Genomic DNA, 144179 nt, shown 5'->3' with positions numbered 1-144179 from the left:
TTGGTCATGGCCAATATATTTTTTAACCCCGTTCTTCTATCATCTCTTCTTAACCCTTGAACGCCTTAGTAGTCATGAACCTATCTACCTTTGTCTTAAAGACACTCAATGACTTGGCTTTCACAGTGTTCTGCAATAATGAGTTCCATAGGCTATCTATGCTGTGACTGAAGTCAAGTCCTCTTCAAGTCAATTTTAAAGGGTCGTTCCCTTCACTCTGAGGCTGTGCCCTCAGGACTGTGACCCTAACCTCTCGAACTACTGGAAATGTCCTCTCCACCTCCAGTGGATCAAACTGACCAGGGTGAATGACATGTTTGGTGATATTTGCCAATAGTCAAACTGATCAATTTGCACAGTCTCAAGGTTTAATCACATAGCCTGCTGATATGGAAAGCAGTAAAAGAAAACATGCCTCAGAGCAACAGTTAGTTAGGTCAGGAAGAGGAGTCACCTGTCAATGGCTAGAGGTGGGGTTGGAGCATGCTGTTTCAGGCAGATCCTTGGATAAGTCCGCACAAACCAGATCACTCATGATTGTAAGTAGTGTATAGGTAAATAATGGTGGCTCACTGGGTTAGACCTGCTGCCTCACAGTCCCAGGGACCCAGGTTCAATTCCAGCCTTGGGAGAGTTTGCATGTTGCTCCTGTGTCTGTGTGGGTTTCGTCCCATGGTCCAAAGATGTGCAGGTCAGGGTGGATTGGCCATGCTATGTTATCTGTAGTGTCCAGGGATGTGTAGTTTAGGTGGATTAGCCATGGGAAATGCAGGGTTACAGAGAAAGGGTGGGCCAGAGTTGGATGTTCTTCAGAGCAGTAATGTTCAAATGGCCTGCTTCCATACTGTAGGGATTCTATGAGTTATGATGTATCACTATTATTGTAGTGCCCCCTGCTTCAATAAAGAATAATTGGGTATGCCCATTGTTAGGACAGCCTTGAGTCATTGATATCCAGAATAAACCTGATGGACCACATAAAGTAAGAACAAAAGTTTCCACTGCTCACCAGTGGGAACAAGTTCTCTCTCTCTAATGGCAACACCACTCTCAATTTTAAATGTCTCTATTAAAATCTCTTCTTAACTCCAATCACAAGAGAGAGCAACCCACTTCCTTGACCTGTACCACTTCCTCCCCAATTTTCTCAATATCTTAAAAAACACCATCATACATCTCCCTTCAGCTCCAAATAAGACCCATATTGGGCTTGAGATGTTGACACTGTATCTCTCCCCACAGATGTCACCTAACCTGCTCAGTTACATTCTCAGTACATCTCAGAGCATGCACAGCATTACAAATGCACATTTTGACTTCATTTCTGGACTTGCCTGACAGTGGGTCCACAAGTCTGGAGGAGGATACAGCAGGCACACAGCTTGCAAATGTTAACATAAAAAATGCAGCGCAATTTTGTTGCTGGCATCATATGTGTTCAGAATAGCATGAGCCTTTTCACATTTTTTTGTAAAGAAAACAACTATCCATTTTTGCAGCAGAAGTAGCTTTTTTTCAACTAAATAATCTTGCTGTGTCCATGTCAGCCATGGTTCTCAGGTCACATTCCCCCGAGTCAGAGATTCGTGAACTCAAGTCCCGCTCCAGAGGCTCACGGACAAAATCCAGGCTGATGTAGCTGATGCAGTACCGAGGAGGAACAGCATTGTCGGAGCTGCTGTCTTTCAGGCAGACCATTAAAAAGAGGCCCCTTCATCTTTCTCAGGTGTAAAACCTCCATGCCAATATTTAGATTAGATTCCCTACAGTGTGGAAACAGGCCCTTCGGCCCAACAAGTCTACACTGACCCTTGAAGCATCCCACCCAGACCTATCCCCCCTATAGCCCACACACCCCTGAACACTACGGGCAATTTAGCATGGCTGATCAACCTAGCCTGCACATTTTTGGACTGTGGGAGGAAACTGGAGCACCTGGAGGAAACCCATGCAGACACGGGGAGAACGTGCAAACTCCGCACAGTCACCCAAGGCTGGAATTGAACCAAGGTCCCTAGTGCTGTGAGTCTGCAGTGCTAACCACTGAGCCACTGTGCCGCCCCTAAGTGGCAAAGCTGAGTGCCCCTGTTTCAAAGATGATTGGGGATGATCTTCCCAGTGCCTGTGTCGATATTTATCCCCCTGTTAACCATATTGCTGCCTGTGGGAGCTTTGCTGGGCACACTGAAGTCTGCCACCATTACAACAGTGATGATGTTTCAAAAGTGCTGAACTGACAGCACAGGTTTTTGGGATATCCTGAGGATACGCGAACAGCGCTAGAGGAAATTAAACCTCTCTAACTTACGAAGGTGGTGGGGGACAGAGATGAGTGTATTCACTGCCAAATATCCATTTGTCACTTTATCATCGGCACGGTGGCTCAGTGGTGAGCACTGCTGCCTCACAGCCCCAGGGACCCAGGTTCAATTCCACCCTCCAGTGACTGTCTGTGTGTGGTTTACACATTCTCCCTGCGTCTGTGTGGGTTTGCTCTGGTTTCCTCCCCCAGTCCAAAATGTGCAGGTTAGGAGGGTTGGCCATGCTAAATTGCCCACAGTGTTCAGGGATGTGGAGTTATCAGGGGGTGGGTTGCTTTAGGCTCAGTGTGGACTTGTTGGGCTGAAGGGCCTGTCTCCACACTGTAGGGATTCCTTGATTCTATTCTATTGACTCAGTGTCTGAAATCCTTTATCATTTCTGAAGATGATGACAGCAGGATGAGCTCACAATGCTAGTATTTTCTTTTGATCTGGAGGTGCCGGTGTCAGACTGGGGTGGACAAAGTCAGAAGTCATTCAACACCAGGTTATAGTCCAATGGGTTTAGTTGAAACTACAAGCCCTTGGAGCGCTGCTCCTTCGTCCAGGTGAAGTGCTCCGAAAACTCGGGGTTTCAAATTAACCTGTTGGACCATAACCTGGTGTCTTGTGACTTCTGTATTTTCTGTTTGACATTTTCTGTTTGTCTCTCCTTATCCGAGGGCCCTGACGTTTCATTGGGATGGAATTCTGCTCATGCAGGCAGTCACAAATCTTTGCCCAAATGGCCATGTCTCGTGGAGCCAGCATGGCGTTGGCAGACAAATTGAGACATCACAGCCAAGCATCATCCTGTATGTATATACCATCAGCTGCAGCTTCTGTGAAAAGCTCTGTCTCACTCAGAAACAGAAGGCTGTGGGTTTAAGACTCACTCCAGAGTCCGGAGCACAAAATCCAGGCTCACACTCCCAGCTCCAGGACGGAGAGCGAACTGTGCTGCCGGAAATGTATCTCTGGGGTGAGAATTAAAACTTAAAGCCCCATCTGCTGTGGATATGGAAGACACTATTTCAAAGAAGAGTAGGGGAGCTATTCTGGACAACACTTAGTTTATTGACCAAATTCACAGCTGCTGTCGGTAGTTGCTCGTGTGATCTGCTGTCACAGACTGTCACACACTGTTCTCATATATTGACTGCAGCTCTTCTGTAGCCATGCTGTGCCATCATTTAACAACCTCTGCCCAGGTTAACCACCATCCCCCACCCAACCAGCTCCCTCTGCTGCCCTTCCACTTCACCCTCCAGAAGGTGTCACTGCAGCCCTTGATCATAGAACATAGAACTGTACAGGCCCTTTGGCCCACAAAGTTGTGCCAAACTTTTACGGATCAAATGTTGACATTTCATTCCCTTAGTGTCACCATTCTTTAGAATTCCTGTTCCTCTTCCAATTTCAAGTGCCTCTTCATTTGACCCTTCATCTGTCTATCCTTGGAATTTTAACCAGAGAGAATCCCTACAGTGTGGAAGCAAGCCATTGGCCCACCAAGTTCACACCAACCCTCTGAAGAACATCCTACCCAGACCCATTTCCTCTTCTTCCCCACCCCCAATATCATGCATTTCCCATGGACAACCCACCCAGCCTGCACATTCCTGGACACTATGGGCAATTTCCCACGGTCAATCCACCCACCTTTGGACTGTGGGAGGAAACCGGACGACTGGGGGAAACACACACGGACATGGGGAGAACATGCAAACTCCACACAGACAGTCGCCCGAGGGTGGAATCGAGCCAAGGTCTGTGGTGCTGTCAGGCAGCAGTGCTAGCCACTGAGCCACATCTTATTACATTCCAAAGCCCTCTGTTCTCCCCCATGGATCTTTACTTATTATCTGCGTTTCTGAGGCAAGCAGAAAAGTGAACTGTCTAATCACTAACACATTGATGATTGTGGGAGCTTGCTGTGCACTAATCAGTTTGCAGGTTCCCTGAATTTGAATAGCGACTATTCTTCTGAAGTGCTCCATTGGCTGTAAAGTGATTCAGAACACCCTGACGTTGTGAAAAACACTATGAAAAATGCCAATCTTTCCTTTCTTTTTCCCTCTTTCATCTCACACTCACTTACGTGTAGTTACTGCAGAATAACAATCAGGAGTGGGAACTCAAGTTCGGGGAAATTAGAGCCAATTTTAGCTTGGTAATTGCTGCAGTGCTGAAGACTAATGAAATCAGTACAGCCGGCAAACTCAAAAACATTTTTATGTCTTAGAGCTGACACTTTTACAAGGAGATTTCATGACCTCCATTCTGCCCTGCTATGTCGATAGTTTATCATGATTAACCATGCGAGGTCATGTGATGTAATGTGTAATATCACTGAGCTATGGGACTCTGGATTTAAATCCCACTAACAGCTAAAGGAAGTTGTATATGTAATGTGGCTAGACTGGTTGATTTGTACACTTTCAACATTTCCGAATATGCTGATAGAAGTTTGTAGGCGTGTGATAATCTCCTGGTTACCTGCATTGCAATAGCCTCTCAGATTGCACCAAAGCTCTTGTCATGGACTGCAGTCTATCATAAGTGTCCTCTTCACTTTGAGGGGCTGATGGTGACTAGGTACAAACCGTAGACCACGTGAACTCCTGGGCTCTTCAAAGCAAACTGGCTCCTTGCCTCCTTATCATCATGTTGGGTTGTGCACCTCACTGATCTCCTTGGCCATTGGCCTCCTGGTTTTGTTGCATCTTCTCCCCCTTCTGCTGTTTCCTGTCTCCACACACATTAAGAAGGGGTTGTCACGCCACACCAGCTGAAGAACACGAGCTCCTCATTTCATCTACAACTGCTGAATCGAGATACAAGGGTTTGCCTCTTGACGTACACAGCAAGCTACATAGGTAAAAAGAGAATTTAGACAGTGTGGGCCATCATTCTCCCTTGTATCCTCATCCCTTTCAATGTGGGTGTGCAGCTGGGCAGGAGATCAAGAGCCCTAGCCCTTGCCAACATCTCCCACCTCCATCAGATGCACAGACTATAAGAATAGTGCAATGAATGCTGGTTCTGTCATATATTCGGAGATATCCGTGTTATGGAAGAGGTTCCAAACAATGACTTTGCTCAGATAGACACTAACAATTAAAGAAAAAGGCCCCACTCACTTTACCCATCCCTGCCTTCTCCTAAAGCCTCCTTCAGCCTTATAACTTCCAACATCACATGCTCCTCCAGTCTTATACATCCCTGAGTTTTATAATACCGCCATGTTAGCGGGACCTTCATCTGCTTTGACCTTAAGCTCTGGAACCCTTTCCCTAAACCTGTCTACCTCTCTCTCCCTCCTCCTTTAAGACGCTACGTAAAACTCTTAATCACCTGGCCCCTTATGATAGCTCAGTATTGACTTTGTGAAGAGCCAAGGGGTCTTTTCTCACACTATAAATGTAAATTGATCTTGCTGGTTACAGAGATGTAGGCTTCAAGATGATTTGATCAAGGGGTATAAAGTAGCTGAAGGATTTGATTACATTCCTTTATGTAATAGTAATGTCTTGTAATTGCGAGACATTACTATTTCAGGGCCTTGTAATCTAGAAGGCCCAGAGGACATGTGCTCAAATCACACCATGACAACAATTTATATTCAATGAATAAATCTGGAATTGAAAGCTAACTTTGGTAGGGAACATGACAACTTTCATCAGCCTGCTCAGTGATATCCACATTCAGTCAGTTCCTGATCTCATTACTGCTTGGATCAAATATGGACAAAAATTGCTGAATTTCACAGGAGAGAGTGACTGACCTTGAAATCAATGCCACAGTGTGGCTTCCAGGAGATCTAGCAAAACAGGAATCAAAGGGATTTGGGTGTGAGAAGCTCATCCACTGGTTGGAGTCATACCTGGCACAAAGGAAGGTGTTTTTTGTTGGTTGAGGTCAGTCATCTCGGTTCCAAGGTATCTCTGCAGGAGTTCCTCAGGGTAGGGTCCAACGCCCAACCATCTTCAGCTACTTCATCAATAACCTTCCCTCCGTCATAAGGTCAGAAGTGAGGCTGTTCGTTGATGATTGCACAATGTTCAGCACCGTTTGTGACTCCTCAGATACTGAAGCAGTCCATGTTCAAATGCAACAAGACAATATCCAGGCTTAGGTTGAATAGTGAAAAGTAATAAGTAACATTCATGCCACACAAATGCCAGGCAATGACCATCTCCAACAGGAGAGAAACAACCTTGGCATTCAATGGCATTACTACTAACAACATTCTCGGGGCTTACAATCGATCAGAAGCTAAACTGGAGTAGCCATTTGAATACAGTGGCTACAGGAGCAGGTCAGAGGCTAGGAATACTGCAGTGGGTAGCTCACCTCCTGACTCCCCAAAGCCTGTCCACCACCTACAAAGCACAAGCCAGGAGTGTGATGGAATACTCCCCACTTGCCTGGATGGTTGCAGCCCCAACAAAGCTCAAAAGAAACTTGACACCATCCAAGTCAAAGCAGCCTGCTTGTCTGGCACTCATCCACAGACAGCATTGTGGCTGTCCCTACACCAAATGGACTGCAGTGTTTCGAGAGGGCAGCTCACCTCCACCTTTGATTTGATTTATTATTGTCACATGTACCTAGATACAGTGAAAAGTTTTGTTTTGTGTGCATTGCAAGCAGATCATACCATATAAAGTGCATTAGCAGATGAGAACAGAGCAAGGAATACAATGTTAAGCCTGCGGAGAAGCAGTTCATAAATATGGGGTTCATAGCCACTGAGCAGTAGTCACTGAGGCACGCTGCATGGATTTTCTTTGGTAGCAGGGTGGTAGTGGGCTTCTTGAAGCAGATGGGGAGTTCAGAATGTAGTAAGGAGAGGTTGACCAGCTGGTCCGCTCTGGATCTGGGTGCACGGCCGGGTCTCCATCCGGGCCAGCTGCTTTTGGAGGTTGGTGAGGGACTGATGGAACGGGGCAGTAACCTTCCCATCATGAGAAGCTGCGAGAAGCAGCACCTAATTTCCTGTCCAGAGAGTTGTCAGTGCCATGGGCAACTTGACAAAGCGAAGGGTGGATCCAACAGATTCAGCAGCCCGATCCCTCCATTAAAAAAAACACAGATTTGACCACAAGGGGGTAGAAGTATCCACTCAGCCCATCAGGTCTGCCTTGCCACCCAATGAGATCATGGCAGATCTGATAACCCTCAACTCCACTTTCCTGCCCTTCTCCTGTAACTCTTGATTCTTTTCCTGATTAAAAAATCTGACAACTGCATTGGAGTTGTCATCCTCTCAAGCTGATTAGTCCTGATTTTCACACGACTTCCCAGCTATTCTTCAGTCACAACATAAACACAACCTGATAATAATGATTGTAAGTTAGCCAGTGTTATCGTGACTAATTGTGGGCTGGTCTGGCCACTGTACAGTAAGATCAGTTAAGTTGGGCCATTTTAGATTGTCATAGATTAAACTAAAATGGATTATGAGTCACAGGTTTAGATTCATAAACTATAATCGGTATATAACAGGCTATTATAGATTATCGAGGATTTAGTTGGATTAGCAGAGGAACTCAGATGAGATTTGATATGATCTGTTGGGAGGACCTGCTTCCTTTATTCAGAGAATTGATGTTGAGGAGTCGTCTATTTAAAATTCATTTGAAGAGCAGAAGAGAGATTAGCAGAAATTTCCTTACAGTTGTGGATTGCTTATAGAGGGTAATAAAACAAGGACCATCACAGCTAGACAAATGTTTCAAACAGCACCATGTGGAGAAAGTAGGTAGGCAGGATTCATTGTGGAGAGTAATGTTCCAGCATTGACATGATGGGCTGAATAGTCTAATTGTGTGCTGTAAGCTTGTGGTTTGTATGAAAGCATACTGTCATAGACCAGACCCCCTCACAAGAACATAGCCCAGATACTAACTTTTTCTTATTTTAAAGGGAGATGTGAAGAGTATATTCCAGATGTGATGCAGCTGGTCAAACTGTTTGGTTTTAAGGAAAATACAATTTATTTAAATACTACGGATAAAATACAAACAAAAGAAAGAGGGATTTATAATAACAACTGTTAGAAAAGTTAAGTGAATAATAGATACAGTACCTACTACTAATGAACTGTTCCACAACAGTAACATTCCATAAACACACCCTTTAGCAAAAAGGTAAGTTCAGACACAGATTCTTACATGCAGTTCTCCAATCCAGGAGGAAGAGACATCAAGGGAAATTTCAAGCAATGTAGCAACTAGGAATCATTCATTGAAGCTTCCAAAGCTTCTGAGACCCCAAACATTTTCTGAATTACTGAAAAAAATCAAAAGCCAGAAATCAGGATCTGTGAGAGCTGGCCACACCCATTCAGGTTATTTTTAAAAAAGGCTTTCTAAGCTGTTTACTTAAGCCAATCTTTTACCTCTGCCTTTGCAACCATTCTTTAAAACAAACTCAGGACAAAATAGCCTTTTAAAAGTGACACAGCATTGTAACAGTGCACAGCACTGTATTACCCAACAATCTTCCAGGAAGCTATTTGACTTAGAGCCATGGAAAAGTTACACCACAGAAAGTGGCCATTCTGTCCATCAGCGTTAATGCCAATCTTCAAGTGGGACCTCCTTGCTCCATTCTGGAACCAAACCTCCTCTAAAAAGGTTGGAATAGTTCCTCAGTTAAAAGATCACTTTTTCAAATTTGCTGCATTCTTGAGGTTCCAAGATTATCTTCTATTTTTGTCTCCTGAATGTCAACTCCGTTAGACAGACCCACAGCTCATAATGAAGTTTACTACCTCAGATACTGTTTCTTAGGCAGCTATCCACCCTTCATAAGGCTAAGCAGTCAGTGTCATTTGGCTATTTGACTGTGTTAGCATCACAACTGAGCTTGACCCAGCTCTCACTTGATTGTCACAAGTTTGCTTCCAACATGCAACTGGGTTGGTCTCCTCATCCGGGATGCCAATGATCAAATCTAGCGACATGAAGTAACAAAGATGCCAGCAAATCCATCGTCACACTCCAATTATGGTAATACTGTGCTGTCAGGGGGTCCGTGCTGAGGGAGTGCCGCACTGTCAGAGGGTCAGTGCTGAGGGAGTGCCGCACTGTCAGAGGGTCCGTGCTGAGGGAGTGCCGCACTGTCAGAGGGTCAGTGCTGAGGGAGTGCCGCACTGTCAGAGGGTCCGTGCTGAGGGAGTGCCGCACTGTCAGAGGGTCAGTGCTGAGGGAGTGCCGCACTGTCAGAGGGTCCGTGCTGAGGGAGTGCCGCACTGTCAGAGGGTCAGTGCTGAGGGAGTGCCGCACTGTCGGAGGGTCCGTGCTGAGGGAGTGCCGCACTGTCGGAGGGTCCGTGCTGAGGGAGTGCCGCACTGTCGGAGGGTCCGTGCTGAGGGAGTGCCGCACTGTCAGAGGGTCAGTGCTGAGGGAGTGCCGCACTGTCAGAGGGTCCGTGCTGAGGGAGTGCCGCACTGTCAGAGGGTCAGTGCTGAGGGAGTGCCGCACTGTCGGAGGGTCCGTGCTGAGGGAGTGCCACACTGTCAGAGGGTCAGTGCTGAGGGAGTGCCGCACTGTCGGAGGGTCAGTGTTGAGGGAGTGCCGCACTGTCAGAGGGTCCGTGCTGAGGGAGCGCCGCACTGTCGGAGGGTCAGTGTTGAGGGAGTGCTGCACTGTCGCAGGATCGGTGCTGAGGGAGCGCCGCACTGTCGGAGGATCAGTGCTGAGGGAGTGCCGCACTGTCAGAGGGTCCGTGCTGAGGGAGCGCCGCACTGTCGGAGGATCAGTGCTGAGGGAGTGCCGCACTGTCAGAGGGTCCGTGCTGAGGGAGCGCCGCACTGTCGGAGGGTCAGTGCGGAGGAAGTGCTGCACTGTCGCAGGGTCAGTATTGAGGGAGTGCCGCACTGTCGGAGGGTCAGTGCTGAGGGAGTGCCGCACTGTCGGAGGGTCTGTGCTGAGGGAGCGCCGCACTGTCGGAGGGTCCGTGCTGAGGGACCGGGCACTATCGGAGGGGCAGTGGAGCATTACAGGAACAATACTGGATGGCAGGCAACAGCAGGTCCTATCTGCTCCAGAAGTGTGTAATAACCAGCAGAGCATTAGGGAAAGGTAGTTTTTTAAAAGTGGCACATTTCTGTGGGACTTGAGCTCAATCGTGGATAACAACAGAAATGTGCAATGATATTGCACCCTTAACGCATTAAAATGTCCCAACATGCCACATGGGCGTGTAATTCGTCAGAATTTGTCCCTGAATCACGTATGTTGGGTGGAGCTCTGTCAAAGGGGTAGGTTCTACGCCGCCTGTAAGCAGAGGGCAGCAGGACAAGTCTAGTGGGGAATTTCAAAGCATTTTCTTTATTTTCTCACAGGGCATGGATGACAGTAGGAAGGCTACCATGAGTTGCCCATTCATAATTGCCTTTGAATTTAATAGCTTGCTCAGTGATTTCAGAAGGCAGTTAATGATCAACTGCTACATTATTGCCTAGCGCTGGAATCCATATCTGCGAATGGTAGAAAGGCTGAGCACCAGAGCAAACAAAATAAAACTGACAAGGAATGAAAGGGAAATACAGCAGAAACAGCCGTGGAATCGAGACAGCGGAAGTGGAGGCTATTCGGCCCACCATATCTGTGCTGGCCCTCTCCAAGAGCACCTTACTGTGTCCCACTCTCCTGCCTCTTCCCTGTAGTGCTGCAGATTTTCCCAGTTTTGAAAGTTATAACTAACTCTGCCATTACCACGGTCTCGGGCAGAGCATCCCGTATCCATCCAGGCTCAGTTGCATTTTGAGGGCATCTTTATCGTAGCAAAACATCCTAACAAACTGTGCAAATGGAACTGCATGGAATTTGATACTGAATTTCAGTAAAGATCTTAGGAATGGTAACCAATCATTTGGACAGAAGGGTCTCATTTTGTGAGAGTATTAAAGGAGGAGTATAGTGCATACCTACCTATGGTGGAGCAATGAAAATTCAGCCGAGAAGTGAAGGGGCTCAATGATTCGATTTGCAATCTAATACTTTCTTGCATGTACTGGAAGCGTGTTCATCCTTGGTAAAAACTGAAAGAACTGCAGACGCTGTAAATCAGGAACAAAAACAAAGTTGCTGGAAAAGCTCAGCAGGTCTGACAAGTTCTCAGAGGAAGGGACACCAGACCCGAAACGTTAACTCTGTTTTTTTCCCTTCACAGATGTTGCTAGACCTGCTGAGCTTTTCCAGCAACTTTGTTTTTGTTTATCCTTGGGCCTGTTTCAGCTCTTCAAAATAGGTGACCACCCATTCGCTGCTTCATCTGTCAGGTTATAAAAGATTTAAAGCTTTAGATAAGTTTTGCAGTTAACTGTCAATCAGCACCAACCTATGCATTTCCCAAGGCAATGCCTGTACCAATCAATGTCCACCTGCCAACCAATCAGCACTCACCTTTCATACAGCATAAATTTTATGTTATAGATACGATATAAAGCCCCTATAGAGTGGAAATAGGCCCTCGGCCCAACAAGTCCACACTGACCCTCAGAGTGTCCCAACCAGATCCATCCCCCTATAAGCCACCTAATCTCCACATTCCTGAACACTATGGGCAATTTCCCATGGCCAGTCCTCCCTAACCTGCACATCTTTGGGCTGTGGGAGGAAACCAGAGCAATTTTCTTTTGAATTGTCCTTTGGGGGCAAGACAAAATGAGGGGTTCTGATAAAATGAGTCCTAAACACCCAACTTCCCAACATTTTTGGACTGACCCCTCAGGAGTATGAAGGTTCTTCCACCCACCATCTCCTGATACATCCATCTCCCCCAATGAATCAGAAGCCAGTGAGTATTATTATCCAATTTGCTGATCAGTTGTAACAATTATGATGGTGGTGATAGCGCTCAGGCTGTGCTGCATGTTTCCTCAATGGCATTGCTCAGTTCATGCATACTCCAACTCAGAGGATTACTGGTTTTGATTTAGAGCTAATCAGTGATCAGAGATAATGGGAACTGCAGATGCTGGAAAATCCAAGACAACAAAGTGTGGAGCTGGATGAACACAGCAGGCCAAGCAGCATCTCAGGAGCACAAAAGCTGTCGTTTCGGGCCTAGGCCCTTCATCAGAAAAGGGGGAGGGAGAGAGGGTTCTGAAATAAATAGGGAGAGAGAGGGAGGTAGACCGAAGATGGATAGAGGAGAAGATAGGTGGAGAGGAGAGTATGGGTGGGGAGGTCGGGAGGGGATAGGTGAGTCCGGGGAGGACGGACAGGTCAAGGGGGCGGGATGAGGTTAGTAGGTAGGAAATAGAGGTGCGGTTTGAGGTGGGAGGAGGGGATAGGTGAGAGGAAGAACAGGTTAGGGTGGCGGGGACGAGCTGGGCTGGTTTTGGGATGCAGTGGGGGGAGGGGAGATTTTGAAGCTGGTGAAATCCACATTGATAGCATTGGGCTGCAGGGTTCCCAAGCAACAGCAAACTCATATTCCGCTTGAAGAGTAATGAAATCAAGAATTAAGGTAAGTGGAGCTGAGTTCACAAAAAGATGAGCCATGATCTTACTGAATGACGCAGCAGGTCCGATGGGCCAGAAGGCCTACTCCTGCTCCTATTTCTTATGTCCTTATGTTTTTCCTGACAATCAGCAATGGCTTCATGGTCATCATTAGACTCTTATTTCCAGATTAAAATTCAAATTCTACCCTCTGCTGTGACAGGATTCAAACCCAGGTCCCCAAAACATTCCTTGGGTCCCTGGATTAATGGCCTAGTGATAAATCCATTAGGCCGTCGCCCATCCCAGAGTTTCAAACATCTGCTGTCCAAGTGGGCTTTTTCAAGCATCTTGAAAGGAACCTGAAGGAAGAGCTTTCATTCTTAGATAGATTGTTCACAAAGTCCACATTTTGTTGAAATAATCTTACATCAGATCCCTTCCCAGCAAACAGTGCCTTGGCATTGATTCAAATCTTAGAGTAAGAAATCTCAGTCTCAGTTTTCAGTCCCGTGTATCTACCGCGCAGTCCAGTAAGTTGTTGCTTGACTGCTTTCTGTTCAGGACTTATACTGTATTAGCCAATGTCCATCCATTTGGTGAAGTAATCTGGCTCCAGATTACTGGAGTGTCTTTCGCACACACACTTCACTAATCTCTCTGCAAAGTGAATTTTCAGTCAAATAAGCAAATGAATGTATAATTGTAAGTGATCCTTATTTACCTCTTAGCCTACTGGAAACATCCAAATTATCTTATGTTGGTGGCTTCACTTAGCTCCTCCTACCCGCTTGGTCAAACTTTTAAAATCTTAGAACCACCACGATGTGAAAGCAGGCCTTTTAGCCCTTTGAGTCCATACCGACCTTCTGAACAGCATCCCACCCAGACAAAACTCCTCACCCTATCCCTGTAACCCTGCATTTCCCATGGCTATCCCACCTAACCTGCCCATCCCTAGGCACTACAGGCAATTTAGCATGGCCAACCCACCTTAACCTGCCCATCGCTTCACTACAGGCAATTTACCATGGCCAACCCACCCTAACCTGCCCATCGCTTCACTGCAGGCAATTTACCATGGCCAACCCAACCTAACCTGCACATCTTTGGACTGTGGGAAGAAACAGGAGCACCAGGAGGATGCACAAACTCCTCACAGACAGTTGCCTGAGGCTGGAATCGAACTCGGATCCCTGGCTAACCACTGAGCCACCATGCTGCCCCTTTGATGTGGAGTCTCTTACGAGCAGGATTAGCGTGATGGGTTCGCTGTTTTCCATCTCGTAGACCCCAGCTTGAGTAACTGACACAAACATGTACAGCGTTGTCCTTTCTCTCTCTCTGTATCTGCAAGCTTCCAGCTCCCACTGCTTCCACTCCACTCCCAGCCCTGCTCAATAAATCCAGTCTCCCTTCTAGCTGCATCATTTACTGTTCTCAAACTGAATCCTGACTTTAATGAGCTCTGAATAATCAGTGGATCATTAGTATCTCAGTTCAAATTAGGTTGTGAGCAGTGCAGTTCCACAAACTAATTTGGAAACAAGCCAATCCATCACTGTACTTTGGCTTTATCTGAATGCAGTTATCTTGCGCTGTCTTGTACTTTAGGTCCTGTGTTTGTTTAACTTCAGCCTCCCGGGATTCCACAGTCTCTGGCTGCATCATTTACATCAAAGCTTTCTTGTGAAATTTGACGAGTAAACATTCAGTCTGGACAGCCTTCAGTGATCGCTGGTTACACAGGAATGTAGCGAGAATAACTTCTTTTCTATCCTTTAGTTCTTTGAAAATCGTGCTGACAATATTATTTTGACCTATGACAACAGTACAGATGCCTTTAATCTTCTTGAGGATTGCAAGGTGGTACCCCCGAGAGACTTTAATGGTATAAATAGACATTGGGTGGAATCCCAGCTGTTTAACACCTCAGTGTGCCCAAGTGAAATAATAAATCATCGAAAGGCTTCCCATCTACAACACCAACTTGCACTTACATGGCACCCTTAGCATTGCAACGAGCGTGAACGAAGAAAATTTGACACAGCGCAACACTTGAAGGTGTTAGGGAAAGATGACCAGATGCCTGGTGAAAGAAAACAGTTTTTTCAAGTGCACCTTAAAGGAGGGGAGAGAGTGGTAGAAGATGGAGAGAAGATTCCAGATTTGGTTCGAGGCAGCTGAAGGTACAGCAACCAATGGTGAAAACTGGGGACATGAGAGAGGTCCTTATCAAAGTCGAAGCCGAGGAAGTCATAGAGATAGGGAAGGATGAAGCCAAGGGGTGATCTAAAATTAAGCATAACAATTTAAGATCGGCATTGAATCACAAAGGCACAAAACAACTCTCTTTTCTAAATCCCTTCTGTTGAATGTTGTACCTCTCATGCCCTTGTTTGAGAGTTTAGACCTCCCCGTTCCCCACCACAGGCTGCGCTGATCTGGCCTGCCCCACACAGGCGTAATTTTGTACGTGAGTATCGCCATTTACTCTGTGTTGCTCAAGAGCTCATGTTTCATACAGGTTGGAGCAAAGGATCACAAAAGATCAAGATGCAGAACTTTCTTTGTAAAAGAAAACATTACAAGAAGCAGATTTTGGGTAGATGGAAGTTCTTTTAACTAAATGTTCATTACAGTTTAGTCCAAATTTAAATCCATTTTCATTTTGTCTCTGAAGAGTAAAAAGGATAAAGTCACTGTAGTCCTGCTCTCTCATGAGGAGAGGGGGGAGAGATAACTTGTGATGGTTTAACCTGAGGGTCACCACATTGCAGGGTGAGAATGAGAGTTCTTCATGGTAACCTCAGTTGGTGTGGGAATTGAACCCATACTGGCATCATACTACACTATAAACCGGCCTTCCGGCCAACTGAACTAACCCACTCCAAGTATAGCACTCCAAGTCTCTCTGATGAAGGGTCTAGGCCCAAAACGTCAGCTTTTGTGCTCCTAAGATGCTGCTTGGCCTGCTGTGTTCATCCAGCTCCACACTTTGTTACCAAGTATAGTACTCGTCTCCTAATGTAAGGAAGGATGCAATTGCATCCGATGGAGTTCAGAGAAGGTTTATCAGACTGATGCCTGGAAATGGTTAGGTTGCCTTATAAAGAGATGTTAGACAGACCAGGCCTGTATCTGCTGGAACTAAAAACAGAAATTGCTGGAGAAACTCAGCAGGTCTGGCAGCATCTGCGGGGAGAAAGCAGAGGCAACGTTTCAAGTCCAGTGACTCTCATCAGAGCTGGTCTTCCGCATTCGAAAGAGCCTGGTCTGTTCCCTTTCACTTTTTACACAGCCAGTCTGTGATATACAATCTGGGATATAAGTATAGTGGCAGCAGTTTCCATGGTAATCCACAAATGGGAACGAGGTTTGAGGGAATTACTGTAATGACAGAGATTTGGTTGAAAGAGGGACAGGACTGGTAGCTGAACGTGCGGGGATTGAGATGTTTCAGGTGTGATAGAAAGGGATGTAAAAGGGCTGGGACTGGTAAATGAGTGTCTCACAGCTGTACTGAGGGAGAGTATATCACACAGCAAGGCAATATGGGGAGAACATGAAAGGTGAAATCACAATGCTGTACTACAGGCCTCCCAACAGCCAGCGGGAGGTAGAGGAGACAATATGTACCCAGATTTTAGAAAGATATAAAAACAGCAGCATTGCTGTGGTGGGTGATTTTGACTTCCTCTATATTGACTGGGACTCACTACTCGCGCGGGGTTTGGACAGGGCAGAATTTATAAGGACCATTCAGGAGGGATTCTTGACACAATATGCGAGCAGTCCAATCAGGGAGGAGTTATACTGGACCTGGGTTTTGGGCGGCACGGTGGCTCAGTGGTTAGCACCGCAGCCTCACAGCGCCAGGGACCTGGATTTGATCCCACCCTTGGGCAACTGTCTGTGTGGAGTTTGCACATTATCCCCGTGTCTGCGTGGGTTTCCTCCGGGTGCTCCGGTTTCCTCCCACAGTCTAAAGATGTGCAGGCTAGGTGGATTGGCCATGCTAAGTTGCCAGAGTGTTCAGGAGTGTGTGGGTTATGGGGGAATGGGTCTGGGTGGGATGGTCCAAGGGGCGATGTGGAGCTGTTGGGCCAAAGGGCTATTTTCTACACTGTAGGGAATCTAATCTAATCTAAATCTAATCTAAACAAGCCCAGCCAGGTGAGTGAAGTTTCAGTGGGTGAGCTTTTCAGGAGTAGTGACCGTAATACCATGAGTTTTAAGATACTCATGGATGGGGATGACGGTTGTCCTCACGTGAAAATGTTAAATTGGGGAAAGGTGAACTACAACAATATTTGGTAGAAACTGGAGAATTTTGATTGGAGGCGGCTGTTTGAGAGTAAATCTACATCATAAATGTGGGAGCGTTTCAAACAGTAGTTGACATGTTCCTGCGAGAATGATGGATAGGTATGGACAAGTTACATGAAACTTGGATGACCAGGGATGTTATGACCTTGGTCAGAAAGAAAAAGGAAGCATTTGTAAGGTCTAGGAGGATGGGAACTGACGAAGCCCTTGAAGCATATCAGGAAAGTATGAAAGAAATTAAACAAGGAATCAAAAGGGCTAAAGGCAGTCATGAAAAATTGTTAGCATATAGGATTAAAGAGAATCCTAAGGTTTTTTATACAGATATAAAAAGGAAGAGGGTAGCCTGGGAAAGGGTTGGCTCACTCCAGGACAAAGGAGGGAATCTGTGTGTGGAGCTAAATGCGGTAGGTGAGGTCCTAAATGAATATTTTGTGTCCATGTTCACCAAAGAGAGGGAATTGGTGGGGGATGATCTCAGGGAAGGGATTGTCGAGTTTCTAAGCCAATTTGCTATTGAAAAGGAAGAGATGGCATGCATCTTAAAAAGTATTAAGATAAACAAATCCCCAGGCCAGAGGTGAAATCCCAGGGGTCTGGAAAATAGCCAACAATGTCCCATTGTTTAAGAAAGATAACAGGGATAATCTTGTAAATTACAGACCTGTGAGTCCCACATCAGTGGTCGGGAAATTATTGGAAAAGATTCTCAGGGACAAGATCTGTATGCATTTAGAAGCAAGTGTGCTTATTAGGGATAGGCAGCATGGTTTTGTGCAGAAGAGGTTGTGCCTCACTATCTTTTGAGTTTTTTGAGGAGATGACGAAGACGATTGATGAGGGAAAACTGATTGATGTCATCTACATGGGCTTCAGTAAAGCCTTTGACAAAGCCCCCATGGCAGACTGGTACAAAAAGTGACGTCACATGATATCAGGTGTGAGCTTGCCAGGTGGACACAGAAATGGCTCAGTAGGAGGCAGGAGTTAGTGGTGGAAGGACGCTTTTCAGAATCGAGGGTTGTGACTCGCGGTGTTCCATGGAAATGAGTGCTGGGACCTCGGCTGTTTGTGGCCTACATAAATGATTTGGAGCCAAACATAGCTGATCTAATTAGAAGAAGGATGTGAATGCTTGGGAGAGAGTACAGAAAAAGGTTTACCAAGATGTTGCCTGGTATGGGGGATTTTAGTTATGGAGGAGGGTTGGATAGACTGGAGATAATGGGAACTGCAGATGCTGGAGAATCTGAGATAACGTCCAGCTCCACACTCTGCCATCTTGGGCAGACTGGATTTGTTTTCACTGGAACACAGGAGGTTGAGGGGTGATCTGATAGAAGTTTATAAGATTGTGAATGGCATGGATAGAACGTAAAGTATGAGGTTTTATTCCCAGGCTGGAGGGGCCAATTACTAGTGAACACGGGTTCAAGGTGCAGGAGTGCGGGGGTTAAAAGAGATGAACAAGGCATGTTTTTTCACACAAAGGGTGGAACACGTTGCCAGAGGAGGGGGGGGGGGTGTGGAAGCAGATACAATGGCTGCATTGAAGAAGCACCTGGATGAATATATGATTAGGAAGGGGATAGAGGGATATGTTTCCTGTAAGTGAAAATGGTTTTAGTATGGAAAGGTGAAATAAGTCAGCACGGCCTTGGAGGGCTGAAGGGCCTGTTCCTGTGTTGTATGGGAATGGAGAAACAAAAATGCAATCTGACTCACCCCACTCCCCAGCTTTCCTCAAAACATGTAGCATGGGGGCTCAGTGGTTAGCACTGCTGCCTCACATCACAAGAGGCCTGAGTTTGATCCCACCCCTCAAGTGACGATGATGACTTTGCACATTCTCCCTATGTCCGTGTAGGTTTCCTCCCACAGTCCAAAGAGATACAGCTGAGGATAGATTGGCCATGCTAAGTTGCTCATAGAGTCCAAAGGTGTGCAGGCTGGGTGAATTAGCCATGAGAAAAATGGGGCAGTCTAGGTGGGATGCTTTTCGAAGGGTCAGTGTGGACTCGATGAACCAAATGGCCTGCTTCCGCACTGTAGGGATTTAAAAACAACCTGCAATTTTTCCATCTTTCAAAAAGCCACCGAGTGGTTGATGGGCTGAATGGCCTCTTTAGTGTGGTGTGATGCCAAAGCAGAGTAACATATGATGGAACTTTGCAGGGATAGTAATTGGAAAATCGACGCTGAGGCCAGGAGGGGTGGCCGAAAGTTTGGCCAAATGGCCAAATTATAAGGATAGTCTTACGGGGAAAGAATTAACCCCAGCGTTTCTGGGTGAGTAATGTGTAAGGACCATCATAGGGACCTCCAGAGTCACAAATGGTTGTCAAACAGATACAACCTGAAAGCCACAGTTACATGACTCTGTCGCAACACACCCCCATCTTTGTGTTTAATTTTATGAAAATATTATGGTCTAATTATTCAAAAACAGGCTAATGATAGGGAACACCAGCCCATAATCATAGAGAAACATTTATGGGAAGGTATTGTGGTGTCACCACAATAGAACAGTACTGTTTTCTGATTCATGCAGAGAAAGGATAAACAAACTCCTGTTTGAAAGTGACTTACTCCACATAGAAACCACACCAGCAAAAGTCAGGGGCTGCAGAGAATAGCACTTATCACAAGTGACAGCACTTGACTTTGATTTATTTGTGCTAACCTTTTGAAGTTTCCCCTGTGCTGTTCTGTTCCGATCAACCCAGCAAATTCCCGTGTTCATTGCTCTGCCAATGGGAGCTGGGCGTATAGCTGCCCTGGTGTTGAGCACAGCAGGAAGAGATGCTGTGTGAGGGTAATGTCACTAGACTAGTCAACCCACGGTAACAAAGTGTGAAGCTGGATGAACACAGCAGGCCAAGCAGCATCTTGTGCCCCTGAGATGCTGCTTGGCCTGCTGTGTTCATCCAGCTTCACACTTTGTTATCTTGGATTCTCCAGCATCTGCAGTTCCCATTATCTCTAGTCAACCCGAGGCCCAGGTTAATATTCTGGGATGTGGGTTCAAATCCCGCTGGCAGAATTTGAATTCCACTAACAAAATCTGCGATGTAAAACCATAGGAAGTCCCTGGGTTACATAGAACATAGAACATGACAGCGCAGTACTGGCCCTTCGGCCCTTGAATGGGTTCAGTTCTGGAGTCTGTGGGTTGATTGGTATGCAAGTCAGACAATGCAGGAAAATGTAAAGCAACTGTTTATAAGTACAGGGAATGTTCATAAGTCATGTCTTAAAAATTACAAAATAAAAACTGGATGAACTACAGAGGCTGTTAATCAGAAACAAAAGCAGAAATTGCTGGAAGAGCTCAGCAGAACTGGCAGCATCTATGGAGAGAAATCAGAGTTTAAAAATTCGGGTCCAGTGACCCTTCCTCAGTACTGTGGAAAGGTCACTCAATCTGAAACATCAACTCTGCTTTCTCTCCACAGATGCTGGTAGACCTGCTGAACTTCTCCAGCAATTTCTGCTTTTGTTCTAAAAAATGTACAGCCCTGTATGGGATTGTATTCGTAAGTATGAGTGTTGGTAAATGGGGGACCCCCTGTAATCTCAGCAATCATGACTATAATTATTATCATTTGTTGCACAAACCATCTGGCTCATTAAAGTCCCTTTGGGAAAGGAGATCTTCCATCCTCGCCCTGTCTGGCCTCATTGTCATTCCAAACTTACAGAAATGGGAGTGCTTATTCCATGCCCTCTGAAATGTCCTAAGAAGTTCTTTGTTCCAGGGCAATTAGGGATGGGCAACAAATGCTGGACTTGCCAGTGATGGCAACATTCCAAGAAATATATCCACCGACTCCCTCATCTGCACATACTTCCTCTTATCCCATCTGTTTTTATCCTGTGGTTGTCTTTGGGATGGGGGTAAAGATTCCTCCAAAATCCATTGCCTCTCATAACCTTAAATTCTGTCTTTTATGAAATATGGGCTCTATTATATTTCATAAAGGTGAAAGAGCTGTTCCCGAGTATATGGTGGCTTTAAGCTAGAGTGACGAGTTAACATGTTTGAACATGTTGTTGTTCCTACACTTTCCCAATGTTTTCATTCCAATAGATTGTGAGCATTGATATATCCTCAGGCAAGTACAAATCTGCAAATGTGCTCCTCCCAATAACTTGTATTAGCATGTCTGTGTAATCACAGAGATATCGAACGATCCTATCGTAAACAATTTAATATTCCAGGAAATAATGATCACCTTATAAGTTGCTGGAATAATGAAGGAACGTTGCTTCCACTCCCTAAGTTGAGAGATAGTAGGAACTGCAGATGCTGGAGAATCCGAGATATCAAAATGTAGAGCTGGATGAACACAGCAGGCCAAGCAGCATCTTAGGAGCACAAAAGCTGATGTTTCGGGCCTAGATTCTTCATCAGAAAAAGGGTGACTTTCTATTTCAAAGCACTGGCATTGACAGCAACAAAACCCATATTTATGAAGCACCTTTATCGCAGCAAAACATCTCAAGTTGCTCCAGGCTAGTGTTAGCAAACAAAATTTGACAACAAGCCATACAGGGAGTTAAGGAGGTGGCAAATCACAGGGTTAGTCAATGAATTCCATTTTGAGGAGAATCTTGAGGGAAATGAGAGAAGTGAAGACCAAGACGGCGCGGGGGGGGGGAGTTCCAGAGTTCAGGGCCTAGGTGAGGACTGAAGGAAATCTGTGGATGCACAAGAGGCAGGAATTGGGGGAGGGAAGAGGTGTTGGAGGGCTGTAAAGTCAGAGAAGACAGGAAGCAGTACAGAGATAGGAAAACAAGGGTGGGAATTTTAAAATCGACTGGACAAAAATACAGACAAATAAAAAATTTGGAGAGAAGCAGAAAAATAATAGAATCCCTTTTTACAAATATATGAATGATGAACTGGGCAAAAGCAGCTATTAATAAAGTAACCAAAATGTTTCGAGATGTGAGTGTGTTTTCACTGTCAGTGGTATTTTTATGATATAGTAAAGTGATTAAAACTGAGGATGAATTAAGCTTTATTACCTTAGTAAATAATTACCTCCACATAAGCACACAACCTGCCATTCATCATTGATCCTCTACAACTAAGGAGAACGACCTGGATTTCCACACATTGTCTTAGCCTTAAGTCAGCGTCAGAAGTCATGCGACACCAGGCTATAGTCCGACAGGTTTATTTGAAATCTCAAACTTTCAGAGCACTGCTCCTTCGTCAGGTGAACTGAAGACTGGTGCTCCAAAAGCTTGTGATTTCAAATGAACCTGTTGGACTATAACCTGATAGGTGTCTGACCTTGTCCACTCCAGTCCAACACCAGAGCCTCCACATTAAGTCAGTGAGGCAGCGGTGCAGACAAGGAGGAGATAGTGAAGTCTACCACAACCCTACCATTCCTTTATTACAAAGGGCATTGGTGAGAACATACTGTAAGGAAAAACAATTTTCTTTTCCTTTTGGCCAATGAACTGGAAAATGGAAGGCTGACACTACTATGCAGTGGCCCAAAGCTGATTGAAAATCCTAGAACTCTCTCCCTAAGGTCATTGTAGGCCAACCTACAGCCCATAGACTGCAGCAGCTCAAGAAGGCAGCTCACCCACCACCTACTATCTTGTCACAGGCAACTAGGGATGGGTAAGAAATGCTGGCCCAGACTATGACACCCATGAATGAACAAACAAAAAAGATACAAGTACCAGAAGAGATTTTGTAAATTAAAATCAGAGAATCCCTTCAGTGTGTAAGTGGGCCATTCAACCCATCCCATCCACACTGATCCTCCAAACAGCATCCTATCCAGACCCAAAACCCCCTACACTATCCCATACTGTGCACATCCCTGGGCACTACGGGGCAATTTAGCACAGCCAATCCACTCTAACCTGCACATCCCTGGGCACTACGGGGCAATTTAGCACGGCCAATCCACCCTAACCTGCATATCTTTGGTCTGTGGGAGGAAGCAGAAGAACTCAGAGGAAACCCACACAGACATAGGGAGAATGTGCAAACTCCACACAGGCAGTGACCTGGGTCCCTGAGGCTATGAGGCAGCAATACCATCCACTGAGCCACCGTGCCACTCACTGGGATTGTGTAATGTACACTTCAGTAGTTCAACATTATGTCACTTTCTGGAGCAGTGGGATGAATACTTTATGCAACAGGGTGCACCAAGAGCCTTTGGGTTAAGGAAAACCTACCTAATGACAGCCTTCAGATTGGTCCAGCCGCGGTTTGTTACGGACACTGAGCACAAAAATATCCAGGAGCCAATAAGCAAGAAACATCTCTCACCATCTCCCTCTGTGATTGAATGAGAGATAAAATCAGTGGACTTTAAAAGGAAAGAAGACATGAAAAGCATATGGACGTACATGGAATAGTGTAGGTTAGATGGGCTTGAGATCGGTATGACAGGTCGGCACAACATCGAGGGCCGAAGGGCCTGTACTGTGCTGTAATGTTCTATGAAAAGACCTAGGCTGGCCCAATCAGCTATCGGATTGAAACTGGACCACCGCTTTGCAAACAACATCATACCATCATAGTTAGAGTCAAAGGAGCTGTTTGAAATAACTCTCTACCCTTGTCATCTATGCCCGTTACCTGTATAGTTTGCTTTCCTCCTGCCTATAGTTTCCCACCTAAAATATTTATGTCAAACCATCCGTCTGCCTTCTTTCTGAATGAATGTGGGCATGTATGTTGTTTTAAAGCGGTATAACAAACCACATGGTGGTAAATTAGCAATCACTGCATGTACAATTGTTAATGATAAACCTGGTGAAAATCACCAGCTTTTCCTGAATACCAGACCATCATAGAAACTGAGCATTCGGGTGATTTAACTGGTTGATTAAACATTTGTGACTGCTTGTGGAATAATGGATCCAATTACTGATATACTCTTTCCAACTTATTTGTGATAACACCTAATGTGTACACAGTGTGTACAGTTTTGATCTCCATCCTTATGGAGAGATATTGTGGCATTGGATACAGTTCAGAGCAGATGGATTGACTGATGCCTGGGAAAAGGGGGCAGTCTTATGAGGAAAAGATGAGGAAGGTGAGTCTCCACTCATCAGACTGTAGAGAAATGAGAGGTGATTGTATTGTAAGATATACTCCCAGGGGATTTGACAGGGTAGACTCTAAGACAATGCAGAAGTAAAGACTAATGCACAGATGGGCATGGATGAAAAACAAGCCCGAGATGAGAAGGAATTATTTTTCTCAGAGGATCTTTGGACTTTGGAATCCTCTTCCACAGAGATCAGTGGGGTCTGGGTCATTGAATATAGTCAAGCCTGAGTTAGGCAGCGTTTTGATCACTAAGTGATTTAAGGGGTATAGGAGGAGGGTTAGGGAAGGTAGGAACTGAGGCCACAGTACAATAACTATGATCATATTGAACAATGGAACAGGTTTGAGTGGCCTGCTCTTTTTGCTTAAGATCATAGACTCATAGAGTCATACAATACAGAAAGAGACCTTTGGTCCAACTCGTCCATGCCAACCAGATGTCCTAAATTAATCTAGACCCATTTGGCTCATAGCCTTCTAAACCCTTCCTATGATCAAAGGTATACATAGAGTGGACAGCCAGAGACTTTTTCCTAGGGTGGAGGTAGCTATTATGAGGGGGCATAATTTAAAAGTGAGTGGAAGTAGATATAGGGGAGATGTCAGAGGTAGGTTCTTTACTCAGAGAGTTGTAGGGGCTTGGAAGGCCCTGTAATGTGCTGTACAGTTCAATGTTCTGTGTTCTATTCATATACAAATCCAGGGAAATGCCTGGGAACTACAGACCAGTGATCCTAATGTTTGTGGTGGTTAAGTTGTCAGAGGGGATTTTGAGAGACAGGATCTACAGGCATTTGGAGAGGCAAGGACTCATTTGGAATAGACAGGTTTTGTGTGTGGGAAATTGTGTCTCACACGTTTGATTGAGTTTTTTGAAGGGGTGATCAAGAAAATAAATGGGGGCGGTGGGGTAGACATTGTCTATATGGACTTCAGCAAGGCCTTTGACATGGTAAAGCATGTGGGTTGTTAAGTAATCTCACGGGATCAGGGAAAGCTAGCCAATTTGATACAAAATTGGCTTTAAAGTAGGAGACAAAGGGTGGTGGTAGAGGGTTGTTTTCAGACTGGATGCCTGTGACTGGCTGTGTGTCACAGTGATCAGTGCTGGGTCCACTGTTGTTTGTCATTTATATAAATGATTTGGTTGAGAATTTAGGAAGCATGGTTAGTAAGTTTGCAGAAGACACCAAGATTGGACGTTTAGTGGGGAGTGAAGAAGGTTATCTGAGAATGCAGCAAAATCTTGTTCTACTGGGCCAGTGGGTTGAGGAACAGCAGGTGGAGTTTAATTTAGATAAATGCGAGGTGTTGCATATTGTTGGGTCAAACCAGGGAAGGACTTATACAGTCAATGGCAGGGTCCTGGGGATTGTTATAGAACAAAGAGATCTATGGGTACAGGTTCATACTCCTTGAAAGTGGAGCCAAGGGTAGACAGGGCAGTGAAGAAGGCTTGCAGTGTGCTAGCTTTCATTGGTTAGAGCAGTGAGTATAGGTGTTGGAATATCATGTATAGGACATCTGGAGCACTGTGTGCAGTTCTGGTTGACCGACTAAAGAAGGATATTGTTAAACTAGAAAGCGTGTACAAAAGATTCACTAGGATACCACCTGGACTGGAAGGTTTGATTTATAAGGAAAGTTCGGATAGGCTGGGTCTTCCTTCCCTAAAGCATAGCAGACTGCGGGGGGGTGGGGGGGGGGACCTTATAGAGGCTTATAAAGTCATGAGAGGCACAGATAAGGTAGAAAACCAACAGCATGTTCACCCATGTTAGGGGAGTCTAAAACTAAAGTGCATAGGTTTAAGGTGAGAGAGGAGAGATACAGAAGAGTCCAGAGGGGCAATTGTCTTCACACTGAGGATCTGGAATGGGCCACCAGAGATAGTGGTGAAGGTGAGAACAATTTTGTCGTTTAAGAAACATTTGGACAGGTACACAGATGGGATAGACATGTAGGGATATGGATCAAACCTGAAAAATGGGACTAGACTAATTGTAAAAACAGGATGGCATGGATAAGTTGGGCCGAAGTTTCCTTGCTGTAAGCCCCATGACTCTATTGTGGATTCAAACACTATCATCATCGCTGTGACATTATCAGTAACTCATGTTCCTGTGACTTCATAATGTGGATATATTTCAGAATACAATGCCACGCATTGGGAGAAGACAGACTTAGAAGGAGATGATGGAGGAAAAATAATTGCCGCACTGTCCCAGGTGCTGTCTTTTGGGTGAGACATTAAACCCCCATTTGCCTGTTTAGGCTGTGGTTAAACATCCTGTGGCACTATTTCAATGTAAACTCGGGGAATTAACCCTGGAGTTTAGTCAATATTTGTCTGTAATCAACACCATATAAATAGATTATTTGGTCATTTAGCACCTTGCTGTGTGTTGGGGCTTGCTGTGCACAAATTGGTCACTGTGATTCCTATATTGCGACAGTGACCCTTCATAAATATTTCACTGGCTGTAAGGCACTTTGAGACATCCAATGATCATAAAGGTACTACATAAAGGTCAGTCTTTCTTTCTTTATAGTTTAAGATATCACTATTTGAAAGAGACTGAGACATGGGGTCTGCTCATGTAACATTCAGAGTATAACAATGACAACCTGCATTTCCATAGCACTTGACCTAGTAAAATAGCCCACAGCAATTCACGTAATTTGACAGCTTGTTACGTAAGGGCAGACAACTAAAAGCTTTTTTGCTATTCATTTGTGAGATGTGGGTGTCACTACTTAAACCAACATTTATTGCCCATCCTTGAGGAGGTGGGGGTGGGTTCACCTTTTTCAACTGATACACTTCATAAGGCTTAGGGACACGCACAGCACTGTCAGAGAAGGAGCTGCTGAATTTTGATCCAGCGGTAGTGAAGCAATGTAGTTTCAGGTCAGGATGGTGCATGGCTAGAGGGAAGAACCTACAGGCAGTGCCATTCCCTTGTATCTACTGTCCTTGCCCTTCTAGGTGGTAGAGGTTACAGTTTTGGAAGGTGCTTTGTCAAGGGGTAAAGGCGCATAGTCCTCCCAGAGCATAGGGCCCCTCCTTCATTACAGAGAGAGAGAGAGAGAGCGATGACTGGTGTGATAACAGAGTGTGGAGCTGGAGGAACACAACAGACCAGGCAGCATTAGAGGAGCAGGAACGTTTCAGGTCCACACTGTTATCTCTGATTCCAGCATTGGCAGTTCTTACTATCTCTGAGAGGCGACTGGTGGTGGTTTAACATCTCAGGCAAGGGAACAGGTTGGGAAGGAGAATGTCTCCATGGTGGTCTCAGACCGTGATTGAACCCATGGTTGTTGGCATTGCTCTGCATTGCGAATTAACCATTCAATCAAATGAGCTAAGCAGAAGGGGTATATGTTAAGGAACATCTCAAAGAAGATGAGGCAAAGAGATTTAGGGTAAAGGCAACTGAAGGCTCAGTCACCAACGGGTGAAGTAATTAAAATCAGGGATGTGTAAGAGGTTGAAATTTGCTCGTCACAGCATGGCTGGGGGAGGCTACACAGTTAAAGAGGGGCCCAGGCCATTGAGCTACACAAAATACAGCGGATTTGCATTTTAAACACAACACTGCATTGTTTTTGATACAAATGCTAAACAAATGTAAATTTTGTCTTCATTAGATTTTGTCACTTGAAGTTTAAATATTGGGGTTGGGTCAGGAGGTGGTGAAGCTTATAGATTTGAACCACCTCTTCAAATCTCCAGCTGTAGCTCAGGAAAAGCAGTCAGCATTTAAGATAGTTTTGCATGCGTAACATCAGTGAGTGCTGTGCAAACTGTTTCTAATTTATTGTTATGTATAATTGATGAATTGCAGCTAAACTGTCACAATCTGGATATTTTTTGCTAGAAGTGAATAGGAGGATAATGTGTAATGAAGCAATTTGGTCACTATGTCCTGTACGACCTGACCAGGCTGGTTTATATTCTTCCAGGCCATAAATACTCTCTTCTGTTTGAATCAGAAATTGATTCTAAAATGGATGCTGCATTTGCCTCTACAGCTATCATTGCACTTCACAGTAATTCACTCTAACTGAAGTACTTGTAGACATTTTTGAGACGTGATAAAAAGTGAATTCTCCCTTGCTTGATCCAATCTCCATCTGAATGCTTCAGTGGTGCCAGCATCCACTACATTCGGGGAGCAGTTTGTTTCATAAATCAATGGCTGCAAGTTGATAATGTACTTTTTGGAAGGAGTAACAGGAGTACAGAGTACTGGGCTAATGGTAAGATTGTTGGTAGTGTGGATGAGCACTGAGATCTCTGAAAGTTGCCACCCAGGTTGATAGGGTTGTTAGGAAGGCGTACGGTGGGTTAGGTTTTATTGGTAGACGGATTGAGTTTCGGAGCCATGAGGTCATGTTGCAGCTGTACAAAACTCTGGTGCAGCTGCACTTGGAGTATTGCGTACAGTTCTGGTCACTGTATTATAGGAAGGACGTGGGAGCATTGGCAAGGGTGCAGAGGAGATTTACCAGGATGTTGCCTGGTATGGAGGGAAGGTCTTATGAGGAAAGGCTGAGGGACTTGAGACTGTTTTCATTAGAAGAAGGTTAAGAGGTGACTTAATATACACATACAAGATGATCAGAGGATTAGATAGGATGGACAGCGAAAGCCTTTTTCCTCGGAGGGTGATGGCTAGCACAAGGGGGCATAGCTTTAAATTGAGGGGTGATAGATATAGGACAGATGTCAGAGGTAGGTTCTCTACTCAGAGAGTAGTAACGGTGTGGAATGCCCTGCCGGCAACAGTAGTAGACTCGCCAAGTTTAAGGGCATTTAAATGGTCATTGGATAAACATATGTACGATAATGGAATAGTGTAGCTTAGACGGGCTTCAGATTGGTTTCACAGGTCGGCGCGACATCGAGGACTGAAGGGCCTGTACTGCGCTGTAATGTTCTTTGTCTGTAGATTGCCAGGAATTTCAGAAAGTGGTCTAGGCTTGGAGGTTTTCCCAAATGTGTAGGTGGTTTTGATTTAATGGCTTCTCAAATTTACAGATATGCCTCTGGTCTCTTCAGTTTCCTTCACCTGATTTCCACCACCCCCTGCCATTTTCAATATTTAAGTTATTTCATCTCACTACCTCTTGAGGGATGTCAGAGAAAATTGTTTTCACCCAGTGAAATGCATGACTGGAGGCCTTGGGCCCAGATCAATCTCAACCTATTCTCAGACTTTAAATGGGTAAGAAGCTCGACTCACTGGTACTTTTCACCCAGAGAGTGCTGAGAACCACGTGGGGGAGGTGATAGCCTAGTGGTATTATCAATATATTTTGTTAAACTAGAAACTCAGCTAATGCCCTGGACACCAGGGCTTGAATCCTGCCATGGCAGACGGTAAAAATCTGGAATTAGGAAGCTACTAATGACCATGAAACTACTGTCAATTGTTGGGGGATAAACCTCATCTGGCTCACTACTGCCCTTCAGGGGGAAGAAATCTGCCATCCTTATTTGGTCTGGTCTACATGCGACTCCAGAACCACAACAAAATGGTTGACTCCCGACTGTCTGTGACACGGCAGTACGGTGGCTCGGTGCTGCCTCAGTGTCGGGGACCCAGGTTTGATCCCAACCTTGGGTGATTGTGTGTGGAGTTTGCACTGTCTCTGCATTTACGTGCGTTTCCTCCAGGCAGTCTGGATTTCTCCCACAGTCCAAAGATGTGCAGGCTAGGTGAATAGGCTACGCTAAATTACCCAAAGTGTCCAGGGCTCTGTAGGTTAGGTAGCTGTGGGAAATGCAGGGTCACAGGGAAGGGGTGGGGATGGGATGCTCTTTCGAGGGTTGATGTGGGCTTGTTGGGCCGAAGGGCCTCTTCCCATAAAGCCTGCAATAAGTTTTATTCATTTTCTCAAAAACAGTAACGAGGGTCTTGAGGCTCAATGGGTAATGTCTCTGCCTCTGAGCCAGTGCTTCGAGTCTCACTCTAAGCCTTGATGGATACGTGCATTCATAGCAAGGACCAAAGAGGTTGAGGATCAGCCTGTAAATCCTTTCAACACACGCCAATGGCAGGCAGTAAGGGCGGGTCAGCCATGCAGGGGAAGTAAAATTGCAGCCTTGACCATCACAGTCTGTATCTCCCATTGGAACGTGGACTTAGAAATGCACACTATCACAGCAATCTGCACCTCCTAGGAAACAGGGTCTCTGGGTCAGGTTGCAGTAAAGGGTTCAATTCGTATCCTGGCTGGGCTAGGTTCAGGGCCTTTCTCCTTAGCTCCATGGTGGTGGTTGCAGAGCTGTGGCAGGGGGGCAGGGGTCAGGCGTGGCTTCAGGAAGAAAACTGAAGAGCAAGAGCAGTACCATCTGGCCATTGTGCTTCAGGTTAGATATCACTGTCCATTCACACAGTGTTTGAGGACATGCAGATAGCGTTTAAGTAAGTAGGCAGTAGGCAGAAGCTTGAGACAGAATACTCACTGGCCGGAGGTGTCAGAAGGACTTACAGACTGACATTTCTTTGGCCACGTTGCGAATGCACCTTTAGTTGTCATCAAGTCTTAAGCTGGGGCTCAGACCTAAGCTGCTGGTCACAAACCCTGTTACATCACAACCTCCAATAACTGTTGTCAGATTGTGCTGCTCAATTCCTCATTTAAAAGTATTTAGATTAGAGAAACAGAAACACATTAGATCATATTCCAAGGGATGGCAGTGTGTGTTTGGCTTCTCTTGACTCCACTGCCCCCTGTTGGCTCAAGATGCAGAAATCTCTCACTCACTAACTGTTCGCAGGATCCTGACACCATGGCTCAGTGTGTGCTTGACTCCGGCTTTTTGTGAACATCCAGGTGACAACACGCAACAGTTCTGATCCAAGAGGCAATGATTCATGACGAGTTCAAGCTCACACTGTACATTTAACCAACAAACCACCCACCTCCTGTGTCACAGATCATCATCAGAATCTGAAGCCATGTCTCATCAGTCATCCGAGTGGATGGAAATTTAAAGCAAAGATGTGCCATGCTGGAGATGCAGGCAGATACTCACCAGTAGTTCATACAAGCAATTGGCACAAAACAAATTATACTGAAAGAAATTTTCCGCATTAAGGCTCTGAAGCACCCACAGAGACTTCATTTCAAATTGCATTGCAGTGCCTTTATCTAAACCATTCAGGTGTCTGCAAAGTAAGCATTCCACATTTCTTTTACAGTTTTAAATAATTTTATTTTAGTTTTATTGGGCAATAAATTAGGCAGTACCTATATGAAAGAATTATGCAAACACTTAAAACTTGAGCTGCTTACAATATACATCAGTGCATATTATGCTAGTACATTTACATTACATACAGGATTTACAGACATCCCCAGATCTATTTCCAGTTAACACAAAGATATGTTCAAGATATACAATACTTCACACTGTTCAGTCAGGAAGGTGTGATCCAGCATCTAGCAATGGCCTCAACTGAACAACATGTGATCCACAGCAAGGCCATTTTATGACAGGGATGAGGTATCTCTCAGTGCGCGCGCACACACACACACACACACACACAAAATAAACACATACACATAGGTGTGAAGGTCACTGGCAAGGCAAGTGCACAATTTGCAGAGTACTACTCAGCTACAAAGACCAATTGCAAATCTCAATGGTCCAGAGTTGCTGAGCATTTCACCCCGCTTGTAAAAATTTGACATTTAATCCCCGAACGGGCTGGCCATCAATCTCACCTACTGTGGAATGGGGAATAATGTGGTATATAAAGGCATAACCTCATCCATGGTTCGAGGCCCCAGTCAGTGTTACCTCCTTTCAACTATCCCAGGCTCCAATGATAGGATAATCACACTTCCCATCTCTTGACCATAGAATCATTCAGCACTGAAGAAGACCTGTACTGCCAAAACTACGCTAAATCTACATATGCCTCGCTTTCCAGCACTTGACCTCTGGCCTTGAATGTTGTGACATCTCAAGTGCTCACCCAAGTACCTTTTTTAAAGAGGTTCGAGGTTACCTGCCTCTATCACCCTCCCAGGCAGGTGCAATCTAGACCCTGCACCATCCTCTGGGTGGAAAAATGAACAACATGTGATGCACAGCAAGGCCATTTTATGACAGAGATGAGGTATCTCTTAGTGCGTGTGCACGCACACACACACAAATCCACCAGTGCCACAGCTGCTCCTCTCCTGGTTTATACTAGGGCCAGCCACTGAAGATTCTGGTTAGCAGCAGAAATTGAAGAGAAACACCAAATCCGTACTGGTCAGTCAGGTAAACAATGAGACAACATTTAGTTGCCCTTCTGTCTTTTTACATACAGATAACGAATGATCAGTTTCCAATATAATCAAGCATGAGGTCTGCATTGTAAATATTTCTTTATTGATTTAATTATACAACACACTTACTTTTAAATATATATTAACATTTTAAAGATGAAGGTAGTGAATGATTAGAAAGCAGCATCGCTAAGGTCCTTCAAGCAGACGAAGGCACAACTCAGTGTCACTACAAAACACACAGAGCTGGAGGCACCGGGTTTCCTTCATGGCTGGTGCTGAGTGAGCTGACCACAACAGTGGGGGTGGCATCACTACAGATGGCATTATCCCTGGGTTCAGGGGGAGGTGGTGAGGGGGGAAAAGAGACAGAGGGAGACAGAGAACTAATTGGTATCCAGTGACATCCGCAGGGTGGATGGCCAGACCGAAGGTGAGGATACAGAAGATGTTGGGTCATCATACTTTGAATGGAAGAATAGTGTGTAAACACTTGCTATCTAAAGCTGCGTAATGGCAAAATGTATTCAGGAGAAACATGAAGATTACAGTAGGATTGCACTGCACCACTTTCAGTGGCTGTAAAGTGTAAAATGGTTATATAATGAGTACTCATTTTAAACACTAGGATATTTGGACTTGATGGGAAGGGGTCAGGTAGCAGAATGGATTGAATGATAACTGTAAAACAGCAGAAATGGTTTTGAACATCCTTTCATATCTGCTTACTGTTCCGGGCAAAGGTGCCATCCCAGGATTACAAGCCGTGGCCAATGGAGGAAACAGAGTTTTTGGTGGTGATGGCGGGAGATCTAGAACCTTGGGGGACAAAAGTCCTCAGGAAGAGGACATTTGCTTCCTCTGAGTATACACAAGGAAGATAAGGGGAACCACCGTGTCTATTCCTTTCCCAAGTCATATGCTCGTTGAAGTTGGAAACAAGAGGCTCCAATGAGCAACTGAACAGGAACGCATGGGGCGGTGGGCAGATCATCATGACATGGAACTTGAACGACAACAATGGGAACATCTGTTCATCCTTAAACAAATTTCATGTTTCAAAAATAAAACGCTGCACAGAAAGAAATGAATGAGGTATGTTCGTCCGTAAACAATACATCCAGAAGGCTACAACAGTTTTGCTGAAACCTCTCTCACACTGCTGTTGCACTATGGCAGTCTCTCATGGGTTACTCCACCTGCAGCTACACTGCCCATTAAGATACAACTTTCATGGTCAAAAACTGACCAGTGACAGGGCAAGCTAATGAGCCTGTCCTTTCATCACCATCTCCAAAAAAAAAATTAGATGGAAGCAAGGTGACAAAGGAATAAAAGTATCGTAAACTTTGTTAAACAAAATAAGAATAAATCAAGTTGGAGCAGTTAATGAATAAAACCACAGTTAAGACTTTAAAAAGGCCAAAGACAGTGTAGTGGAGAAATGGCCAACAAGTCAAAGGGAAGGTAGGATTTAAATTATTTTCATTTCAGGCCAAAATACTGTTATACGCATTCCTAACATCTGATCAGTTTTATTCCAGTAACATTAAAGCTTACTTTAGCATAGCAACATGCAACAGAAGGCAGGTTGCCCCAGAGAGCCAGGTCCCTCCACCAAAGTGTTAGCAGTCTAATAATCCGCAAAGTACTATCATTTGGGAATTGTGGGTTTGCAGAGGCTTGCCTGGTTACACTTCTAAAATCTTTCAGCACTTAGAATGTTTTTTTTAAACGGAGCACCATTGCCCAGGGAGTGGCAGCAGCAGGAGGTCTGGTAAAACTGAACTAAAAGTAACACCCCCACCCCGGCTATAACCAACTCGTTCAGACAAGGCAAATTCTTGTGCGTAACCAAAGGCAGCAGAATTTGAAAGGTTGGGAATCAATATGTGAAAACTCAGAGATCAAAATTATCAGACGTGGGAGGGAGCTCTTCTCTTTCAAAAAAAATAAAAGCGGAGGAGAGTCCCAGTAAAGATTATGCAGGGAATTGATATCTTAGAGGTGTTTCCACGTGTTAGAACTGAACCAGGATTGTTGCTAATTAATCCAATCAGGGATTCAGGAGATGACTCTTTATTCAGCGTTGGGTGGGGATATGGATCTCGTCACAAGGAATGGTTTATATGCTGAGGAATCTAGATAAACACACAAAGGAGAAAGCAGGACATGCTGAGATGACAGTGGAGGCTCCTCTGAAGCATGAAGGTCAGCATAGGTCTGAGGGGCTGAATGGCCTGTTTCTGTGTTGTATATTCTGCATATAGATTGAGGTGTTCAGTTGTGCCATTCACTGCATATTAGAGTTTGTCTGTCCATATTCTGTAAGGAGTTGGATACTTCCAACGTTCCAGTTTTAAAACAAAATAAGCAGCAGGCATTTTGAAGGCCATCAGTCAAACAAACTTCAAAATGCAGATCAATGCAATGTAATTCCAAAGGAAAATTCCAAATTCCATTTATAACTTCTCCAAGGTTTCGGCTGTGATTTTATTTTCTTGAAAACAATTACTCTAATAAGCTCTACAATTGTGGCAGCAAGGTGTGCCGCTTACTTCCTGCTGTACCTCTCTCTAAAATGGTACTTATTGCATTTTTAACTAGTCAACTGCTTGTTCACTAAAGTGGGTTTCACTGGTCACTGCAATAACCATCAGTGATTGGGACAGGCTGGTGACAGTAACCAGTCAGCAAGGAAGTGCACTGGGCATTGGAACTCGTAACTGGACATGATTAGCCACCAGGCTCCAAACGACAAGCAAGGATGGGTAACAGGTGACAATTAAAATCCCTGAATTTCTGAATAAGGTTTAATCAACCCTTTCAGGTGGAACAGCTCAGAGTCAGGGACACTACCACTGGGTAATAAGGTCACTATAAATCAGTACAATCCATAAGCCCTCATTCCTTGACAGAGAATTGTAGCCTGGCTACACTGTTAAAAGTGTTGAATTCTAACCACTAAATCACAAGGGATCGTAAATACTTTATCCTTTGACCAGCATGGCTGACAGTAGGTCTTTTTGTCATCAATGTATTCACACATATTATAACACACCTCTGGGACAGGTGAGTCTTGAACCCAGGCCTCTGGCACAGACACAAGAGCCCCTAAAATGTTGCAGCAATGGAATTCAAACCCACAATTTGATCGGAGCTCCAGTCCAGCACCTTAGACTGCTCAGCCACACAGCCGAACTTTAATACATGTTAAAACCAAAGTGGAGGTTGCATGGAGTGACAATGCCCAGTACCATTGCAGCTTGGTGAAGGAATGTCAGTCATAAGGCTGACATAAACCAAGGCAGGCCACTGTACATGTCTATCTTACATGGAGAACGGTTCAGCATCTGGGTTGAAATCCAATAGGTCTGAGCTAAGTTACAAAGCACTCCCTTTTATGAGTTCCTAGAATATGTGAAGCTAAGATAAGATCAGGTCAATTATATTTCAAGTAAACTGGATCAAGATGTGTACTCAATCAGGCACAAATAAAAGATGCTGCAGCAACACAATTGCGAACCAGACATTTCTGCCTGGGGGAGCAAAGAGTGGGGAAGAGATCATACTCTGTAAACTACTGGGATTGAAATGTTTCACAATAATGCCCGGCACATTTCATGATCACGGGTAAGTGTTATTTATAAATTAACATTTAAACATTGCGCCACACATTGCTGAAATTCCCTTCAGAATTCCAAACTATTCAAATATTCCCATTGTCAGTTCATCAGAAGTTAACAAATGTCAGGTAACTGGGGCCCAGTCACATTACACTGGCCTCCATCAGTCTGACCCTGGCTGATGAACCTTCCTTCTCCAATCTAATGTAGCTTAAGATGGAACTTTTAAATTGAACAAACACAGATAACCTCATTCTCCTGTGCTAAAATTGCAAATTTAAATAATAGATGAACAAAGGTGAACTTTTAATCCCGATCCAAAATGTACAACTTACTTCACTTGAAGGCTTGACTTGTGGAGTTCAGAATGTCAAATAGATATTTCAAACAGTAGAGCTAAAATAGTGCTTAGTGCTTTAGATTTCAGTGTGAAAAACCCATTCAGCGCAGGGAAATATAACTGATAACAAACCAGTCATTTAACAGTGACAAAAATAGAAATTGCTGGAAAAGCTCAGCAGGTCTGGCAGCATCGGAGGAAGGGTCACTCCACCTGAAACGTTAACTCTGCTTTCTCCTTCACAGATGCTGCCAAACCTGCTGAGCTTTTCCAGCAATTTTTACTTTTGTCAGTCATTTAACAACATCTATTCACATTTGACTATTTGAGTAAGTGACTTACCACAATTACGGACTTTTGCTACCTTTAATCCTTAACATTTAGAGAGGTATTAACTTCACTGAAAAATTTCTGTCGCTTTTGCTACTTGCTTCCAAACTCACGATGTACTAATCTATAATAAAAAAAAGAGAAATGCTGGAAATACTCAGTAGGTCTGGTAGTGCAGAGAGAAACAGAGTTAACGCTTTGAGTCGTCAGAAACAGTTAATAAATCACTGACATAAAACATAACTTGGTTTGTCGCCACAGCTGCTGCCTCAATAGCTGAGTATTTCCTGTTTCTGCTTTAGATTTCCAGCATCTGCAGTATTTTACTTTGGTGTGTGAAGACGTAAACACCAAGGATGTGTCAAGATACGTATTCTGGAACATAAACCATTCTTTTCGACCCACCCAACTCCCTAACATGCACTGAACATTTATTTGTGAAAAGGCTACGTCCTGTTTCACATCAACTAAGCTCGCAGGGATTGTCACGGTCAGACCTACAGTAACAGGGAGGGAGGGTCACTTAGCTACATGCACAACAGCTGCATCACATGCTTGGTACCAGGCCCACCTCTGGAAACAGGAGATCAAACCGGCTATCCTCTGAATTCCAGTGACCTGCCGGGGGAAAAAAAAGATAACAAGAGAGCTGCACAGTGCGCTTCTAATCATAATGATCCAAACATAACATCTGCAGATTAAACACTTCCTTGTCTGTAGCATAAGCATCTCTAAAATAAGGAAATTTGATTCCACAAGGGTATCAAGGGTTTTGGGTAGAGACAAGAAAAGTGAAATTAAGGTCACATTAGATCAACTAAGATCTTATTGAACGATGGAGCAGACTTGAGGAGCCAAATGGCCTACTCCTGCTCCTATTTCATATGATCTTACAAACTGTACACCGAGCCCAAGCATGTCATAACATTTATATAATTTATATGTTTTCAGAGAATGGTTTCAGTGCAGGAGGCGGCTATTTGGCCCCTCTTGCCTGTGCCACCTCTCCAAATGAGCAATGCACCCAGTGCCACTCCTGGCCTGCTCTGCGTAAACCTGACTATTTGTTTTTGGATAATAATCCCGTTCCCTCCTGAGTGCCTTGACTGAATCTGCCTCCTCCACACTCTCAGGCAGCACACTCCAGACCCCAAATGCCTGCTGCATGAAAATGGTTCTCCTCTTCTTTATTCACTTGCTCTGCATTGTTACTACTATCAATTTTGACAAGTCGCAAACATGTGGCCTCTCTTTCTCAATCCTTCCTGCGATGGGAGCAGTTTCTTCCTTTCTATTCTGTCCAGATCCTTTCGTGATTTTGAAAACCGTCATCAAATATGTTGATAATAAATCGGATACCATTCCATGTTAGTGACCAGCTCTGTACTGATCAGTAGTAAATCTCAGTGCAATTACATTACAATGGTGATTACACTTCAAAAGTGGGTGCAGTAGCATAATGATTTAGGACTAGTGATCCTAATGCCTGGACTAATAATCTAGAGAGATGAGCTTAAATGCCATTGGAGAATTTACATTTAATTAAATAAGTCTGAAATAGGAAAAAAAAACTGGTGTGAGTAATAGTGACATGAAACTCAGATTATCATAAAAATCTATCTGACTCACAGATGACTGTTAAAGAAACCTGCTATCTCTACCTGGTCTAGACTGACACCAGGTGCAGCCCTCTGAAACATCTCAGCTGCATTCAAGACACCTTAAGTTAGGGTTCGGCAATAAATGTTGAATTAATAAACAATAAGTATTCATTAACTGTGCGTTTCTTCAATGTGGCACAGAAGTCAGTGTATATCTATAAGTCTAATAGACTATAAGTGCTCCAAGACCTTACTTATAAAACACAAAGGCAATGCTCTTACTAAAAATGTGAACATTTTCTGTTCATTCCACAGCCCCAACTCTCTTCAGCTTTCAACTTTCTGAAGTCTGCTAGTTGATGATTCAGATGCCTAGCTATTGTTTGGGAAAACTGTTCAACTACATTAGGTGAGCTCAAGATGGCAAGTGTCAACTTAAATGGAGAGGACAGCACCAAGCTAGAACCTGCCAGCTAGCATCAGATGCACAGATCCAGGATCACTTAAGTCTTACAGTACAAAATGAGGCCATTTGGCCCATGATGCCTGTGCTGGCTCTTCAAAGGAGTGCTAATCTCCTGCTTTCTTGCCAAACCTCTGCACATTATGTCCATCCAAATAATTGTACAATGCTCTCTGAATGCCTCCAATGAACTTGCCTCCACCAGAATTCCAGGCAATGCATTCCATATGCCAACTACTCACTGAGTGAAAACCTTTTTTCTCACACCATAATAAATACTAATAAATCACCCTCATGATCCACAAGTGTTGAAGGCAATTGTAGAACCCCAAGCCCCTGGCTCCTCTGAGATCAGCAAAGATTGCCAAAACCAAACCTTGCAAGTTTATAAAAAGACCTTCTAAAATGCCAGACCAGGAGTGAAGTTACAGCACAACTGTACAAAGTTCTGATTATGAACCTTCACTACCCAGGTCAGCTTCAGGACCTGGCTACCTCAGGGCCACAGAGATTCAGGGGAAACGTGAGAGAGGTTTATAAAATAATTCAAGGGCTGGATAGCCTGAGTATTTCAGTTTGACAGAGAGAGTTCAAACTAACTTCCTCTCCAAAGAGTACAAACTGACTGTATATTGAATGATTTGTATTTTCCATGGAAGTGGTAAGCCTTTGGAAACTGTCAGCTGATGAGACTGATGCTCTTTCTTCTCTAACATCCTCCAAAAGGGAGTCAAACCATTCCCTAGTAGGTCAGAGATCGGATTATAAAGAAGGGATGTGGCTTTGCATATAATAACAAATCACGTCTATAGGGTGTCTTGAATATAATAATTATCCCATGTGCTTTACAAGCTTTATGACACTAAAGATAACTTTCATTTCTATAGCGCCTTTTAGATCACCAAACTTCTTTACTGCTAATGAAACACTTTTGAAGTGTAGCCATTACTGTGATGGAGGAAATCAAAGCTGCTTGCAGCAAACTCTCACAAACATTGTGACACTGCGCAGATAATCTGGCTTTGTGCTTATAAGTGACTGATAAAATATTGGCCGAGAACATTGAGGATAACTCATCCTCCCTACTATGAAATTGTCCCAAGGATTCTTTTATAACTATCTGAGAGGGTTGGCAGAGCCTTGGTTTAGGAACACTGGAAGTAGGTGTTATCATCCAATATGGCATGAAGGGGTGTATAGCTGATATATTCATTGAGGGTTAGTTAGGATTGAAGGCATCAATGTTCTCAATGCTTTAAGAGAGCGGGCACCACAGGAGATAGAGTGCTTTATCTCCTCCTCCAGCTGCACTTTGACTAAGTCCCTTCGTGCTCTCTCTACACAGCAACTTTTGATGGTTTGCATTGTCCATGATGGCCATTACTAGTCAATACTCAATTATTGATCTCCAGGTGTTTTCGCCGGTGGTGGTATCTAGTTTAAAACAAGAGCAAAAGATTACTGTGATTTTGGTGGTGCAAAGGTGCTCCGTGATAATATGTGGGCACAAAAAAACATTGGGTTTGAAGGAACCCTCTTGTGGCAGAGTGGTAGTGACCCTACCCTCATACCAGGAGGTCCAGGTTCAAGTGCCAACTGCTCCAGAAGTATGAAATAACATCATCGCACAGGTTGATTAGAAAATAGGTTTTTTTGAAGTTAAAAAATGGGTTCAAACTAGTTGTGTAAATATGGGAGCTGGTAATCACTGGGGTATGAGGTTTATAAAGGGTGGTTAACCGAAAAATGCTCTCACTAAAAGTGTGGACTTTATCTTTGTTTAAGTACAGTTTATCTTCCAGCCTGTAACAGCAAGAGCAGGACACTCGGCCCATTGACCCATCTCACCATTCAACTAGATCGTGGCAAATCTTATCTCACTTGATATCTTTAAGATTTTGAAATCTATCAATTGCTGTACACTGAGCTTCCACATCCCTCCAGGGTAAAAAAAAAAATTCAAAAATTTACCATCCTCTAGGCGAAGAAATTCTCCCTCAGTCCTAAATGACCTCTTATTCTGAGACTGTGCCCTGTTCTAGCATCCCCACCATGCAAGGTAAACTTCCTTCCTGCAACAAAAACAGAAGTTGCTGGAAGGGCTCAGCAGGTCGGGCAGCATCTGAGGAAGGGTCACTCCACCTGAAACAAAGTCTTTGATATGTCCTTCACAGATGCTGCCAGACCTGCTGAGCTTTTCCAGCAATCTCTATTTGTGTTCCTGATTTACTACATGTGCAGTTCTTTCAGTTTTTGTTTAAACTTCCTTTTTGCAACTATCTTGCCAAGTCTGGAACAATTTTGCACATTTTAATGTGATCAGCTCTCTCTTTTAAATCCTACAGTGAAGTGGAGGTGCCGGTGTTGGACTGGGGTGGACAAAGTCAGAAGTCACATGACACCAGGTTTTGGTCCAACAGGTTTATTTGAAATAAGAGGCTTTCACAGCACTTCTCCTTCATCAGTTGGATTAAAACCTGGTGTTGTGTGACTTTTGACTAAACTCTAGAGAACAGAAGTGCAGAGTCCTCAACCCCTCCTCACGGGACATGATCCTGCTGACCCAGAAATCACTCTTGTTTAAAGTTTCATCAGAAAGAGGGCACCTTCGACAAACAGTAACCCTCAGTACTGCAGTGTTGGCTTTAACATTTGTGCTCAAGTCCTAGAACGGAGCTATAACTAACAACTCTGACTGAGCAGCAATAGCTGCTATTACCAAGACACGGCTAATTCACAATCTGACTAAAGCGATAACAGGGCAGATAATCAAAGGCCTTGCAAAGCACAGGTAGGTTTTGAGGAGAGTGTTTCTGACAGATTGATGGGTGGAGAGATAGGAGAATTTCAGAGCTTATTAACTCCTCTCAACTCAGTCAAATTATGCTTGAAGCTTATCTCAGTGTCAAATATAACACCGACCAGTCTTGTTGAGCCTCAGACAGATAGTGGAGGAGTGATGGAGCCGGTGACAAAAGAATCGGGACTGAAGGCAATGGTGTCAATATTTCCATTATTTAAATGACAGTTGTTTCTGTAACACATGCTCCACGTGGCCTTCTGGACTGCATTCAGTCACTCCTGATTGTTGGAGGGCAATTTTCCAGAGAATTTTTCATCCATACTAGTTCTGGGTTTTCTTTTTGCTCCTCCATATTCATAGGACATTAATTATATTGTTAAGAAACCAGATGAAGAGCATTTGTTTGGTATCTAGCAGTTTACTGTATAGCATTTATAAAGAGAAGCTGCGTCTGCTTAATTTCACTCATTTGGTTTCACTGTTTTAACTGATTTATTAGAAAAGCACAGAGATAGACCACACCCGTATATCTTTATTGTGGTGTTGAAAACTCTGTGTTCCATGTATATAAGGGGTGCGTTATGTTATAGCCTCTTTTTAATTAGTCAAAGCAAGGTTCACCCACACACTTAAGGCCTTTCCCCTGACAGTGGACACTGCAGGATCTGGACAGCATTATCTCTGCCCCAAGCGGCATTTTAAAGTTTGCAAGCTTCATTTGAGCATTTGACTTTTACAGCTCCCCCTTTCAGTTTGGTTTAATTTGGCTGATTTTGTTCAATTGTTTTGAATAGCGTAGAAAGAGATACTGCTGCCGCAGTGGGGTGGCCATTAGGAAATCGGACATTTGTAATGCTTCATTCTGTAAATAAAGCAAGAAAAATACTAGAGTCTAGTTTCATACTTCACCAGCTGGCTTAGAATCAAATTAACACTCCCAGGAGATAAACTGGCTGCTGCTGTTTAAGGTGAAGGGTGGGAGGAGGAAGTCAGGCTTGACAACCAGCTTGTCAATTTGACACAGCGTATTTGTGAATCTGTCTCACAAGTTATGAAGTCAGTACAGTATAAGAAAGGTTTTAACCAGTTCCTGTTGCCATCCCGAGACCTACGAGTAGCTGTTGTGTTGCTGCCTGCGGCGAGCCGTCCTCATTTTCTCAAAGCGTGCCTCCATCTCTTCCAGGACTTTAGGTGTGTATCGCACCACCAACTTCACAGTGCCTTGTGCAGCTTTCAACAACTCCACGGCCTTCTCATGCTGCTCTCCCTCCACGCTCTGAATCCAAACAGGCAGCAAGACATAAAGAAAGGAAAATTTAACACCATTCTACACCCCCCTCAATCCCACGTTCAATCCCTTGAATTCCATTACACATATCGATAATTCAAACACGTATATGCACACACACCAAAGCCAAAGGAGGGATTAAGGATGCAGCCAGAGTGTCCTACAGCCATATAAATAGCCCTGTAAGAAATAGAAGGCAGTTAAGATCATCTACCACTCATTACCACGGGCTTGTTACCCTACATGTGATTCCAGACTCTCACTAATGTGGCTGACTGTTAGCCAGTCTCTGAGTTGACCTATGGGTTAAAGAGCAACTAGAGATGTTCAACCAGTGCCAGTCTGCCAGTGACACCCACAATCCATGCAGGAGTTTTAAGTATTGTGACTTAACAGCATAGCCAGCAAAGTACAGTGCTCCAATGTGTGCCTGTAGCCATGCAGACAATTATACCAAAACTTCACATCTACAACTTAAAATAGATGCCTCTTATTCTTAAACTGCATCCCCGTGATCTGATCTCCCCCATAAGAAAACTTCCATCTCCTATCAAACCAATCAAGTTGCCATCAAAACCTTATAACTTTCAATAAAATCACCTGTCATTCTTCTGAATTCTAGTGAGCACCTAATCTGTATGGTACGGTCACTGCTGCTTCACTGCAACAAGAACCTTTGGGCCACTGTCTGTGTGAAGCGTGTACATTCTCCATGTTCCTGCTGGGTGCTCTGGTTTCCCCCGCACAGTCCAAAAATGTGCCGATGAGGTGGATTTACCATGCTAAATTGCCTGATTTCTTCCCAAAGTTATATGCCAGTACAGCTGCAATTGTTGGCCTGTAAGATAAGCAAATGCACTGGAGAGCAAACATCCACTACATTTACAAGTCTTTCCCCTTTCTATTTCCTAAGATAGTAAATTGGAAGGTGCACGACTGAAAAGTGGCTTGAGCAGTCTGTCTCACCAATTCCAGAAGGATTTGTTTTAGGTGGATTGGTCAGGCTAAATTGCCCAGAGTGTCCAGATTGTGTAAATTTGGTGGATTAGCCATGGGAAATGTAGGATTATGGGGAAAGGGGAGGGGGATGGGCCTGGATGGGATGCTCTTCAGAGGGGCAGTGTGGATGTTTTGGGCTGAATGGCCCGTTCCCACACCGTAAAGATTCTATCTATGAACCTACAACGTGCTGAAATGTATAAGAGAGGCAGAAAAAAAAGTCAAAGAAACAGCATTGCTGATGGAGCCTTAAAAGCTGCCAATTCACTTCACCACAAGTTCCCATTGGCCAAGAGAGGCCATATTACAATGACAACTCTTCAGAGGAAAGGAAACACAAGATGATATTTACAGTGCTCTTTGTGAAGACAGAACCTAGATTAAAATACAGTCCAGTAAATTGTCAAGGCAATAACTGAGTCTGTTAAACAATGCCAGAATAGACAAACCAAACCCAAGGTTGTTTAAGCTGTTGTATAAAGTTCTGGTTAGATCCCATATGGAGTAACCATGTTCAGTTCTGGGCACTCCACCTCAGGAAGGGTGCACTGGCATCGGACAGAGTGCAGTGCACCTTCACCAAAATGATACAAAGGCTAAAAGGGTCAAGTTATGAGGTTAGAATTGACTGGGCCTGTCGAGGATCTTGTAGCACAGAGATAACCCTACCTGTGGGCCACAAAGCCCAGATTCAAATCCCACCTTCAGATGTGATAGCCACGGCAGCATGACATAACACATCCAAACAGACCGACAAAAGGCAAAGACTGGGGGCTTGTATTCATTCAACTCTTGAAATTCGAGAGGTGTCAAGTTAAGGTCTTAAGGATTTGATAGATTTCATGGTGGGAGATATCTACCGTGGTTAGGGAATGCAGAGAAGTTGTGGAGGGGTGGGTCGAGGAGAGGAAGGAAGAGTCTTAACACTGCAGCTGGGTGATTCAGGGCTGATGTCAGGAAACATTAGGAATACTGAAAATTCGGAGTTCTCCCCTCTAAAGAAGCTGTAGTTGCAGGGCTCAACCAAAATGTTCAAGCCTAAGACTTTTTCAAAAAATAAATCAGTAATCGGATATGGGAGTCACTTGCTGAGCCAGCATTTATTGCCCATCCACAGTCACCTTTGAGACTGATATTTTTAGACAATTCTTTTGCCTTTGATCTACTTTCTCTTTTCCTTACGACCATTACCACTTCCTAGGCTAATTTTTCCACAAAACCTTTGTCATTTAATTTCTCCCGCCCTCCTCCGTGTCTGAGACCTTCCCTTCGTATCTGTCTTCCTCCTCTCCACTTTCTTCAGGGTAAAATTTCTAACTTCCTTCAGTTTTGCACAACAGTCATATTCAACTCAAAATGTTAACACAGCTTCCCTTGCCATGCAGGCTACCAGAGCTGCTTAATATATCTAGTACTTTTGTGTTTTTGAATCAGATTTTCAGAGCCTGCAGTTTTTTTTTGTTTTCTTTGATATACTCTTGAGTTAGGATGTTATGGCTTATAGTACAAGGGGTTCATTCTGTAATTTTGATTGTGGATTAAAATAGGAATTGGACTATTTATAAAAACCAAGGATTGTGGAAAGGATTACAGCACATGTTAAAAGCAAGTTACCTGTCATGCATTTCATGTGCTATTTACAGTGCTGTTTGTTCAAGCAGTGGAGGGAGTGCACTGAGAGCTGCTGAAGCCTTGAGGGGTGCATGAAAGGAGATTCAGCTGGCAACAAGTAACTGTTCGGTCTGTGGAATGATAATCTGCTGTCAACGACAAAGGCCTTTTGCCTGCCAACAATGATTGGCTCAGAGGCTTCAAAACTAGAGGGCATAGGTTTAAGATGAGATGGGAAAGATATAAAAGACCATAAGGTGCAAGCTTTTCATGCAAAGGGTGATGTGTATCTGGAATGATACACCAATTTCCAGCAATTTGTGTTTTGTTTTTGATTTCTAGCATCCACAGTTCTTCCTTTTAAGCTAATGGAATGTTAGTCTTTATTTCAGGGAGACTGCAGTATAAGAGTTGGGAATTCTTAGTGCAAATGTACAGGGGAAGCAGTTCAATACAAGTTCACTAGAATGATCCCCAATTGCAGGGAATGTCTTCTGAGCAAGGTTTAAACAGGTGGGGACTTGACTCAATGGAGTTTAGAAGAATTAGAGGTGATCTCATTGAAACAGAGAATTTTTTTTTCCTGCTCCTCTGATGCTGCTTGGCCTGCTGTGTTCATCCAGTCACTTTCAAACATGTGCTGTGCAGATACAACCTGGGTCTTTAGTGACAACATAAAGTGAAGAGAGTAAAGGTTAAGTAAAAGTCAGTTTACAAAGGGACATTGGTAGGATGCAGAGCTGGACTGAAAAGTGGCAGATGGAGTTTAACCCTGAAAAAAAAGTGTGAAGTGATTCATTTCGGAAGGACAAACTTGAAAGCAGAATACAAGGTTAACGGAAAGATTGTTGGCAGTGTGGAGGAGCAGAGAGAACGTTGGGTTAATGTTCACAGCTCCCTGGAAGCTGCCACCCAGGTGGACAGAGTTGTTAAGAAGGCGTATAGTGTGTTAGCTTTCATTAATAGAGGGATTCAGTTCAAGTGCCGAGAAGTTATGCTCCGGCCAAACAAAAGCCTGGTTTGGCCACATCTGGAGCATTGTGTCCAGTTCTGGTTGCCTCATTACAGGAAGGATGTGGAAGCCTTGGAAACGGTGCAGAGGAGATTTACCAGGATGTTGCCTGGAATGGAGGGAAGGCCTTACGAGGAACGGCTGAGAGAGCTAGGGCTTTTCTCTTCAGAACAACCAAGGATGAGAGGTGACTTGATAGAGGTGTGCAAAATGATCTGAGCTATAGATAGAGGGGACAGCCAGAGACTTTTTCCTAGGATGGAGGTAGCTATTACAAGGGGACATAGTTTTAAAGTGAAAGGAGGTAGATATCACAGAGACATCAGAGGTAGGTTCTTTACTCAGAGTGGTCAGGGCGTGGAATGCATGCCGGAGAGGGTAGTGGAATCTGCCTCATTAGGGGCATTTAAGCAGCTATTAGATAGGCATATGATTGATAGTATAATCTAGGGGTGGAGGTTAGATAGACCTTAGGTTTCAGGTATGAGTTTGGCACAACATCGTGGGCCAAAGGGTCTGTATTGTGCTGTCATGTTCTATGTTCTTAATGGGCTTCAATGTTATTGGAATGTTTTCCCTCATGACAGACATTACGGCCCGCCAGAGGACACAGTCTCCGTATAAAGGGGTGCCACTTTAAGACTAAGATACAGAGGAGTTTCTTCTTTCTTAGAGTTGGGAGTCTTTGGAGCTCCTTGTAACAGACAGCAGCAAGCATAGAGTCCTTGTGTAAGGCTGAGATGGACAGATTCATTATCAGTCAGGTAATCAAGGGTTAGAGGGAAAGGTTGGAAACGTGGACATGAAAGTGCTGGATCAGCCATGATCCTATGGAATGGTACAGCCGGTCTGAAGGGCTAAAAAGGTCTATTCTTGTTCTAGGTCTTATAGTCTTATTTTTTCTTTTAATTACTCTGTATTTGTTGGGGTTATTTAGAAGGACAAATATTTATACTCTCATATTTCCAACTGCATGCTAATCAGATTTACATATTTGCTGAACTAAGTCCCGTTTCATAATAAATTAGTAATTTTGCTGATTTTTTTTTGAAAACAAACTGGTTGACAATATTTTTTGCTAAACCTTGAAAATTTCTGTCCTGTGGAGCTGCGGGAATAGAGGGAGGTAGCGCACCAGCCTCGGTTGTAACATTCCTGACCAACAAAGGAAAAACGGGGGCATTATAAACCTCTTTGGCCTTCAGCCAGCTTCACTCATTTGCTGCCACCAGTCACATTCACCAGAAATAATTAAAACTCAACACCCACCACGCCATTTACTGAGAGTAACTGGTCGCCCCGTTTAAGACCTCCGTGTCTGTCTGCTACCCCTCCAGGTATAATTCGGGATATATAGATTGGGGAGTTCTGTTCCTTTCCACCCATTATGTTGAAACCAAGGCCCTCTTCTGTTTTAGGAAGTTCCACAACTCTGGGGTGTGCGTGTCCCTCACTGGCTGCGAAGGCCGCAACTGTTGCCTGGGATATGGAAAGAAAGAGACAGGAAAATGGATTAACTGACACACAGTCGGGAGTATTTTCTCTGCAGGAAAGAATAATTTGCATAGACATAGTGCTTTTTCAGAGTCCCAAAGGGCTTTGCAGACTGTGTCGTTCTTTATGAAACCGAGCTGCTGTTAACAATCCAAGAAACACGGCAACCAATGCACGCAAAGCAACATCCCACAAACACCGAGGTAGATGACAAGATAATCTCTCTCTTAAAACAACCATTGAGGGATCAGTTTTGGTTGGTTCACAGTGGAGAACTCAAGTGTCACTTATTGAGTCACCCAGCGCGGAAACAGACCCTTCGGTTCAACAAGTCCAGGCCAACCATAAGCCCAAACTAAACTTGTCCCACCTGTCTGTACATGGCCCACTTCCCTCCAAACCTTTCCTACTTACGAACTTTGCTAACTGTCTTTTAAACACTGTAACTGTGCCCACATCAACCATTTCCTCTAAAACTTCATTCCATACAAAAACCAACCTCGATGTAAAAAAAAATTATCCCTCATGTTTTTGTTTAATCTCTCTCTTCTCACTTTAAAAATATGTCCCGTTGTCTTGAAATTCTCCATCCTAGGAAAAAGATACCTACCATTTAACGCTTCCTATACTCCTCATGATTTATAAACCCCTACAAGGTTGCTTCTCAACCTCCTGTGCTCCAGTGAAAGAAGTCCCAGCTTATTCAGCCTCTCTTTATAACTCAAACCCTCCATAACTGGAAAGATCCCGGTAAATCTCTTCTGAACCCTCTCTAGCTTAATAACATTCTTTGAACAACAGGGCAACGAGAACGAGACAAGAGGCCTGACTAATGTCCTGTACAACCTCAGCACAGCTTCCCAATTACCATACTCAAAGGTCTGAGCAATATAGGCCAGGGAGCTAAACACCTTTTTAACCACCCTGTCTATACGTGACAAACTTCAAAGAATTATGTACTTGAACCCCTAGATCCCTCTGTCTACAGCACAACCCAAGGCCCGACCATTAATTATGTAAGTCCTACCTTTGTTTGTTGTACTAAAATGCAATACTTCGCATAATCCAAATTGAACTCCATCTGCCATTTTCAGTCCGTTGACCCATTTGATTAAGATCCCTTTGTAATCTCAGAAAATCTTCTTCACTGTTACTATGCCACCAATTTTGTTCAAATAGTGACCACAGGTCACTCCTGTGCAACTGGGATGAGAGATGGAACCTTGGTTTAACACTTCATTTGAAAATCAACACACTCCACAGTAAAGCACTCCACCAGAACCAGGCCCTTTGGCTCTCTGGGGTTGAAGTCCCAGAATTACCTCCATAAACCTTTCTGTTTCTCCATCTAAATGCTTCTATCTTCGTTACAAGCGATTCATAAAATAAACCTCTTTGACAAAGTCACGATTACCAATCATGTTCAGCATTTGTTGAAATAAATACATTAAATAAAATGTAAACTCTGACCACTAATTAACACAGAGAAACTGGACCCATTGTTTAAGTGTCCTCTGTCAGTCTGTTACCCCTCTGGGTGTAGGGTGGAATAAATACACAGGCAGGTTCTCTTCCTTCTTGTCCATTTGTCAGCTAGCATTATCAAGAACTGCCAAGCAAAGCTGATGGCATTCGCCTCCCATTGACATTTAACAGCATCCCAAATTGTCAACGTTCTGTGGAATTACCACTGACTGGACAAGCGTATGAATATGATAGCTACAAGCGGTAGATCAGAGGCTGGGAATCCTGCAGTGAGTAACTTACCTCCTGACTCTCTCGAGCCAGTCCACCATTTATAAGACACAAACAGGAGTGTGATGGAAATCGCTCCATTAGACTGGACGAGTGCCGCTCCGCTATCACTTTAGACAAAGTAGCATGCTTGATCAGCACTGCATCCACCACCAGCACACAGTGGCTGCAGTGTGTGCTCCATCTACAGGTTGAACTGCAGCAACTTGACAAAGCTCCTTCCGAACCCATCAGCCATTCTACCTCAAATAACAATGACAGCAGCTACATGGGAAACCAGCACTAAGTCACTTGCCAGTCTGACTTGGAACTATTTCACTGTTCCTTCACTATTGCTGGATCAAAATCCTGGAACTTCCTTCCTAAAAGCACCAGGAGTGCGCCTACACTAAAAGGGCTGGAGCAGCTCAGGACTGCATCTCATCAGCAGCTTCTCAATGATGTGGAGGTACCAGTGTTGGAATGGGCTGGACAGTCAGATGTTACATGACACCAGGTTATAGTCCAAAGGGTTTATTTGAAATCACAACTTTTCACAGCACTGCTCCTTCATCCAGAGTGCTCCGAAAGCTTGTGATTTCAAATAAACCTGTTGGACTATAACAGGGCGACACCTTTTCAGCAGCAACTGCAGTGTAGGAGATTGAGGAGTAACCTTATAGAGGTTTATAAAATCATGAGGCCTACAGATAAAGTGAATGGTAGATATCTTTTCCCTCGGGGTTGAGGATTTCAAAACTAAAGGGCATATTTTAAGGTGAGTGGAAAAAATTTAGAAATGACATAGGAGGGGCAACATTTTTACACTGAAGAGTAGCTTGTGTGTGGAATGAACTTCCAGACGAAGTGGTGGATGCAAGTTACAATGTTTAAAAGACATTTGTACAAGTACAGGAATAAGGAATGTTTGGAGGGATATGGGCTAAGCGCAGGCAGTAGGACTAGTTTAATTTGGGATTACAGTCACCTTGGACTGGTTAGACCAAAGGGTCTGTTTCCGAGCTGCGTGCGTCTATGGCTCAAATTAGTGAAAGGCAATAAATGCTGGCCTTACCAGCGAGGTGCACAATCCAGGAATGAATAATTCATTTTTGAAAACTGATTGCAGGTTGTTCCCTCTGGTCAAAGAGTTCAGGGTGACACAGAATTACCTTAAAATTTGAGTCAAGCCATTCAGGAGTAATATGAGGAAGTACGTCTTCACGTAAAGACGCCTGGAGAGCTGGCTGTTTCCCCCAGAAATCTCTTGTGGCTAAGGGTCAGTGGATACTTTCAAATTTGAGGCTGACAGATTTGTGTCAGGCAAAGGTACTTGGTGCGACTGTACTCAGGCAGGTACTTCAGGTTACGGTTCAGAGCAGCCAGGACCTGGCTGCATGGCAGAAGTGACCACGGCCTTCTCCTGATCCTGTGGTCACAGGTTCGCAAATACCTTGTTACTTGTGCTCAGTGAGGGACCCGGGTTCGTCAGGCTGTGGGTACCTTGGCTGTTGCGTGAGCTCGGATCTCAGGACTGCCACTGATGTCGAGTGTCTCGTAAAGCTGTTCGTACACCTGAATGAGAGACGGGGTATGGGAACACAGAAAACAGAAGCAGGGTTAGGCCATTGTCCTAGTGAGCCTGCTCCACCATTTAATATGATCATGGCCAATCCTCTACCTTAATGCCGTACTCTGGTTCCCTCGCAGACTCTTTGACACCAGAGATAATGGGAACTGCAGATGCTGGAGAATCCAAGATAACAAAGTGTGGAGCTGGATGAACACAGCAGGCCGAGCAGCATCTCTTCAGTACAAAAGCTGACGTTTCGGGCCTAGACCCTTCATCAGAGAGGGGGATGGGGAGAGGGTTCTGAAATAAATAGGGAGAGAGGGGGAGGTGGACCGAAGGTTGATAGAGGAGAAGATAGGTGGGGAGGTGTGGAGGGGATAGGTTAGTCTGGGGAGGACGGACAGGTCAAGGGGGCGCGATGAGGTTAGTAGGTGGGAAATGGAGGTGCGGCTTGAGGTGGGAGGAGGGGATGGGTGAGAGGAAGAACAGGTTAGGGAGGCGGGGACGAGCTGGGCTGGTTTTGTGATGCAGTGGGGGGAGGGCCTCTCCCCATCCCCGTCTCTGATGAAGGGTCTAGGCCCGAAATGTCAGCTTTTGTGCTCCCGAGATGCTGCTTAGCCTGCATCTAGATACACACTTTGTTATGTTTGACACCGTTAGCTTCTGAAAATCTGTTTATTTCTATTCTTCCATAATGGTAGAGAATTCACAGGCTCAGAACTGTGTGTGAAGAAATTTGTCCTTATCTCAGTCTGAAACGATTGAATGCATATCCTAAGAATGTGACCCTTTGAGCTAGATCCCCAGGCCAGGAGAAACATCATTCCTGCATCCTGTCTGTCTAGGCCTGTCAGAATTGTACATTTGATGATGAGATCGTCTCTCATTCTTTCAAACACTACTGAATACAGAGCCACGTGACTCAATCTCTCCTCTGACTAACCTGACATCCCAAGAATCCATCCATTATGTTCTCCTGCTGTCCTCCTTATACATCCTGCACTCAGCTAAATGACAAAATCTGTCAAAGTACAAGTTTACAGGGATAGAAAACAAAAAAAAAGCATAAAATTTCAAAAACACACCTTTTGATGCTAATTCTGTGTTTGATAGTGTTAACTGCTTAAGCTAATCTGCACTGGTGCAACCCCTTTATATATCTCTAACATGCCAGGAATTCTACACAGTTTCAGCAAGTCTGTGGCTCCCAGCACGTTAGCCAATTGTACAGCCCCTGCACGGAAGTATTCTCACAGCACCCTGTGTCATTATGGAGCTGCACAGTACTCTCAAAAATTAATGTAATAGACTAATAACTATAATCAACCCCAGTACAAAAGACAGTCACTCATGGATTACAATCTAATGCTGTCGGATCTCTTGTGGCATCTTCATGGTATAATTATACCAACAAGACTGTTAATCAAGTATGGCGCGAAACGTATTAAGGAAACTTGGCATTACACATGCATGCCGGGCTTTTAAAAAGACTTTGAGCTGCTCTCCCACGGTCTTTCACTCAGTCAGTAAAGATCTAGTATGAGTTTGAGGTGAGGTGCAGGATTATTGGAACACAGCACAGTTTATGGTCTGCCCTTTCTCTCACACGATTTGTTAACCTTTCTCATTACGCATTTCTACATCCATACTTAAAAACCACAGTATGTAGGCAAACAAAACAGATCTAAAATGGCACTTGCCTGGAATTGTCCCGCAGTATTTCCAGTGGTCAGCGCGTGTAATTACAGTGTGATGCTTACATATGCAGTTACCATCTCAAATGTGGGCGTAAGAATAATAATACGAAGTGTTAATATAAGTGCATGACTTAAATGTGAGAGCAGACAGCAATATTCTATGGACAAATGGTATGCAGGTATAAGGTATTACTGAGACAACAAGGGGTAGAGCTGGATGAACACAGCAGGCCGAGCAGCATCAGAGGAGCAGGAAAGCTGACGTTTCGGGCCTAGACCCTTCTTCAGAAATGGGGGAGGGGAAGGGGATTTTGAAATAAATAGGGAGAAAGGGGGAGGCGGATCGAGGATGAATAAAGCAGCAGTTTCAGGACTGAAGAGATTATGAGAGTTGCAGTGAGATCCTCTGAGGTCTTTCATCCAGCTGTACACCATGTTATCTCAGATTCTCCAGCATGTGCAGTTCCTAATATCTCCGAAACATTGTTAACTCCACTGCAAAGCTTCTTCTAAGGATGCCTAACTTGAAGAAGTTACCCTCCTCCCTCCAGGAAGACCTCAGTGGATCTCTTTCCCGCTGCAATTCTCGCTTAATCTCTTTGGCCCTGAAACTGCTCCTTTATCCATCTGCTATCTACCTCCCCACCTCCCTATTTATTTCAGAATCCCCTTCCCCCTCCCCCCATTTCTGAAGAAGGGTCTAGGCCCAAAATGTCAGCTTTCCTGCTCCTCTGATGCTGCTTGGCCTGCTGTATTCATCCAGCTCTACACCTCGTTATCTCCGATTCTCCAGTATCTGCAGTTCCTACTATCTCTGAAACAAGGTGTTACTGGCTAATCTTCACTGATGCTGTAAATGGACATTAAGTCCAAGTATATTTTTCAGTTAAATTTGGTAGGAATATTCTCTGTAGTACAGGCTAAGATGCCAGAAGATACAAAGCTTGGGCAAAACTACCTTATTATTCATGATGTGTGTAATTGCAGTCTGATAATTTCTCATTAAAGACTTGATTATCGGAATTGACTGGGGACATTTTGAAACATACTTCTTGATCTGGACAGGTGAGCTACATAGAATTCACAACACAGAAACTGGCTAATTGATATTAATTGGTCTAAGCCAATATTATACACCACAGAGGTCTTCCCCACTACCCCTCTCTGCACCCCACACTCTTAACAGCATAACCTTCTATTCCTTTCTCCCATATATGTTCACCAGCTTCGCCAAAAATATATCAATGCGGTTCACCTCAACTATTCCATGTTGTAGTGAATTTTAAATTCTCACTGCACTCTTTGTTAAAATTGTACATGTTAGAAAGAGTAAAATTCATTTTTAATCAAATGCAACAGTAATATGTGCAAATAAGCTTCTTTCCTTCAAAGGCTGACGCATGCAGAAAGAGCTACAATGCACAAACACATTTGCTGATGTTGAGTTTAATGAGCGCATGCATTTAGGGAGCAAAGCTATAGTCGCTGATTGCGTACTGACCTCTCGGATGGCAGAGCAGAACTTGCTCTGAAGAACTCGCTGCAGCGTCTGCAGTTTCTGCGGGGGAACATTGCCGCTTCGCTGTAACTTCTCCAGCAGCTCGATCGCTCTGGTAACATCTAGACCATGCAGAAAGCAGAAATTAAGCAATTGGCTTGCAGGTAGTGTTCAAGCTTGACATTTCTGCCCCATCCCTGGCCAGAAGTATTCTTGCTCCGTCTAATTTATTTTCTGGTGTGTGGCAGTGGCTTCTGAAACCAGTCTGGGAACCCGTGCTTCACTGACAGCCACTTGCAATAATTAACTTGCTGCTGCTTGCCTTCTCAGGTGGAGCACAAGAGATTAGATTAGATTAGATTCCCTACAGTGTGGAAACAGGCCCTTCGGCCAACAAGTCCACACCGCAATTTATCTATAGTATACATTTCACGTATGTATCAAACCCAGATAATGTTCTGGGGGCCCAGGGTTTGAATCCCACCATGGCAGATAGTGGAATTTGAATTCAATAAAATATCTGAAATTAAGAATTTAATTATGACTGTGAATCCATTGTCAATTGTCAGGAAAAACCTATCCGGTTCACTGATGTCCTTTAGGGAAGGAAAGTGCCATCTTTAGCTGGTCTGGCCTATGTGTGACTCTAGACGCACAGCAATTTGGTTGACTCTTAAATGCCCTGGGGACAATCAGGGATGGACAATAAATGCTGCCTAGCCAGTGATGTTTTCATCCCATGAATGAATAAAGAAGCCAAAAAATATGAACAGCCCCCTGCCTATCCTACCTGTGCACATGTTAAATAGGGCATGTTGTTGTTGGGTGGACCATACAAAATCGTCAGTTATTCTGGAATGACTGGTTATTGGCTTGTTAAACACCCCACTAGCTATCTTAAAGATTTTGTTTGCTACTGCATTTTTGAGCATTGGATGTGAGAAAATTTGGGAATGTCTTATGGCACTAATGACAAGGCAGCACAATTGTGGCAGAAGTGGTCCTTTTACTGATTTTATTTTAATTAATTCAGTTGTCTATGCTCTGACACACATGTGAAATGTACACTATATATAAATACACTGCAATATACAGATAAATTGCTGAAACATATACTGATAGCTATAACTGAAACATACACGTATATCAAAATTTATTTCAGGTATCTGAAAAACATATTTCCCCACATTTTGTATCTTTCAGATACATATCAGCATGCATTTCAGTAATGTGTCCTATACTTTATAGGGGTAAACGCTAAATGTATTCAGACATATGTTTCATATATATGACATTATAGAATTCACTGATACACCTCGCATATCTTTCAGGGATATAATTATCTATGTTTCAGTATTACTGAAATAGAATTTGATAGATATACGAAATGTGCAAAAATTATTCAAAAATATGTCTGAGAGATACAAAATATATAAGTGAAGGATGATTGATAGAAAGATGTGTGGGACAAATATATGCTGATAAAGTTATGAGACATTGTTAACATGTATATTGACCGGGCTGATTATATACATTTACAGATTTAAGAATGAGACGTATTACTAAAATAGACACTGACACATATTTTTGTTTTAAGATATTTTACTGAACTATATCAGCCATAATTCTGGAAAAAGTCGCCATAGATCCCGTCCCCTTTCGCTATTGGTCGGTCTCCTTATATATATTAATAGTCACCTCATCCCCATTGGTCCACCCTGCTGTCAATCAGAGAGTTCAGGCTCTGATTGGCTATGCGGGTAGCGGTGTCACTCATTCATAGCTTTAACGGGATCAGGAATGAAATGCCGGTCCTTCGCGGGGTCTCGGTGGCCCCCATGGAAAGAGAAAGAGATGCGACGGCAGCAGGGTTTGAGGGTGGTCAGCTATTTCACTCACCTCTCTCCAGCGACAAAGATTCAGCCAACGCCGCCATCTTGGAGCCGGTATCACCTGACCGTGAAGCGACACGTGATCAACACCGGCGGAGCTGTAGCCACGCCCACCGCGGTGAGGGGCGGGGCCTCCCACGCCTCCTGCAACGACAGGTGTCTGGCGACAGGGGCCGCTGTCACCTTCCTCTGGCCACGATCCCCAGTCCTGCGATGACAGTCCCCGGCCACAGGGGCCGCTGACCATAAGAAATAGGAACTGAAACAGGCCATTCAGCCCGTTGAAACTGCTCCACCATTCAACAGGATAGTAGCTGATCTGACAGCCCTTACATGCACTTTTCCTGTCCTTTCCCTTTAACGTTTGATTCCCCAACTGATCAAGAATAATGTATGGTTACAAGATAATGTATGGCTAGGAAGGGGTGAACGCTGGGAAGTTGTTTCTGTTAGGCAGGGAGACTAGGACCCGTGGGCACAGCCTTAAAATTAGAGGGGGTAAATTTAAAACTGCAATGAGACGACATTTCTTCAGCCAGAGACTGGTGGGCTTGTGGAATTCATTGCCATAGAGTGCAGTGGAGGCCGGGACGTTGGATGCCTTCAAGGCAGAGATAGACAAATTCTTGATCTCACAAGGAATCAAGGGCTACGGGGAGAGTGCAGGGAAGTGGTGTTGAAATGCCCATCAACCATGATATAAATGGCGGAGTGGACTTGATGGGCCGAATGGCCTTACTTCCACTCCGATGTCTTATGGTCTTAATCTATTTCACCATTAAATAGACATAAGGTACCTCACAGCCCTCTCTGTGAAGAAATTTTTCCTCACCTCAGTCTGAAGTTGCAGCCCTTTTTTCTGAGACAAGCTGTTGGAGGGAATCCCTACACACAGGACTTACATGTATTTGGAAAGACAAGGACTGATTAGGGAGATTCAACATGGCCTTATGCTTTGCAAATCACATCTAACTAACTTGATTGACTTTTTTGAAGAGGTGAGGAGGATTGATGAGGGCAGGGCGGTAGATGTGATATATGTGGACTTCAGTAAGGTGTTCAACAGGGTTCCTCATGGGTAACAAAGTGTGGAGCTAGATGGACACAACAGGCCAAGCAGCATCTTAGGAGCATAAAAGCTGACGTTTCGGGGCCTCGACCCTTCATCAGGTTTTTGGTTAGCAAAGTTAGATCATGTGGAATGTAGGGAGAACTAGCCATTTGGATACAGAACTGGCTGCAAGGTAGAAGGCAGAGGGTGGTAGTGTAGGGTTGCTTTTTGTACTGGAGGCCTGTGACCAGCCACAAGGATTGGTACTGGGTCAACTGCCTTTCATTGTTTGTATAAATGATTTGGATATGAACATAGGAAGTATGGTTAGTAAGATTGTAGATGACACCAAATTGGAGGTGTAGAGGACACCGAAGAAAGATACCTCAGTGTACAATGGGATCTTGATCAGTTGGGACAATGGCCCGAGGAGTGGCAAATATTGTTTAATTTCAATAAATGCAAGGTATTGCATTTTTGGAAAGGCAAATCAGATCAGAACTTACACAGTTAATGGTAACGTTCATAAATCATAGAATCCCTACGGTGTGGAAACAAGCCCTTTGGCCCAGCAAATCCACACTGACCCTCAGAACATCTCACCCAGACCCGTTCCCCCTATAACCCACCTAATCTAGGCATCCCTGAGCACTACTTTTGACTGACCTAGCCTGCACATCTTTGGTCTGTGGGAGAAGACTAGAGAACTTGGAGGAAACCCACACAGGCGCAGAGAGAATAAGTATTTTCCACACAGGTGGTCAGCTAAGGCTAGAATTGAACCCAGGTCCCTGACACTGTGAGGCAGTAGCGCTAACCACAGGGCTACCATGCCACCCCAAGGTTCTGGGGATTGTTGCTGAACAAAGAGACCTCGGAGTGCAGGTTCATAGCTCTTTGAATGTGGAGTCACAGATAGACAGAATAATGAAGAAGGCATTTAGTGTGCTTTCATTTATTGGTCTATGCATTAAGTACAGGAGTTGGGAGGTCATGTTGCGACTGTGCAGGACATTAGTCTGGGCACTATTGGAGTACTGTGTGCAAATCTGGTCTCCCTTCTATGGGAAGGATGTTGTGAAACTTAAAGGAGTTCAGAAAAGATTTACAAGGATGTTCCTGGGGTTGGAGGGTTTGAGCTACAGGGAGAGGCTGAATCGACTGGGGCTGTACTCCCTGGAGAGTCGGAGGCTGAGGGGTGACCTTATAGAGTTTTACAAAATCATGAGGGGGATGGAGAGAGTGAATAGGCAAGGTCTTTTCCCCAGGTTGGGGTAGTCCAAAACTAAGGGGCACGGGGATAAGGCGAGAGGGGAAAGACTTAAAAGGGACCTGAGGGGTACCTTTTCACACGGAGGGTGGTGTGTGTATGGAACGAGCTGCCAGAGGAAGTGGTGGAGGCTGGTACAATTACAGCGTTTAAAAGGCATCTGGATGGGAGGGTTTAGAGAGATATGGGCCAAATGCTGACAAATGGGACTGAGTTAGATTGGGATGTCTGGTCAGTATGGACTAATGCACTGAGAGGTCTATTTCTGTGCTATTTGACTCTATGACTCCAAGTCTGTATCTGACATAACCAAGCACCTGAATATTGTAAAGTGAAAGGAGGATCTGAGATACCTCTCTCTCATCATCATCCAAGGCTACAGAAACACCTTTCAGGTGAAGGAGTGAATTACCTGCACTTCTCTCAATCTAGTGTACAAAAGAAGATAAACTATTTGATTCCAGTAAAGGAGCAGGGATGTCCACACTGTAGGTAATCTAAATATATCGTTCTGTTTTTGATCTCCTTGTCTGAGAAAGGACATTCTTGCTGTAGAAGGAAGAACAGCGAAGGTTTATCAAGATTGATTTCAGGGTTAAGAAAGTGTGGAGCTGGATGAACACAGCAGGCCAAGCAGCATCTTAGGAGCACACAAACTGATGTTTCAGGCCTAGACCCGTCATTAGAAAAGGGGGATGGGGAGAGGGTTCTGAAACAAATAGGGAGAGAGGGGAAGGTGGACCGAAGATTGATAGAGGAGAAGATAGATGGGGAGGAGAGTATGGGTGGGGAGGGGATAGGTCAGTCTGGAGAGGATGGACAGGTCAAGGGGGCGGGGTGAGGTTAGTAGGTAGGAAATGGAGCTGCGGCTCGAGGTGGGAGGAGGGGATAGGTGAGAGGAAGAACAGGTTAGGGAGGCGGGGGCGAGCTGGGCTGGTTTTGGGATGCAGTGGGTGGAGGGGAGGAGCTGGGCTGGTTGTGTGGTGCAGTGGGGGGAGGGAACGAACTGGGCTGGTTTTGGGATGCAGTGGGGGAAGGGGAGATTTTGAAGCTGATGAAATCCACATTGATACCGTTGGGCTGCAGGGTTCCCAAGCGGAATATGAGTGGCTGTTCCTGCAACCTATGGGTGGCATCATTGTGGCACTGCAGGAGGCCCAGGATAGACATGTTGTCTAAGGAATTGGAGGGGGAGTTGAAATAGTTCGTGACTGGGAGATGCTGTGTTCGTCCAGCTCCACACTTTTTTTATCTCAGATTCTCCAGCATCTGCAGTTCCTATTATATTTGATTTCAGGTTTGGCAGGTTTGACATATGAGGAGAGATTGAGTCAGTTAGGATTCTATTCAGTGGAGCTGAGAAGAATGGGGAGGGACTCTCATTGAAACCTACAGAATTCTACCACGTCTAGAGAGGTTAGATGCAGGAAAGACTGGGGAGTCCAGAACCAGGGGGCATTGTTTAAAGATAAGGGGTATTCTTTAGGATTGAGATGAGGAGAAATTCTTCACCTATAGAGTAACGAGCATGTGGAATTCACTATCACAGAAAGTGGTTGAGGCAAAAACATTGTGTTTTCAAGAAGGAGGTAGATATAGTTTTTGTTTTGTGGCTAAAATGATCAAGGAATATAGGGAGAGGGGAGGATTAGGGTATTGAGCTCAATCAGCATGATTATACCGAATGGTGTAGCAGGCCCAAGGGACTGAATGGCCTACACCAGCTATAATTTTCAAAGTATTTACTGCTCTCACTGGTCTAATCTACAATGTGAAGATGAAACACAGACAGGGCGACCCCAAGCTTCCAGTTGCCTGTCGCTGAAACACACCATTGTATTCTCTGGGCAAGATTTCTGTCCTGGGCTTGCTGCAGTGCTCCAGTGAAGCTCAGCACAAGCTGGAAGGACAGCAGAAACAAATTACTGCAAATTACTACTGAATCTTGTACTGAAAGCAAACAATGCTGGGGATCAGAGCAGGTCAAGCGGCATCCATGGAGAGAGGGGGGGAGAGAGAGAGAGAGAGAGATGGAGAGCAAGCTAATGTTTTGAGTCTAGATAACTCTTCATCAGAGCTGGAGGAACAGTATAACTAAAAACCAAAAGAAATGCGGATGCTGTAAATCAGGAACAAAAACAAAAGTTGCGATAAAAGCTCAGCAGGTCTGGCAGCATCTGTGAAGGAAATAATCAGAGTTAACATTTCAGGTCTGGTGTTCTGAGGAAGGGTCACCAGACTTGAAACGTTAACTCTGTTTTTTCCTTCACAGATGCTGCTGAGCTTTTCTAGCAATTTTGTTTTTGTTGTTGTGTTGTGGAAGAACAGTATCTTGTTTTCTGCTTGGGAATCCTGTGGCCTTCTGGTTGTGATTCCACAACTGGGTAACACATTTCGAACACTCCCAAGTGTGCTTGTTATACTGACAATGAGATTAAGGCAATCAGTTGAGCTCATCATGTGATGAGAGATAATAGGACCTGCAGATGCTGAAGAATCTGAGATAACAAGGTGTGGAGCTGGACGAACACAGCAGGCCAAGCAGCATCAGAGGAGCAGGAAAGCTGACGCTTTGGGCCCAGACCCTTCATCATGTGGCTTATTTACACTTGTGAGAAATGGCATACACTCCTTCTCCATGAACAAAAGAGATATGCTGAAAGCCTTACTCCTTTTTTTTGAATTGCACAGGTCATTGCTTTCTCCATGGCAACATCTCAGCTAGTCAGGCCGGATGTGTCAACCAATCACATCCCTTGTCTCCAATCATTTGAAATTTGGCATTCTTGTGTTTGTCCTGATGTGTGCAAGACAAGCTCTCTCACAGAACTCCTACAAGTGCAGATGCAGACCATTTGGCCCATCGAGTCTACAGCAAATTGCATCCCAACTCCACTCCATAACCCTGCATTTCCTTTACACCAATCCACCCTAACCTGCACACCTTTGGACTGAGGAAACCGAAGCTCCCAGAGGAAACCCACGAAGACACGGGGAGAATGTGCAAACTCCACAGTCACCTGAGGGTGGAATTGAACCCGGGTCCCTGATGCCATGAGGCAGCAGTGCTAACCACTGAGCCAGTTTTCTCTCTCTCTCTCAATCTCTCTCTCTCATTCCCCGCTCCCCCGCTCACACCACCCCCAGCAATATTCAGTCATTATCTGTAAAGGAAGAATTTATGAACATACACTGCAGAAGCAGAGTAGGTCATTTGGCTCTTCAGTAAGACCTATAGTTCCTTAATCCTGGAAATCCAGGGCAAGAGGGTGGTCTTCACAGGGTCAGTATAGGCTCAATGGGGCGAATGGACTCTAGAACATAGAACATTTCAGCACAGTCCAGGCCCTTCGGTCCTCGATGTTGTGCCGACCTGTCATACCGATCTCAAGCCCATCTAACCTACACTATTCCATGTACGTCCATATGCTTATCCAATGACGACTTAAATGTACCTAAAGTTGGCGAATCTACTACCATTGCAGGCAAAGCATTCCATTCCCTTACTACTCTCTGAGTAAAGAAACTACCTCTGACATCTGTCCTATATCTTTCACCCCTCAATTTAAAGCTATGCCCCCTCGTGCTCGCCGTCACCATCCGAGGAAAAAGGCTCTCCCTATCCACCCTACCTAACCATCTGATTATTTTATATGTCTCAATTAAGTCACCTCTCAACCTTCTTCTCTCTAATGAAAACAGCCTCAAGTCCCTCCGCCTTTCCTCGTAAGACCTTCCCTCCATACCGGGCAACATCCTAGTAAATCTCCTCTGCACCCTTTCCAAAGCTTCCACATCCTTCTTATAATGCGGTGACCAGAACTGTACGCAATACTCCAAGTGCGGCCGCACCAGAGTTTTGTACAGCTTCACCTTAACGTCTTGGTTCGGGAAATCAATCCCTCTATTAATAAAAGCTAAAACACTGTATGCCTTCTTAACAGCCCTATCAACCTGGGTGGCAACTTTCAAGGATCTGTGTACATGGACACCGAGATCTCTCTACTCATCTACACTACCAAGAATCTTACCATTAGCCCAGTACTTTGCATTCCGGTTACTCCTACCAAAGTGCATCACCTCACACTTGTCTGCATTAAACTCCATTTGCCACCTCTCAGCCCAGCTCTGCAGCTTATCTATGTCTCTCTGCAACCTACAGCATCCTTCGTCACTATCCACAACTCCACCGACCTTAGTGTCGTCTGCAAATTTACTAACGCATCCTTCTACACGCTCATCCAGGTCATTTATAAAAATGACAAACAGCAGTGGACCCAACACCGACCCTTGCGGTACACCACTAGTAACTCTGTCTGCACTGTAGCGATTCCATGATTCTGCAACTGGACTTGAGTTGACCTGAATCAATGTTTTTCAAAGGTTTTCATTGCTTTATTTATAAAGCCTGGAATCTGTACAGCCCATATAAACAGGTACAGAATGAGGCCATTCAGTCCATGCCATCTTTTTTGTAGTGCAGTCTAGTCAGTCCCATTCTCCTCTTTTATCCCAGTAGTATGAACGTTTGTTCATTCATTTTCCCTAAATTAGTGATTGTCTCGGTATTCCCTGCCCTTCTCGATGACAAGCCCAGGCCATTATGATTTGCTCAGCAGTTCTTCATCGCATTGCCTGCTCCATTTCTTGCCCAAAAGCCTGAAATGAGTGACTCCAATTGGCCAATGAGAGCAGTTTTTTAAATCTCTACCTTATTCAAATCTGCCATAAACCCGGACAAGCTCAGCAGGTCCGACAGCATCTGTGGAGAGAAAGTGGAGCGACCTCACTGCAGAAGCTGGACCCGAAATGTTAACTCTGTTTCTCTCTCCACAGACGCGGCCAGACCTGCCGAGTTTCTCCAGCAATTTCGGTAGTTCCAACACATGCAGTTCTTTAGAATATAGAACTGTACAGCACAGGAATGGGACCTTCTGCCAATGATGTCATACTGAACATGATGTCAAACTAAACTAGTTCCTTCTGCCTGCCCTTAGCCCATATCCCTCCAATCCCCTTGTGTTTATCTATTCCTTTAATGCCCCCATTGTATCTGTCTCCACCATCACCCCTGGCAGTGGTTTCCAGGCTGTGTAAAAGTTTTGCTCCTCACATCTCCTTTGAAGATTCCCGTCTCACATTAAATGCATAGCCCCTAGTATTAGTAATTTCATCTCTGGGAAAAAAAGATTCTGTCAAGGCTGTCTATGCATCTCATAATTTTATTGACTTCTATCAAGTCTCCCCTCAGCCTCTGCTGCTCCAGAGAAAGCAACCTGAGTTTTTCTAGGCTCTCCTTACAGCTCATACCCTCAAATCCAGCCAGCATCCTGGGAAACCTCTTCTGCATCCTCTCCATAGTATCCACATCCTTCCTGTAACATGGCAACTGGAATTGAACACAGTGCTCTAGATGTGGCTGAACCAAAGTCTTATAAAGCTGCAACATAACATCCTGAGACAACCAGGTGTAGAGCTGATGAACATAGCAGGCCAAGCAGCACCAGAGGAGCAGGAAGGCTGACGTTTCAGGTCTAGACCTTTCTCAAGAAGGGCCTAGACCCGAAACGTCAGCCTTCCTGCTCCTCTGATGCTGCTTGGCCTGGTGTGTTCATCATCTCTACACCTTGTTATCTCAGATTCTCCAGCATCGGCAGTTCCTACTATCATCCACATAACATCCCGGCTTTGTTTTATTCCGTTATAATCTCATCCACCTCAATCAGCTCTCCCTTCAAACTTCCTCAGTGCAACGTGAAAACTGACTTTTCACATTCCAATGACCTGATGTCCCACTCCCTGCCTCCCCATTTAATTTCCCTCACTGCTTCACTTCACTGCTCAGCATTATAGCCTGGCCCAATATTCCAAAGCCATCCTGGGGACACAGAGCTCAATCGTGTGAATATGAATCACTAATTATATAGATATTAGGGAGGCCAGATGGAACATTGGCTTTTATCTCAAAAGGAATGAAGTATAGAAGTAGGAATGTTTTGGTAAAGTCAGACCACATCTATATTACTGTGATCAGTTTTGGGTCCTTTATTAAAGGTAAGAAAGACTGGCATTGGATGGAGTTCAGAGAATTTAGAGTATAGTATGGCTGATCCTGGGTATGTAGGGACTGTCTTATGGCGGGGATGTAAATTGGGCTTGTATTTTCTTTATTCATTAATGGGATGTGGACATCACTAGCTATGCAGGCTTTAATGCCCATCCCTAATTGGCCAGAGGGCAGTTCAGAGTCAACCACATTGCTGTGGGTCTGGAGTCACATGGAGGCCAGACCAGGTAGGGATGGCAGTTTCCTTCCCTACAGGGCCATTAGCGAACCAGATGTGTTTTCCTTGGACAACGGATTCATGCTCATCATTAGATTCTCAATTCCAGATATTTATTGAATTCAAATTCCACATCTGCCCTGGCGGGATTTGAACCCAGGTCCCCAGAATGTTACCTGGGTCTCGGGATTAACAGCCCAGCTATAATACCACTAGGCCATCAGCTCCCCCGATTTATTGGAGTTTAGAAGAATCAGTGGTGACCGTATTGAAACATACAAGATTCTTAAAGGACTGAACAGGGTAGATGCGGAGAGGTTGATGCCCCAGTGGGACAGTCTAGGACCACAGGATGTCATCTCAGGGTAAGGGGTTGCACATTGAAGACAGAGATGAGGGGGAATTTCTAATCTCAGAGGGGAGTGAATCTGTGGAATTCTCTGCCACAGAGGGCTTTTGAAGTTGGGTCAAACATTCAAGGCTTCGAGAGACTGATTTTTAATCAGTTAAAATAAAACAACTGCGGATCCCGAAACAAAAACAGAAATGTCTGGAGAAACTCAACAGGTCTGGTGGCATCTGCAGAGAGAAGGCAGAGTGATCTTTCTTCAGAACTCTGTTTTTTGTATCTTGTTTCAAATCCCTCCATGTTCATCCCCCTTCCCCACCCACCCATGCCAGCAATCCCTTTCGGCTCCACAATCCTTGGTTCGACGAGGCCTGTAGTCACCAGAATTTGGACGGATGAGAGGGGGATCTGATTGAAATGTATAAAATTCTGACCAAATAGGTGCACAGGGGCGATGTTTCCCCTAATCGAAGGGAGTTTGACAATTTGAAGAAGGGTCACTGGACTCGGAATGTTAACTTTGCTTTCTCACCAGCTGAGTTTCTCCAGCACTTCCCGTTTTTGTTTGTGGAAACAGTGAACACAGTCTTAGGAAATGGGGTGGACCATTTAGGACTGAGATGAGGAAACATTTCTTCACTCAGAGGGCAATGAACCTGAGGTATTCTGTACGACAGAAGATTGTGGAGGCCAAGTCACTAAACATATTTGAGAAAGAGATTCATAACTTTCCAGGCTTTAAAGGGGATGAAAGCAGGAATATGGCACTGAGATAGAGGATCATCCCTGAGCGGTAGAGAGGGCTTGAAGGGCCGAATGGCCTAGTCCTACCCCTAGTTTCTATCAATCCCTCGAACTGTGGTGATAGATGTCCCTGTGAGTGAAAGTCTGTCACGTCCTGAATTTGCAAAGGCCAGTCACCAGAGGGCAACAGAGTTCTCCTCTTCACTGCAATACTGAAGGAGTGAGAACACAGTGTGGATCTGGAGGAACACAGCAGGCCAGGCAGTATCAGAGGAGCAGGAAAGCTGACGTTTCGGGCTGGGACCCTTCTTCAGAAATGGGGGATGGGAAGGGGGCTCTGAAATTAACGGCGGGGGTGGGTTGGGCAGGGGTAGGTGGGTGGGATGGTGAATGGTGAGTGCAGATAGGTAGTAGTGTGGATTAGTCAGTGAGGTGGGGGGCGCAGATAGGTGGGAGAGAAGATGGACAGGTCAAGGAGGCAGGAATGAGAGGGAGGAAAGGGGATTTTTATTGAATTGAAATTCCACCATCTGCTGTGGCAGGATTCAAACCTGGGTCACCAGAACATTAGAGATAATGGGAACTGCAGATGCTGGAGAATCCGAGATAACAAGGTATAGAGCTGGATGAACACAGCAGGGCCAAAATCCTGCGCTGCTGATGTTGCTTGGCCTGCTGTGTTCATCCAGCTCTACACCTTGTTAAGGAGGAAATGGCCTAATGATATTAACACTGGACTGTTAATCGAGAGACCCAGGTAATGTTCTGGTGATAACAAGGTGTAGAGCTGGATGAACACAGCAGGCCAAGCAACATCAGCAGCGCAGGATTTTGGCCCTGCTGTGTTCATCCAGCTCTACACCTTGTTATCTCGGATTCTCCAGCATCTGCAGTTCCCATTATCTCTAATGTTCTGGTGACCCAGGTTTGAATCCTGCCACAGCAGATGGTGGAATTTCAATTCAATAAAAATCTGACATTAGGATGGCCAATATCAATTGTCATTAAAACCCATCTGGTTCATTAATGCCCTTTAGGGGAGGAAACTTCCATCCTTACCTGCTCTGGCCTACATGTGACTCCAGACCCACAGCAATGTGGTTGACTCTTAACTGCTGACTGGGTAATTAGGGATGGGCAATAAATGGTGCCTAGTCAGCGATACCCTCATCCTGTGAATGGATTTTTTTTAAAATGGGAAATGGGGACACTGGTCAAACTGGGCTTCAAATAAATCAGACCCCAAGGATATGTCAATTTGCTAGTTTTATTGTCTCTGTCTCCTGGGATGGTTTAAACCTCTTATCTACAGTGTGAGGGGTGGCCTGATAAAGTTATTTAATGTCATCAAGGGGTTCAACCAATCAGATGTAGAGAAGGTGGTTCTACATGTTGGGTGGGTTGGAAGCAGGAGGACTGGACTGACACTTGAAAGAGTCCATCTGGTTTTACTTATCCGTATGTTTTAAAATTGTGGACTGAAACGAGAAAAGAGCTGATTCAAAACGGAGGATCGCTGCGTGTTTTTTGAGAGCGAGTAACCTGACACCTATTGTGAACCAGTGGTCAAAGTTGTAGTTTGCAGACGAGCTGGCATTGAGGGGCTATGGAGCTTTGGTTGGCAACAGGAAGCTGATTGGTCTGTGGATGAGTGACTGGTTATCATCAAAGTGTGGCTTTAAAGTTCTACTGCAGAACGCCCCTTATCATAAAGAAATGTAAATTAGGACAAAAGAGATGAAACTACTTTTGGGTTGAAGGTAGATTTAAAATGCTGACTATATTCACACTTTTGTAGGGGACTTTTCGGCATTTTGATCGGCTCTTTGTCCTGTTATCTGAAACTGAAGCAGTCCATGTCCCAGTATAACAAGACCTGGGCTGAGAAGAGTCAAGTAATACTTATCACACACAGTGCCAGACAATGACCACCTCCGATGAGAGAATCGAACCACTGCCCTCTTGCATTACCATGACTGAATTCCCCCACTATTAGTATCCGGGGTTGAGGGGTGGTTACCACTGTGAGCTCGGTTAGCTGTACGGCTGGTGTGTTATGCAGGCTCATGCCAAAGTTGAGGGTTCAATTCCTGCGCTGGCTAAGGTCAACATGAAGGTCATAACTTCTCAGTCTCTGCACTCACCAGAAGGGTGGTGGCCATCAGGTTAAACCACCACCGGGTGTTTCTAATGGGGGAGCATTTTATAGTCCTCAGCAACTATGGTGACTTTATCATTGATCAGAAACTCGTCATATAAATACAGTGGCTACAAGAGCTGGCTAGAGGCGAGGAATCCAATAAATAGGAAGTAACTCACCTCCTGACTCCCAAAAGCCTGTCCCCCATCTCCAAGGAACAAGTCAGGAGTGTGATGGAATACTCCCCACTTGCCTGGATGGGTGCAGCCCCAACATTCAAGGAGCTTGACACCATCCAGGACAAAGCAGCCGCTTGATTGGCACCACATCCACAAGCATCCACTCCCTCCACCACAGACACTCAGTAGCAGCAGTGTGTACCATCTACAAAATGCACTGCAGAAATACACCAAAGATCCTCAGACAGCACATTCCAACTCCCCAAGCCTCACAAGACCAGGACCCAGGTTTGATTCCACCCTCAGGCAACTGTCTGTGTGGAGTTTGCACATTCTGTGTCTGCGTGGGTTTCCACCGGGTGCTCCGGTTTCCTTCCACAGTCCAAAGGTGTGCAGGTTATGGTGGATTGGTCATTCTAAATTACACAAAGTGTTTAAGGTGGGTTATGCAGGGATAGGAGAAGGGGTGGGATGCCCTTTGGAGGGTCAGTATGGACTGAATGGGCCAAATGCTCTGCTTTCATGCTGTAGGGATTCTATGACAAGATCAGATAGATGAGAATACCACCAGTTTTCTCTCCTAACCATCCTGACTGGGAGATGCACGACTATTCCTTAACTATCACTGGGTCAAATTCCTCCCAGAGGCTAATGTGGTTCACCCTGCAGCATGTTACCTGCTGACTTGGACTGCTGGGGAAACTAGGAATGGGCAATAAGTGCTGACCCAGCCCACGATTCCCAAGTCTCATGAGGGAATATAAATAAATACAAGAAAAAAATTCTGCCAAAGGCAGAAATCTGAAATACAAACAGAAAATGCTGGAGAAACATAGGCTTGGTAGTGTCTGCAGAGAGTGTTTTGTCATTCAAGTTTCTGGAGTGGGACTTGAATTCACAATCTCCAATTTCAGAGGTAACAGTCTTCTCCATTGATCCACTGTTGACAACAAATAGACCCTTTGACTGTGATCAGGGATAACGGAAACTGCAGATGCTGGAGAATCCGAGATAACAAAGGGTCTAGGCCCGAAACGTCAGCTTTTGTGCTCCTAATATGCTGCTTGGCCTCCTTCAACTGTGATGCTTGCTTTAGAATATGGGTATAAATCTAGTTCTGTCTCAACATGCTAGTAGCAAGATGCATTGGACAGACTCTGAAATTTTGGATCATCCTCATTTAAAAAAAAACATACCAATTGTAAAATTTAGGTCTAGTTCTTCAAATGAAAAGTCTTCTGAGCCTTTTATATCAATATTCTTTGGTTTGATGAAGTCAAACATTCCCATATTAAGAAGAAAACACACTTCTGAGTGATGTTCTCAATACGGATAATAAAGCAACAAGCTCACCAATGATCTGGAGCACTTACTGAAACCATTGATGCCAGAATCACCTGGTTCTCTGGTGAAGTTTGTTCCAAATTCCTCGTGCCTGCACAATATCAACCTGTTACCTCACAACTCAACTGTGGTTTGATTCACTGAGCTAGCAAGAACTGCAGATGCTGGGGTCAGAAATAGCACAGTGCAGAGCTGGAGGAACACAGCAGGCCAGGCAGCATCAGAGGAGCAGGAAAGTTGACGTTTTGGGTTGGCACCTTTCCAAAACGTCCCGACCTGAAACGTCAGCTTCCCTGCTCCTCTGATGCTGCCTGGCCTGCTGTGTTCATCCAGCCCTGCACTGTGCTATCTGGGGCTTGATTCATCAGCCCAGTATCCAGTGCACAGACATACCCAATATTGTGGAGAACTGGTGGACTCTCTCGGCCTATCCAACAAGCATTCCAGAGATTTACATTACAACTTGCCATGTAAACATCACGCGATAGTTACACTCTTCCACCAGTGGTGACACCAGAGAGTGTCAGTTTCGGATTGCTCAGCCTGCATCGTCGGGGGAAACCCTTATGTTGCAATCAAGTCCCACCTCTCTGCGTCTCAAAACTGTGTGCAAAACTAAACAATCTGAACTGAATCTGCTCAGAGATAATGGGAACTGCAGATGCTGGAGAATCCAAGATAACAAATTGTGGAGCTGGATGGACACAGCAGGTCAAGCAGCATCTCAGGAGCGCATGTCTGCCACCCAATTAATCTCTGATCTCTAACCCTGCTCCAGAACCAGGGGTCACAGTTTAAGGACACAGGGGAGGCTATACATCACTGAGATAAGGACAGAGGTCTTCGCGCAGAGAGTGGGGAAACCTGTGGAATTCTCTGCTACAGACGGCAGTTGAGGTCAAAACATTGAATGTTTTCAAGGTTCGGTTTCAATAATTAGGACCAAAGGGATCAAAGCATATGGGGAGGTGCGAACCAGTGGCTGTGGACACAGAAGCAGCATTCATATTTCAAGCCCAGTGACCCTTCATCAGAATGGAGTGTGAGTTATACCAGATTCAAAATGTTAATTGTGTCTCTCTCTGCATGGGTGCTACCAGACCTGCTGAGTTTCTCAAGCACTCTCAGTTTTTATTGCAGAATCTCAATACCTGCTGTATTTTACTTTTTGTATTAAAGCTCACAAGGGGCTGGAAGGAATAAAACCAGAAATTGCTGGAGAAACTCAAGCAGATCTAGCAGCGTCTATGGTGGGGTGGTGGTGGTGGGGAAGAGAACGGAACAGAGAGAGAGATACTGATAGACAGAAACAGAGCTAACATTTCACAAGGAGTTTCTGTTCTTTGAAAAAGCTGTGAGTGCCGAGTGAGGGGAAGTGATTGGGGACTGTTAATCTGGGGGCAGGTAATGTTCTGGAGACCTGGGTTCAAATCCTGTCATAGCAGACGCTGGAATTTGAATTCAATAACTATTTGGAATCAAGTGTCTTATAAAGACCACAAATCAATTGTCAAGAAAAACCCATCTGGTTCACTAATGTCCTTTGGGGAAGGAAACTGCCATCCTTACCTGGTCTAGCCTACACCATGGCTCGAGACCCACAGCAACATGGGCGAATTTAATTTTCGAAGAAGGATCACCAGAGCTGAAATGTTAATTCTGCTTTCTCTCTCTACAGATCAGTGGAGTTATCCCAGCAATTTCTGATATCCAGCATCTGTAGTCCTTTTGGCTGTTTGTCTTGTGGTTGGCTCTTAACCGCCAAATGGGCAATAAAATTCTTGCCTTGCCAGCAATAACTTCATCCCCTGAATTAATAGGAACAGCTGGAGGAGACTGAATGGCCTACCGTTGCTACTATTTCACAGATATCAATGCTTGGGTGGCCCAGTGGTTAGCAGTGCTGCCTCACAGCGTCAGGGATGTGCGTTCGATTCCACCCTTAGGTGACTGCCTGCATGTAGTCTGTGTATTGTCTGCGTGGATTTCCTTCAGGTGTCTGGTTTCCTCCCACAGTCCAAAGATGTGCACGCTAGATCGATTGGCTGTAGGAAACGCAGGGTTAGGGGGATTGGGTGGGATACTCTTTCACCGTGAACCTGAAGGGCCTGCTGTAGGTTTACTCTGAAGATGACCCAGAAAGGTCTCCTGCTGACAGTACAATCCCAAGTAAGTGAACACACTGGGGAAAAGCCCAGGAGCAGGTCCTTCGGCTGACTCTGTCTATTGGGTGTCATCCTAATCATGGGTAGTGGGAACTGGAGAATCTGAGATAATAAGATGTAGAGCTGGATGAACACAGCAGGTCGAGGAGCAGGAAAGCTGACGTTTCAGGTCTAGGCCCTTCTGTTCATCCAGCTCTACACCTTGTTATATCAATGTCCTTGCATGGCCAGTATCTCTCTACATCTAGCCTGTTGACCCGTTTGTCTGTCGTCATCTTCTTGGGGAAGGGTCACTGGACCTGGATTGCTAAACTCTGATTTCTTTCCACAGATGCTGCCAGCTATTCCCTGCAACTTCTTCTCTCATTTCCAGTTTCTGCAATTCCTTCGGCTTTTCTTTCCCACTCCATTTGTCTGCAATTGGCTCCCTGAAAAACTGAAAGCTCCCCTTGACCGCAGGTTATGGTTTCCCCAAGAACAATATATTTCAGATACAATAAGTTAATACAACAGTCGCCATATGCAAATTCAGGATTAATAAATACAATCGCTCAAAGTATAAAGGTCCCTTTTGGGGTTCGTTTTTTGTACATGCAATCCATAATCTTAAGTGAAATAATTTATATACTTTATATATTTACAGGAAAAAAAACACATAGATAACATCAATAGATGGGGGAATGGATGGAGGAAAGGCTGTTTTGGTCACATTCTGCCCGTCCGGCTAATTAGCGTGCAAACGCAAGATGTGTTAATGCGTATCCAGCGCCAACCAGCACGTTTCTGAGTGTCCATGGTGAGGGCGCGGACATAGGATTGCTTGGTCTTGCACTCGGAGATCCAGTGCCTCTTGTCAACACCACGGCAACCACCCTGCGCTGTCGAGGATCGCTCGTTGCATTTTGTCTCATAGAAGTACTGCTTGAGGGGCCCGGTGGAGGTAGGCACATCGATCATGACAGTCACCATCTTACCATGGACGTCCACTGCTGCTCGGCGGTCCGTCACCCAGCGGCTGACGCTGTCGCACACCGACAGGTCCCCCCTCCGGGAAGGGTCGACCCCCCCGGCTCCCGGGCTGGGGGCCTGCCGCTTCAGCCTCACCGTCCGGTTGGCCATCTCCGCCCTCCCCAGCGTCTCCTCCATGATGAACAGCAGAGGTGGGACGCCCGGGGGCTGGGCGGCCAGGGTCACCCGCGGTGAGTACAAGTCCCACTCCTTCCCGGAGGCCTCAGGCCCGAGGGCCGGCACCTCTTCCAGCATGTCGTCCAGTGGGTAGGCGTCGTCGTCTTCGTCGTCGCTGAGTGGTGGGTCAGAGGTCAGCGCGTCGCTCAGGACTCCCCGGCTTCGCACCGTGCTGTTCGATTGCAATGGGGCGGCCTTCAAGCTTCCAACATACAGAATGACCATGGCATAGAGGAAGGTGACCATTACTGTGCTCACCTCACAGACCTACGGAAAGACAACAAGACAGTGAGGGGGGAGCAGGAAGGGTTCAGATATTCAATAATGTACGGGGTTAGATTGTCCACAATATGAGGGCGTCAGGATGGGGAGTGAAAGAAAGTATCAAAAGTTACAAGCACAGTTTGGTTGCAGGTTGGACATCTCCTTCAGACTGAGGCCTCTGCATGGATTCTGATCAACCTCCTGATGGATATGATCACTCTCCTCCTGAAGCAGGTAGCACATACTCAAAGGTAGGGACGCCATGAGAAGGCCCTCACGGGGCCTGACCCTTTGTGTTCTTATCATGGAACCTGGTGTAGCCTGAGGCCTCCACGTAGATCCTGCTCGACCTCCTCAGGGATGTTATCACTCTCCCCTGTAGTAAATGGCACTCGAACCCAGGCATCCCTCCTGTCCCAGAGGTAGGAACACTACCACAGCATCACTAGACTCCGTTAGGTTGGGTTTATAACTTGGTTACTGTGGTAAGCTTCACATCTTATTGTGATATTTCAGATGTTAATTAAATTTAAACTCCATCGGCCGCGATGGTGATGTAGGAACGCATTAGCCTCGATTGGCGATCAACCACTACCACATCTGGATAGAAGGGGCTTAATGGTGTCGCCCTGGTATTTCCTAATCATGCTGTTTTGAGCTGGTGTTACACACCCCTGAACCAAGTGTGACTTGAATCCTCCTTGTAGGGAGATGTGATACTGCCACGATGTTCTTAATCTGGGTCCGTTTCCATGGGTACAGAGATTATGCCAGTGACATTTCAAGAGTTGTTGGACTTTTCTTTTAAATCCTTAAATAGAATTTGGGCAATCCCAACAAATGTTGCCTGGCCACTAATTACCCTTGACCTGAGGTGTTCACTCAACCATCTCAGGGGTTGGCTGAGAGACATCCACATTGCTGTGGGGCAGGAATTACACATATGCCAGACCAAGGACAGCAGATCTCCCCTCCTGAAAGAGCTCTAGTGGCCCAGACGGTCCTCCACAACGCCACCCCATGATAGTCATTGTTACAGGCTTCATAATCCTGATTATTTCCCTCCCCGCAATTGATTAAGCCATTGAATTTATGTTTCGGCCACTCCAGTGGGACTCGAACCCATGTCCCCAGAATGTTACTAACCCAGTGGCATTATCATGGCGCCCCTGTTCTTCGGTAACAACAGTGAGTGAGGAAACATTTCGTCTCCTGGGGAAACCAGAAACAGCAGATGGAGCACCACAATTAGGGCCAAGCTGTTGGTGGATGACATCAGGTAACAATTCTTTATGAAGAGGTGAGTGGAAATTTGGACTCACTCCTCTAAAAATTCTGCTAGACGTGATTGGGATGTGAGGTGAAGGACAGTGGTCAATGCAACAGCAGATGGTGCTAGACTTCAGTGGGGGCATGCAGTTTAAGGAAAATGGACCCAAACTGGGGAGATGCCATTGAGATACAGCTCAAACACATTTAGTTGAATGGGGCAACAGGCTCAAGAGGCTGAATGGTCTCCTCCTGTACCTCTGGCTGCACTGCTGCTGCAGCCCTTTTCAGGCTGCAGTTACCTGGGCAGGCTCTAGGTCAAAAAGATGGCATCACTCAGGAAGGCAGCGGGTGCAATCCTTCCTTCGGCCCTAGGAATGTTTCATTCGGATTCTCTTTCCGAGTGAGAGTTTCACACAGGTTGTAGCCTGGAGGTATGAGCACGCCGCTCTGAGGGTAGTGCTGCACTTTCAGAGATACCTGGAGAGGACTGTTGTGAAATGGGCTCTGTGATAGCTGCAGGACCCACATGGGATGATCAGACCCCTTTTGGGACATCGGACAAAATACCATCTGTTTCGTGGACCCCGAAACCTTCCAGGCTGCAGTATTTGATGGGTAGGTTCCTTATGCGAAGCGTGTTCAGCACCACGCCCTTTTCCAATGACAAGAAGCCGTGAAGAACAGTCTAATCGATCCCACGGGGAATTCAGGAAAAGTGCCTGCTGGCAGCAAGGTGTGCAGGATCACCCACTGTGCTAATTGGCTGCTGCCCTTCCTGTGTTACAACAGTGACTACACTCAAAAGCACCTCATTGGTCCGGAAGCATCTTGAGACTGAGTAACCAGGGAGGAGCCATTTCCTTTGGTGGGAGGATCGAGCAGGAGGGAGTGCACAGACTGAAGGTCACTGGCAGATGACGCCACTGCAACATGAGGTCGAGCGGCTCATGACCTGGAGTGCACGGCCTGAGAATGTGGCTGAGGCAGGTCCAGACGCAGGGTTTTGTGACAATTGGATTATTGACTCCGAAGGTCGCAGGGAGAAGGCAGTGATTGGTGGGTTTCTCCTTCGGCGACGTGGCGCAGTCATGATGGGCTGAATGGCCTCCTTCTGTGCTGTAACCATTCTACACTTGAATGTCCTCGCACATGGGGATGAGAATGAGGAATGCATGACCACAGGAGGTGGGTGGGTAAGTTCACAAGAAAGGTTACATGGAATTTAGGAGAGTGAGAGGGGATTAAGTTGTCACAAGGCTAGACTGACAAGTCACAGAGGTGTACAGCACAGAAACAGACCTTTTGATCCAAGTCGTCCATGCTGACCAGATATCCTAAATTCATCTTGTTGGGCCAAAGGGCCTATTTCCACACGGTAGGGAATCTAATCTAATTTCATCCCATTTGGTTAATATCCCTATAAACCCTTCCCATTCTTTTATCCATCCAGATGCCTTTTAAATGCTGTAATTGTACCAGCCTCCACCATTTCCTCTGGCAGCTCATTCCATCCACCCTCTGTGAGAAAAAGCCTGTCCCTTAGAAATCTTTCCCCTCTCACCTTAAACCTATGCCCCTCCAGTTTTAGACTCCCTCCCCCCAGGAAAAATACTTTGTCTATGCATAACCCTCATGATTTTATAAACCTCCATAAAGGTCCCTGCCTCAGCCTCCAATGCTCCAGGGAAAATAGCCCCAGTCTGTTCAGCCTCTCCCTGTAGCCCAAACCCTCCAATCCTGACAACATCCCTGTAAATCTTTTCTGCGCCCTTTCAAGTTTGACAACATTGCTCCTACAGCAGGGATAGCAGGGAGAATGTTTCCCCTGGTTGGAGAGTCTGGAACCAGGAGCTCTTAGGATTAGAGTAGACCATTTGGGACTGGGTTGAGGAGACATTTCTTCACTTAGTGGGTGGTCAATCTGTGAAATTCTCTGCCTCAGAAGGCTGGAGAGGCCCAATCACTGAGCATTTCCAAAAAGGAAATCGAAACCTTTTTTAAAAAAATGATATTAAGGCTTCAGTGCATGTGGAGAGAAAGCAGGAACATGGCGTTGAGGTAGAGCGTCAGCCACGATCGTAAAGAATGGCGGAGTGGGATTGAGGGGCTGAATGGCCTACTCCTGCTCCTACAGAGGGAGAAAGGAACAGGGGTGTTGGTAGGATGAGGTGGAAGAGGGTCGTGAGGAGACTGCACTGAAACAGAAAAATGGCCTGTATTTTTGCCGGTTATTCTGTAGAATTCCCTTCTTACTCCCGCGGGTGGGGAGTGCTGATGGTAAATAGCTCGTGTCAGGGAGGCAATGGCCTGGTGGTATTATCGCTGGACTGCTAATCCAGAGACCCGGATAATGTTCTGGGGACCTGGGTTTGAATCCCGCCTCAGCAGATGGTGGAATATTAATTCAATTTTTAAAAAAAATTCTGGAATTAAGAAGCTGATGATGTCCATTGTCGATTTTCAGGAAAAGCCTATCGGGTTCCCTGGCTGGGGGGGAACTGCCATCCTTACCCGGTCTGGCCTACATGTGACTCCAGACTCTGAACTGCTCTCTGACCAATAAATGCTGCCTTGCCAGCGATGCCCTCATCTCTTCCATGAGTCAAGGAAAAAGAATCATCTCTTGACTGAGATAACAAAGTGTGGAGCTGGATGAACACAGCAGGCCAAGCAGCATCTCAGGAGCACAAAAGCTGACGTTTCGGGCCTAGACCCTTCATCAGAAAAGGGGGATGGGGAGAGGGAACTGGAATAAATAGGGAGAGAGGGGGAGGCGGACCAAAGATGGGCAGAGGAGAAGATAAGAGGAGAGTACGGGTGGGGAGATAGGGAGGGGATAGGTCAGTCCGAGGAAGACAGACAGGTCAAGGGGGCGGGATGAGGTTAGGAAATGGAGGTGTGGCTTGAGGTGGGAGGAGGGGATAGGTGAGAGGAAAAACAGGCTGGGGGGTCCCAAAACCAGCCCAGCTCGACCCCGCCTGCCTACCCTGTTCTTCTTCTCACCTATCCCCTCCTCCCACCTCAAGCCACAGCTCCGTTTCCCACTAACCTCCTCCCGCCCCCTTGACCCATCTGTCCTCCCCGGACTGACCTATTCCCTCCCTACCTATACTCTCCTCTCCACATCTTCGATCCACCTCCCCCTCTCTCCCTATTTATTTCAGAATCCTCTCCCCAACCCCCTTTTCAGATGAAGGGTCTAGGCCTGAAACGTCAGCTTTTGTGCTCGAGATGCTGCTTGGCCTGCTGTGTTCATCCAGCCCCACACTTTGTTATCTCGGATTCTGCAGCATCTGCAGTTCCCTTTATCTCCTGACCGAGCCTGGTTAACGTGAAGCAGAGCAGGGATTGTTCATGTCTCAACCCCTGCAACAGATTGGGTTGCTCCGAGGAGGGACAGTACGGAGGGAATGGGCCAAACAGCCTCCCGCTGTGGCACCAGCAATAAAGAAGAACCACAGTTGAGATGAGGGACGACGTTTGTGAGGACCTGCCTGAGAGTTCGTGGTGAAGGCAGAGTCTGTCGTGGGTTCCCAAAGGAAATCAAATCAATTATGGAAAGGAGGGATTTGCAGGGCCATGGGGCCAGGCTGTGTGCGCTCCTTATAATCACAACATGGGCTGAATGGCCTCCTTCTACCCTGTGCTCAATGGGCACCAGATGAGGCTTATCAAACATCCCATAAGCATCACAATACCAGGAGACACTCACCTCTCACCCCTCTGCCTGAATTTGAACCCTGACCCGAGAGGTGAAAGGTCCATGTTAAACGCACCCTTCAATTGATTCTAAACAATCAAATTGCACCGAAGTGACTCTCTTGGTGTTGGAATTTTAAAACCTGATTTATCTGTTTGCTAGGTGCGTTACTATGGTAACGAGAGCTTGCACCACTTGCTAAGCTACTTCTGAAATCCAGTTTCTCCCTACATTTCAGCAAATCTCCCTCTCAACACTTCCGTGGTTGTACCACACAGAGGTGACACATCCAAGTTAAAGCAGCAAGTGTCAAGGAACACCCTTCTAGCAATGGTCTCCAACCCATCGCCATTGGGAACCAACGGAGGAGGCCATTCAGCTGCTTGAGCCTGTCCCACCATTCAGTGGTTTCATGGCTGATTGGCACATCAACTCCATTTTCCTGCTTCGATCATTATCCTATTGTGGTCATTCATTGTCTTACCATTTTGTGCCTCTTACAGTAATGCCCCTGACTCGTTCCACCAGCATCTGCAGCCTCTCAGTGAGGCGAGGCCTAGATTTTCACGTTGCGCCTTACTAACCTTTCCCCTACTTCATTACTTTGCTGGTGAGGCCTACACTTGTCGCCCTTCCTTCACTGCCCTTAACTGAGAGGCTTGTCAAGGCCATTTCATAGGGTGGTTAAGAGTCAATCACATTGCTTTTTACATCAAAGGTGACTCCAGATCCACAGCAATGAGTCTGAAGGGGTCAATATTTATGTTCAGACTGGTACCATGCATCCTACTGATGCCATACACACTACGGGTGGAGACAAGGTGATCTAATCTAGCTTTCAGAAGGAACAAATATATCTGTACCAGCTCCATAAGGTCACAGTAGTTGTGCCTGGCCCAGTTTAGGTGTTATAGAGCTGGAATTTTAGAGCACGGAAACAGGCCCTTCAGTCCAACCTGTCCATGCTGACCAGAAATCCTAACTTAATCTAGTCCCATTTGCCAGCATTGGGCTCATATCCCTCTAAACCCTTCCTGGGATCATGCAGTCAACATTCTTATAGAGTCATAGAGCATAGAAACAGACCCTTCGGTCCAACCTGTCCATGCTGAATACAGTCTCAAACTAAACTAGTCCCACCTGCCTGTTCCTGGCCCATATCCCTCCAAACCTTTTCTATTCATGTATCTATCCAAATGTCTTTTAAATATTGTAACTGTAAACCCATCCACTACTTCCTCAGGGGGGTTTATTCCACATGCGAACCACCCTCTGTAAGAAAAAAAATTGCCAATCGTCTTTTTTAAAATCTCTCTCCTCTCACCTTAAAAATATGCTCCCTAGGAGTGAAATCCCCAATCCTAGGACAAAGACAGCCACCATTAAGTCTACCTATACTCCTCTCCTCATGATTTTATAAACCTCTCTAAAGTCACCTCGCAACCTCCTATGCTCCAGTGAAAAAAAGTCCCAGCCTATCCTGCCTCTCCTTATAACTGGATTGTAGGGTATTAAGTATCAGGAGAGGTTGGACAAACTTGGATGATTTTGCTGGAATGTCGGAAACTGAGAGGCAAACTGATAGAAGTATTTAAAACTGAGAGGCATGGATAAGGTGGGTAGTGTGATTCTGTTTCCCAGGGTGGAAATGACAAATGCTAGGGAGCATAAGTTTAAGGTGATGGAGAAAAGTTTAAAGAAGCTGTGTAAGGCAAGCTTTTTTAGGCAGAGGATAGGTGGTGCCTGGAGCGTACTGCCAGAGGAGGTGATAGAGGCAGATACAATAGCAACATTTTCGGGGCATTGAGACAGACACATAAACAGGCAGGCAATAGAGGGGTATGGGCCATGGGCAGGCAGATGGGATTAGTTTAGAATCCATGGCCAGCACAGACATGATGGGCCGAAGGGCCTGTTCCTGAGCTATATAGTTTCATGTTATCTATGAATAGTGCCTCTTCTGTACTCAATGGTGGTGTAACCCTTACTACTAATCACTAGACAGGCCATTTCAAAGGGGAATTGGAGGCACCAGACTACCTCAAACTACTCTTACACAGTGCCACACAGTGTTAGAGGTGGCATGTAGCAGAAGATGCCAGGTCTGGTCCTTTAGAGAAAGATACGACATCTAGGTTAGACCAGTTAAGGATGGCAAACTTCATTCCCAACAAGGGATTGGTGAACTGCACAGGTATTTACAATAATCAATGATCACTGTTCATGATTACTCCCATTGGGACTAGCTTTATAACCAACTTATTCGCCTCCTTACCCCTCCCTCACTTTTAATGGTTTACTTTGGCCGTGATGGACCTTGTATTTAAATTTCTAATTGGCTACCCTGATAATTTACTGGTGGCAGTTAATAGTTTAAAAAAAGTCACCTTGATGTGGTGGTGGGAAAGCCATTGGGATGTGTGTTAGAGGATATCACACATATTTAAAAAATGCATTATGGGTCAACCTACAGCAGGTGGACTGCAGCTGTTCAAGGAGGCAGCTCATCACCACCTTCTCAAGGGGCAAGAAATGCTGGGCACAGCCAGCAACACCCACATCCCACAAAAAAAAACATTAATTAATTGAGTCAACATCCTACCTTCTGCAACAGTGGGACTTGAAGGTGGCTCAGAGTTAGGGTAACGACCACTATACCAGAAGCTTCCAATGCTCTGAAGAGACAGGATCAAATCCCACATGCTCCAGAGGTGTACCTGAACATCTCTGACCTGGGTAGGGTCGGGAAATATCTGTCCACAGCATTCACTTGGGCCACTGAACTGTTAGACCAGGGGCATTACAACAGTGTAACAATCTTCCTGTTAGATGACATGGAGATAATGGTGCCCTGATTTCACTTCTGGAAACTTAGGCTCCAAACTGAAGCTTATATGACCTTAGATAATGGGCATTGCAGATGCTGGAGAATCCAAGATAACAAAGTGTGAGGCTGGATGAACACAGCAGGCCAAGCAGCATCTCAGGAGCACAAAAGCTGACTTTTCGGGCCTAGACCCTTCATCAGAGAGGGGGATGGGGGGAGGGAACTGGAATAAATAGGGAGAGAGGGAGAGGCGGACCGAAACGTCAGCTTTTGTGCTCCTGAGATGCTCTTTGGCCGGCTGCGTTCATCCAGCTCCACACTTTGTTATCTTATATGACCTTACCTGAAATAAGGTTTGGGGTGCATTGGGCAGGGTCTGTAAGCCTGGGTTTCAAGGCCATAGGAGGAGTGCGTGAGATGCTGGTTACCTATCTGCAGATGCTGACAGATCTGCTGCATTTCTCCTGCTCCTTCGCTTTTATTTCTAATCTGCAGTACCCATGGTGCTTTGCTGTTTACTAACAGGCAGCTGGGGAATCCTTCCACTACTTACCCATTAGATGGAAAAGAAGGCCATGCAGCCCATCAAGTCTGTTCCCCAATGAATGGCCAATCTGATAACCCTCAACTCCTCCTTCCTGTTGTCTCCCCGTGACTGTTGGCTACGTTACTGATTAAAGACCTGTCTATCTCAGCCTTGAATTTACCTAACGACACAGGCCATTGCGGTGAGGAATTCCATAGATTCGCAGCCCAATGAGAGAAGAAATTCCTCCTCAGCTCTGTCATGCTGAAGGGACGAGGCAATGTCCAGGGAAATAGGACATTGTGCAACTTCAAGTTCTTTTAAACAACTCGATCAAGTCACCCTCCCGCAACCTTTCATACTCTGTTCAATCTTCCGTGTGACATAACCCTCTGGAGACGGTCATGTGGTGCAGTGGCAATGTCCTTATCTTGGGACTTGGAGGCTTGGGTTTAAGTCCCACCTGCTCGAATGGTGGGTCATAAGATCTCTAAACAGCTCGATTCACAAATATCTATAACTGTCTAAACTACGTGACAATCCTGGATAGAAGGGAAGAAACATCTACAGAATGAAATTAAAATGGACGTCAGGCCTTTCAGCCCCTCAAAAAGGGAGAGATGGAGTCATCTGTGTGTTTAAAAACTGTAGCTCTTGAGCTTCACGGGACCTGGGAATGCAAACACAGATCAACAGCAAAAATCTGAGCCTCGTCCCCGAGTGCTTGCAGACTGGTTTGTTGTCACAGGTTCATACAGCGCGGAAACAGACCCTTCAGTCCAACTAATCAACACCGGCCATGTTCCCAAAATAAACTAATCCCACAGCCTGGGATAACAAAGTGTGGAGCCGGATGAACACAGCAGGCCAAGCAGCATCTCAGGAGCAGGAAGGCTGACATTTTGGGCCGGGACCCTTCTTCAGACACACTAGCCTGTGTTTGGCCCGCATCCCTCCAAACCGTTCCTATTCATGAACTTATCCAACATTTGTTTTTAAATGTTGTAACATTTACTACTTCCTCTAGTAATTCATTCCGCTCATTGAACAACTCTCTGCGTAAAAAAAATTCCACCCTTATGCCTTTTTTAAACTTTCTCCTCTCACCTTAAACCTATGCCATTTGGCTTTGGAAGAAGACCTTTGCTATTCACCTAATCTATGCCCCCTCCAACCCCGCCCCGACACACAATTTAAAACCTCTATCAGGTCACTCCCCCATCTCCTACACTCCAGTGAAATAAGTCCCAGTTTATTGTTATAACTCAAACCCTCCATTCCTGGCAATTTCCTGGTAAATATTTTCTGAACCCTCTCCAATTTAATATCCTTCCTGTAGCGCGGTGGCCAGAACTGGACACGGTACTCCAGAAGAGGCCTCACAAGTGTCCTGTCCGACCTCAATGTTGTGAGCTCGGAGAATTGCCCATATCAGTAACACATCGAGTACCAGCTCGGTGTTAGGGGATGGCACTATCACTGAATTAAACAAACAGTGGATTGTGAACTAGGAGTAGGCCATTCTGCCTTCACTGTTCTCGAAGACCATGGTTAATCTGACATTAATGCCTCAATGTCACTCTCTGTGATTGAGCTCAAAAAGGCCCAAGGGAATCAAAGGTTACGAATCTATGACAAGAAATTATTCAAGGACTCAGTTCCACAGAGATCGGTAGAAACAGAGTTTCCAAGATCCGTGACCTTCAGAGAAAAATAAACCCTCCTGATCTCCATCTTAAATGGGAGGTCTCTTTTTAAATTCTTTCCCCTAGTTCTGGACTCTCTGACAAAGGGGAAACACCCTATTCACTATGATGGGTCCCTCCAGCATCCACTTTGTCAACTTCTCAGGATACTGGTCCTCTCAGTAAGGTCTCCCTTCATTCGTAAATGGATACAGGCTGAACATGTCTAACCCTTGCCTCAATAGAATAACAACTCTTCCACCCCTGCCACCAACTCTGCCTCATTTTGAAATATCTGTCAAGTGAACCTTCCTGAACTGCTCCTAACTCTTGATACCCTTCCTCAAATAAGGAGATTAAAACTGTGCGGATTTCCAGACCAGCCTGTCCTAGTAAAACAAATTTACTTTTAGATCCGAGATAACAAAGTGAAAAACTGGATGAACACAGCAGGCCAAGCAGCATCTTCGGAGCTCAGTCCGGGGAGGACGGACAGGTCAAGGGGGCGGGATGAAGTTAGTAGGAAGGAAATGGGGGTGGGGCTTGAGGAGGGGATAGGTGAGAGGAAGAACGGGTTGGGGAGGTGGGGATGAGCTGGGCTGGTTTTGGGATACAGTAGGGGGAGGGGAGATTTTGAAGCTTGTGAAATCCACATCGATACCATTGGGCTGCAGGGTTCCCAAGCGGAATATGAGTTGCTGTTCCTGCAACCTTCGGGTGGCGTCATTATGGCACTGCAGGAGGCCCATGATGGACATGTTGTCTAAGGAATGGGAGGAAGAGTTGAAATGGTTTGCGACTGGGAGGTGCAGTTGTTCACTGCGAACCGAGCGTAGGCATTCTGCAAAGCGGTCCCCAAGCTTCCGCTTAGTTTCCCTGATGTAGAGGAAGCCACACCGTGTACGGCAGATGCAGTATACCACATTGGCAGATGTGCAGGTGAACATCTGCTTGATGTGGAAAGTCATCTTGGGGCCTGGGATGAGGGTGAGGGAGGAGGTGTGGGGGCAGGTGTAGCACTTCCTGCGGTTGCAGGGGAAAATGCTGGGTGTGGTGGAGTTGGAGGGGAGTGTGGAGCAGACAAGGGAGTCGCAGAGAGAGTGGTCTCTCTGGAAGGCAGACAAGGCTGGGGATGGAAAAATGTCTTGGGTGGTGGGATCAGATTGCAGATGGCGGAAGTGTCGGAGGATGATGCATTGGATCCGGAGATTGGTGGGGTGATTTGTGAGGATGAGGGGGATTCTCTTAGGGGGCGGGGTGTGAGGGATGAGTTGCACGAAATGCGGGAGACATGGTCGAGGGCGCTCTCGACCACTGTTTTTGCCGGGGGAGGGGTTGCGGTCCTTGATAAACGAGGACATCTGAGATGTACGGGAGTGGAAATGCCTCATACTGGGAGCAGATGCGGCGGAGGCGAAGGAACTGGGAATACAGGATGGCATTTTTGCAGGAAGGTGAGTGGGAAGAGGTGTATTCTAGGTAGCTGTGGGAGTCAGTGGGCTTGAAATAGATATTGGCTTCTAGGTGCTTGCCTGAGATGGAGACAGAGAGGTCCAGGAAGGTGAGGGATGTGTTGGAGATGGTCCAGGTGAACTTGAGGTTGGGGTGGAAGGTGTTGGTGAAGTGGATGAACTGTTCGAGCTCCTCTTGGGAGCACGAGGCAGCGCTGATATAGTCATCAATGTACCGGAGGAAGAGGTGGGGTTTGGGGCCAGTGTGGGTACGGAAGAGGGACTGTTCCACATAACCTACAAAGAGGCAGGCATAGCTTGGGACCGTGCGGGTACCCATGGCCACCCACTTTGTCTGTAGGAAGTGGGAGGAATCAAAAGAGACGTTGTTCCCACTCCCTTTACAATAAACAACGATGTTCCTTTTCCATTCTTAATCACAAGTTTCTGGATTCAAGTCTGACTTCATGGCTTGAATACAACTCTTTATTGACAAGATAGTGAGTACAGGAACTGGGATAAAAACAGAAGTTGCTGGAAAAGCTCAGCGGGTCTGGCAGCACCTGTGACGAAGATAAAAATCAGGGTTAACGTTTCAGGTCCAGTAACCGTAAACGTTGACTCTGATTTTTGTTTTCTTCACAGATGCTGCCAGACCCGCTGAGCTTTTCCAGCAACTTCTGTTTTTGTTCCTGATTTACAGCATCTGCAGTTCTTTTGGATTTTATACAGGAACAGTGTTGTGTGCAGCTTTGATCTACTTATCTGAGGAAGCATATTCTGGCGATAGAGGGAGTGTGGTGTGAGTCTACCAGACTGTTTTCCCGGGAGTCAGGAAGAGAGAGTGGATCAGTTCGGAATACATCCACTGGAATTCCGAAGAATGAGGGGTTGTGGAATCTCACAGAAACATTGGACATTCTAACAGGACTAAACAAGGTAAATGCAACTTGTCTGAGTAATGACTAAACAGTTCTGAGGCAGGGTCACCGGACTCTGTTTTCTCTTCACAATGCTGCCAGCTCTTGCTGAGCTTTTCCAGCAATTTCTGTTTTTGTTGTTGATGGTAAATGCAAGAAGAATGTTCCCTATGATGGGGGAATCCAGGACCAGGGATCACACTCTAAAGGATACTGGGCAGGCCATTTAGGACAGAGATGGGAGAAATGTCTTCACCCAGAGATGGGGGTCCTGTGGAATTCTCTGCCACTGAAAGCGGTTGAGACCAATACATTGAGTGGTTTCAAGACAGAATTAGATGTAGTTCTTAGGACCAAAGGGAATACAGGGCATGGGGCAAAAGCAGGAACAGGGGACTGAATTGGATAATCGGCAATGATCATATTGAATGGCAGAACATGCTCAAAGGGCAGAATGACCTACTCCTGCTCCTATATTTTGCATGTCCTCACTCAGCACTATTTTAATGAAAAGCAGGAGAGCTTGCTAGAAGCAACCTACACTTTCACACACATGCTCCCATTCTCAGCAGACAACAAGAATGTGGTCAAGCCTTGTGCCTTTCTTGGTACAAGAATGTGAAGAAGGGTCCCGACCCGTAACGTCAACTTTCCTGCTCCTCTGATGCTGCCTGGCCTGCTGTGTTCTTCCGGCTCCACACTGTATTATCTCTGACTCCAGCATCTGCAGTTCTGACTATCTCTGGTCAAGCCTTGTGTCTTTGCTTTCCCAGGAACATGGGGAGCCTACAGCTCCCTGTTGTATTCTCCACGTCCATACCTCAGCCAGTCTGCACCCTGGAATATAAATCGAATTCTGGAGCTGAGGGTGCAGACCTGACCTCACCTGCCCTTACACAGAAAGATCATGCAATGCTGTTTTCAAAGAAGAGTGGGAGAGATCTCCCTGGTGCTCTAACCAATATTCATCCCTGAACCAATATCACAAAGCGAGATGATCTGGTCACGATCACGTTGCAGTTTGTGGGAGCCGGCTGTGAGAAAATTGGCTGCAGTGCTACCTCCATTCCAACAGTACAAGAGACTTTCATAGGCTACAAAACCATTTGAGATGTTTGATGGCTATATCATTGGCCACAAAGGCATTTGAGATGTCCAGCGGTGATCAAGACACCATTTCAATTCACGTCTCTCCTTTAATGCCTGGATAAATCAAAACCATCAGCTCCAGAGCCATTTCCAGTTCTGTCAGACCTGTCAGAACTGCACAGTGGTTAGCGACCAAAGTCTCTCTGGCGTTTTAGGAATACGTGATAGGCTGTTTCAACACAGCAGGATCCCACACACCACAATGAGGTTTTAGTTGTTGGCTACTAACCCCTTGTTCAAGGGATAAATATTGGCCCAGGACACTGGCTATTTCTTTGGGAATTCTGCCATGCCATCTTTCATGTGCAGCTGAGAGAGCACCTTGGGCTAACATTTCGTGTAGAAACTGGGACCTCAGGTCGTGCTGCATTCCTTTCGTACTGCACTGGAGCGTTAACTAAGATTACACCCACACGCACCTGGTATGGGGCTTGAACACCACCAAAGGTTTCTCTGAGGAGCTTGTCGGCGCAAATATTTACTCTTTGTATTAATTCACAGAATGTGGGTGTTGCTGGGAGGATATTTATTTCCCGTCCCTGGTTGTCCCTTGAGAAGGTGGTGGTGAGCTGCCTTCTTGAACCGCTGCAGTCCCCCGCCATGCTGCTAGGGAGGGAATTCCAGGATTTTGACCCAACGACACTGATGGAACGGCGATATATTTCCAAGTCAGGATGGTGAGTGGCTTGGAGGGGAACTTGCAGGGGATGGTGTTCCCATGTACCAGCTGCCTCTTGTCCTTCTAGGGGATAGAGGTCACTGTTTCTGAATGAAAGAAACCAAACAGCTACCTTGGGGGCCACATAGACCGTCTGATCCTCACTAACACCAGGCCTGATACATGACTGACAAAACAAACCCGACATGGTTTGTTCATGGAGCTGTCAGTCCCTGGCACTGACCGTAGTCCTGACGGGAAGCCTGGATGGTGAGATTATAAACTTGAATGTGTGGGTGGCACGGTGGCTCAGCGGTTAGCACTGCAGCCTCACAGCACCAAGGACTCAGGTTCAATCCCACCCTCAGGCGACTGTGTGTGGAGTTTGCACATTCTCCCCGTGTCTGCGTGGGTTTGCTCCAGTTTCCTCCCACAGTGCAAAGATGCACAGTTTAAGGTGGATTGGCCACGCTACATTGCGCATAGTGTTCAGGGATGTGCAGGTTAGGGTGGACTGGCCATGGGAAATGTGGGGTTAGGGGGTGGGGGCATGGGTGTGGTTGGTCCACTTTGGATCAGTGTAGACTAACTGGGCCAAATGGCCAGTTTCTGTACTATAATTTCATTGAATACCTACAGCATGGAACGAGGCCATTTGGCTCAATCTATTCATGCTTTATATGGCAGATGAACCTCATCCCACATCTTTTCTTCTCCTCCGTTCAATATATCCCCCTGTTCCCTTTTCCCTCACGCATTTATCTTCCTCTTGAATATGTCTACACTATCAACTTAAAGCCATGACCACTTCCATCTAGAAGGGCAAGGGTAGCAGATACAATGGAAAACTACCCCCCTGCAAGTTACCCTCCGAGCCACACACCATCCTGACTTGGAAACAGATTGCAGTCGTTTCACTGTCGCTGGGTCAAAATCTTAAAACTCCGTTCCTAATGACATTGCGGTCAACCTACAGCAGGTGGACTGCAGCGGTTCAGGAAGGCAGCTCACCACCACCTTCTCAAGGGACAACCAGGGACGGGCAATAAATGCTGGTTCTAATGAGTGACATCCACATTCATGAACAAAATTTTACACATTTCCCTCTGTTTTAGTGATTGCATCTGCAAGATCAGAATTACCCAGAGACAATGTGACCTCCACGTAATTTCTTCCTGAAATTCTGGGAGACAGATATTGGGCAAACGGTAGCCTCACTTCAGGAGGATAAACTCAAAAAGTCCCACAAATATTTCCAGATCAGCAGTCGAGGCACACTGCAGCTAACTCCTCAAGCAGGGGCGTGTTCCTGTTTGTATAAACGTTTTGTTCAACCATCGCAGTGTGAGAGAGACAGAGTCTGGTTTACCCAGACTGAGCTTACGTACACAGAGAAGTAGACAAAAAAAAACAACTGCAGGGTTACGGGGCTGGGCTAGAGGAGTATGACCAGCCAAATTCACACTGGCTGGTACGGCCATGGTGGGCTGAATGGCCCATCTTCTGCCGTAACCATTTCACAGTTCTACCGTGTTTGCATTGATATATCACCTTCCCCAGCCCCTGGGTGTGCATACATAGGAAAAGAAACACACCATTCAGCCCATCAAGTCAGCTCCTTGCAGCCACTTTTGAAGCGTCATCATTAACCTAGGAAAGGTGCACAGCAAGATCCCACAGACCGGCACCTGGGAATGACTTGATCTTCTGTTTCAGTGACACTTGTCGAGGAATAGATCATGGCCCCGACACACAGGACAACATCCCTCTCCTCATCAAAGAAAGATTCATAGGATGTTTTATATCCTCCTGATGGGTTGGGGTGGATGGTTGGGGAAGTGGGGGTGACGCATTTGAAGTGAGAACAAAAAGATGGCATCACTGAAGGTGTGCGTAAGAGCATGCACAGGGGTAGGTAAGTGAATGATAGCACTTACACAAGTGCACGGGCATGTCTGCGTCTGTCTGAGTCTGTGTGAGTGTGTGAGAGAGAGTCTATGTGTCTGTCTGTGTGTGTGAGAGAGAGAGAGATACTGTGTGTGTCAGCGAGTGAGAGAGAGTGAGAGAGAGTGTGAGAGTGTGAGAGTGTGAGTGTGTGAGTGTGTGAGTGTGAGAGTGTGAGAGTGTGAGAGTGTGAGAGTGTGAGAGTGTGAGAGTGTGAGAGTGTGAGAGTGAGAGAGAGAGTGAGAGAGAGAGTGAGAGAGAGTGTGAGAGAGAGTGTGAGAGAGAGTGTGAGAGAGAGTGTGAGAGAGAGTGTGAGAGAGAGTGTGAGAGTGAGAGAGTGAGAGAGAGTGAGAGAGTGAGAGAGTGAGAGAGTGAGAGAGTGAGAGAGTGAGAGAGAGAGAGAGAGAGAGAGTGAGAGAGAGAGTGAGAGAGAGAGAGTGAGAGAGAGAGAGTGAGAGAGAGAGAGAGAGTGTGAGAGTGTGAGAGAGAGTGTGAGTGTGAGAGAGAGTGAGAGAGTGAGAGAGTGTGAGAGAGAGTGAGAGTGTGTGAGAGTGTGAGAGAGAGTGAGAGTGTGAGAGTGTGAGAGTGTGAGAGTGAGAGAGTGTGAGAGTGTGAGAGTGTGAGAGTGTGAGAGAGAGTGAGAGTGAGAGAGTGTGAGAGAGAGTGAGAGTGTGAGAGAGAGTGAGAGAGTGAGAGAGTGTGAGAGAGAGTGAGAGTGTGTGAGAGTGTGAGAGAGAGTGAGAGTGTGAGAGTGTGAGAGTGTGAGAGTGTGAGAGTGTGAGAGAGTGAGAGAGTGAGAGTGTGAGTGTGTGAGTGTGAGAGTGTGAGAGAGTGAGAGAGTGAGAGAGAGTGTGAGTGTGTGAGAGAGTGTGAGTGTGAGAGAGAGTGTGAGTGTGAGAGAGAGTGAGAGTGAGAGAGTGAGAGAGTGAGAGAGTGTGAGAGTGTGTGAGAGTGTGAGAGAGTGAGAGAGTGAGAGAGTGAGAGAGTGAGAGAGTGTGTGAGAGTGTGAGAGAGTGAGAGAGAGAGAGAGAGTGAGAGTGTGAGAGAGTGTGACTGTGAGAGAGTGAGAGAGAGTGAGAGTGAGTGTGTGAGAGAGTGTGAGAGAGAGTGAGCGTGTGAGAGAGTGAGAGAGTGAGTGAGAGAGTGAGAGAGTGAGAGAGTGAGAGAGTGAGAGAGTGTGAGTGTGTGAGAGAGTGTGAGAGAGTGTGAGAGAGTGTGAGAGAGTGTGAGAGTGCGTGTGAGTGTGTGTGTGTGAGAGAGTGTGTGAGAGTGTGTGAGAGTGTGTGAGTGTGTGTGAGAGTGAGAGAGTGTGAGAGAGTGAGAGTGTGTTTGTGTGTGTGTGTGTGTGTAAGTAAGATTGAGAGACCATGTGCGTGTGTGTGTATGCACGTGCGTGTGCGTGTGGGCACGCATATGTGTTCACGCATGCCTGTGCTTGTGTGCATGTGCAGGTGTACATGTGAATGTGTGTATGCCTGTCAGTGTGCATGTGCATACGCGTGTGTGTGTACGTGAGTGTGCATGCATGTCTGTGTTCCCATCTCTTACAAACTTATACTTTATCCAAAGAATGCATCATACCTAAACTGCTGCTTCCCGACAAACTCAGTGAATTATCAGAAAATTACTTACAAATCACCAAATGCCTAGACTGGACCTCCGTGATCACAAATCTCTGAAAACCTGCAGGAGGTAGATATGGAGTGGACTGGGTAAAGACAGTGTGTTTCCCTTGCTGAAGGACATTGGTGAACTGGATGGGTTCAGCCACACTGACAATAGCTGTCATGGTCAGCTGTACCGAGATCAGCTCTTACTCCAGATTTTATTGATTAAATCACTGAATTTAAATTTCACTGACTCAGGTGACAGGATTTGAACGTACGTCCTCAAAGCATCAAACTTTGAATTAGCAACCTGGTGAGATTACCAGTATACCAATATTTTCCCAGCACATCATAAAGTTCCATCACTAAGTGTCTCTGTGTGTGAGAGAGCTAGAGAGAGCGCGTTATTGCTAGATGATTAATCAAGAAACTCAGCTCATGATCTGGGAACCCAGTTCAAATCCCGCTCTGATAAAGTGCGGAGCTGGATGAACACAGCTGGCCACGCAGTATCTTAGGAGCACAAAAGCTGACATTTTGAGCCTAGACCCTTCATCAGAAAAGGGTCTAGGACCGAAATGTCAGCTCTTGTGCTCCTAAGATGCTGCTTGACCTGCTGTGTTCATCCAGCTCCGCACTTTGTTATCTCGGATGCTCCAACATCTGCAGTTCCTATTATCTCAAATCCCACTGTGGCAGATGTATTTGAATTCAGTAACAAATCTGGAATTAAGAGTCTAATGATGGCCATGAAACCATTACCAATTGTTGGTCCGAAAATGCCCTTTAGGGTGTGCGCATGTGCATGTGCGAGAGAGAGACTGTGTGCGTGAGTCCGAGTGAGTCTGTGCCCCTTACTTGGTCATGTGACCCCAGACCCACAGCAATGTGGTTGACCCTTAACTATCCTCTGGGCAATCAGGGATGGGCAATAAATGCTGATATATTCACAGATGCCCATATCCCCCGAGTGAATTAAAAAAAGGAAATCATGACATTCATGAGACAGTTTCTGGCCAGGGAGCTCATTCGAAATATAAAAAAAATGGGAACTGTGGGAGCAAAGGGTGGGTGCTAACGATAGAGTGAACAAAATCTCCACTTGAGTACAGAATGGAGAAAGGCTCAACACGTCCTACAAACAATAAAAGGATTTAGAAGCTCCTGGAGGCTCCCAGATAGATTCAGTCTTCCCCGAGGGCGCAAAAGGCAGGGATAAGTGGGCGAACAACAGTGGGAATTCCAGAAAAGCTGCTTCCAAGCGTCTGCCTTAACACCATCGGAACTCAGACACACCCCCTTAAAGGCGAAGAGGTCATGAAGACCCAAGTGGGAGGGAGGTCATAGAATCCCAGGAAGTAGGGGACATTGTTCTAATACAAGGTTCGCACATTTAAGATGGAGGACACAGAGTCATACAGCAAGGAAGCAGATCCTTCAGCCCAACTCGTCCAAGCTGCCCCAGTTTCCCAAACTGAGCTTGCCTGCGTTTGGCCTACGTCCCTCCAAACCTTTCGTATTCATCTACCTGTCCAAATGTCTTTTAAATGTTGTAACTGTATCTGCATGAACCAGCTGAGATAGGATTTTCGGTCTCTTGTTGGGGGTGGGGTGGGGAGTCTGAGAGAATATTTTCTCCCAAGAGATCTGTGAAAGAAATGTCATTGAATATTTTTAAGTGTTGGATAGATAGATTATTGACTGACAATGGACTCAATGGATACAGACCTGATGGGCCAAAGGGTCTTTTTCAGTGCTGTAGACCTCTGATTCTACAACTCTATATGAACATACAAAAGAAGAATATGAGTTATCCATTTGGCCTCTTGAGCTGCTCCACCATTCAATGCAACCATTACTGATTTATTCAAATTCCACATTCCTGTCTACCCTGGGATAACCATTTATTCCCTTCTGGTGGTTGGAGGGATAAGTGCCAAGGTGGAGTTGAGCCAGAATCAGATCTTGATTCTTGTGGGGAGGAGGTTCGAGGGGGGTTAGTGGCCTCCCCTTGATCCCCATGTTCGTAAAATGGGGCAAGAGTGTCTGAATTCTTCTGTCCCCAAATGTACTCCTGAGAATTTGTATTGGATCCTCCTGGAAGTGGATCTGAATGCAGCACAGGTTGACGGTTCACTCCCAGTGGGTAGACACTTGATATTGACCTCAGACTTGAAACACCAGCACAAAACTCTGCAGAAGCAGCCCGTGCTGTACTGCGGGAATGCAGCACTGTCAGAAGGTCACTTTTCAGGTGAAACATTAAACTAAGGCTGGGCTTGACCCCCCCCAGAAAAAGCAAGAGGTCCCAGTTCAATATTTTGGAGAAGGGCAAGAATGTTCTCCCCAGTGTCCGTCAATAATTATCTCCAAACCGACAAGCCATCTGGTCACCGGCCATATCAACGGAAGCTCGAGTGGTCAGCTACGTTAGAGAAAGGGAGGCTACCTGAGGTTCAGTGGTAGTGTCACTGCCTCTGAGCCAGGAGACTTGGGTTCAATTCTGAGCCTGCTCCAGAAAACTGTCACAACATCACTGAAGAGGTTGATTGGATAATACTTGCACTTCAAAAAGTATGTTATTGGTTGGAATACCTTGGGACATCCTAAGGGTGTGACAGGCTCTATATAAATGTAAACATTTTCTATCTGTCCTAGTTTTCAGTGGGTCCAAACATTTCCATTCACAATGCCTTTGTGATATTAGGCACCATAATGATGCCTGACTGCATGGGTACATGATGCCCAGAGACATAGGACAGTGGCCATGATCACCAACATATTAAAAGCACACAATCCTCTCAGGACAGGGACAGCACAGGACTGGATACGGTGTAAAGCTCCCTCTACACTGTCCCCCATCAGACACTGCCAGAACAGAGGCAGCACAAGGTTAGATACAGAGTAACTCTCTTTCTAATCATTTTAACAGAAAGTTCCTTCTACACTGTCCCCATCAAATACCCCCATAACACGGACAGCAGGGGGTTAGATTCAGGGTAATGCTCCCTATGCTCTTTTAAACTAAAGAGATACAGAAAGTAAAGTTCTCGCTACACAGTCTCTATCAAACATTCCCAGGACTGATACAGCTGCAGACCAGCCATGATCTAAGTGAATGGCAGAACAGACTCGGGAGGAGCGAGCTGAATGGCCTCCTCCAGATCATTCCATATTACCCCAAATCCAAAACGGAGGTGACAGACAGAAATGGGACCAGTAGAGGGCATCCCCACCGTCAGCAGAACTCACCGATATTCTGGAGTCCTGGGCATTTCTGCCCATCAACCACATTGAGAAGCACCCACATTGCTGTGGGTCTGTAAAGAACATTAGGAAGGCATCATGTGATTAATTGAGATGGTTCGAGCAATTACAGCAAAAGTGACATGATCACATCAATCTAGATCTTTGTTGGATTCAAATCTCACCGTATTTCATGGTGGGGTTCAAACTCGCATCCCAGAACATTGCCTGCTATGGGGCCAGGACTGTTAGTCCAGTGACATGACCTCTGACACTGCCTTCTCTCAATAGGTCAACTACAATACTGGTCAACTGGCTACTTACCCAAGGAAGCGTCATTCACAGCACAAAGTTCCTGATTGTAAACACCTGTAATCTGAACTGGAGAGGAGGCTCTCGACAATTGAAGGTCAGACTTTGCCGTCAACAAGAACTGACCCACAGATGAAATAACATAATGGGGAGGAAAGCAAGGGAGCTGTGCAACTGTAAAATGAGTGTAAGCAAAAGGTTGCTGCATTTATAAAGCACCACTCACAGCCTCCCCCAGTTCTGAGGGACAGTCATCACAGACTTTCTCCACAGATACTACAGATCTCTGGCTTTCTCCAGCATTCTTGGTGTTTGACTCACAATCTCAGGGTGCCCTAAGTGGTTGAGCAATCAGTAAAGGATTTCTGAAATGTAGTGACGTGGTAAACAGGTCAGCCAACTTTCACACAGTAAGATCGCACAAACAGCAGTGCGGCCATGCTCAGACTGTGCCGATGGAGGGGGAAATATTGGCTCCGCGCATCCCCAAATAGTCTTCTGTAAAATGATTCAACAACTCACGCAAGAAGGCTGTACCTCCAACGGTGCAGCAGTCCCTCAGCACTGGCACTGCACTGCAGGCCTGGGTTCCTGTTCTTAACCAGGACTTGAACCCACATTGACTGACAAAGAACTCACAGAGCTCCCATACAGTGAGACAGAGAGTGTGTGTAGGGGTGGTGGGGTGGGAGGGGAGGACTGCAAAAGAGAGAGACAGAGACAGAGAGACAGACAGAGAGACAGACAGAGAGACAGACAGAGAGAGAAAACGGTAGAGACAAAAACAAGGGGTGATAAGCCCAGAGATGAAGGGTCTAGGCCCGAAACGTCAGCTTTTGTGCTCCTGAGATGCTGCTTGGCCTGTTGTGTTCATCCAGCTTCACACTTTGTTATCGCAGATAAGTCAAGAGAAGGGAGGGGTGATTGATGAGAATGACAGTGAGAAAATGAGACAGACAGTAACAACGAGGCAGTACACAGTATGAAGGTCAGCGTTGAAGAGTCCAATGGGAGGATGATGGAATACTGCCCAGTGGGGGAGGGTGAGTGCGGCTCCAATGGATAAAGTTATCATAATCCAACATGCCACGGGGTTATAGTCTGACAGAGAGAGAGGTGGACAGAAAGAGAGGGAGATGGCTGGGATTGGTTTACCCTGAGATTAAACAAACCTCAGGTGAGGGGAGACATTGAGAAGGACAGTCCTACATGATAATCTCAGCTGGTATTAGAATGGAACCCAAGCTGTTGGCGTCACTTTGAGAGATAAACTGGCCATCTAGACAACTGGGCCATACACACACACCACCCCTGACCCCACCCTGCAACTCCAACAACATTCAAGAACCTAAACACCATCATCCAGGACAAAGCAGCCCCCACTTGATTGGCACCACATCGACATCCACTCCTTCCACCACCGACACTCAGTAGCAGCAGTGTGTGCTTTCTACAAGGTGCACTGCAGAAATTCACTAAAGATCCTCAGACAATACCTTCCAAACCCATGACAACTTCCCTCTAGAAGGCAAAGGGCAGCAGATACATGGGAACACCATTATTTGCAAGTTCCCTTCCAAGCCACTCACCATCCTGGCCTGGAAATTTATCACTGTTCTTTCTATGTCGTTGGGTCAAAATCCTTAAACTCCCTCCCTCATGGCATTATGGGTCCATCTACAGCACATGGACTGCAGCAGTTCAAGAAGACAGCTCAGCATCACTTTCTCAAGGGGCAACTAGGGACAGGGCAATAAATGCTGGGGCCAGCCAGTGACACCCACTTCCCACGAGTGAATAAAAGTGAGAATGTGTGCCAGTGAAGGGTGCGTGCGCCAGTGAACGGTGTGAGACTAGAACAAATTGATGGACTATAGAGAGAATACAGGGGAAAGAGAGTGAGGAGATGAGAAATTAGTTTGAGAATGTGAACCAGACACACATGAGCCAGTGTGGAAGCATGTGTTATTTACAGGACCCACACCCTACCCACAAACAAGTCTGTGCGTCAGTCCTTGCAAACACTGAATACTTGCTGAGTTTAAATGGCATGACTGCCTAATGTGCAACAATACTGATTTTAAGACAAGTGGAACAAAACCAGAAGTTTCTGGAGGAGTTCATTTCCTCTTGATAAGCAGTTCACGTCATGCTAATTAACTCTGTTAAGAGAAGCTGGATGATTTGAAAGAAGGAGATAGAAAGATTAGAAAAAAAATCGCGTATTTCTTGGAATATCTGTGAAAGAACATAGAAAAGTACAGCACAGTACAGGACCTTCGGCCCACGATGTTGTGCCGTGGAATAATCCTAATCCAAAAATAAAATAACCTATATTCCCCTCAATTCACTGCTGTCCATGTGCATGTCCAGCAGTCGCTTAAACGTCACTAATGACTCTGCTTCCACGACTACCACTGGCAAAGCATTCCATGCGCTCACAACTCTCTGGGTGAAGAACCTCCCTCTGACGTCTCCTCTATAGCTTCCTCCTAACACTTTAAAACTATGACCCCTCGTGGCAGTCAATCCTGCCCTGGGGAAAAGTCTCTGGCTATCGACTCTATCTATGCCTCTCATTACCTTGTACACCTCGATCAGCTCACCTCTCTTCCTCCTTCTCTCCAGTGAGAAAAGTCCGAGCTCAGACAACCTCTCCTCGTAAGACAAGCCCTCTAGTCCAGGCAGCATCCTGGTAAACCTCCTTTGCATCCTCTCCAAAGCCTCCACATCTTTCCTATAATAGGGCGACCAGAACTGGACACAATATTCCAGGTGTGGTCTCACCAAGGCTCACATCATTAAAAAAAAACTTGAGGGTCCTCTCGTGGTGTAGTGGTAGCGTCCCTGCCCCTGGACTGGGGTGGCCCAAGTTCAAGTCCTGCCTGCACCCAGAGGCATGTAATAACATCTCTGAATGGGTTGATTAGGAAACATAGGTTAATAGTGAAACAAAACTTTGAAGTTTGTTGCTATGTACAGGCCAGGCATTAATAAAACAGACAATTTGTTCATTATGTCATCATGTGTACAAATTGGGTTCTGTGCTTCTCACGCAACCACAGGGTCTGCACGTCAGAAACACGCAATTGGCTCAGAGGGTGTCCCAAGCTCAGGGCAGGAGCTAGCAGGACACTTTTCAGGTGATAAAGTGTGGAGCTGGATGAACACAGCAGGCCAAGCAGCATCAGAGGAGCAGGATTTTGGCCTGCTGTGTTCATCCAGCTCCACACTTTGTTATCTCGGATTCTCCAGCATCTGCAGGTCCCATTATCTCTGATGCAATTTCTCAGGTGATGTTCTTTCTCATTTGGATACGGTGCATGATAGAACTTCCCCGTTCTTGCTGAAATTGTGTTTCTGGGTCATCTGCCAAACGAGGCGAGAGGAGTTCTCAGTTGGACATCTCACCTGAAGGACGGGTTTTGAGACAAGATGCTGTCACACCTGACAGGGATTATCCTCGAGCTCTCCAAGCATCTGCTCCACACTCTAGTACTTTGTCTGTGAGACTGAAGCTGAGAAACCTGGTCCCAGACCTCACCAGCACTCGAACATGACAAGCTGCAGAGACACATCACAGTCGCCCGAGGGATGAAGCTCAGCAAAAATTGAAAGAGCAGCCATCTCATCTTTGTTTGGAGCCTTTTGCCACTTTGCAATCTTATCAGATCATTGTAATTGGAAAGGGATGAGGGAGATGATGTCAGGGAGGCCTAGCATTGGCAGCAAGCAAGAGGAATGATACTGAAAGCTGACAGAAGGTGATGAGAGATTTGTGCTGGGGAAATGGGTAGCCAAACAGCATAGACAGGCCCATCGGCCCATCAAATCTATCTACACGAATCCCACTTTCCAGCATTAGGTCCATGGCCTTGAATGTTATATTTTAAAGGTTACAAGGTTTCCTGTTTCAACTCCCCTCCCGGGCAATGCATTGCAGATCCCCACCAGGCTCTGGGTGAAAAATGTTTTCTTCGAATCCACTCTAAACCTCCTGCCCTTCACCTTAATGTTATGCCCCTCGCTGCCCCATTTGTGGTTGGCACGGTGGCTCAGTGGTTCGCACTGCTGCCTCTCAGTGCCAGGGACACAGGTTCGATTCCACCCTTGGGCAACTGTCTGTGTGGAGTTTGTACGTTCTCCCTGTGTCTGCGTAGGTTTCCTCCCCCAGTCCAAACATGTGCCGGTTAGGGTGGATTGGCCGTGCTAAATTGCCCATAGTGCTCAGGGATGTGTAGATTAGGTGGGATACTAAGGGCCAGTTTCCACACGGTAGAGATTCTATGATTATCGACCCTTCAGCTAACAGGAACAGCTGCTTCCTATCCAGGCTGTCTCATGATCTTCTGGGCCTTCATCAGATACACCCACAGCCTCCTATGCTCTAAAAATAACAGAACCTATCTAAACTCTCTTCATAGTAAAACTGCTCCATCGCTGACAATATTCTAGTGAATCTCCTCTGTACCCCCTTTAGTGTAATCTGTCACGCAGTGGCTAAAACTGCACACAGTACTCCAGCTGCAGCCTAACCAAAGTCCTGTACAGCTCCAACATAATTGTCCTGCTCTTACAATCGATCTCACAGCTGATACAGCTGAGAAGTGTCCCACACATTTTTTTTAAACTAACCTGCCCTGCCATCTTCAGGGATCTGTGGACAAACAGCCTAGGATCCCTCTGTTCCTCTGAGCTTCCATGTGACCCGCCATTCACTGAGTACTCCCTTGTCTTGTTCCTTCTTCTAAAGTGTAGCGCTGTAGGCCCTTCCACCGCACATTAAATTCCACGTGTCAATATGGAAGGAAATACACTGGCAATGGGCACAGATGGTGAAACTTGGGAAGTGTCCACAATTTCACCACGGAAAGATAGTTGTGTAATTGTGCAGCACAAAGGCCATTCAGCCCTTCATAGACTCAGTCATACAAGGTGGAAACACACCCTTTATCCCAACTCATCCAAGCTGACCAGGTTTCCCAAACTGAACTAGTCCCATTTGACTGCATTTGGCCCATATCCCTCTAAACATTTCCTATCCTTGTACTTGTCCAAATGTCTCTTAAATGTTGTAATTTTACCCAGCTCTACTACGTCCTCTGGCAGTTCATTCCATAAACATATCATTTTCTGTGTGAAAAAGTTGCCCCTTAGGGTCCTTTTAAATCTTTCCTCTCTCACCTTAAACCAATGCTCCTTTAGTTTTGGATTCCCCTAGGGAAAAGGCCTTGGCTAGTCACCTTATCTATACCTAACATGATTGTGTAAAACCATAAGATCACCTCACAGCCTCCTACACCCCAGGGAGAAAAATCCCAGCCTATCCAGTCTCAGTAATATCCTTGTTAATCTTTCTGGCATCCTTTCCAGTTTAATAACTTCCTTTCTCTAGCACAGCGACCATAATTGTATGCAGTACTCCAAACGCGGCCCTAGCATTGGTACAGCCATAACATGACGTCCCGACTCCTATACTCAATGCTCTGACTGATGGAAGGTCAGTGTGCCAAACATCATCTTCACCACCCTCGTTGCTGTGATGCCACTTTCAAGGAGCTATGTGCCTGCACCCCTCGGTCTCTTTATTCAATCACATTCCTCAGGACATCACCTTTAATTGTTTAAGTCTTGCTCTGATTTATCTTTCTAAAATGTAACAGCTCACATTATTATCTGAATTAAACTCCATCTGCCATTCCACAGCTCACTAGCCCAGTTGATCAAGATCTCACTGTATTCCTCAGCAACCTTCCTCACTGTCTACTACATCATCAATTGTGGTGTTGTCCACAAAATTTACTAACTATGCCACCTATATTATCATCCAAATCATTTACATAAATGATGAACAACAGTGAACTCAGCACACCGCTGCACACAGGTCCCCAGGTCGGACAACAACCCCCTACCACCAATCTGTCTCCTAGCTTCAAGCCAATTGTATCTCCAATTGACTAGATCTTCCTGGATCCCATGTAATCTAACTATACTAGATCATAGAAATCCCTAGTGTGGAAACAGGCCCTTTGGCCCAACAAGACAATACTGACCCTCAGAGCATCCCACCCAGATCCATCCCCGTATAATCCACTTTACACATCCCTGAACACTATGGGAAATTTAGCATGGCCAATCCACCTAGCCTGCACGTCTTTGGGCTGTGGGAGGAAACCAGAGTACCTGGTGCAAACCCATGCAGACACAGGGAGCATGTGCAAACTCCACACAAGGATGGATTTGAACCCAGGCCCCCAGTGCTGTGAGGCAGCAGTGCTAACCATTGAGCCACCGTTAAGCAGTTTACCTCATGGGACCTTGTTGAAGGCCTTGCTAAAGTCCACGTAGACAATGTCTACCACTCTGCCTTCATCTATCTTCTTGGTTACCTTTTCAAAAAACTCAAATCAAATTTGAGAGACACGATTTCCCACACACAAGGCCATGATTACTATCCTTAATCAGTCCTTGCCTTTCCAAATGCATATAACTACTTTCTATCAGAATCCCCTCCAACAACTTACCCATCGTGAACATCAGGCTCACCGGTCTATAGTGCCCCGGCTTTTCTTGCAGCCTTTCTTAAATAATGACACAACATTAGTTGCCCTCCAGTCTTCTGGCACTTCACTCTGGTTATTGATGATACAAATATCTCTGTTAGAGCCCCGCAATTTCTTACCAGGAACAAATTACTGCAGATGCTAGAGGTCACAGTGGGTCAGGGGCATCCATAGAGAGACAGCAAGCTAACGTTTCAAGTCTAGATGACTTTCCATCGGGTCTGATGAAGAGTCATATAGACTTGAAACATTAGCTTTTTTTTTTAATTCATTCACAGAATGAGGGTGTCGCTGACCAGGCAGCATTTATTGCCCTTCCCTAATTGCCCGGGGGCAGTTAACAGTCAAACACATTGCTACTGGTCTGGAGTCACATGTAGGCCAGACCAGGAATGGCAGTTTCCTTCTCTAAAGGACGTTAGTGACCCAGATTGGTTTTTTTCAACAATCGACAATGGATTACCGTTCATCACTAGACTGAATTCAATAAATACCTGGAATTAACAAATTCCACCATCTGCCATTATCTGGGTCTCTGGATTAACAGTCCAGCGATAATATCACTAGGCCAGCTTGCTTTCCCTCAATATCCCTGGTATAGACTTGATTAGTTCTTGGGGAATTATCTACATTTATGCATATTAAGACATCTAGCACCTCCTCTTCTGTACTGTCATTTCCAAGCCATCACTATTTATTTTCCCAAGTTCCCTAGTTCCCATGTCTTTCCCCACAGTAAAAATCCTTTGTACCTGGGTCATCACCTTAAAGGAGCTAGTTCATCCGAGTCTCCTGTTTTTATAACTTTAAACATCTCTACTAAACTGAGCTTCAACTTACTCTGCTCTCAGGAGAACTATCCCAGCCTTCCTTCTCAAATTGGGTTCAATGCTTCACCTTAACCACTGCACTCATTTTTGTGCGGAGATTCTGTCACAATGTTACACTCTGTTTTGACTCATCATTTTTTAATCACCAGCTGCTTTCATTGAGCAGATTAATCAGTCCTGGCCAGCTTATTTCGCAGACCATTCGTTCCCTGCCCCACCATGTTCCCTGTTCTGTACTGTACTCCTTTAAAGGCTATGCCATATCAAACACTTCCCAGTTTTCACAGACACCTTCCAGCTAAAATGTTGTCTCCATCTCTCTCTTTCTCCCGGTGGGCCTAGCATTTACAGCCCATCCCTAGTTGCCCCTTGAGAAGGTGGTGGTGAGCTGTCTTCTTGAACTGCTGCAGTCCACTTGCCATGGAATGACCCACAGTGCCATTAGGGAGGGAATTCCAGGATTTTGATCCAGTAACAGTGAAGGAACGGCGATACATTTCCAAGTCAGGATGGTGTGGGGCGTGGAGGGGATGTTGCGGCTGGTAGTGTTCCCATGCATCTATCTAGGCAGGAGTGGTCGTGGATTTGGAAGGTGCTGTCTAAGATTCTTTGGTGTTTCCAGCACTTTCTCTTTTTATTTCAGGGAATTGAAGTCTGTGAAACTCTCTTCTGCACAGAGCGGTAGAGACGGGGAAATCATTCAACAATGCGGAGGAAGAATAGATTTTGGGTTAAAAAGGGAACATTGACAGGAGCATGGAGTTGAGACCATAATTGGATCCATCATGAACTGAGGGAATGTTACAGCAGGATCCCTAGGAGTTGAATGGCTTACTGCTGATCCTAATTTATAAGTTCTGAAGAGGAGACATACTGGACTTGAGATATTAGCTGTTTCTCTCTCTACAGATGCGGCCAGACCTGCTGAATTTCTGCAGCGATCTCCGATTCAGTTTCTAATTTGTAATGCGCAGGGACCTCTCCCAGTTGACCTGTATGGAATTCTTGGGTGCGAATGAAATTAGAAGTGTTTGATTCACTGGGAGACTGTACTAAAATATCGCAGGTTAATGCGCGAGACTGAGAGAGTGTATTTATTCACAGGAAAGTTATCATTGAGCCATCTGCTGGCTAACTTTTAAGGCTAACTCAAACAGTGCAGGCAATTGTGGGCTCAGGAGGGACAGCAGCATCAGTGCAGCACTGAGGAGGGACTGACATTTGGTCGGATAAGCCATCAATGCCTTTCAGGAAAGTTTGGTGAATGTAGAAGATCTTATGGCAGTGTCAAGGGAAGGCAGGGCAGTCTGTCAAATTCACTGGTCAACTGCCACCCCTCAGCCTTGGTCTAGACATTCATCGCAATTACTGCGCTAACCTGCCATGTGCTATTTGTTTCCTAAAAGAGAACAAAAAGGAGCCCATTATCTCTGCGATAACGGGAACTGCAGATGCTGGAGAATCCAAGATAAATAAGTGTGGAGCTGGATGAACACAGCAGGCCAAGCAGCATCTCAGGAGCACAAAAGCTGACGTTTCGAGCCTAGACCCTTCATCAGAGAGGGGGATGGGGTGAGGGTTCTGGAATAAATAGGGAGAGAGGGGGAGGCGGACCGAAGATGGAGAGAAAAGAAGATAGGTGGAGAGGACAGTATAGGTGGGGAGGTAGGGAGGGGATAGGTCAGTCCAGGGAAGATGGACAGGTCAAGGAGGTGGGATGAGGTTAGTAGGTAGGAGATGGAGGTGCGGCTTGGGGTGGGAGGAAGGGATGGGTGAGAGGAAGAACAGGTTAGGGAGGCAGAGACAGGTTGGACTGGTTTTGGGATGCAGTGGGGGGAGGGGAAGAGCTGGGCTGGTTGTGTGGTGCAGTGGGGGGAGGGGACGAACTGGGCTGGTTTTGGGATGCGGTGGGGGAAGGGGAGATTTTGAAGCTGGTGAAGTCCACATTGATACCATTGGGCTTCAGGGTTCCCAGGCGGAATATGAGTTGAAGTTCCTGCAACCTTCGGGTGGCATCATTGTGGCACTGCAGGAGGCCTATGATGGACATATCATCTAAAGAATGGGAGGGGGAGTGGAAATGGTTTGCGACTGGGAGGTGTAGTTGTTTATTGCGAACCGAGCGGAGGTGTTCTGCAAAGCGGTCCCCAAGCCTCCGCTTGGTTTCCCCAATGTAGAGGAAGCCACACCGGGTACAGTGGATGCAGTATACCATATTGGCAGATGTGCAGGTGAACCTCTGCTTAATGTGGAATGTCATCTTGGGGCCTGGGATAGGGGTGAGGGAGGAGGTGTGGGGGCAAGTGTAGCATTTCCTGCGGTTGCAGGGAAAGGCGCCGGGTGTGGTGGGGTTGGAGGGCAGCGTGGAGCAAACAAGGGAGTCACGGAGAGAGTGGTCTCTCCGGAAAGCAGACAGGGGTGGGGATGGAAAAATGTCTTAGGTGGTGGGGTCGGATCGTAGATGGCGGAGGTGTTGGAGGATCATGCGTTGTATCCGGAGGTTGGTCGGGTGGTGTGTGAGAACGAGGGGGATCCTCTTGGGGCGGTTGTGGCGGGGGCGGGGTGTGAGGGATGTGTTGCGGGAAATGCGGGAGACACGGTCAAGGGCGTTCTCAACCACTGTGGGGGGAAGTTGCGGTCCTTGAAGAACTTGGACATCTGGGATGTGCGGGAGTGGAATGCCTCATCCTGGGAGCAGATGCAGCGGAGGCGGAGGAATTGGGAATAGGGGATGGAATTTTTGCAGGAGGGTGGGTGGGAGGAGGTGTATTCAAGGTAGCTGTGGGAGTCGGTGGGCTTGAAATGGACATCAGTTACAAGCTGGTTGCCTGAGATGGAGACAGAGATCCAGGAAGGTGAGGTATGTGCTGGAGATGGCCCAGGTGAACTGAAGGTTGGGGTGGAAGATGTTGGTGAAGTGGATGAACTGTTCGAGCTCCTCTGGGGAGCAAGAGGCGGCGCCGATACAGTCATCAATGTAACGGAGGAAGAGATGGGGTTTGGGGCCTGTGTAGGTGCGGAAGAGGGACTGTTCCACGTAACCTACAAAGAGGCAGGCATAGCTGGGGCCCATGCGGGTGCCCATGGCCACCCCCTTAGTCTGTAGGAAGTGGGAGGAATCGAAAGAGAAGTTTTTGAGGGTGAGGACGAGTTCGGCTAGGCGGATGAGGGTGTCGGTGGAGGGGGACTGGTCGGGCCTGCGGGACAGGAAGAAGCGGAGGGCCTTGAGGCCATCTGCATGCGGAATGCAGGTCTATAGGGACTGGACGTCCACGGTGAAAATGTGGTGTTGGGGCCCAGGGAATTGGAAGTCCTGGAGGAGGTGGAGGGCATGGGTGGCGTCACGGACGTAGGCCCTGTCTGCTTTCCGGAGCGACCACTCTCTCCGTGACTCCCTTGTTCGCTCCACACTGCCCTCCAACCCCACCACACCCGGCACCTTCCCCTGCAACCGCAGGAAATGCTACACTTGCCCCCACACCTCCTCCCTCACCCCTATCCCAGGCCCCAAGACGACTTTCCACATTAAGCAGAGGTTCACCTGCACATCTGCCAATGTGGTATACTGCATCCACTGTACCCGATGTGGCTTCCTCTACATTGGGGAAACCAAGCGGAGGCTTGGGGATCGCTTTGCAGAACACCAACGCATGGCTCGCAATAAACAACTACACCTCCCAGTCGCAAACCATTTCCACTCCCCCTCCCATTCTCTTGATGACATGTCCATCATGGGCCTCCTGCAGTGCCACAATGATGCCACCCAAAGGTTGCAGGAACAGCAACTCATTCCGCTTGGGAACCCTGCAGCCCAATGGTATCAATGTGGACTTCACCAGCTTCAAAATCTCCCCTTCCCCCACCGCATCCCTAAACCAGCCCAGTTCGTCCCCTCCCCCCACTGCACCACACAACCAGCCCAGCTCTTCCCCTCCACCCACTGCATCCCAAAACCAGTCCAACCTATCTCTGCCTCCCTAACCTGTTCTTCCTCTCACCCATCCCTTCCTCCCACCCCAAGCCGCACCTCCATCTCCTACCTACTAACCTCATCCCACCTCCTTGACCTGTCCGTCTTCCCTGGGCTGACCTACCCCCTCCCTACCTCCCCACCTATACTCTCTCCACCTATCTTCTTTTTTCTCCATCTTCGGTCCGCCTCCCCCTCTCTCCCTATTTATTCCAGAGCCCTCACCCCATCCCCCTCTCTGATGAAGGGTCTAGGCCCGAAATGTCAGCTTTTGTGCTCCTGAGATGCTGCTGGGCCTGCTGTGTTCATCCAGCTCCTCACATTCCATTATCTCTGTGTCAGTTCTCTGAAGGAACCTCATTCTTTCACCTTTTCTGTACACATTCTTCTCTTTCAGATGAAAATCCGATTCCCTTTTGAATGTTACAGCCTGCGCCACACTGCCAGGTATTATATTCAACCCCTTGGCTGTGTCCTGCATGAAGAAGTTGTTCCTCATGTTGATTTTGCTCCCTCTACCAACCACTTCCAGACTGTGCCCTCTCGTTCTCAATCTTTTCATGCATGGTAACAGTTTTCCCCACTCACTCCATCCCCCTCATTATTTTGAGCAGTGCTGTTAGATCTCTACTCGGACCTCTCCTCCAAGGAGAATGATCTCAATTTCTCCAATCTATCCACATTGCCTAAACCATTCCCGATAATCTTTTCTACATCCTCCTCAATGCCTTCCCCTCCTTCCTAAAGCACTTTGAAATTGATGATGGATGGTTCAGAGTGTAAATCCTGCCCTCCTAAAGGAAAGCCAAAGCAAGCGAATCATAGAATCCCTACAGTGTGGAAGCAGGCTATTCCGCCCATTGAGTCCACGTGAACCCTCCAAAAGAACATTCCACCTAGACCCAGCCCCCTACCCTATCCCTGCATTTAGCATGGCCAATCCACCCTAACCTGCACATCTTTTGGACATGGGAGGAAACTGGAGCACATGGAGGGGACGCGCTCAGACATGGGGAGAGAATGTGTGAACTCAAACCTGGATCCCTGGCGCTGTGAGGCAGCAGCGCTGACCACTGAGCCACTGCACTGTCCAATTTCATGCATGTTCCAACACTGCAAACAGCAACATAATGCTCAGATAACCCGTTTCAGTGATACTGACTGAGTTATAAGTATTAGTCGGGGAGAACTCTTGTTCCTCTACAAAACAACTTCAAGCAAACTTCTAGGACAGAGGAGACTGTTGTGACATCAAACTGAAGACTCTGTCTCAGACTGGCCATGCTAAACGGTCCATAGTGTCCAGGGATGTGTTGGTTAGCCATGGGAAGCGCAGGGTTACAGGAACAGGGTAGTGGGGAGTTGAGTTTGGGTGGGATGTTCTTTGGAGGGTCTGTGCAGATTCGATGGGCTGTCCGTTTGAGTGGATTCCATGAAGAATAGGGGTTAACCTCCTCCTGGGCAATACTGTCCCTCAATCAGCAGCAATAACACAGTGTAACTATCTATTTAAATTCCTTCTGTTTGAAGGAGTTTGCTGTCTGCTGCTTTCCTGCCTTTCAATATTGACTCCACTTCAGAAGTACTTCAGTCATTGTACAGCATTCCTGAGGTCACTCTTAAGGTATATAAATTCGAGCTCTTTTATGTTTATCTGCTCCTGGCCAGTGCGATGATTTAAGCAGCTGGCAGCGACCATGTGTGTTACACACACGCATTGAGAACCTTATGAAGCTTGCTTCAGGGTACAGACGCCATTGATCACACAAACAGATTTCTTCGCACGTGAATCAATAACACATTGTTGGCCAGGCAGCCATCCCAATTTTAATGAGATTTCCCGTTTGTTTGTAAACCATCTGAATGCCTTTAGTATTATTTTCCCACAGTGGAGGTAATGAAGTGATCTTACAGAAATCCGTTAAGGCTCCTCACCGGTGTAATAGCTGGGCTGTGACTACAGGAGGCGACAGTGAGGGATCTGGAGAGGCAGGGTATGGGGCTGATGAGATATCACTGCGACTCCAGACTGCAGTCAAACCACGCACAGCACCTCACTTCCTCTGGAGCAAAGCAGCCCCTCTCCCGAGAGGAATGCTTCATTCCAGGAGTATTCCGGGCTCAGAATGTGAAGGGAACGGTTTGGATGTAAGAAAAGCAGCTCATGGTAATTGTTGAGGGGCTCTTGTGCCACTGTTGCTGTGTCCTTTCCTCTGAGCCAGGGCTCATAGACGTGTACAACACTGCGGAAGCAAAATGTGGAGGGGCTGCAGGGAGAAGGCAGGGAATGGTGTGTTTCTCCTTCGGAGACCTGGTACAGTCATGATGGGCTGAATGGCCTCCTTCTGTGCTGTAACCATTCTATACTTCAACGTCCTCGCAGATGGGGATGAGAATGAGGAATGTATGACCACAGGAAGTAGGTGGTTAAGTTCACAAGAAAGCTGACGTGGAGGTTCGAAGAATGAGAGGGGATTAAATTGTCTCAGGGCTAGACTGACATGAGTCAGAGTTGTGAAGCACCAAAACAGACCTTTCAGTCTGGTTCATCCATGCTGACCAGATATCCTAAATTCATCCAGCACCATATCCCTCTGAACCCTTCCTCTTCACGTACCCATCCAGATCCATTTTAAATATTGTAATTGTACCAGCCTCCACCACTTCCTCTGGCAGCTCATTCCATACATGCACCACCTTCTGTGTGGAGAAGTTGTACCGTAGTTCCCTTTTAAATCTTTCCCCTCTCACCTTAAACCTATTCCCCTCTAGTTTGGGACTCCCCTACCCTGGGGAAAAGACCTTGACTATTCACCCTACCCATGCCCCTCAAGATTTTACAAACTTCTATAAAATCATCCCTCAACCTCCAGGGAAAATAGCCCCAGCCCATTCAGTCTCTCCCTACAGTTCAAACCCTCCAACCCTGGCAACATCCTTGTAAATCTTTTCTGAACCCTTTCGAGTTTCACGACATCCTTCCTGTAGCAGTTAGAGCAGAATTGAAGGCAGTATCCCAAAAGTGGTCTAACCTATGTCCAATACAGCCGCAACACAACGTCCCAAATCCTACACTCAATGCACTGACCGAGGAGGTCCAGGTTCAAGTCCCGACTGTCCCAGAGGTGTGTACTGACATCCCCGAATGGGTTAGTTAGGGAAAATTATCTATGAACAGTTGAACCACTGTTGAAGCCCTCAAGATGGTAACAGGAAAAGACAGGATAATAAAGATATCCACCGGTTGGGAATTCTAGAACTAGGGGTATAGTCTGAGGAGTTGGACCAGACTGTTTAGGAGATGTAGAACATAGCACAGTACAGGCCCTTCAGCCCACAGTGTTGTGCCGACCTATTATCCTATCAAAACCAAGCTAATCTGCAATACTTTTCATTTTTCTATCATCCATATGCCCATCCAAGAGATGTTATGAAACACTTCTATGTATAAAGGGTGGGAACTCTCTTCCACAGTGGAAGCAGGATCAGTGGTTAACTCTAAATCTGAGCCAGATAGATTTTTGTTGAGCAAAGGCATTGAGGGATGTCAACCAAAGACAGGTCCAGGGAGAAATGAGAGGTGACAATGGAAGCACAGATCGAAAGTAATGAAAGCAAACACAAAGAATGATTAGAAAAGAAATCTGATCAGAGAGAGGAACAGAACTTCTTCAAGATGGGCATAACTGGAAGAAAATCAAACAAAGTACTACAGATGCTGGAGACATGAATCAGAAACAGATGTTACTGGAAAAAGTCAGTTCTGAAGAAGGAACTTGAAAGGTTAACTCTGTTTATCTCTCCACAAATGCTGCCAGATTTGTTGTGTTTCTCCAGCAATTTCTGTTTTTGTTTCAGATTTCCAGCATCCGCACTTCCTTGTTTTATTTATACGCAGTGAAATAGACTTAGGCTACAGATCAGCCGCGAGCTCATTAAATGGTGCAACAGGCCCAAGGGGCTGAATGGCCTCCTCCAGTTGCTAGGAGTACTGCAAAAACCCACTTAGAGTCAACATGGTAACACTCCCTACTAACCAACATGTCTGTGCTGACCACACATCCCAATCTGACCTCGTCCCTGCACTTAGCCTATTTTGTTTCCCATTCATCTTGATTCACTGATTTACTGATTTACTTCAGGCAGAAGATCTGCTATCCTTACTCAGTGTGGGCATACGTGTGTCAACCACAAAAACATGGCTGACCCCTAACTGCCCTCTGGGCAATTAGGCATGTACAATAAATACTGGCCTTGCCAGCAATGCCCACTCACCACAACGAAAGAACAAAAATTCTCACTACTCTCTGACTGAAGACAACTGTACGAGGAAAAAGAGTAGGCCACTTGACCTCAGGCTATGCTTCCCCCATTCAATAAGATCATGGCTGATCTGATTTTAACCTCAACTCTATGTTCTGGCAGACCTCCAATAACCTCCATCCCCTTGGTCACCAAGAATCTGACTTCCTCTGCCTTAAAAATATTTATCAATTCTGCACCCACTGCCTCTCGAGAAAGGGAATTCCAAAGACTGTCCAGCCCCAGTCAGAAAAATAAATTTCTCCTAAATTCCTGCTTGGATTCAGTGGTGGTTATCTTATACTTAGTTTGGGATAATGGAGGCACCTCCTCTGCAAAAGATTCCTCTACAATCTTAAAGGCCCCTATCAGTTTAATCTTTAGAGTCTTAGAGGCCTACAGCATGGAAACAGGTCCTTCACCCCAGCTTGCCTATGCCACCCAGATTTCACAATTAAACCAGTCCCGGTTGCCTGTATTTGGTCCATATCCCTCCATTCCTAACCCATCCATGTATCTGTTTCTTAAATGCCTCTTAAATGACAAAATTGTACTCATTTCCACTAGTATTTCTGGCAGTCCATTCCAGACACTCAACACCCTCTGTGTAAAGAAATTGCTCCCTGAACCCTTTCGTATCTCTCTCTTTTCACCTTAGTTTTAGACTCCTCTACCCATGGGGAAAAGCTGTTGGCTATCTATCTTATCTATGCCTCTCATGACTTTATAGAGCTCTATAAGGTCATCCCTCAATCTCCTATCACAGCCTATCCAACTTATCCTTATAACTGAAACCTTCCAGGTGGCATTTGAGTAAATCTTTTCTGCAATCTTTCTAGTTTAATCTCCTTTCTATGGTCAGGCAATCAGAACTGCATGCAGTATTCCCAATGTGGTCTCACCAATGTCTTGTACAGCTACAACAAGACATCCCAACTCCTGTACTTAATGCTCTGACCGTTGAAAGCTAGCATGCTGAAAGCCTTCCTCACCACCCTGTCTTCCTGTGGTTCCCATTTTCAGAGAGTATGAACCTGTATCCATAGATCTCTTTGTTCTATAACACTCCCCAGGGCTCTTACACAATAACTGCGTAAGTCCTGTCCTGGTTTGACTTACCAAAATGCAACATCTTGCGCTTATCTAAATTAAACCCCACCTGCTGTTCCTACTGGCCCAGTTGATCAAGACCTGAGATTTTTCTTCTCCAGGGAAAAAGAGTACGTCCCTGTTTAAACTTTCAGGATTGGCAGAATATCTTGGTTCTGATATGAATGTACTCCTTCTTCAGTATTTTATTACAATCTTGTCTTAAATGAAGAGCACACCAGAGCCATGCACATTATTGCAAGCGTGGTCTGAGTGATGTTCTAATGAGACATAATATTTATAGACAGTTTTCACTAATTTCTTGTAACAGAGCTGTGAGCAAGTTGGGGCACATTCCATAGTAGCTTTACTCTTGTTGTAATATTCTGCAGCAAAAGTCTCTTCTGCACATGGGCCTGTAGATTTTGAAACCACAAAGTCTAATTGTTGCAAGCAGGCTTATCCTGAGGTCAGGCAGGGGCTCAACAGGGGCTGTACTCAGGAAGTTGCCAACAGACTATGACTTGTAGGTAATTGGGTACATTCTCTGGTGTGGGCCAAGGAAGGGTTGGTAGTTCGTGGAATGGGTAATGCCAGCTGTTACTTGCTCACCATCAGCTTGCCAAGCCCAGAAGCTAACCTGTCCTTCTCAAGTCATGTGCATGATATTTGCAGCTAGCTCAGTTGGCTGGATGGCTGACTTGTAATGCCAACAGCGTGGGTGCAATTCCTGCACTGCCTGAAGTTACCATGAAGGCCCAACCTTCTCAACCTCTCCCCTCTCCTGAGGTGTGGTGACCCTCAAGCTAAACTACCACCACTTTCTAATGAGAGAACAGCCCTATGGTCCGGTGAGTTTATCTTTATGGAAGGAAGCCATTAATTCTACAGATCAAGTGCTAATGGGATTGGTTGGACAATACATTTGGTCAGGGACCTAACTCAGCAAGGCAGTATATGGCTTTCTTCAAACTCACACCCGCTCCAGGCCAGAACTGCTGGGACGCAGTTTTTTCTGGGGTGGTGGGGGCGGGGGGCGGGGGGGGGGGGGGGGGGGCGCGAGGGTGTGGTGGTTGGTGGGTTGGGGTGGGGGATTGGTGCTCTGCACAGGTTTCCTGAAGCAGTTGAGTTCTTAAAAACAGTGCGACCACTCCATGGGAATTTCTACAGGCACCAGACTTTAATCGCAAACAGAATTCAAATTCATTAACTATGTTAGACTCAGACTCTGAATGACTGACCATGCAGAACCACAATGCTACCTGCAGACTTGCGGACAGTTTATGTTATTTTGTGTTTAAATAGAGTGAGGATTGGGTGGGATAGTCTCACACTGACTAGGTCTTTCTCACACACACACACACACACACACCGATGCACGCACACGCAGATACATACCCATAGCACACGCGCACACAAACAAACGTACAGGTGCGCACAAGAACAGACAGGCACACATTGGAAGACACAGACCCATACACACGAGTACACAAATACACACATGCTCATACACAAGTACACGCACAGACACAGAGACATACACAGACTACACCTGGCCAATGCAATCCCAGATTATTAGTTCATTACATGTGTGTTCACAGAGATGTTTAAAGTTGATTCAAAACCTGAACAGATAGGAAGAAAGAGAACAACTATTTATAATGTCTTTTGTGGCCTCAAAAATGTTGTCCAACCAACAAAACACTAAAACATCTGCAAAGTAGGGAACAGCAACCAATTCGCACACAGTATACTCCCACAAACAGTACTGTAAAATTGTAGTCAGATTTATTTTTGTTGAGTCACGTAGCTGAGGTGTCAATACAAGATCTCACCTGCTCACTGGTGACTGTGGAATCTTTAATATACACCTGAACGGGCACAGATTTGGTCTCAGTTTAACATCTCCTCTGGGGCATTGCAACCTCTCTTTGAGGAGTGAGAGACTGCAGCTAGTCCTTGTACATCACAGCGTGGGGTTAAACCCACAAATGGTGACACGGCACGCCAGTTTTGTCAGGCAGCCCTGTTTTTATCCCTAATTGTCCCTGAGAAGATATAATGTATAGATCAGCTTCTGAAGTAAGCTTTGATGCAATTGTGACTACGTGCTAGGACTCTGCTGGAAGGTCGGACCTTGTGCAGCTTGGAGCTGCTGTGATTGTTCTATCAGGCTGTTAATGAAAGCTGTCTGGATGTCCGGCCTGAGCTGGTACAAAAATCTCAAGAAGCCAGACGAAGACAGCAATTTCCTGAAAATGATTCAAGCACAGTTTGCAATTCTTCTGCAGGAGCAGGCAAAGTTTGAACTGAATTTAAGATCCTGCACACATGCCCCTTCCTGCAGCATGGTCTGTGCTACTCTGCCGTGCAGTGTGCGGTGTATCATTTCTGGGTAACATGTGGGAAGTGCTCTGGATGAGGGGACAAGTGGGAACAGAAAAGGGGGGATAGCTGGACAGGCCTCTACGAGTCAGTTACATATCCACGGAGTGTGCTTTCCTCTGGATAAGGCAGGGAGCCAACTGGAGGAAGGAGTGACACCCACGTGTGCCCACTCCAACCTGCCTCCTTTACAACACCTTCCAAAGTCACAACGATTTCCATCTCGAGGGATAACGGGAACTGCAGATGCTGGAGAATCCGAGATAGCAAGGTGTGGAGCTGGACGAACACTGGCCAAGCAGAGGAGCAGGAAAGCTGACGTTTCAGGCCTAGATGAAGGGTCTAGGCCCGAAACATCAGCTTTCCTGCCCCTCTGATGCTGCTTGGCCTGTGTTCATCCAGCTCCACATCTTGCTATCTCCATCTCGAGGGATAACCTTTTTATTATGCTATTAAGTAATATTTAACTTTAAAACTCCTAGTTCCTTGTACATAAGCTTTTTTTGTACCTAAGACAGTGCCATGTGTGTCAACATTATACACTTTTCTCCCAACTCCGGCCTCTCTGCACTTAGGTACGTGAGAATAAAATCTAAAACCTAAATCCAAATCTATAGGGCAGAAGATACATGGGACACCACCCCCTGCAAGTTTCCCTCTAAGCCACTCACCATCCTGACTTGGAAATACGTCGCTGACACTGCACTGTCGCTGGGTCAAAATCCTGGACCTCTCTCTTTAAGGGCACTGAAGGTCTATCTATACCAGATGGACTGCAGTGGTTCAAGAAGGCAGCTCACCACCACCTGTCTCAAGGGGCAATTAGAGATGGCCAACGAATGATGGCCCAGCCAGCGAGGCCAATGTCCCATGAGAGACCAATGTCCCATGAGAGAATATAAACAGAAGTAGCTGAGGTACAAAAAAAAAGGTCAAAGATGCCTTCACCTACTGGACTGCAAAGGTAAACGTGTGAGCTGCATTAGCATTAGACGGCCTGCATTTCACTTTTTGAAAAGTTGGTTACCCATAGCCCACAAACCGAGTGACAGTGTTGCGCACGGGGCTGCATTCTGATTGCAGTAAGAACAGAGAAAAGAAACAAAGTGTATCAGAAAACCCACAGCCCAGTTCTGACCCGCACTGGCAACGGAATAGGCACAAGATTCACTAGCCCTGAGTAACACTGACTGTGCGCGGATGATCAGACCCAGAGGAAGATCTCCGGGGACTGGAGGATAAACTCCGGGATTATGTATCATGTTACTGACTCTGTCCACAGGACTGACCAGTCTAGAATGAGGACACTAACTGACATAGTGATCGGATAAGTGGCCAGAAAGTTGACCATCAATGATAGAACTGATCAATGCTGCCATGACCAGGATTGTAAATCCTGAATTTAACATCGCTGGTTAGCAGGCCCTGGTGAATTTACGGATTGAATAGTGTTTTGCTCAAATAAATAGTGATTTTAAAATGAATCCATAAGGTCTTAAGAAACACAGGGGTAACTTTTTTTATTTACATAGGGAGTGGTTCGTGTGTGGAATGAGATTCCAGACAAAGTGGTGGATGTGACTATAGATACAGCATTTAAAAGACATTTGTGTATTTATCGGAATAAGAAATATTTGGAGAGATATGGGCCAAGCGCAGGCAGACGGACTAATTTAGTTTAGGATTATGGTCAGCATGGACTGGTTGGGCCAAATGGTCTGTATCTGCGCTGTGTGACTCTATGCGGTGGCGCAGTGATAAGGCCATGAGACTAACAACGCAACAGACGTAAGCTAATGATCTGGGGATAACGGTGTAAATCCCATCAGGATAGGTGGTAAAGTCTGGTTCAATTTTTTTTAAAATTAAAAGCCAGTCTAATGGCAATCATGTAACCACTATCAACTGTTGCAAACAAAACCTCATTTGGTTCATTAATGTTCTTCAGGGAAGGAAATCTGCTGTCCTTACCCAGTCTGGCCTACACATGACTCCATACCCACACCAATGTTGCTGACACTGAAGTGCCCTCTGAAATGGCTGAGCAAGTCACTCTATTCGAAGACAATTAGAATTGGGTAATAAAATACAGGCCTTGATAGTGATGCCCGCATCTCACAAAATGCTAATTTTAAAACACTACTATTTATTTAACCACAGAACGATTGCAGGCTGTCACTTATTATGACAGTGACAGCATGGCAGATGCTGTTCGTTGGCTGTAAAGGACTTTGGAGAATTCCTCAAGATGGGAGATGGTGGTGCAGTGGTAATCACACTGGGCTTGTAATCTAGTGCCTAGGGGCGACCAGTTAAAATCCCACTATAGCAGATTGTGGAATTTTAAATTCAATAATAAATTGGCAACTGGAAAAAAATTTCAGTGATGGTGACCATAAGAGCCATCAAATGCTGTAAAAAATCCATCTGTCTCACTCATGTTCTTTGTCTTCAGAGAATGACCTTTCCCAGGTGAAATAACTGCACAGAGGCTGGTATCCTGGGGCCCTTTAGTTACATGGGCTCTGGCCAGCCAGCACAGAGCCTGTCCCTAGATTGAGGGAGACACTCTGAATCTCCTGTTTATCTCTGTCAGCCAGGGCTCCCTGATTGGCCCAGGTTAACCACCTCAATCACTGAACTCAGTTAATGAGATCCATCTGGTCCTGGTTCCAATCACATCACCAGCTGGTCTACATGTGACTCCAGGCCCAATATCGACTCCTAAGTGCTCAGTTCAAAGGCAAACAAGGATGGGTGACAAATATTGACCTTTTGCCAGGGAGGCCATGCAGGAATGGAAAGTGTTTCCATTTCATTGCCTGCCCGTAGGGATCTTGTGAAGCAACGGAGCGTACCCAGTGCAGTTTGCCAAAGTCCCTCTGTCATCTGCCAGGCCTCCACTTACAAACTAACCTAGACTTCAGCGACCAGCTGCACCCTGCAACTCCCGTGTAAAAAGCAAGAACACAGCAAAGTGTGTCTGCTCTTTTAAAGGACAGATTTAATTGTAATCAGGTTTAAATTATAGGCCTGCAACGTGGCAGGTTTCAGTTAAAATATCATTATTAAAAAACAACTTGCATTTATTGAGCACTTTTTATGTAATGAAATGCCTTCAAGACACTTCACAGTAGTTTTATAAGAATAAGTATCCACTGAGCTGCAGGGAGATATTAGGTCAGATGATGAAAAGCTTGCTCTAAGAGGTAGGCTTACAGCAGCTTCTTAAAAAGGAGGGGAGTTGAGATGGGGGAAGAGCAGCATGAAGGGAGTTCCAGAGTTAGGCCCCAAAAAAACACACAAACACAAACACAAACGGTGGAGTAATTAAATTCAGCAGATGCTCGAGAGGCCAGATTTAAGGAGTGCAGATATTTCAAGGCTGAGACAGGAAGGTGCAAGAGCATGAATGGATTTTGCAAACAAGGCTGAGAATTTTAACATCAAGGGGTTGACTGACCTGGAGGCAACTTGTGTCAGCGAGCAGAAGGGGCAATGGGTCACACGAGACAGCAACTGATTTGATTTGATTTGATTTTATTACGGTCACGTGTACCACGTACAGTGGCAAGTGTTGTTTTACAGGCAGATACACGTTACATGTCTATCAGGGTAACAGGTCACAGTGCGGGATACAATGATACAGCTGCTGAGAAGGTGCCGAGAGAGATCAACATTTAATATTAAAGAGGTCCATTCAAAACGCTGATAGTAGCGGGGAAGAAGCTGTTCTTAAATTTTTTTTTGATAGAATCCCTTCAGTGTGGACACAGGCCCTTCGCCCAGCAAGCCCACACTGAACCTCGGAGATCCCACCCAGACTCACCCCATTATAAGCCACATAATCTACATCTCCCTGAACACTACAGACAAGTTAGCACAGCCAATCCATCCCAACCTGCACATCTTTGAACTGTGGGAGGAAACCGGAGCACCTGGAGGAAATCCACACAGACACGGAGAGAATGTGCAAACTCCACACAGATAGTCGCCCAAGGCTGGAATCGGATCCAGGTCCCTGGTGCTGTGAGGCAGCAGTGCTAACCACTATTATACTTATTTGTTGATAGGCATTTTCAATCTTTTGTATCTTCTGTCCAATGGAGCAGGGTGTCAGAGATCTTTGGTTGTGTTGGGTGCTTTCCCAAGGCAGTGGGAAATGTAGATGGAGTCGGTGGATAGAAGGCTAGTGTGAAGGGCTACATTAATGACTCTCTGTAGTTTCATTTGGACTTGGGAAGATCAGTTACCAAACCATGCTGTGATGCATAGAGATAGAATGCTTTCTATGGTGCGTCTATAAAAATGGGTAAGAGGCTTGATGGACATGTCAAATTTCCTTAGCCTCCTGAGGAAGTAGAGGCGTCACGGTGCTTTCTTGACCATTGCATCAACTTGGATGGCTTTGTGATTTGCCTGTCGTTGCACTGTTTAGACAGCATCACACACAGAGGTGATCAAATCAGATAATCATACACCCAGCTGGCCTTGCACTCTGAGGAAAGGGGGCTGCGGACTGCCGGGGATCAGCTGTGGCTTCCTGGGCAGCATCTCACACTCTTAGTCAAACAGTTCTATGTCGCAACCTGCCCTCTAGGGGAACCTGGCCTTAAAATCCACAGCAATACTGCAAGGTCGTACTGAGACAGAGCTGCCTGGTCAGAGAAGCTGCCTTTAAGAGGCTGATATTCACCCAACAACCAGCACAGCTGCAAAGGGATGATCTGGACATCCTCACACTTGTGTACAAATGGGCTGCTTCATTCAGTTCAGAAAGCACGAGTTATAACGTATACCATGCAACAGATTCTCTTTGAAAACGTCATGTCACCTACTACCTCAGTCGATTGGTCGCACATATTATGTGAAGTTATAGATATTTTCTAATTAAGCTGTTCAGAAATGTGATGACACTCCTCTGGAGTGAGGTGGGACTTGAACCCAGGCCTCCTAGCTCAGAGGTTGGGCTAAAACTGCCATGAATCTGTCATATGATCCACTGTGCTATCTTATGAGGCAACAGCCCGGTGGTATTACCGCTGGGCTGTTAATCCAAACACCCGGTTAATGTTCTGGTCCAAATCCTGCCAGGGCAGATGGAGGAATCGGAATCCAATAAATTTCTGGAATTAAGAGTCTAATGATGACTGTGAATCCATTGACAATTGGCAAGGGGGAGAAACCCATTGGGGTTGTTAACGTCCTTTAGGGAAGGAAACCGCCATCCTGACCTGGTCTGGTGTAAATGTGACTCCAGACCTACAGCAATGTGTCTGACTCTGAAGTGCCCTCTGGGTAATTAGGGATGTAGAATGAATGCTGCTTAGCCAGTGACACACTCACCTTGTGAATGAACAAAACAAAATCAAGATCGTTACTTTTCTTTATAACAAAGTGTGGAGCTGGACGAACACAGCAGGCCAAGCAGCATCTCAGGAGCACAAAAGCTGACGTTTCAGGTCTAGATCCTTCTTCAGAGAGGGGGATGGGGAGAGGGAACTGAAATAAATAGGGAGAGAGGGAGAGGCGGACCAAAGATGGAGAGAAAAGAAGATAGGTGGAGAGGAGAGTATAGGTGGGGAGGTAGGGAGGGGATAGGTCAGTCCAGAAGGACGGACAGGTCAAGGAGGCGGGATGAGGTTAGTAGATAGGAAATGGAGGTGCGGCTTGAGGTGGGAGGAGGGGATAGGTGAGAGGAAGAACAGGTTAGGGAGGCGGGGACAAGCTGGGCTGGTTTTGGGATGCAGTGGGGGATAAAAGGGAAATCCCCTCCTCCCACCTCAAGCCGCACCTCCATTTCCTACCTACTAACCTCATCCCGCCTCCTTGACCTGTCCATCCTCCCTGGACTGACCTATCCCCTCCCTACCTCCCCACCTATACTCTCCTCTCCACCTATCTTCTTTTCTCTCCATCTTTGGTCCGCCTCTCCCTCTCTCCCTATTTATTTCAGAACCCTCTCCCCATCCCCCTCTCTGATGAAGGGTCTAGGCCCGAAACGTCAGCTTTTGTGCTCCTGAGATGCTGCTTGGCCTGCTGTGTTCATCCAGCTCCACACTTTGTTGTCTTGGATTCTCCAGCATCTGCAGTTCCCATTATTTCTTTACTTTTCTTTCAAACTATTGTACTGTACCATCCTAAAGGTAGCCCCTGCCACCACAATAGCTGATTGACTACAGGGTGCACTGTAGCCTTGCGCACTCCATTCACCAGCCTGACACAGACACACTCTGTCTGGGCCAGAGGTGGGAAATACATGAACGCTGCACCACCAAGACCCTTCTGTTCCATGTTACATTCAGCCACAGAGCCATCAGGACACCTGCAGCCAGAGCTGTCTGCAGTTATGGCAAGTAAACATTTCTACACGATGACAGAGTGCTCCAAAAAAATTCAGAACAACATTCACCCGCACACATTTCTTCAATTGCAGAATATCCAATCCCTCTCCAGAGGACAGCGCTTCGCTGGATCGATTCTGGGAAGATGCAAAATACTGAAGCTGAAGAAAAGAGAGCCACAACTCCCCACCTGCCCTGTCTGTACGCAGTAATCAAAAACAGGTTGCTTTTTACTTTGTTCTGTGGGAAGCTTTTAAACTTTTTAATATGGCTTCTGGCACCTCAGCTCTGCTCCCAGCCGCAGTCAAATTCTCACGCTCACCACGGCCTCTCTTGCCAAAAGGCAGGCGCCTGTTCCTGGTGGACATTCCTTTCCCTGGGAATGGTGAGGAGGTTTTTTTTAATGGCTATGGTTATTACAGACTGCTGTTTATCATCAGTAATTACTGCTGGCCCTCCAAGCCTTGTCCCCACATTCAATGTTTCCCAGATCCTCTCCTGGTCCCGATAACTCACTCCAGCACCATTGCCTCTCCTGAACTCTGTGCTTCCCCTGGTTCTGTCTTTCCAAATTGTAATTGCTCCACCTTCCACCAGGAGTAGACTTGGGAATGACACCTGGGCTTCAGAGGTTAGGGTACAGGGAGACATTAGACAAATTAGGCCTGTTTTCTCTCAAATTGAGAAGGTAAAGGAGTGATTTCTTTGAGGTCCCCTGGGTGGCTCAGTGGTTAGCACGGCTACCTCACAGCACCAGGGGCCCAGGTTCAATTCCACCCTTGGGCGACTGTCTGTGCACATTCTCCCCGTGTCTGTTTCCTCCCACAGTCCACAGATGGGTAGGTTAGGCAGATTGGTCATGTGAAAGTGTCCAGAGATACGCTGGCTAAGTGGGTTTGCTGTGGGAAATGCAGCACTACAGGAATGGTGTGGGCCTGGGTGGGATGCTCTTCAAAGGGTTGGCGTGGACTCAGTGGGCCGAATGGCCTGCTTCCACACTGCAGGGATTCTGTGATATTAATAGGGAAGGAGAGGATAGATAAAGATAAACTACCTCCTCTGGTTGAAGATTCTAGAACCTGGTGGGACGGTATAAGGATTAGGGCCAGGCGACACAGGTAAGATGTTAGAAAGCACTTCTACACAGGCCAAACTTGTTTAATGTCTTCCCCACAACAACCTCTAACGTTCAGGGTCATTCCCCAGTCTACTCCAGGTGAAAGGTGTAACGGTTAAAATTGGAAAGGCAGGACCAGGGGAACAGGGAGTTCAGGAGAGGCCTGGAGCTGGAGTGGGTTATAGAGACCGGGAGCAGTGAAGGTTTGGAACTCTCTTCCTCCCATCGCAGTCAATGTGAATTCTATTGTTAAATGTAAATCTGAGACAGACCGTTTTTTATTAAATCAAGGGTATCAAAGGATATGGGCTCAAGGCAGGCATGTGGAGTAGGCCAGAGATTAGGTGGATTAGACATGGGGGAGTGAATGGTTACAGGGAAAGGGTAGGAGGACGGGTCTGGGTGGGATGCTCTTTGGAAGGACGGTGTGGACTTGTAGGGCCGAATGGCCTGTACCCACACTGGAGGGATTCGATGACAAAGATCAACCACAATCTTAGTGAATGTCAGATCAGGCTCAGGGAGACTGTTCCTATCTTCTAGAATTCCCTCCCCACACCTCCCCAAGAGTTTTGACCAAATTCTTGCTCAAACTTATAGAATCAGTATCAGTGAAAAAATCGTCAATAACTCAGGGGAAGGAGGGTGATGGGGGAAGAACTACTTGCTGACAGTGAGAGGAAGCTGGAGAGCATCAGCAGGTCTGACAGCAACTGCGGAGCAAGGAGCAGAGTTTATGTTCAAGATCGCCAACCTTTATTAGGATGAAGTTCTGTCCAGAAGCCACCGACCTGAAAAGTAATTTCTTTTTCTCTGTCATTGGACGCTGCCTGACCTGTCGAGTATTTCCTGCACTTTGTGCTTTCATTTTAGATTTTCAGCACCTGAAGTACTTTGCTGTTGTATTTATATTTAGAGACTCATCAGGTTATGAGCCAATTAGAACAGCAGGGAGGTCGTTCTGCCCATTATGCCAGCTCTTCATAGAGCAATCCAGTTAGTTTAACCTGGTAGCCCCAATAAACTTAATTCCTTCCAGAGGCCACCAAACTTCCCTTTGCGAACGCAGCCTCCTGGGCAGCGAGTTAAGGACATTACCACTTACTGCATAAAAATACTGTCTCTCACGTCCTTCCCTATATCTCAGTCAAAAATTGAAATGACACCCTGTAGCCCATCTGTGTTGATACGAAAGACAAACATTTCATTGATGTCGAGAACTGCGTCAAACAATTTTTGAAGAGTTCCGATGTTAGTTTCAGTTTTACTTTAACCCAGTTCCTCAGGACGGATCTGTTCCCATGTGAAACTGGAACCCAGTGACAGATAAAACTAACACAGATTTTAAAAAAAAATTCTCAAACCTGTTCTGTTAGAAATCAAACCCAAAACATATAAATCACAGATAACAAGGTGTAGAGCCGCATGAACACAGCAGGCCAAGCAGCAGAGGAGCAGGAAGGCTGATGTTTTGGGCCTAGAAGAAGGGTATAGCCCCGAGACATCAGCTTTCCTGCTCCTCTGATGCTGCTTGGCCTGCTGCGTTCATGCAACTTTACACCTTGTTATCTCGGACTCTCCAGCATTTTTCATAAATCACAGCACATGCTGCTTTCATGGGCTCCACAACAGTAACCAATTAAATTGTAATTCTTTGATATTTCTCTGTCTCAAAACTATTTTCAGCGAGTGAGATGAGGAAGGAGTTAATGAACTAAGGCAGGTTGATGCAGTTAAGGTACAGATCAGCCATGATCTAATTAAATGAAGGGACTCAGTCAAGGGTCTGAATGGCCTCTTCCTTTGACGAGATTCAGGTAATAGAGATACACCGTTGGGAACAGCTAAGAACTAGACCAGATGGATCAAAGAACTTCAATCTGAAAGAATTGCCACTGTTTTGATGGCTTCTAAACTGCAAAAATTTTCACTGCCTCAGAAAGGCAGCCAATAAATAGCTGGAATTAAGAATCTAATGATGACCGTGAATCCATTGCTGATTGTTGGAAAAACCCATCTGGTTCACTAATGTCCTCTGGGGAAGAAATCTGCCATTCTTACCTGGTCTGGCCTACATGTGACTCCAGACTCACAGCAATGTGGGTGACTCTTAACTGCCCTGTGGGCTGTTAGGGGCAATAAATGCCAGCGACACACTCATCCCGTGAATGAATAAAGAATAAAAAAGAAATCAAAGACCTCTCCCACTCCGATTATAATGTCCTCCAACAGGCAGAAGATACAGAAGCTTAAACATACGCACCAACAGGTTCAAGAACAGCTTCTTCCCTGCTGTTATTACATTTCTGAACGGACCTCTCAAATTTCAAATCTAACATTGATCTCGCTGTTTGTGCAGCCATAACTTTGTATTCCTTGCTCTGTTCTATCACCCTGCAATCTATGTATGTTATGATCTGCCTGCACTGCATGCAAAACAAAACTTTTTCACAGTGTTGAGTTATACGTGACGATAATAAACCAAATCAAGACAAAAAATTCATGATACACCCATCAGTGAGTCACAAAACAAAAACCACTAGAGAGATTTAGCAGGTCTCAGAAAGCAGAGTTAACGTTTCAGTTCCAGTGACCCTTCTTCAGAACTCAAATCATTGACTCTGTTTCTCTCTCCACTGATGCTGCCAGACCAGCTGAGTGCTGTTTTTTATTACAGATTTTCAGTAGTCCCAGCTCTTTGTTTTTTGAAAATCGAGTCACGGTCAAAAAGCTTTAAAGCTCCTGAGAACAGAGTTATGTTTTCCACACTGTTTCTGTTTACCACTGTCTGAATCAATGGATTATAGCTTCAAGATTCCACAGCTTGAGAGTAAATACTGAGGCTAACGCAGCCTGTGCAGTACCGAGGGAGCATGGCACTATCAGAGAAATTGTCTTTCAGATGGAGTGTTTCAACTGCGCTCTCTTCACTAACTGCATGATTTCAGAGCAGTGCAATGGAGTTCAAAGCTAACAGTGATCCCTCATCCAACATCTTAAACAGATTAGCTGGTCATTATTTCATTATAACTAATGAAAACTTGCTGTCTGTAAATTGGCTGCTGTGTGTTACACATTATGACAGTGACCAGATTTCAAAGGTACTTAATTGTCTCTGACTCACTTTGGGATGCCTGGAGGCTCTAACGGGTGCTATACGAATGCAAGTCTTTGGATTTTTCGACTGCTAATCTTTGGATATGGCAATTCACAATTTTTCATGTACCTTTTATCAAAAAGCTTTTTTGGCACAGATGAAGAAGAGGCCCAGATTTAAGTGGGGAAAATGTCCCAATTTTGTTTTTCTGACATCAGTAGCTGGAGTCTTTATGACAGTGGGATAGTTTCCTATTCTCTCCACGGGCCTTGGTCCCTTTTCTCCATTACCTCCTCCAGCTCTGTAGTCCTCAGGAAATCCCTGTGCTCCTCCAATTCTGGCCTCTTCAGCATCTCCAATTTCAAATGCCCCACTATTGGCTTTCAGCTGCCTGGGTCCCAAACCGTGGACTTCCCTCCCTATCTTACTTTGAAGGTGCTTCTTAAAACCTACCTATTTTGACCAAGCTTTTTGGCCACTGGGCCCTAGTAGCCTAACTGGCTCAGTGGCTAGTACTGCAGCCTCACAGCACCAGGGACCCAGGTTCAACTCCAGCCTCAGGCAACTGTCTGTGTGGAGTTTGCACATTCTCCCTTTGTCTGCGTGGGTTTCATCCGGTTTCCTCCCACTATCCAATAATGTGCATATTAGGGTGGATTGGCTACATTTCCCACAGTATCCAGGGATGTACAGGTTAGGAGGATTAGCCTCCTAATTAGGATGAAATGCAGGATTATAGGGATGGGGTCGGTCTGGCTGGGATGCTCTTCAGAGAGTCAGGATGGACTCAATGGGCCAAAGGGCCTGTTTCCACACTTGGGGAAATTCTATGATTCTAAGTTGGATTTCATGCTTGCTTCGAAGGTCTTGTCGTGTCATTAGGAGTGTTTGCCTAACTCTGAGCTAGAAGGTCCATGTTCAGCTCCCCCACTAGGATGTGATGGTCAAGAGAAGGTGTGTTGATAATGTGGATAAAGAGGTTGAGCATGAACCTTCACCTTTACCACGTCAAAAGCAGGCAGTAAGAGTGGGTTAGATTCCTAGTCAGCCACATGATGGAGCTAATTGTAAAGCCTCTCGCATCACTATCCATGACACCAAACTGCAACATGCAGGTAAAAAGTGCACGTTTCCACAGCAACCCAATTCCTTGAATGAACTGTAACGCTCCACCACCACGGTGCATTTGCTTTGCCGTACCGAAGGGGTTATATAAATGCGAGATGTTGCTTTTATTCCAGGCAGATATTTTAGGGCAATTTGGTCAAGATCAAGAGTGGAAGCACTCACATCTCAGCGTCAACATACAGCCCCAGGGCACAGAGGGGAACCGTGCCCCACTTCAGCAGTTCAAAGTCCAATTAAATCAGCATAGAAACTGGGATCAGGATCTGGAAATGGAACAAAGAAGGGTGGCACCGTGGCTCAGTGGTTAGCACTGTTCCCTCACAGCGCCAGGGTCCCAGGTTCAATTCCATCCTCGGGCGACTGTCTGGAGTTCGCACATTCTCCGAGGGTTTCCTCCCACAGTCCAAAGATGTGCAGGTGAGGTGTATGGGCCATGCTAAATTGCCTGCAGTGTCCAGGGATGTGGAGATTAGGTAGGTTATAGGGGGATGGGTCTGGATGGGATGGACTTGTTGGGGCAAAGAGCCCGTTTCAACACTATAAGGAGTTTAAGTCAAACCACGGATGCTTGAACAAAAACAGAAATTGCTGGAGAAACTCAGTTCTGAAGAGGGGCTCACAAATGTTAACTGTTTCTCACTCCATAGATGCTGCTAGATCTGCTGAGCTTCTCCAGTGCTTTCTGTTCTTGTTTCTGATTTCCCGCATTCGTGGTTATTGCAGTTTTTATTTCTGTTTTTGTTCCCGGTGTTTTCCTTCTCTTCTCTGGCTCTGTATTACTCCAGGTTCTAATCACTGATTCAACACGAGGCCAGGGAAAATTTGCAAGAACAGGGACCGTGAGGATGATTTGGGGCAGATCTCCCTTTTGGGAAGAGATGGGACCCAGGGTAGGCAGTTTAAAAATAATGGGGGTCTTCCCTTTACAGATGGGAACAAGGAGAATTATTTTCTGTCGGGAGCTTGGATTCTTTGGAAATTCCTTCCCCGGGGAGCAGTAGAGGTCGGGTGATTGAATATTTCTAAGGTGAAGGTAAAGAGATTCTTGACCTACAAACGACTCAAACGATATTGGGGAGTAGACAAGGAATTGGAGTTGAGATGAGATCAGCCATGAATGTACTGAATGGTGGAACAGGCTGGAAGGGCCAAATGGCCTACTCTTGCTCCTAGTTTGTGTGTTCATATGTCGTAATTGTCACATACTTGACAAAATAAACCAAGCTGTAACGAAGGGATGACACAATGTGTTTGCTAAACCAAAAATATAACATTCCGCGTGACTTCCATTGTTCAACTCTGTCCTGCCGACGGGAGAATGTCTAATCTGTACCTTGGGCCCACATATGCCCCTAAGTCCACACCTTCAACTCGACAAAAACTTCCATCTTCAAAGCTCCACTTCATCCCCCACAACTACAGCCCTTGAGTGTTAGTTCCAGATTTTCACTGCTCCAATATGTGAAAATTCTCTTCAGGATTTTAGCTCATTCTAAGATCTTGGCACCTTTCACCCCTTCCCCCGCAAGCCTCCCCTACCTTCAAAGACCCTCCATTTGCCCCTCTGCACTTCCTCATGGTTAGCATTTTTGCCTCACAGTGCCCGGGACCCGGGTTTGATTCCATCTTCTAGCGAATGGCTGTGTAGAGTTTGCACATTCTCCCTGTGTCTGCGTGGGATTCCTCTGGGTGCTCCTGTTTCCTCCCACAGTCCAAAGATGTGCAGGTTAGGTGGATCAACCATGCTCAATTACCCATAGTGTCCATGGATGTGTAGGCTAGTTGGATAAGCCATCAGAAATGCAGGGTTACAGGGATAGGATATGGAATCGGGTCTGGGTGGGATGTTCTTCAGAGCGTCAGTGTGGACGTGATGAGCTGAATGGCCTGCTTCCACGCTGTAGGGATTCTATGGTTCTATGACTCAGAGGAAATCATTTCTCTGCATCCACCTGTCACATCCTTTGTCAACTTCTCAGTCAGATTAACTTTCAGACTCTTACACGCAAAGGAATGCATACAAGATTTGCGCAACTCCTTATAATTTAACCAACAAAGGCCTAGTATTCTATTGAAACTGTAACGTGTTCTTTCATAAAGCCACTTTATCCCTGTGGCTGACAACGTTCAATGCTAGCTGAGCCTGCCCTTCTCCTTCGGTAAGGGATTACTAAACTTGTTGATGGCAATGTAGTGTTTTAAAGCAGTTACCTTATAATTGTAACCACAACATTTGAACAAAATAATGTTCCCATTCACACAACTTATACGCCACAACACAAGCAAGTAGCACAGTGGTTAATGTGGTTATGAATGGATTTCTGATTGGATTCGCCAAGCCTTTGATTCCAGTGTTAGTCTGACAGCCCTCCAAAATTCTTGTCCAATAAACCTCATTTCCCTAACCCAAGTGCTAATCAACATTGCTGGAAATATTCTTGGAATGAAAGAAAACCTTGTTTATATTGTGCTTTTCAGTCACAGGATATCCCAAGGTGTTCTCCAGACAACGAAACATTTTCAAAGTGCGGTGTTGGATTGGAGGGAATGAGGCAGCCAATTTGCACACAGCAAACTCCCACAAACTGCACTGAGGGGTCAGCCATTATTTCAACGGCATGGGCTGTGTGACAACTTCTCCGTCTGTCTTCAAAATAATGGCCATGGGATCTTTCACAAACTGCAAAGGGTCAGGTGTGGTCTCAGTTAACATTTCTAAATGGGGAGCCAGCATTTCAGGGTGGCACGGTGGCTCAGTGGTTAGCGCTGCTGTCTCACAGCGCCAGTGAGCCGGGTTCGATTCCAGCCTCGGGCAACTGTCTGTGTGGAGTTTGCACATTCTCCCAGGGTCTGCGCGGGTTTCCTCCAGGTGCTCCGGTTTCCTCCCACAGCCCAATGATGTGCAGGTTAGGTTGGATTGGCCGTGCTAAATTGCCCGTAGTGTTCAGGGATGTGTAGATTAGGTGGGTTATAGGAAGATGGGTTTGGGTGGGATGACTGCGAGGTTTGGTGTGGACTTGTTGGGCCGAAGGGCCTGATTCCACACTGTAGGGATTTGATGATTCTAACAGCGTAAAGTCACAGAGTCAGATAGTACGAAAACATACCCTCCTTCCAACTTATCCAGGCCAACCAACTGTCCCAAATTAATTTCGTCCCATTTGGGCTATAGTCCTCCAAACCCTTCCTATCCATATAACCATCCTGATGCCTTTTAAATGTTGTAACTGTACCAACCTCCAGCCCTTCCTCTGGCAACTCATTCCATACATGCAATCTGTGTGAAAAGCCTGCCCCTTAGTTCTCTTTTAAATCTTTCCTCTCTCACCTTAAACCTATACCATCTGGTTTTAGATTCCCCTACACTGGGGAAAAGACCTTGCCTTTTCACCTTATCCATGCTCCTCATGATCTTGTAAACGTCCATAAGGTCGCTCCTCAACTTCTGACACTCCAGGGAAAACAGTCCCAGCTTATTCAGCCTCTCCCTTTAGCTCGAGCCCTCCAACCCTGGAAACTTCCTTGTGAATCTTTCCTGCTTGATCTTGTGTAAAGTCCCTTCCTCACAAAGCCAATGGGTGCCATATCATTCCAAGCCTTACTACTGTGAAACTGCTCAAGCTACTGCTGTTTCCCTTTGTTTCACCATTCAGATGGTAGTGCCTCTTTAAAATCCTTCAAAGTGCTCAAATAACCTGCCCTTTCTTCTGGAGTTCAGGTTGGGGGTTATGACAACATGTACAGTACCTTCCTCATTGTATCGAACGGAACGCTGAGAAAACAGGTTACTGACAGCAACAGCTGTACCACTAGAAGTATCAACTTATGCCCCCTCAGACTTTTCCCCAGGGCGGAAATGACTATTACGAGGGGGCATAATTTTAAGGTGATTGGAGGAAGGTATAGGGAAGATGTCAGAGGTAGGTTCTTCACACAGAAAGTGGTGTGTGTGTGGAATGCGCTCCTGGTGGTGGTAGTGGAGTCAGATACATCAGGGACATTCAAGCAACTCTTGGATAGGCACACGGATGATAGTAAAGTGTAAAGTATTCAGAGTAGTTTGATCTTAGTAGGATAATAGGTCAGCACAACATTGTGGGCCGAAGGGCCTGTATTGTGTTGTATTGTTCTATGTTCTTAACTGTACGACTGGAAGTATCAACTTAGAGTATACACACAAGTATCTGGTGTGGGAATTGGACCCGTGACATGCCAGGTTCACGGGATACAATGCAAGTTGCTGAGCTGTGTCGTTCTCACACTGTAGGACTAACAGGTCCTAGTTACATGCTGCGGGATTGTGCTGAGCTGTCTTCATTGTTCAGTGCATTGTGTTTAGGAGTTAGGATGTCACCTTGCGGCTGTATACAACATTGGTCAGGCTCGCTTCGGAATACTGCATTCAATTCTGGTCTCCCTGCTATAGAAAAGATGTTGTTAAACTTGAAAGGGTTCAGAAAGGATTTACAAGGATGTTGCCAGAGTTAGAGGGTTTGAGCTACAGGGAGAGGCTGAACAGGCTGGGGCTATATTCCCTAGAGTGTCGGAGGCTGAGGGGTGACTCTACAGAATCATGACAGACATGGATAGGGTGAATAGCCAAGGTCTATTTCCCAGGGCGGGTGAGTCCAAAACGAGACGGGACAGGTTTAGGGCGAGAGGGAAAAGATCTAAAAGGGATCTAAGGGGCAATGTTTTCATGCAGAGGGTGTGTGTGTATATGGAATGAACTGACAGAGGAAGTGGTGGAGGCTGGAACAATTGCAACATTTAAAAGGCATCTGGATAAATACATGAATACAAAGGGTTTAGAGGGATAAGACCATAAGACCAAAAGACATAGGATCAGAAATTAGGCCATTCGGGCCATCGAGTCTGCTCCACCATTCAATCATGGCTGATAAGTGCCTCAACCTCATACTCCCACTTTCTCCCCATAACCCTTGATCCCCTTGATAATCAAGAACCTATCTATCTCAGTCTTAAATATACTCAATGACCTGGCCTCCACAGCCTTCTGTGGCAGGGAATTCCACAGATTCACCACTCTCAGGCTGAAGAAGTTTCTCCTTTATTTCTGTTCTCATAGGTCTTCCCTTTACTCTGAGGTTGTGCCCTTGGGTACTAGACTCCCCTACAAATAAAAACATCTTCCCGATATCCACTCTGTCCAGGCCACTCAGTATTCTGTATGTTTCAATTAGATCCCCCCCCTCATCCTTCTCAACTCCAAACAGTATAGTCCCAGGGTCCTCAAACGTTCCTCATAAGTTAAGCTTTCCATTCCTGGTGACCAATCTCGTGAACCTTCTCTGAACCCACTCCATCCTTCCTGAGATATGGGACCCAAAACTGCACACAATACTCCAAATGTGACCTGATCAGAGCCTTACAAAGCCTCAGTAGTACATCCCTGCTTTTATATTCATGTCCACTCAAAATAAATGCCAACATTGCATTTGCCTTCGTGACTACTGACTCAACCTGCAAATTTACCTTGAGGATATAGGCCAAATGCCGGAAAATGGGATGAGTTGGACAGAAGGGTCTTGTTTCCATACTGTACAACTCAATGTCTCAATGACAGATCTGAGCTGAGGCAGAATAGGATATAGATCTAGTAAGGCACATTCTTGTGGTGCAATGATAATGTCTCTACCTCTAACTCAGTTTACCTTCTCCAGAGGTGTGTAATAATATCTCTGAACACGTTCATATAGTCAATGTGTAAATCACACTCAACACCCAGCAATTAGAGATATGGCAAATCAGTCAGGCTTGGTGTCTCTAATTGATATCTATTGATTTGTACTAAACAGTGCATATTGAAGGAAGATTTATAGTCACAGAGTCAGAGTTGTACAGCATGGAAACAGAACCTTTGGTCCAATTCTTCCATGACAACCAGATATCCTAAAATTAATCTAGTCCCATTGCTGCCCAATGGCAGGGGGAGGCAATGGCCTAGTGGTATTATTTCTGAACTGTTAATCTAGAGATCAGGAAATGTTGTGGGGACCCGAGTTCAAATCCTGCCAGAGCAGATGGTGGAATTCGAACTCAATAAATATCTGGAATTAAGAATCTAGTGATGACCATGAGTCCATTGTCAATTGTTGGGAAAACCCAACTAGTTCACTAATAGCCTGTAGGGAGGGAAACTGCCATCCTTAGCTGGTCTGGCCTACATGTGAGTCCAGACCCACAGCAATGAGGCTGACTCTAACAGCAATCTAAGCAATTAGGAAATGGGCAATAAATGCTGCATAGCCAGCAATGCCCTCATCCTGTGAGCAAATTAAAAATATAAATTGCCAGCATTTGACCCATATGCCTCTAAACCTATTCATATATCCATCCAGATGCCTTTTATATGTTGTAATTGTACCAGCCTCCACCGTTTCCATACACACACCACCTGCAGTACTAAAAAGTTGCTCCTTAGGTCCTTTTTAAATATTTTCCCTCTCACCTTAAACCTATGCCCTCTAGTTCTGGGCACCCCCATACCAGGGAAAAGATCTTTGCTATTCACCTAACCATGCCCCATAAACCTCTAAAAAGTCACCCGTCAGCCTCTGATGCTGCAGGGAAGGTTTTGTATTCTTCCATGGGGTGTGGGCCTGCATGTACATTCCCAAATGCCCATGAACAGAATGGTGTATGAGGGTCATTTCAAAGAATAGCTAATGGGATAACCGTGTTGCTGTGGTTCTGGTGTCACACATGGGTGAAACCAGGTAAGGACTAGAGGTTTTACTCCTTAAAAGAGCATTAGAGAGCCAGAGATAACACAATGTGGAGCTGAAGGAACACAGCAGGCCAGGCAGCATCAGAGCAGAAAACCTGAGAAGGATCAAAACCAAAACATCAGCTTTCCTGCTCCTCTGATGCTGCCTGACCTGCTGTGTTCCTCCAGCTCCCACGCTGTGTTAGCTCCGAGTCCAGCACTGGCAGTTCTTACTATCTCTTAGTGAACCCAAGGGGTTTCAACACCAATCGATGACGGTTGTCATTGTTACCATTAGGGGTCAGAGGTCGGGGGTGGGGAAAAGTAGCAGCCCTGACCCAACCCAAGCCTTTGAGGAAGCAAGTGGAAGAGGGGGCTGGAAGTTGTTGAGAATATTTTTTCTAAAAATATTGGGGAATCTCGCAAGCCCTACTGAAAATAATACCCTGCTGAGCCAGGATTGTCACTTAGACAGCTAACAGGTTCAAATCCACCCAGTAGCTGGTGCAATTGAATTCAGTCATTACAACTGGAATTGAAAGTTGCTCTCAGTAATTGTGGCCATAATAATCGTGCATTGTTACTAAAAATCCATCTGGTTCACCGATGTCCTTTAAGGAAGGGAATCTGCTGTCCTTACCCAATCTGGCCCACGTGTGACTCACAGCAACGTAGGCAACTCTGCACTGCCCTCGGAAAGCCAGGCACTCAGCTTGAGGGTAACCAGGGCAGGTTAAAAAATGCTGATGATGCCCACATCCCGCAAAAGTTTAAGAAAAGGTAATAAACTAAGCCACTCAATTGCATTGTTGGTTCTTGCTGTGCCTTAGTTTTACTCATGATCTGTCGGCAGGTCACTAGGACATGGTCTATAAAGGCATGTTCTCGCTTCAGTTTCTGGAGAGCACACAGTTTGTCCAGCTCTGTCTGAGTGGGAGGAAGCATAAACTCTACAAAGTCATGATCCCTTAACCAACGTGGGACCTCAATAACTTCTCTTGTCCCCCTTACACTTCCAGGCCTTTCGTTGCCGGTGGGAATGCAACATTCTGACATTGCTTAAAGTGTATTCCATTAGAAGTGGCTCATTATTAGGATAAGACTGAGACTGGACTGCCTTAGGGAAGCAGTCTGGTATTTCGGGAAACCCAAATGGCTGGTTTTCCAAACTGAACTCCTGCTGTGAAAAGTCCCCAGAACTGTTTGAAAACAAAACAATGTTGCATCAACAGTTTCCACCAATCTGTTGCTGAGGGGTGCTCTCTAAAATCATAGTCAGACAGCAAACCCCTTTGACCAGCAATGAACACTGTTTGGCCCACAGTTCCTCACCAAACATGGGCGGAATAAAGTCAGAGGCTTGAGCCCGTAACACAGGCAGATTCTCTGGTGCAGCGCTGCAGGAGTGCTGCATTGTCAGAGGCAACGTAGTCTGGAAGAAAGGATTACTCTCTCGGCTGGATTGGAAAGAACCCGCAGCACTATTTGAAGGTGGAAATGAAGCTGGATGGGGGGAGCGACCAGCATCGTTAAAAACAATAACTTATCCGTCTGTTAGCACATAATGTGAGACCTTGCGCTGTGCACAAACTAGTGGCCGTGTCTCCTGCACTGCAAACCTCCAACTCTGCTTCAAAAGTAAACCCTTCATTGGCTGCAAAGCGCTTTGGGTGGTCCTGAGGTCACAAAAGGCACTATACAAATGCAAGTTATTTTTGCCTGTGGTCCAGAACACAGGCAGTGAGGCCGAGGGGAAACTCTGAAGCAAATTCAACCCCATTCTGAATTTTCTCTTCTCTGTCGAACTACACCTGTGGGAAGCAGGGCTGCTTAAGACCCGAGTTCTGAGGAAGGGTCACCGGACTCGAAACGTTAACTCTTTCTTTCCTTCAGAGATGCTGCCAGACCTGCTGAGCATTTCCAGCAACTTTGTTTTTGCTCCTGATTTACAGCATCCGCAGTTCTTTCCATTTTTAAAAAAAATCTGCTTAAGACCTATTTAGGGTTTGCAAATCCCATTAAAACTGTTGTAAAATTAAGTTACAGCAGATGCTGGAATCTGAACTGAAAACAAAAGGTGCTGGAGATCACAGTGGATCCATGGATGCTACCTAACCTGCAGTGATCCACCAGTAATTTCTTTTTGTTTTCAGTCCATTAACACTCTTCTATCACTTGTAAGTTTCCTTTTTCTGCCCCAGAACTCAGTCTGAGGATGGCAGATGAACCCAGAGTGGCTGTTGCTCATCTAACTGGCCTGCATGTTTTCATAAACACAGGTGCTGGATAACAGAGTCCCAAAAGCACTCCTAACAAGCTTGCAATAAAGCAGCCAAGAAAGCCCGGGAAGGGAGGAACGGCTACTTCACACACAACTCCCAGAAACCATGCAGTTAAAAGGTGAAAGCATTTAGACCAAACCAAACCATCAGTAAACAGTGAACTGCAACCAGATGAAAGCTACATTTCATCGAGCACGGGGAGCAACCCAGCCCACACAAATTTAAGAATCCAGACATATCAAATGCCGTTTGGTACATTTATAATCCCAACTTTACAAACTGCCTCATCGTACCTGAGTCTTGGCTGACTGAAGGAACGGGAGACGAACTGACCCTCTCTCTCACACACACACACCAAGTTACTTTTCCTTCATAACATTCCTGGGAGATGTAATGGATGGTGTCCTCCGTTTCCAGAGCATGTTTCCAGCAGACCAGCTCCTTCTGAACACGACTCTGTCCCTACGAAAGGTGGGAGTCTCTCAAACTGAGGTTGGGACCCACAGAAGGGGGATGACAGGCCGACTCACGTTTCGCTATAAAATCTTTATAACTCGTGACTCCGCCAGGGATCAGTTTCAGAATCGAGCAACTTGAAAAGGGGGACATCAAATAGCAAGATTTTTCTTTTTGTTTTGTTTAAATAAAAGGAGGGCCATGGTGAAAAAAAACATTGACTCGTGGATAAAATTGCTAGCCAACCCCCATTACTGAGTCTTCATTAATAAAAAAACTCAAAATCAGATTTTAACCAATATTGTTTCAGACACCGAAACTTATGCATTTTTTGTTTGGAAAATAGGTTTTATGTGATTGAGACAAATTCATTGTGCATAGCTACTTTCTCATTTAAGTTGGGAGAGGCTTTTTTAAAGCAAGGATATATATTATGGATGAGCTTTACATTTTTTAAAATTGAACGAGGGGTTGGAAAGGGGAAAAGAGAGAGAGACAGAGAGAGGGAACTATAGGGAGACAGCAGTATTAGTGAGGTCTATAAAATGTGTGCCTGTGAACATAGACTGTGACCCAGAGCTGGGATAATGTATAATGCAGAGCCATTAAAAACCTCTCACATATTGAGAGGTTCCATCCAACGATTCTGCGAGTATTGATGTCCTTGGTAACAACGCCGTGTTGCTGTTTTTTTCGAAAAAGGAAAACGCAATTAAATTAATGCAGTCATCCCTTATTCATAAAGTTATCAGTTTTCAGTGTCATTAAGGGACAAGGCAGACAGAGGCAGTCAGTCAGTTCATGTGTGTTTATGTATTATTAAAATAACACACACACACACACACATTAATTCTTACCGTCTGGGAGTTTTTCTGATAGCAAATCAGGCTTAGCTTTTTGATGTGTATATCTAGATAGAAAACACAGACTCGCTTTAACGTCGAGTTCCCTCGGAGTCCTCAAATGAGTCGGTTAGAATCGATCCGATTGCTCTGTCAGTCCTGCGGGGTGAAGAGGTCGAGGTGTCCTCCTGTATGTGCCATGTCCGGGGGTGCTGAGTCGAGTCGAGTCGAGTCCGGGAGAAACGCTGCGGACCCCAGGCACCAATGCATCCTTTACACGCGAGAGAGAGAGAGAGAGACACACACACACACCGACAGCCCTCAACCTCTGTCCTTTCTGCACTGGAAGAGAATCAGCGACTTGTGTGTTGGGGCTTTTGTTTTAGTGGTGTAGATGGATGGGGTGGTTCGCTTTCCCCTCACAAATCCGACACATATTGCCTCCCCAAAACAAAATTGCAACTCAAATAAAAGAGGGTAGCAAAGCCGGAGAAAGTGAGAGTCTCTTTCGGCTGGTGACGTGTCTCCCAAATCCGCGCCCCTTTCAAAACCAAGGAGGGAAGAAAACTTCCACTTAATTCCATTTGATTCCCATTATTTGCAGGGACACCAGGGAGGAGGAGAGGTTATTAGCAATCACCGCAGACTTCTGTTTTCGAGGCTTTTTTTTGGTGGGGGAAAATGTTGCTTTTAAAAGTTTGAGAAATTGAAGTGAAAAAAGGAGTCGAGTGAGTCAGTCCTGGAGTGAGTTTCACCTCGGGCACTGAAACGGGTAAAGCTGATCTTTCGCTTCTCTCCCTCTGCTTTGCAAGTGAACTGAGGCGGTGAACGCGCTGGTGTGGGGGGGGGGGGGCGGGGAGAGAAATGTAGAATTAAACAGAGGGCGAGGTGCAAACAAGCCTCTCTCTCTCGCAGCTGCAGAAGCAGTGCCCAGGGACCACCTGCCTGCACTGGCCTCTCGATAGGAGCCCGGTGCACCGTGCACCCGACAGGGACACCCACAGCACTGTGCAACCTCTTGGGGGGCACCCACAGCACTGTGCAACCTCTTGGGGGGCACCCACTGCATCATGCACCCTACAGGGACACCCACAGCACTGTGCAACCTCTTGGGGGGCACCCACTGCATCATGCACCCTACAGGGACACCCACAGCACTGTGCAACCTCTTGGGGGGCACCCACAGCACTGTGCACCCTATAGGGAACCAACAGCATTGCCCCTTCTATAAGGACAGAGGTTGAGGGCTGTTGGTGTGTGTGTGTGTGTGTGTGTCTCTCGCGCGTGTAAAGGATGCATTGGTGCCTGGGGTCCGCAGCGTTTCTCCCGAACTTGACTCAACTCAGCACCCCTGGACATGGCACATACAGGAGGACACCTCGACCTCGTCACCCCACAGGACTGACAGAGCACTCTGAACGAACTCATAGCTCTGGCTCCACTATAGGTAGCCATATTACGGCAGCCCTTTAGGTAATCATTGCAATGCCTCCACTATAGGTAGTGCTGCCCCCTCACCCCCATCCCTACAGCACTGCTCCACCCCATAGATAACCATAGAACCAACCCTGTCTATTGATACCCATACCACTGACCCCTCTTTAGGTACCGATAGGACTGACATTGGACTGAGTGACTTGATAGCCATTTAAGATCAACCATGTTACTGTGGGTCTGGAGTTATCCATGGGCCAGACCAAGTAAGGATGGCAGATTTAACTCCGAGGGATATTCATGAACCAAGTGGGTTTTTCCAACAATTGGTAATGGTTGTCATGCTCACCATGTCTGAGACTAGATTTCAATTCCAGATGCATTCATAAACTTCCACTAAATTAGGTCGCAACTGAATTTCAATTCCACCAACTGCTGCAATGAGATTTGAGCTCAAATCCCCTGAGTCTTAAAGCAGGCTTCTTAATCCAGTGAGATTACCATTACACCACCAAGCCTAACCAACTACCACACACAATAGTAATGAAATGAATCAAGCCAGCAATCTCAACTGTCAGGAGGACTTACATCTATATTATGCCTTTCAGAATCTCATGATATTTCAAAGCACTTTACAACCACTTTCTAACCAACTATATCATTCCCTGTTGTAATATAAAGTGACTTCAGAGCCTATTTGTGCATTACAAGCTCTCAAAGACAGCAGCAACAAGATGACTAACCAGATCATAAAATGTGAGGCTGGATGAACACAGCAGGCCAAGCAGCATCTCAGGAGCACAAAAGCTGACGTTTCAGGCCGAGACCCTTCATCAGAGAGGGGGATGGGGAGAGGGAACTGGAATAAATAGGGAGAGAGGGGGAGGCGGACCGAAGATGGAGAGTAAAGAAGATAGGTGGAGAGAGTATAGGTGGGGAGGTAGGGAGGGGATAGGTCAGTCCAGGGAAGACGGACAGGTCAAGGAGGTGGGATGAGGTTAGTAGGTAGATGGGGGTGCGGCTTGGGGTGGGAGGAAGGGATGGGTGAGAGGAAGAACCGGTTAGGGAGGCAGAGACAGGTTGGACTGGTTTTGGGATGCAGTGGGTGGGGGGGAAGAGCTGGGCTGGTTGTGTGGTGCAGTGGGGGGAGGGGACGAACTGGGCTGGTTTAGGGATGCAGTAGGGGAAGGGGAGATTTTGAAACTGGTGAAGTCCACATTGATACCATATGGCTGCAGGGTTCCCAGGCGGAATATGAGTTGCTGTTCCTGCAACCTTCGGGTGGCATCATTGTGGCACTGCAGGAGGCCCATGATGGACATGTCATCTAGAGAATGGGAGGGGGAGTGGAAATGGGAGGGGGAGTCCCATTCTCTAGACCATTTCCACTCCCCCTCCCATTCTCCAGATGACATGTCCATCATGGGCCTCCTGCAGTGCCACAATGATGCCACCCGAAGGTTGCAGGAACAGCAAGTCATATTCCGCCTGGGAACCCTGCAGCCATATGGTATCAATGTGGACTTCACCAGTTTCAAAATCTCCCCTTCCCCTACTGCATCCCTAAATCAGCCCAGTTCGTCCCCTCCCCCCACTGCACCACACAACCAGCCCAGCTCTTCCCCCCCACCCACTGCATCCCAAAACCAGTCCAACCTGTCTCTGCCTCCCTAACCGGTTCTTCCTCTCACCCATCCCTTCCTCCCACCCCAAGCCACAGCCCCATCTACCTACTAACCTCATCCCACCTCCTTGACCTGTCCGTCTTCCCTGGACTGACCTATCCCCTCCCTACCTCCCCACCTATACTCTCTCCACCTATCTTCTTTACTCTCCATCTTCGGTCCGCCTCCCCCTCTCTCCCTATTTATTCCAGTTCCCTCTTCCCATCCCCCTCTCTGAAGGGTCTAGGCCCGAAACGTCAGCTTTTGTGCTCCTGAGATGCTGCTTGACCTGCTGTGTTCATCCAGCCTCACATTTTATTATCTTGGAATTCTCCAGCATCTGCAGTTCTCATTATCTCTGACTAACCAGATCATCTGTTTAAGCTGTTAATTGTGGGGTAATTATTTTCCTGGACACCAAGGGAAACTGTTCTTGTTGATGAATAAATCAAACTGTGCACCGAATGTTGACACAATGGTTGGTGCCTGTAGATTCCATCCCTATGAGAATTCTGAACATCAGTCAGGCATCTAGGGTCAATGCACACAGATATATTGGTTAAATAAAACAGAGAACTGCTGATGCTGGAAATCTGAAACAAAAACAGAAATGTCTGCAGATACTCAGCAGGTCTGGCAGCATCTGTGGAGAGAAATAGAAACAGGGTTAACATTTCACATTCCTTGTCAGAACTCCAGATACTGGTTCACTGAGAGTCCTCTTTCCTTCCTCTTGCATAGAGGCAGAGATCTCTGCAAGTGACTCTGCAGCTTCTGATTGTGGTTTGGGGAGAATTTCTCTTTGCCCCAGTTCCCACTCAAGGAACAGCGTCTTCAAGTTTACAAGGAGGCTTGGTAAATTGGAGAATAGAATTGTTTCCATCAGTATGTTGTTTAAGACTAGGGGAATATAAATAGTCTCAAAGAATTGTAACTAAGAATTCAGAAGAAATGTCCTCAATCAATGAGGGATAAGGACATTGAACTGGCCACAACAGGTTGTAAGTGAGGTAAATAGCATTGATCTATTTAAGGGGAAGTTAGTTTAGTATATAAGGAGTAATGGCTCACCATGTCCTTCTCCAGGGCAATTAGGGACGGCCAGTAAATCCTGGTCGCGCCAGTGATGTTTATATCCTATGAATGATTAAGAAAGCATTGGCAAGGTGAGAGGAAGTTCATTGTGGCATTCAGGTGGATTATAAACTACTAGCATTCAGTAGGTGGAGTGAATGGTCTTCTTCAGTGCTTATCCCAATGTGAACATTTAAAATAGGACCAGGAGTAGACCATTCAGCCCCTTGAATTTGATGACATGCAAAAAAAGATCATTACTGATCTGTTTGTGTTTCAAGTTCCACATTCCCACCTACTCCCAATATCTCTGATTCTCCTGTCTAGCAAAAATCTATCTACCGATGTCTCAAAGATGTTCAATGCCAGGTGGAGGGTGGTGAGGTGAATGATGCTGGGTGGAAGACTCCAGAAACAGAGCCAAGTTTTGACATTCCAATCGAGAACCCTTGCTAGAATTATTGGAGACCTGAAATTGATTTCAATTGATTTTATGGTGTGAGTCCTGGTTAATGACTTTTCCTTCAAATAATAAAAGTCCAATCCACAAAAAAAGTTAGTTAGTTCCTAACTACAGGTAGCCACTAGTTCATTTTGTTTGCATGGCACAGCTTGATCATTGGAAAGCAATGTAACCAGAATGATTTGGTAAAGTGACAGAATAGATGGTGAAGCTATAAAACGTAGGAGCAGAATATGTCATTCAGCTCATTGAGTCTTCATCATTCAATGACACTGTGGCTGATCGGACTTCTCTTTCCTGTCTTTCTCCCATAACCCCTGATTCCCCTAAAGTTCAAAAATCTGTATATCTCAATTTACGATATATTTTATAACCCAGCCTTGAATAGCCCTCTTTGGTAAAGAATTCAACAGACTCAATGCTCAGAGAGAAGAAATACTCCTCATCTCTGTCTTAAACAGGCCACTCTTTATTCTGAGATAATGCCCCTTTGTTCCTCGACTCTCCCGTAAGCGGAAATAACATATCCAAATCTGTTTTTAAATATTCACTCACGGGATGATGGCGGTGCTGGCTAGACCAGCATTTATTGCCCACATTGTTTGCCCAGAGACCAGTTAAGAGTCAAAAACATGACTGTGGGTCTGGAGTCACATGTAGGCCAAACCAGTTAGGGATGGCAGTTTCCTTCCCTAAAGGGCATTATTGCTCCAAATGAGTTTTTGCAACAATTGACATTAGATTCTTGGTCATCATTAGACTCTTATTCCAAATTGTTTTTAATTGAATTCAGATTCCACTATCTGCCATGAACATTCACTGTGTCTCTAGGTTAACAGTCCAGCAATAATACCCCAAAGTGATTGTCCCCCCATCTACCCTGTCAAGTACCCTAAGAATTTTCTAAGTGTCAATACGGTCCTTTCTCATTCTTGTAAGCTTCAATGAGAACAGGTCCAAACTTCTCAACAAATCCTTGATAGAATCTAACTGTTTCCAGTGATCGTAAAGATGAATTAGATTAGATGAGATTACATTTATTTATTTGTCACATGTACTAAGTATGGGAATACCTAAGAACAGTGAAAGTGCACTGGCACCTACTTTGTTACAAAAACCAGAATTAAAAGATTTAACAGAGCCAAACGGTAAGCAAGACAAAAATGCCCATCCCAAGTGGGTATTTGAAACAATTGACAATGAATTATTGGTCGTCGTTAGACTCTTACTTCTAGATTTTTAAAAAATTGAATTCAAAATATCACAATCTGCCACAGCAGGATTTGAACCCAGGTCTCCAGAACATTGCCTGGGACCATGGATTAGCAGTCTAACAATAATACCACTAAGCTATTCATGAAATTATGGTACAGTGCTAGTGCTTTTGCCTCTGTGATAAAATGTCTAGGTTCAAAATCTTGACTGCCCCAGACATATGTCGGAACAGTACGGCTTAAATAAATAAATACATGCCATAACGAATTCAAAGCAATTGCTTCATCCAGATAGAGGTGAGTACGTGGAAATGGTCACTGCTAGGGGTAGTTAAGACTTATAAAGCAAATTGCACATTGTGCCTTTAGGACAGCTCAAAACACTTTGTGGCCAACAAACTCCTTTCGATGTGTCGTCACAATTGCAGTATAGGACATGTGATAGCCATTCAGCAAAATCCAACCAATAGCAATACAGATATAGCAAGGATGGGCTCTCCCACGTTACCTTCACAGGAGACCATTCCCAGCCAAATTCCATCCGGAATGAGCTCTGAAAAAATAATTTGAAAGGATCAAACTTTGAATTTCTCAATAAATGTCACAGTTCCAGGCAATTAATTACTTCCAGAGCCAAGCAGTTTGTCTGAGGGCTGACCTTATAGAGGCTAATGAAATCCTGAGGGGCATGGGTTGGGTGAATAGCCAAACTCTTTGCCCCAGGGTGGGGGAGTCCAAAACTAGAGTGGCATAGGTTAAAGGTGAGAGGAGAAAGATTTAAAAAGGACCTGAGGGTTAACTTTTTCACACAGAGGGTGGTGTGTGTAGGGGACGAGCTGCCAGAGGAAGTGGTGGAGGCTGGTACAATTACAACATTAAAAGGCATCTGGATGGGTACATGAGTAGGAAGGGTTCAGAGGGATATGGGCCAAATGCTGGCAAATGGCACTAGGTCATATTGGGATGTCTGGTTGGTGTAGGTCAGTTTGACTGAGGGGTTAATTTCCATGCTTTATGACTCTATGACTCAATAACACATTGCTCCTGAACATTTCCTTCACTAGGTTTTAGCCTTTGTTACAAAACAAAAATGTTTGGGATGTTTTAACTCACTAAGATGATAAATAATGTGTCAGCTCTTACACAGCAGAAGCACTCCCATGTTTGAGTCAGAAGATGATGTGCTTAAGCGTCACTCATTGAGTACAAGATCCAGGCTGACACTCGCAGTCACGCACCGAGGGTGTGCTGCACTGTTTGTCACATGAGATGGATGAGCAAGGCGCAACTTTACCCTCTCAAGTGGATGTCGAAAATCCCACCACACCATTTCAAAGAGGAATAGGGCGAAGTCTCCCCAGGTCTCTCTGCTACATCATTGTCCAGATGAACTGGTGATCGATCATACTCCTGATTGTGAGAACTTGCTGTGCATGGTTTGTTTACAGTGTTTCTAACATTATAACAGGCTCCCAAAGGGTGGAGGCACGTTGCTTAAGCTGCCTCATGCTAGACTCCTCGAAACAACAAACTCTCCCGTGAGCTCAGTCATTGCAGGAAACATTTTTGCATTGTCCTCAAAGTAGCCCTGAGGAGGTCAAGCATCCTCTTCTGATTCAGGGGAGTCCCTGGCTTCTGATCAACCAGAACTGAGAAGGTTGATTTGCGAATGCACCGAATAGCACCAATTGAGGAGCTCCACCGCGAGTAGTCAGGGTGTCAGATGGAGCACACAAACCTCCAACAAATTCACCTTCCCTTCGGTCACCATGTGAATCCCCATGTGCCAGAATCTGAAGACTGCTTCTCAGCCATCCTGGATCCCATCGAACTGGTGTTGAAGCGAATCATCCTCATGCACAATGGACTGCACAAGAAAACAGCAACAACTACTTGAAAAGTTTTTTTAAAAATTTATTCCCAGGATGTGGTGTTGCTGGCTAGGCCGACATTTATTGCTTGTCCTGAATGGGCCAGGGAGCAGTTAAGAGTTGAACACATTACTGTGACTCTGGACTCAGATTGGGTAATGTTAGCAGATTCCTTTCCCTGAAGGTCATTAATGACCCAGATAGGTTTTCGCAACAATTAATAGTGTTTCTATGGTTGCAATTGACCTAATATTTCATTCCAGATTTTTATTTAATTCAAATTCCACCACTTGAACCCAGGTCCCCAGAGCATGACCTGGCTTTCTGATTAACAGCCTAGGTAAACCGCCAGCTAATCACCTCCTCAAATTGTCTGGAATGCACTTTGGGATGCCCTGAGGTTGTGATAGGGACTATATAAATGCAAGCCACACGTAATAATTTTCATACCATTTCCATTGTTAAATTTACTGTTTATTTTCTGTAGATAATGAAGGTTGCTGAGCCAGTACTGCAACACAACAGCCACAAGATGAACACTTCATCTGCTTTTGTTTGGTCATGTTGACAGAAGGAACAAACACTAGCCCAGGATCCCATGA

At 45.8% G+C, this 144179-nt stretch overlaps 2 protein-coding genes across 5 annotated transcripts; both read right to left on the bottom strand.

Annotated features, from left to right (window-relative positions):
• Positions 1 to 31442: 31442 nt before the first annotated feature.
• LOC125447140 (protein lin-7 homolog B) lies at positions 31443 to 56515 on the bottom strand. 3 transcript variants are annotated; one of them, XM_048521293.1, is made up of 7 exons: positions 56458 to 56515; positions 54562 to 54680; positions 51294 to 51365; positions 47832 to 48041; positions 42765 to 42928; positions 37357 to 37403; positions 31443 to 36909 (listed from the first exon to the last, which is right to left on the bottom strand). In XM_048521293.1, exons 1-6 carry the CDS (start codon positions 56492 to 56494, stop codon positions 37382 to 37384), a joined length of 624 nt encoding a protein of 207 aa, XP_048377250.1. In that variant the 5' UTR covers positions 56495 to 56515; the 3' UTR covers positions 31443 to 36909; positions 37357 to 37381. The 3 variants fall into 3 exon arrangements, with proteins under 3 accessions (XP_048377250.1, XP_048377249.1, XP_048377248.1); XM_048521292.1 differs by having other exon boundaries at positions 31443 to 37403; XM_048521291.1 differs by lacking the exon at positions 37357 to 37403.
• A 15957-nt stretch (positions 56516 to 72472) lies between these two features.
• LOC125447208 (neurotrophin-4-like) lies at positions 72473 to 136338 on the bottom strand. 2 transcript variants are annotated; one of them, XM_059640554.1, is made up of 3 exons: positions 135873 to 136338; positions 92893 to 92944; positions 72473 to 73428 (listed from the first exon to the last, which is right to left on the bottom strand). In XM_059640554.1, the coding sequence occupies exon 3, from the start codon at positions 73405 to 73407 to the stop codon at positions 72682 to 72684; it is 726 nt and encodes a 241-aa protein (XP_059496537.1). In that variant the 5' UTR covers positions 73408 to 73428; positions 92893 to 92944; positions 135873 to 136338; the 3' UTR covers positions 72473 to 72681. The 2 variants fall into 2 exon arrangements, with proteins under 2 accessions (XP_059496537.1, XP_048377393.1); XM_048521436.1 differs by lacking the exon at positions 92893 to 92944.
• Between the last annotated feature and the right edge of the window lie 7841 nt (positions 136339 to 144179).

This window comes from Stegostoma tigrinum, chromosome 38 (assembly GCF_030684315.1).
Source record: "Stegostoma tigrinum isolate sSteTig4 chromosome 38, sSteTig4.hap1, whole genome shotgun sequence".
NCBI classification, from domain to species: Eukaryota; Metazoa; Chordata; class Chondrichthyes; order Orectolobiformes; family Stegostomatidae; genus Stegostoma; species Stegostoma tigrinum.
Note: the sequence above shows the minus strand (reverse complement) of the source record. Positions and strands in the feature narration are given on the sequence as shown.

Excerpts from the sequence above, each read along its gene's own strand:
- LOC125447140 (XM_048521291.1), bottom strand. The coding sequence starts at position 56,494 with ATGGCGGCGTTGGCTGAATCTTTGTCGCTGGAGAGAG. Across the intron at positions 51,366-54,561 it reads TCTGCTCTGCCATCCGAGAG|GTGTACGAACAGCTTTACGA; the intron begins GTCAGTACGCAA and ends TCTCTCATTCAG. Across the intron at positions 48,042-51,293 it reads GAGCTCACGCAACAGCCAAG|GCAACAGTTGCGGCCTTCGC; the intron begins GTACCCACAGCC and ends TCCATATCCCAG.
- LOC125447208 (XM_059640554.1), bottom strand. The coding sequence starts at position 73,407 with ATGGTCACCTTCCTCTATGCCATGGTCATTCTGTATGTTGGAAGCTTG.